Consider the following 134,734-nt stretch of genomic DNA (forward strand, 5'->3'; position numbering starts at 1 on the left):
GACCGGAACGGACGTTGACAATGGAGCCAGAACCTGGCACCTCTTGCATGCAGTCGCAATAGACTGTTTCCATGTACTTGTGTTAATTGGGAATTGTGCTTAAGTATGGCATTAATGAACTGATTTGCAAATAAAATAGTATCACTGTGTATCTGTGCATGTGATAATAGAGAGCCATTGAACCATTGACCATAGAATACAATGCAATGATACTTTATTGTCACATGTACCTAGATAAAGTAAAATTCTTTGTTTTGCATACAATCTGGTGAAATCATACTACAGATCAGCACAATTATTGACAAGTATAAAAGTGCAATGATTATAGTGTAGTACAAGTCCACCACCGATTTCCCACCACCCTTGGTTCCAGTGCGCTTCTGGATTATCCGTTTCACAGACGAACAGCGTTCACGCCCTCTGAGAGGAGTCCAACGGAACCGGAATGGTCCTCCCAGGACGCTGGGGGGGGGGTTCATGATACCGGCCGGGCTGGAGTTCCAGAGCCCCGGCCGCCGGAGGCAAATTTGACCCGGCGATCAGTTGCGGAAATCCCAATGAGGTCGAGGTCGGCCGCCTGCCTCACCCGGACAAGTCATCGGGTATTTTTTAAGTGGAATTTGACAGATTCTTGATTAGTAAGGGTGTCAATGTATACGGGGAGAAGACAGGAGAATGGGGTTGAGAGGGAAAGATAGATCAGCCATGATTGAATGGCGGAGCAGACTCAATGGGCCGAATGGCCTAATTCTGCTCCTATGACTCATGCACATGATATTGGTGACCACTTGAAGTCATACAGCACGGAAATAGCCCAGCTTGTCCATGCCGACCAAGATGCCCCATCTACACTAGTCCCACCCTCCCACATTTGGTCCATACCCCTCCAAACCTTTTCTACGGATGCTGTCTGTACAGAGTTTGCGCATTCTCCCTGTGACCGCATGGGTTTCTTTGGCTTCCTCCCACACTCCAAAGACATGCAGATTTATAGCTTAATTGGCTCCTATACATTGTAAATTGTCCTTAGTGTGTAGGATAGTGCTAGTGTACGGGTGATCATTGGTCGGCATGGGCTTGGTGGGCCGAAGGGTCTGTTTACACACTTTATCTCTAAAATTTAAACTAAAGTCACCATGTGTCCCCGGGTTCCTATTAAATCTTTCCCCTCTCACCTTAAACCAATGTCCCCTGGTTCTTGATTTCCCTGCCCTGGGTAAAGTCAGCACATTTACCCTATCTATTCCCCTCATGATCTTATACATCTCTATAAGATCACCCCTCAGCCTCCTGCACTCCAAGAAAGAAAGTCCTAGCCTGCCTCTCCCTGTAGATCAGGCCCTCGACTTCTGGCAACAGCTTCATAAATCTATTCTGCACACTTTCCAGTTTATCAACATGCTTGCTGTAGAACAAAAGAATGAAAGATATGCAAAGGTGGAGGGAAAGGTGGAGTCTTTAAAGGTACACAAAATTGCTGGGGAAACTCAGCGGGTGCAGCAGCATCTATGGAGCGAAGGAAATAGGCGACGTTTCGGGCCGAAACCCTTCTTCAGACTGATGGGGGGTGGGGGGGGGAAAGAAAGAAGGAAAAGGGGAGGAGGAGGAGGAGGAGCCCGAGGGCGGGCGGATGGGAGGGTGGGAGGAGACAGCTAGAGGGTTAAGGAAGGGGAGGAGACAGCAAGGGCTAGCCAAATTGGGAGAATTCAATGTTAATGCCATAAGGACGCAAGGTCCCCAGACGGAATATGAGGTGCTGTTCCTCCAATTTCCGCTGTTGCTCACTCTGGCAATGGAGGAGACCCAGGACAGAGAGGTCGGATTGGGAATGGGAGGGGGAGTTGAAGTGCTGAGCCACCGGGAGGTCAGGTAGGTTATTGCGGACTGAGCGGAGGTGTTTGGCGAAACGATCGCCCAACCTACGCTTGGTCTCACCGATGTAAATCAGCTGACATCTAGAGCAGCGGATGCAGTAGATGAGGTTGGAGGAGATACAGGTGAACCTTTGTCGCACCTGGAACGACTGCTTGGGACCTTGAATGGAGTCGAGGGGGGAGGTGAAGGGACAGGTGTTGCATTTCTTGCGGTTGCAACGGAAAGTGCCCGGGGAGGGGGTGGTGCGGGAGGGAAGGGAAGAATTGACGAGGGAGTTGCGGCAATTCTTCCCTTCCCTCCCGCACCACCCCCTCCCCGGGCACTTTCCGTTGCAACCGCAAGAAATGCAACACCTGTCCCTTCACCACCCCCTCCCCGGGCACTTTCCGTTGCAACCGCAAGAAATGCAACACCTGTCCCTTCACCTCCCCCCTCGACTCCATTCAAGGTCCCAAGCAGTCGTTCCAGGTGCGACAAAGGTTCACCTGTATCTCCTCCAACCTCATCTACTGCATCCGCTGCTCTAGATGTCAGCTGATTTACATCGGTGAGACCAAGCGTAGGTTGGGCGATCGTTTCGTCGAACACCTCCGCTCAGTCCGCAATAACCTACCTGACCTCCCGGTGGCTCAGCACTTCAACTCCCCCTCCCATTCCCAATCCGACCTCTCTGTCCTGGGTCTCCTCCATTGCCAGAGTGAGCAACAGCGGAAATTGGAGGAACAGCACCTCATATTCCGTCTGGGGACCTTGCGTCCTTATGGCATTAACATTGAATTCTCCCAATTTGGCTAGCCCTTGCTGTCTCCTCCCCTTCCTTAACCCTCTAGCTGTCTCCTCCCACCCTCCCATCCGCCCGCCCTCGGGCTCCTCCTCCTCCTCCCCTTTTCCTTCTTTCTTTCCCCCCCCCCACCCCCCATCAGTCTGAAGAAGGGTTTTGGCCCGAAACGACGCCTATTTCCTTCGCTCCATAGATGCTGCTGCACCCGCTGAGTTTCCCCAGCAATTTTGTGTACCTTCGATATTCCAGCATCTGCAGTTCCCTTTTGAACAAGGTGGAGTCTTTGTTGGCTGAGGGGAAGGTGATAACGAGTTGCGCAAACAGTGGTACACAATAATAATAATAATAATATATTTTATTGTCATTGCACATAAGTGCAACGAGATTTGGTTTGCAGCTTCCATCCGGTCATAACTTAAATTTAACTAATAAAATTTAGATTTAGATACCCCGAGAACATGGTTTGTAAAAGAACAGTAAAATAGTGAAAACAGTTCAAACAGACTAAAGTGCAAATGTGTCTGTGCGACGTGACCATCCGAGGGAGACAGTCCAGGGGGATGGGGGGCACTCAGCAGGGCCGGTTCCGAGCCGCTATAGCTCTGGGAATGAAGCTGTTTCTGAGTCTGGAGGTTCGGGCGTACAAGATCTTGTAACGTCTTCCGGAGGGAAGTAGTTCGAACAGTGTGAGGAGTCTTTATGAATGCTGACGGCCTTCCTGAGGCACCGTGTGTGGTAGATGACCTCCAAGGCTGGTAGCTGTGTCCCAATGATCTTCTGCACCAGGAGGACAATGAAACTAGTACAACGACCAGGGTGGGGGAGGGATGGAGAGAGAGGGGATGCAAGGATTTGAAGTTAAATGCAATGAACTTGTTGCAAGAGAAGTCAATATTCATATTGCGGGGGGAGTTTTGAGCTACAAGTAGCCTGCGGCAGCTGGACGGAACGGCGGTGGAAGGAAATCGCGCCGGGCCGGCCCGACTTCATCCATCCAGTGCCGCCAGGACACTGGGCTTTAACACGAGGCAATAAGAAACGGCAGATTTCCCTGGGCCAAGATCAGACTTTTCGGAGACTTGGAAGTTGCAAGATGGCGTCGGAAGGTGGCAACTGCGTAGAAACAAGGAACTGCAGATGCTGGTTTACCAAAGAAAGACTCTCTGCGTGCTGTACCTGAAGACGATTTATTGACTGGATAGTGTGCAGGACAAGCCTTTCACTATATCTCTGTACACGTGACAGTAAAGAGAGTGAACCAAACCAGATGTTGCCATGTCAGCTGTTCTCAAGGCCGCAATGTTGTCAGAGACACCACCTGCAGTCCACGGTGAATCCATTGCTTATTTGGTATCAGTGAGGTGACACTGTGCCGCAACAGTGGAGTTGCTACCTCTCAGCGTCGGAGACCCGAGTTCAATCCTGTCCTCGGGTGCTGTCTGTGTATGTGTGGAGTTTGGACCTTCTCCCTGTGACCTCGTGGAGTTTCTTCGGGAGCTCCGGTTTCCTCCCACATCCCAAAGTTGTGTGAATCTGTAGGTCCTCTGTAAATTGTCCCTAGTGTGTAGGGAGTGGATGAGAAAGTGGGATAGTAGAACTAGTGTGTGGGGTGATTGATGGTCGGCGTGGACTCGGTGGGCCGAAGAACCTGTTTCCACGCTGTGTCTCTAAACTAAACTAAACTAAACTAAGAATTGCTGCTTCTGTCTCTTATCATATCACTGCCTCTGGAATGTAACTAATCAGACGAAGAAACATCGATACGCTCCCTGAGGACTGTGATCTGGCACCGTTTCTGTGGCAAGTTTCCTTTTACAAACAAACATTAATTACACAGCCCATTGTGGACAGTTTTGGTATTTCTTACAAAAGCAAGTATCACCAGTGTGAGAGCGCGGAGCCAACATTTACCAGAGGGACAAAGAACTGCAGCTGCTGGTTTACCAAAACGAAAGGCACAAAGTGCTGGAGTAACTCAGTGGGTGGGGTAGCATCTCTGGAGAACACGGATAGAAGATGTTTCAGATCGAGACCTGTCTTCAGCAGTCTAGTCACAGGCAGGACTGATGTACCAGGAAAAATAAATTGGAGATCAAATTTAAAAATGTTGTGTTTGGCTCAACGTTTAGTTTAGAGATACAGCATGTAAACAGGCCCTTCAGACCACCGAGTCTGCGCCGACCAGCAATCACCCTGTACACTAGCACTATCCCACAGGCTAGGGATAATTTACAAAAGCTAATTAACCTACTAACCTGTACGTCTTTGGAGTGCGGGAGGAAACCGGAGCACCCGGAGAAAACCCACGGGGTACAAAGGAGAACGTGCAAACTCCACACAGAGAGCAACCAAGGTCAGGATCAAACCCGGGTCTCAGGCGCTGTAAGGCAGCAACTCCGCCGCTGCGCCACCGTGCCACTAAATGTTGTATGTCCCATGTTGTATGTACTGTTCTACATTCCGTGTTGTATTTACCGCCTCTTGCTCCGTGTTGCAGCTTATTTCTCGCTCCAGGTCATCTACGCGAGGAGGAAGTTCCACATCTCTCCACCCCGAACCAGCGGCAACGAGGACTTCGAGAGGGTTTACCGAGCACAGTAGGTGTACCCAGTGCCCACATCCGTGGCCAAGAACCTTTGAAGCGGAAAGCACGGTGGCGCAGCGGCTCAGCTGCTGCCTCGCAGTGACAGGGACCCGGGTTCAATCCTAACTACGGGTGCGGTCTGTACGGAGTTTGCACGTTCTCCCAGTGACCAAGTGGGTTTTCTCCGGGTGCTCCGGTTTCCTTTCACACTCCAAAGACGTGCAGGTTTGTAAGATAATTGGCTTTGGTGAAATTTGTACATTGTCCCTACTGTATAGGATAGTGCTAGTGAATGGGGATCGCTGGTTGGAGCTTATTTAGTGGGCCGAAGGGCCTGTTTGCGCACTATATCTCAAAACTAAACTAAAAGGACAGATTCTTAAGATAGACACAAAATGCCAACATAACTCAGCAGGTCAGGCAGTATCTCTGGAGAAAAAGGCTTGATGTTGTTTTGGGGCGGGACCTTTCTTCAGATACAAGTCTGACGTGATGACTCAAAAGACAGGTTATAGATTAGCAAGAGCCTCAGGGGTTATGGGGAGAAGGCAGGAGAATTGGGTTGAGAGAGAAAGATAGGTCAGCCATGATTGAATTGCAGAGTAGACGCGATGGGCCGAATGGCCTTATGAACCTGATACTGCCCCGGGTATTTAGTTCAGTTTAGAGACACAGCACGTAAACGGGCCCTTCGGCCCACTGAGTTCATGCCGAAAATACCTACCACACAGAGGGTGGTAGGTATATTGAACGAGCTGCCACAGGAGGTAGTTAAGACAGGTACGATAACGGCATTTAAAATACATTTTGGACATACATGGACAGGAAAGGTTTAGAGGGATATGCGCCAAACATGGGCAGGTAGGATTAGCTTTGATAAGGAAGTTTGGTCGGCATGGACAAGTTGGGCCAAATGGCCTGTTTGCATGCTGATTAACACTATGACCACGTCTATGCAGTTTGCAGGGCCTGTTTCTGTGCTGTGTGATTCTATGACTGTCCAATGTCTCGAGGCAAGAGAGTTAAATTGTTGTATGTATCGACAATGAAACAATAAAATTCTAACTTGCTGCAGTTTCAACGGCCTCTAAACACAATAACACACAGTGTGGATGGGGCTTCTTGGTCAGCATGGGCGAGTTGGGCCGAAGGGCCTGTTTCTGTGCTGTGTGATTCTATTTGAACATTGGGAGATGTGTTTCACTGATGTGTTGTTTCATTTTCTGCTCCAGAACCAATTGCACTGAGTATTTCCCAATGTTCCTGAGCATTCTGTGGATTGCTGGACTCTTCTGCAGCCAGGGTAAGGAATTAGAAACATAGAAATTAGGTGCAGGAGTAGGCCATTCGGCCCTTTGAGCCTGCACCGCCATTCAATATGATCATGGCTGATCATCCAACTCAGTATCCCGTACCTGCCTTCTCTCCATACCCCCTGATCCCTTTAGCCACAAGGGCCACATCTAACTCCCTCTTAAATATAGCCAATGAACTGGCCTCAACTACCTTCTGTGGCAGAGAATTCCACAGATTCACCACTCTCTGTGTGAAAAATGTTTTTCTCATCTCGGTCCTAAAGATTTCCCCCTTATCCTTAAACTGTGACCCCTTGTTCTGGACTTCCCCAACATCGGGAACAATCTTCCTGCATCTAGCCTGTCCAACCCCTTAAGAATTTTGTACGTTTCTATAAGATCCCCCCTCAATCTTCTAAATTCTAATGAGTACAAGCCGAGTCTATCCAGTCTTTCTTCATATGAAAGTCCTGACATCCCAGGAATCAGTCTGGTGAACCTTCTCTGTACTCCCTCTATGGCAAGAATGTCCTTCCTCAGATTAGGAGACCAAAACTGTACGCAATACTCCAGGTGTGGTCTCACCAAGACCCTGTACAACTGCAGTAGAACCTCCCTGCTCCTATACTCAAATTCTTTTGCTATGAATGCTAACATACCATTCGCTTTCTTCACTGCCTGCTGCACCTGCATGCAGAAGGTTTCGGCCCGAAACGTCGCCTATTTCCTTCGCTCCATAGATGCTGCTGCACCCGCTGAGTTTCTCCAGCATTTTGTGTACCTGCCTACTTTCAATGACTGGTGTACCATGACACCCAGGTCTCGTTGCAACTCCCCTTTTCCTAATCGGCCATCATTCAGATAATAGTCTACTTTCCTGTTTTTGCCACCAAAGTGGATAACCTCACATTTATCCACATTATACTGCATCTGTCATGCATTTGCCCACTCACCCAGCCTATCCAAGTCACCTTGCAGCCTCCTAGCATCCTCCTCACAGCTAACACTGCCCCCCAGCTTCGTGTCATCCGCGAACTTGGAGATGTTGCATTCAATTCCCTCGTCCAAATCATTAATATATATTGTAAATAGCTGGGGTCCCAGCACTGAGCCTTGCGGTACCCCACTAGTCACTGCCTGCCATTCTGAAAAGGATCCGTTTACTCCTACTCTTTGGTTCCTGTCTGCCAGCCAGTTCTCTATCCACATCAATACTGAACCCCCAATACCGTGCTTTAAGTTTGTATACTAATCTCTTATTTGGGACCTTGTCGAAAGCCTTCTGAAAGTCCAGATATAACACATCCACTGGTTCTCCCTTATCCACTCTACTAGATACATCCTCGAAAAGTTCTATAAGATCCGTCAGACATGATTTACCCTTCATAAATCCATGCTGACTTTGTCCATTGATTTCACCACTTTCCAAATGTGCTGCTATCCCATCTTTAATAACTGACTCTAGCAGTTTCCCCACTACCGATGTTAGACCAACTGGTCTGTAATTCCCCGTTTTCTCTCTCCCTCCCTTTTTAAAAAGTGGGGTTACATTAGCTACCCTCCAATCCTCAGGAACTACTCCAGAATCTAAAGAGTTTTGAAAAATTATCACTAATGCACTAATACATTGGTGGCGTTTCATTATTTGTTGCACGCATGCACTCACACTCACTCACTCACTCACTCACTCACTCACTCACTCACTCACTCACTCACTCACTCACTCACTCACTCACTCACTCACTCACTCACTCACTCACTCACTCACTCACTCACTCACTCACACACTCTCAATCAGACACCGCTTTCACTCACACCACATGTTCTACTCACACACGACACACACACGACGCCCACACACACACACCCACACACCCCCACACACAACACACACAATCCACACACGCACAACACCACACACAACAACCACACAACACACACACACACCACACACACAAAAACACCACAAACCACACGCCACAACAACACAACAAAAAACAAACACACACAACACAGAACACACAAAATAACCCACACACACACACACCACAACACAACATAGCACACACACACACAACAACCCAAACAACACACAACGCCACAACACACACACCAACACAGCACCCCACCACACAACACACTCCACACCACACACTAACACACCACAACACTCACACACACCCCACACACACCACACAACACACCACACACCCCCACTCCACACACCCCACCACCCACCATCCCACACCACAACCCACACACACACACCCACACACACACCGCCACACACACACACACACACGCCCACACACACACACACGCCCACACACACACACACGCACGCCCACACACACACGCACACACGCACGCCCACACACACACGCACGCCCACACACACACGCACGCCCACACACACACACACACACACACACACACACGCACACACACACACACGCCCACACCACACACGCCATCACCACACACGCACACAAGCCCACAAACACACACACAACGCCACACACACAAACGCACACACACACCACGACCACACAAACACACACGCCCAACACACACACACACACGCCCAAACCACACCAAGCACACAACACACACCAACGCCCACACACACGCGCACACACACACACACACACACCCACACACACCCACACACACACACACACACACACACCCACACACACCCACACACACACACACACTCACTCGTATGATTATGATACTGTGCCTAAGCCTATGTAGTTGTTTTATTTTTACTACACAACACATATGTCTTAATACATTTTTTGTACCGCTTCATTTTTTGAGCTGTAAGAAAAAGATAGAAGTAAAGAAAGTAAAGAAAGTGCGCAAGAGTCGTGAAGATGCAGGAGAGTGTTGAGAAAAGAAAGCCCCTTAGAAAAGAAGTTAGAGAAGGAAGTAAAGAAAGAAAGAAGACCCTAGAAAAGAAGGAAAAAGAAAGGAGAAACAATCGCTCTATTATAACATTAAACTCCGCAGAAAGGGGACTACCAACCAAGTCTGTTTTTGTTATTTTGTTGTTTTGTTTTGGGGTTTTTTACACCCCGTTACCAGATCCTGGTATCTTCTATTTATTTATTTATTTATTTATGTATTTATTTTTAATTACTATTGCACCTTATGCTTATAATAGTTCCAAAAACGTAGACCACGTCTTTTGGAAATGGTCTGCTTTGCCTGCTAAGAGGAAAAGCCTATTTAGTTTGAAGCTTATTTGGAGGTTGTAGTATGATGGTTGTGGGGAAGAAGCTGGGCAGATATTATTGTGTCACTCGGTGTGTATGTGGGCACTAACCCTCTGGTTTCCTTTCTCCACAGCGATGGCGGTATGTGTTGGAATCCTGTACCTGTACAGCAGGTACAAATATTTCAAAGGCTATGCTGAATCAGCCCAGAACAGGTAAATAAAAACGGAGCGACTCCCTCGATACAACACTGTCTTGTCAATGGCCAACGTTGCATGGATTCCAGTCGAATCTAACATGGAGTCATACAGCGTGGAAACAGGCCCTTCGGCCCAACTAACCCGCGCTGACCAACATGTCCCATTTACGCTAGTCTCGCCTGCCCGCATTTGGCCCATATCCCTCTAAACCTATCCTAACCATGCACCTGTCCAAATGTCTTTTAAATGTTGTCGTTGAGTACCTGCCTCAACTACCTCTTCTGACAGCTCGTTTCATACACCCACCACCCTCTGTGTGAAAACATTACCCCTCAAGTTCCTGTTAAATCTTTCGCTGCTCGCCATAAACCTATGTCCACTGTTCTCTATGTAAACCTATGTCCTCTCGATTCCCCTACGCTGGATAAAAGACTGCATTTACCCAATCTATTCCAGATCTGGTGTTTTGCTCAGGATTCCAGCATCTTCAGTCTCCCGTTTGCAGTGTTAGTTTGCGGGTCGGTCGTGCCCGGTTTTGACGGCATATTCCTCTTCTCGTCGCCCCAGGTTGCCCCCGATGTACTTCAGCGCAAAGATGCTCTGGATTCTGGTGGCCATGGCTTCAGCTGGTGTCCTGAACCAGCTGTCTTCCCAATACTTGGGCTACAATCCTGGAGCAAAGGCAAAGTCTCTCCTGGGTTTCTGAGTAGCATCCGGGCCATCTCTTTGTCAGCTGCTGGTGATCACTTCACGCACCCAGCAATATGGCGATTCCTCTGGAGATTCGTGCTTCTGTTTCAGGCTGAAGATGATGAGGCGGACTCTCCAAATGTTAACGGGACTGATTGATCCAACCTTGGACTTGTGTTGTCTCCTCTTTGACCAAGAAACTGTCCAGGCATACAGTGCCCTCCATAATGTTTGGGACAAAGACCCATCATTTATTTATTTGCCTCTGTACTCCACACTTTGAGATTTGTAATAGAAAAAAAAATCACATGTGGTTAAAGTGCACATTGTCAGATTTTATTAAAGGCCATTTTTATACATTTTGGTTTCACCATGTAGAAATTACAGCTGTGTTTATACACAGTCCCTCCATTTCAGGACACCATAATGTTTGGGATACATGGCTTCATAGATGTTTGTAATTGCTCAGGTATGTTTAAATGCCTCATTAATGCAGGTATAAGAGAGCTCTCAGCCCCTAATCATTCCTCCAGTCTTTCCATCACCTTTGGAAACTTTTATGGCTGTTTATCAACATGAGGACTAAAGTTGTGCCAATGAAAGTCAAAGAAGCCATTATGAGACTTAGAAACAAGAATAAAACTGTTAGAGACATCAGCCAATCCTTAGGCTTATCAAAACCAACTGTTTGGAACATCATTAAGAAGAAAGAGAGCACTGGTGAGCTTACTAATCGCAAAGGGACTGGCAGGCCAAGGAAGACCTCCACAGCTGATGACAGAAGAATTCTCTCTAACATAAAGAAAAATCCCCAAACACCTGTCCGACAGATCAGAAACACTCTTCAGGTGTGGATTGGTCAATGACCACTGTCCACAGAAGACTTCATGAACAGAAATACAGAGGCTACATTGCAAGATGCAAACCACTGGATGGCGCAAAAATAGGATGGCCAGGTTACAGTTTGTCAAGAAGTGATTAAAAGAGCAACAACAGTTCTAGTAAAAGGTCTTGTGGACAGATGAGACAAAAATTAACTTATATCAGAGTGATGGCAAGAGCAAGGTATGGAAGAGAGAAGGAACTCCCCAAGATCCAAAGCATACCACCTCATCTGTGAAACATGGTGGTGGGGGTGTTATGGCCTGGGCATGTATAGCTGCTGAAGGTACTGGCTCACTTATCTTCATTGATGATACAACTGCTGATGGTAGTAGCATAATGAATTCTGAAGTGTATAGACACATCCTATCTGCTCAAGTTCAAACAAATGCCTTAAAACACATTGGCCGGCAGTTTATTCTACAGCAAGACAATGTTCCCAAACATACTGCTAAAGCTACAAGGGAGTTTTTCAAAGCTAAAAAATTGTAAATTCCTGAGTGGCCAAGTCAATTACCCGATCTGAATCCAATTGAGCATGCCTTTTATATGCTGAAGAGAAAACTGAAGGGGACTAGCCCCCAAAACAAGCATAAGCTAAAGATGACTGCAATACAGGCCTGGCAGAGCATCACCAGAGAAGACACCCAGCAACTGGTGATGTCCATGAATCACAGACTTCAAGCAGTCATTGCATGCAAAGGATATGCAACAAAATACTAAACATGACTACTTTCATTTACATGACATTGCTGTGTCCCAAACGTTATGGTGCCCTGAAATGGGGGGGGACTATGTATAAACACTGCTGTCATTTCTACATGGTGAAACCAAAATGTATAAAAATTTATTAAAATCTGACAATGTGCACTTTAACCACATGTGATTTTTTTCTATTACAAATCTCAAATTGTGGTGTAAAGAGGCAAATAAATAAATGATGGGTCTTTGTCCCAAACATTATGGAGGGCACTGTAGATACAAAGTGCAGTAATGGCTCCGTGGGCCAGGCAGCATCTCTGGATTTTTCGGATCGGGACCCTTCTTCAGGCCTATCCATGTTCTCCAGAGATGCTGCCTGACCCGTTGTGTTACTCCAGCACTTTGTGTCTTTCTTTGGTGGAAACCAGCATCTGCAGTTCATTTTTTATTACAAACTGCCCTGGTTTGACCAGGCAAACGTGTAGAACACAGTACCGCACAGGAACATGTCCCTCAGTCTGTGCCAAACATCATGCCATGACCAACTATTATTTGCCTGCGCGTGATTCATGTCATTCCATACTCTGCATATCCATTTATTAAATTTTTTAAAATTATTATATTTTATGCTTATCCAAACTGTTTAACACCACATACATATCTGCCTCCACCACCACCCGAGCAACACGTTCCAAGCTCTCGCCATTCTCTGTATGAATAAAAACTGCCCTGCACAACTTTCAACTTTGCTCCTCTCACCTTAAAGCTATGCCCTCTAGTCTTTGATATTTCCGTCCTAAGGAATAAGGTTCTGACTGTCTACCCTATCTTTGCCTCTATATATATAGTTTTATATACTTCTATCGAGTCTCTTCTCAACCTCCGACATTCCAGGGAAACAAACCAAGCCTGTCCAACCTCTCCCTGCTCTGGGGAGTTTGGCTGGCAACTCTGGAGCAGCTTTAAGATGCTGTCCCACTGCGGCAACCTAATCCGCGAGTGCTGGCGAGTTTGCCCTCGACTCATACTCGCAGCATGGTCGACACGAGGTCCTAGGAGGTCTTTGTAACTCTCCTGCATGCTCGAGGGTAGTCCCCGAGTACTCGAGACCTCAGCTAGGTCGCGGCGTATTTCTCAACATGTTGAAAAGTGCCCGCGAGTAAAAAAATATCGTCATGGAAAAATCGATGCTTTTTTTACTCGTAGGTTTAGTCGAAGTAGGTCATAGTAGGTCGGCATGTTAGTCGTATGTAATCGAGGGTAGTCGAAGGTAGCCGTAGATAGTCTTCAACATAGTTGATGGGAGGTTGAAGGAGGTCGTCTTCACGTTCCACTATTCGGTGTCCAATTTTCCCGAAGCTAGTTGAGGATAGTCTTCAACATAGTCGAAGGAGGTCGAATGATGTCTTCTACATGACACTTTTTCAAACTCTTCTAAACTCGCGAATTAGGTCGCCGCAGTGGGACAGCCCCTTTCCCCTTGGAATCCCCAACTCTGCATCGCAGATCTCCTCCTGAAGCACAACACCTCTGTGACCTGTGGGCGAACACTTAAAAAATAACAGATTCATTTTGAAACACTTACCAGATTTTAATTACTTATTAATTAAAATGGGGTGGGTGGGAGGGGGACATTTTGTTTCACCTTCAAATTAACGTTGATTTACATTTTAGACTTTAGAGACACAGTACGGAAACAAGCCCTTAGGACCACCAAGTCCGCACCGCCCAGCGATCACCCTGTACACGAGCACTATCCTACACACTAGAGATAATTTACAATTTTACCAAAGCCAATTAACCTACAGATCTGCACGTCTTTGGGATGTGGGAGGTAACCGGAACACCAGGAGAAAACCCACACGGTCACAGGGAGAACATACAAACTCCGTACAGACAGCATCGGTAGTCAGGGCCCGTTCCGCCCAGTAATTTTGTTCAGGAATAAGAGAAGGAAAGAGAGGTGAGATAGGGAAAGTGGAGGAGAGAGAGAGTGAGGGGTCGAGGGAGAGCTGGGAGGGAGAGAAAACGTGATAGAAGGGGACAGAGGTAGGGAGGAGGGGAAGAGAGAGAGAGAGAGACGAGGGAGGGGGAGAAAATGGGAAAGTAAGAAAACGAGAGAGGGAAGGAGAGAATAGGAGGGGGGAAAGGGAAGGAGGGGGTGTTAAAGGAGAGGTATAAAGACAGAAAAAGAGAAGGGGACAGAGGTAGGGAGAGAAAGGAAGGAGAGAAAAAGGTATAGAGAGAGGACAGAGTAAATGAGTGAGAAGGGACAGAGAACTGGAAGGGAGGGGGAAAAGTGAGAGGGAGATGGGAGAGAGAAAGAGGAAGAGGGCCAGAAGCAGTCAGATGGAGAGAGAGAGGAGCATTGAGAGGAGCATTTTGTCAAATTACGTTGCTGCTTCTGATGTAATCCTCAGCTCAGTTTATCTGTGCCCGCGTCATGGCAGGATGGAACAGGCCGGAAGACCTTGCTCCAGATGGCCCCACTTCCCTGCAGGTTCACAGACTCTCGGAGTCTCCCTGGATTGATCTGATGCCCAGTTTCCATTTTCAAAAAGGACACAAAGAGCTGGAGTAACTCAGCGGGTCAGGCAGAATCTCTGGAGAACGTAGATAGGTGACGTTTCGGGTCGGGATTCTTCTTCAGACTGATTGTGGGGTGGGACAAAACATGGTGAGTGATAGGTGGATACAGGTGAGGGGGATCGATAGACAATGTTCAGTGTGAACATTAAATTCTCCAATTTTACAAAAAAAACATGTTTTATTTATTTCCTTCTCCCTCTCTCCTCGATCCCACCTGTTCTCCTCCCACCAATCCTCTTCCACCTGAATTCCTTCCTCTGGCTTCACATTTCATCTCTTCTATCCTTCTCTCACACTTTCTGGCTTTTGCCATGGACTCTCCAAGTTATACTATCCTAATCTGAAATATATAACCAATCCCTCACTCACCCTCTCTTAAAAGCCACTTGGACAGGTACAGGGATAGGAAAGGTTAAGAGGGTCATGGGCCAAACCGTGGGACTAGTGCAGATGGAGCATGTTGGTTGGCGAGGGGAAGTTGGGTTGATGGGCCTGTTTCCGTGCTTTATGACTCTATGGTCTAACTCCCCTCCACTCGCTCCCCATTGACTGACTCCAAGGCCGAGTTCATCATTGGTTGCCCTGTCATGTCTTAAGCTCATAATTGAATACGAGCAGAATTAGGCCATTCGGCCCAGCGAGTCTACTCCACCATTCAATCATGGCTGATCTATTTTTCCCTCTCAATCCCAGTCTCCTGCCTTCTCCCCACAACCCCTGACACCCGTACTAATCAAGAATCTGTCAATCTTCTCCTTAAAAATATCCATTGACTTGGCCTCCACCGCCGTCTGTGGCAAAGAATTCCACAGATTCACCGATCTCCAGCTGAATAAATTCCTCCTCATCTCATTTCTAAACGTGCGTCCTTTTATTCTGAGGGTGTGCCCTCTGTTCCTGGATTCTCCCACTGGTGGAAACATCCTCTCCACATCCACTCTACCCAGGCCTGTGATGTCATAGGATGGGTTGATGTTGTCATGAGGCAGCTGTGATGTCATTGGTGATGTTGCCTGAGCAGTGACTTATTCCCCTGTGGGATATTCTTCCCTCCCCCCCCCCCCTCCCTCCCCACCCACACCCCCCTGGGTCACTGCTCAGACCAAGACCACACCACCAACCATGTCTCCCTACCACTGACATCTCCCACCTTTGGTCCACCCCCCCTCACTCACCCCCAGGACGTTCCAACAGAGAAGGCAAGGTAGAGACTATGTAGCCATGTTTTCCACGTGTTTGTGTGTGTGTGTGTGAGAGACTCCAGCCAAAGTTAGCACAAATATTGCCGGGGTTAGACCCTAGGGTGAAGCTCCCACTTACACCATTCCATCGCACACTTTCTTATCTATGTCCCTCCACCCTGTGTAAAATAGTGTAAAACAGCGCCCTCTGGTGTAGGTTTTAATTCGAACAATCTCTTTTAACTGTGCCGCCAGCTGGTTAGAGCCGTCACCTCGCAGCACCAGAGACCCGGGTTCAATCCTGACTGTGTGTGGGGAGTTTGCACGTTCTCCCTGTGACCGCGTGGGTTACTCCGGGTGCTCCGATTTCCCCCCACACTCGTACGGGCTTGTAGGTTAATCGGCCCTCTGTAAAATTGCCCCTAGTGCGTAGGGAGTGGATAAGAAAGTAGTATAACACAGAACTAGTGTGAACGGGTGATTGCTGGTCGGCGTGGACTCGGTGGGCAGAAGGACCGGTTTCCGTGCAGTGACTCTAAACTCTAAACTAAATGTTTCCTCACCGTTTATCATTTAGTTCTGACGAATGGAACAGACAATTCCTAAAATCAAATATCTCTGGAGAAGATTTAAGATCTTCTGTGAGCAACTCCCACGGCCCTTCAGGCGTAAGTATCACCCCAAGAAGAGCGCACCACGGAACCACGCACCCGTCTCCTCCCTCTACCTCTTGGACTATGATCGTAGGATTGCCGAGCTGGGCCTGGAACACGAGCCGCTCGCCTTCCAGATCTTGGGTCAACAGTTGATCTTCAGGAAGGGGAGATGGGGTCCCGCCTCGTGCCAGGGCAATATCCGGTCCAGCCCGCACGAGCATCTGAGGAACGTCCGTGAGAAGTACAAGGTTCTGCAAGACCAGAACAACATGCTGCAACTCAAATTGGATCTGGCCATGGACATGTTGACCGAGACAACGGCCAACCTCATGATGCTGGACGACACGGAGCAGAACGAGGGGGAGCAGGCGGACGAAGAGAAGAAGGAAGAGGAAGCACCAAAGGTGCAGATAAAGGACGACGACGAGGAGTTAGTGGAGGTAGAGAAGTTCAAGGCAATTTCGAAGAAGATTCCAAAGCAATCATTCCAATATTTGTTAGACTTGGACCGCTATGACCCAGAGGAAGATGAGTTGTTGACTCCTGCCCAACGCAAACTCAAGTATCTGCTGCCGTTGATTTCAGATGATGACAATGATCTTCCCGCAGAGCCCGGCCCAATGGTGGTCAACAGGAAGCGTCCAGACAACACCAAGCCCCAGGTCTGTCAGATGAGGCGGGCGGGGCAGGCCCGGGCCAGGATGAGAGCGAGTCTCTACAACCTGCCGCCGCCGCCCAAGGCCAAGGCTTCCCCCAAGGTCTGCAAACTCGAGCTGGTGCCTGTGCCAAGGCCCAGGAAGACCAAGAAACGCCGGAAGAAGCCCAAACCCAAAATGTTGGATTTGGGTGGGACGTGTAAAATGAAATGATGATCTCAGACCTGAGCCTCCTCCTGGAGAAACCCGACGTTAAGATTTGTCCTTTAACAGTTTGATGACATGCTGGTGAGGCAATAAAAACCTAAAGCCACATCGGCGAGACCAAGCGTAGACCGGGCGACCGTTCTGCCAAATACTTTAGTGCGGCACAGTGCGTAGAGCCGCTGCCTCCCAGCGCCACAGACCCAGGTTCAATTCCGTCCTCGGGTGCTATCTGTGTGAGGAGTTTGCACGTTCTCCCTGTAAGCGCATGGGCTTCCTCCGAGTGCTCTGGTTGCCTCCCACATCCCAAAGACATACTGGTGTGTGGGTTAATTGGCCCTCTATACATTGCCCCTAGTGTGTTGAGAGTGGATGAGGAAGTGAGATAACACGGAACTAGTGTGAATGGGCGATCGATGGTTGACATGGACTCGGTGGGCCGAAGAGCCTGTTTCCATGCTATCTCTAAACTAAAGTAAACTAAACTCAGCCGCCAAGGCTTGCTGGATCTCCCAGTTGCTAACGGTTTGAACTCCCCTCCCATGGTTCCTTCCTGGAGCCTGGGGCTTACCTGGATAGGGAGCCGCTCCAGTAGACCAAGCACATGGGTGGATCGGACTTTGGAAATGGCACAAAAACATGGCGGCGCCCGCATGTGTAAATATGTGAAAAGAATTTGACTGTGTAGCTGCACATGTGGCAAATAAAACACCTTTGCACCATTGAACCTCTCAACCATTCCCACACTGACCTTTCCTTCCCGGGCCTCCTCCATTGCTAGTGAAGCCACATGCAAACTGGAAGAAAGGCACCTCATGTTCTGCTTGAGCAGCTTAAGACCCTGCAGTATAACTGTTGAAGTCTCCAATTTGAAGGAACTACCCTACAAACACCCCCTTTCCCCCCTCTCTTCCCATTGCCCTGCCGAATGCACCCCCATTTCTCCCTTTCTCCTTCCGCTGGCTTCAGAATTTGTACCTTTTCTCTCCTTATCTCCCTCTTTTTGTCTTGTACAGGCGATGTTGGAGAACATGGAAAGGTAAGCAGCTAGACACCGTGCTAAGGTAGCTGAGCGGGTGGGGTAGCATCTCTGGAGAACATGGATATTTGACGTTCAAGGGTGGGACCCTTCATCAGATTGATCGTAGGGGGTGGAGAAAACTGGAGGAGAGATGGGGCGGGCCAAAGCTGGGCAAGTGATAGGTGGATAGGGGAGGATAATGATAGATGGTTGGGCAAAGGCCAGAGACACTTCTTCAGAAATGGTTCCGACCCAAAATGTCTCTTGAAGTCTGAAGAAGGATCCTATTCCTTTTCTCCAGAGATGCTGCCTGACCCGCTGAGTTACTCAAGCATTTTGTGTCCATCTGCGGGTCCTTCCTACGCAACCAGACATCTCCTCACCTGGTTTCCCCACTTACGCCAATCCTACATTAATCCCATTTTATTCTCGCACGATCCCATCAATGACAACTCCACCCCTCACCCTGTCTTCCCTGTACCCCACCTGGACTTACATCTATTCCTTCCCTTCACCTATATACCTTCCTCTGGTTTCGGAGCTCTATACTTATCTCATACGTGTTGCACATTCACCTCTGGCCTTCGATCAGCCATCCGCTTATCAACCTCCCCCCTCCTCCTCCTCACCTGTATCCATCTATCACTCTCCATGCTTTGTCCTTCCCCTGCTCTCTTCCAGCTTTCTTTCTCGCTGACCCTGCAATCAGTCTGAAGTAGGGTCCCGACCAAGAAACATCATCTATCCATGTTCTCCAGAGATAATGCCTGACCCGCTGAGTTACTCCAGCATTTGTCTCTATTTATGTAAACCAGCATTTGCAGTTCCTAGCCCACACAGAGAGTGGTGAATCTCTGGAATTCTCTGCCACAGAAGGTGGTTGAGGCCAGTTCATTGGCTATATTTAAGAGGGAGTTAGATGTGGCCCTTGTGGCTAAAGGGATCAGGGGGTAGGCAGGCAGGTACAGGATACTGAGTTGGATGATCAGCCATGATCATATTGAATGGCGGTGCAGGCTCGAAGGGCCAAATGGCCTACTCCTGCACCTATTTTCTATGTTTCTATACCGACTGGCAAATTAATAGCATAACTGGCTGTTGTAAATTACCCTGGGTCTGCAACTCGAACACCTAGGGATGAAGGAGATCACAGAGAGTGGTGGACACTGCCCGGTCCATTATGGGTACTGACCTCCCCACCATCGAAGGGATCTGCAGGGGGCACTGCCTCAAAAAATCAGACCCACACCACCCTGCTCAATATCTCACTGCCACCATCCGGAAGAAGGTACAGGAGCCTGAAAACCATCACCTACAGGATCAAGAGCAGCTTTTCCCCAACAACCATCAAGCTTTTGAACACTGCATAACATTAAGAATATGGACTTTGGTTACACTGACGTTGGTCTTTCTTGCACAGGTATTGGGATTATTTATAGATTTTTGATAATTCTGTTATTTATTGAGTATGGTGTTGAGAGACCACGTCTGCTGCTGAAAGTAAGAATTTCATTGTTGCGTTTTCGGCACATATGACAATTAAGCACTCTTGACTCACCACCCTGTTCAGAGCATGGTAGTAACGGCGATCCGTAGGGAAAATACAGAGAGAGCCAGAGACACAGGCAACTGCAGGTGCTGGGATCTTGAGCAAAACACTAAGTGCTGGAGGAACTCTGGTCAAGCAGCATCTGTGTAGGGAAATAGACAGGTGACGTTTCGAGTCGGGACCCTTCTTAGGACTTGAAGGGGAGACACAATATTAGCGAGTCTGGGTCACAAAGGGGGAAGTAGTGAGAGAGGGTCTCACAGAACTCCCGTCAGAGAGAGAAGGAGAACTTCTTCAAAGTAGGAATTTTTCTTACCTCCAATTCCCTCCCCTTTACTTTTAGCCTGAAAAAAGGTTCCAACTTGAAGCATCACCCACCCTGTTACTCCAGAAATGCTGCCTGACCCGCTGGGTTACTCCAGTATTTTGTGTCTTTCCTCAGCGTAGGTATACTTTGAGGAGATTTCGCAGTGGAGCAGGATAACGGAGACACAAGGAACTGAAGATGCTGGAATCTGGTGCAAAACACAGAGTGCTGGAGGAACTCGATAGGTCAGGCAGCATCTGAAGAGGGAATGGCCTGGCGATGTTTCGAGCCTTAGTTTAGAAACACAGGGCGGTAACAGGCCCTTCAGCCCACCGCGTCTGCGCCGACCAGCGATCCCCGTACACTAGTACTATCCTACACACTAGGGACAATGTACAATTTTTACCGAAGCCAATTAACCTACAAATCTGTACGTCTTTCGAGTGTGGGTGGAAACCAGAGCACCTGGAGAAAACCCACGCGGTCACAGGGAGAAATACGAACTCGGTACAGACTCCACCTGAGGTCAGGATTGAACCCGGGCCTCTGGTGCTGTGAGGCAACAGCTCTACCGCTGCACCACCGTGCCACCCGGCTGGGCCCATCTTCAGATGGAGAACACGGATGGTCATGAGGGGTCAGAGAGCGGGGGTGAGGGAGGCGGGTTGAGGTGGAAGGAGATTGGTGCAGAGACGGGGTGAACCTGTTGAACACAAGTTCCAGTGACAGTGATGCCACACACAGAACCAATCACCAAGATCTCGCCTGTTCAAATCATCATATGTAAACTGAGGGAGGAAACCTGGGACTGCAAGGGTTGGCGATGGTTATTTTTGGCCATTTAATAAACAGGATGTCACCCCAATTAGGCCCAACTAAAAATATTCCTGTCAGCAATTCACAAATAGCCGGCAAGATTTTGTCCTAACTTTGTGCTGAGAAATCTAAGACTTAACATCGGTCTGGGCTAAAGATGTTTAGTCTGAAGAAGGGTCTCAACCCGAAACATTGACTATCCATATTTTCCAGAGATGCTTCCTGACCCGCTGAGTTCCTTCAGCACTATGAGTCCTTTTTTTGTAAACCAGCATCTGCAGTTCCTTGTTTCTCCACCTATCACTCACCAGCGTTTGTCCTGCCCCACCTCCCTTCCAGCATTCTTCCCCCACCCCCCCACCCCCATCAGTCTGAAAAAGGGTCCTGATCCAAATGTCGCCTATCCATGTTCTCTAGAGATGCTGTTACTCCAGCCATTTAAATTTCTCTGGAGCATCGGAGTCTGATGGGAGACCTGATAGAAATTTATAAAATTATGAGGCATAGATAGGGTAGACAGTTCGAACCTTTTCCCCAGGGTGGAAATGTCAAATACTAGAGGAGATATCTTCAAGGTGTGAGGGTGAAAGTTTAAAAGAGATATGTGGGGAAAGTTATTTATACAGGCGGTTGATTATTGTCACGTGTACTGAGATACATTGAAAAGCTTTGTTTTTGCACGCTATCCAATCCGATCAGATAACACAATACATAAATACAATTAACCCAAACTCAAGTACAAGGAACTGCAGATGCTGGAAAAATCGAACGTAGATAAAAATGCTGGAGAAATTCAGCGGGTGAGGCAGCATCTATGGAGCGAAGGAATAGGTGTCGTTTCGGGTCGAGACCCAGAAGGGTCTCCTATTCCTTTGCTCCATAGATGCTGCCTCACCCACTCAGTTTCTCAGGCATTTTTATCTACCTTCGAGTACAAGGAGGTCGGTTGGGGGCGCTGCGAGTCATTTCTGCCCCGCCAGCAGCGTGTTCGTTATTTCGACTTTTTTTGATTTTTGTAGTATGTCCAAATGTTTGTTTTAGTGTCTCTCAGTATGTCTTGTGGGGGGTGGTAGCGGAGAAAAGGGGGAAACCGTGTCTCAGTCACTTCCTCGACGGAGAGGCGCCTTTTTTCCATGTCGCTTCTCCGCCTCCCCTCTCGCAGCCTAACAGCTTGGATTGGAGCGGCCTTTCCCGGAGTCGGGCCCGGAGCTTCAGCAGCGGGCGCAGCATGGACTTTTCCATCGCTGGCCTGGTGACTTTGGCATCTTGGGGCTGTGGTCTGCGGAGCTTCTAGCCGCGGGCGTGGCGTGGACTTACCATCCGGAGCCTGGGATCCCTTGCCGGGGATCGCCGGAGAAGAGCTCTGACCGCCGGCCTGCGGCCTATAACATTCTGAAGCCGCGGACTCCGGTAAGAAAGTGGCACTCCAAGCCGCGGAGTGGGTTCGACCGTCCCAAAGTCGGAGTTTTGATCATCCTGACGAGAGCGCCTGTACATCCAGCCGTCTGTAGCGGCAACTGCGGAGGGTTCATGGCCCCGACCACGGATAAACAAAGGAGAAGGACTGACTGAACTTTGTTGTCCTCCACCACAGTGAAGAATGCTGTGGTGGATGTTTATGTTAAATTCTATTGTGTATTGTGTGTTCTTTTTTCAATTGTATCGCTGCTGGCAAATTCATATCACTGTACCTTAATTGGTGCATGTGACGAATAAATTTGTATTGTATTGTACAACTGGTAGAGCAAAGCGGAAGATACAGAGTGCAGAATGTAGTTCTCAGCATTGTAGCGCATCAGTTCCAGAGACAAAGTCCAATGTCCACAATGGGGTAGACAAGAATTGTACCCTAGCTTATTAAAGGACCGTTCAGAAACCTGATAGCCGATGTGATGAGGCTGTTCCTGAGTCTGGTGGTGCGCGCTTTCAAGCTTCTGTACCTTCTGCCAGACGGGAACGGGGAGAAGAGGGAATGACTGGGGTGGGACAGGGACAAGTCTGTGATCGGGTTGACTGCTGTCCCAAGGCAGCTTTAAGTGTAGATGGAGATGGCACAGTGTAGCAGGGGGTAGAGCTGCAGCCTCACAGCACCAAAGACTGGGGTTTGATCCTGACCTCAGGTGCTGTCTGTATGGAGTTTGCACGTTCTCCATGTGACCACGTGGGTTTTCTCCAGTTTTCTGGTTTTCTCCCACATCCCAAAGACACGCACGTTTGCAGGGCTCTGTAAATTGTCCCTAGTGTGTAGTGGGATGGAATTAGTGTTTGGGGTTGGCACCGACTCGGTGGGCCGATCAACCTGTTTCCCTGTATCTCTAAAATCTAAAGAATAACGTTCTGTCACAACATTTATGTGGAAAAAAATGTAAATAAGTTGAGGCCGGTACTATAACAGCATTTAAAATATACATGGGCAGGTACATAGATAGGAAAGGTTTAGAGGGATATGGGCCAAATGTGGGCAGGTGGTGGGACTAGTGCAGATGGGGCATGTTGGTTGGCATTGGTGAGTTGGGCTGAAGGGCCTGTTTCTGTGCTGTGTGACGCTGTGACTCTGTATCCTGTTGCTGAATCACAACATCCTTATCACAACATGCCCTTCCACCTATTTTTGTCTCAGCTGCAAATTTGAAAACCTTACAAACTGTTCCTTCCTCCACGACAAAGTAAATAGTGAACAATTGAGGCCAAGAACTGGTCCCTGTAATAAACCATTAGTTATCTCCTTCCAGTCTGAACAGGAGCCATTAACTCCACCTCTCTCTATGAGACAAACAGATTTCAATCCATTCTAACACACTCCTCTGGTACTAGAGTCTCTCTTTCTCTCTTTTTTCTTTTCTCTGGCACTCTTTCACATTCTATCTCTCTCACTCACTCTCATTCTCTCTCACTCATTTTTTCTCTGACTCATTTTCTCTCACTCACTCACATAGAAACATAGAAAATAGGTGCAGAAGTAGGCCATTCGGCCCTTTGAGCCTGCACCGCCATTCAATATGATCATGACTGATCATCCAACTCAGTATCCTGTACCTGCCTTCTCTCCATACCCCCTGATCCCTTTAGCCACAAGGGCCACATCTAACTCCCTCTTAAATATAGCCAATGAACTGGCCTCAACTACCTTCTGTGGCAGAGAGTTCCAGAGATTCACCACTCTCTGTGTGAAAAATGTTTTTCTCATCTCGGTCCTAAAGGATTTCCCCCTTATCCTTAAACTGTGACCCCTTGTCCTGGACTTCCCCAACATCGGGAACAATCTTCCTGCATCTAGCCTGTCCAACCCCTTAAGAATGTTGTAAGTTTCTATAAGATCCCCCCTCAATCTTCTAAATTCTAGCGAGTACAAACCGAGTCTATCCAATCTTTCTTCATATGAAAGTCCTGACATCCCAGGAATCAGTCTGGTGAACCTTCTCTGTACTCCCTCTATGGCAACAATGTCTTTCACACCCACTCACTCACTCCCATTTGCTTTGTGTGTCTGTCTGTCTGTCTGTCTCTCTCGTCATTTTCTTGGCCATTGAATGCTTGGGGCCGTGCTGGTGGGGACCTGCTGGTGGAGACCTGCTGGTGGTGACGTGCTGGTGGTGGGGCCGTGCTGCTGGGGTTGTGCTGGTGTTCGTTGAATAATAGCCTGGTCTTTAGTTGGTCTTTACTAGGGCGGGAAACTCTCCGATGGTGGTTAAATTGGGACAAAAGGAATTGAATGGGTCTCGTTGAATAATAGCTGCTCACAGCTGCAAAGGAAGCACAACCTTGCAGGAGGCTCAACAATAGTCATTGATTAAAAATTAAACAAATCTTTTTCCTCAGTTTGGAAATGATTTCCTTGCACAACTGTTGGTGATGGATATTGTAAACATATCGTGGTGCTAACTGCACAGTTGGACCCTAGGGTTGGGGGAGAGGAGGAAGGAGGGAGGGTGGAGGAGGAGGATTGTAGTGAATGTTTAATTCAGAGATACAGCACAGAAACAGACCCTTCAGCCCACCAAGTCCACGTCGACCAGTGATCACCCGTTCACATTAGTTCACAAAGTGCTAACGCACTCTCCCATCCTCTCACTGCACACCAGCGGACAATTTACAGAGGGCCGATTAACCTAAAAACCCGTGGTATAACTCAAATTTTACTGCACCTTAATTGGTACATGTGACAATAAACTGACCTTGAAACGTTGTCTTTGGGATGTGGGAGGAAACTGGAGCACCCGAAGGAAACCCACAGGGAGAACGTGCAAACTCCACACAGACAGCACCTGAGGTCAGGATTGAACCCAGGTCTCTGGTGCAGTGAGGTAGTGAGTTTTCTCTGGGTGCTCCGGTTTCCTCCCACACTCCAAGGATGTGCGGGTCTGTAGGTTAAGTAGCTCTGTAAATTGTAAATTGTCCCTTGTGTGTAGGATAGTGTTAGCGTATGGAGAGATTGCTGGTCGGCGTGGATTCGGTGGGCTGAAGGGCCTGTTTCCACCCTGTATCTCTAAAGACTAAAGTCTAATGTATATCATGAGAAGTTCATTCGTTATAGGAGCAGAATTAGGCCATTCAGCTCATCAAGTCTATTCCGCTATTCAATCATGGCTGATCTATCTATCCATCCCTCTTAACCCCATTCTCCTGCCTTCTCCCCATAACCCCTGACACCCTTACTAATCAAGAATCTATCAATCTCCGCCTTAAAAATACCCAAATACTTGGCCTTCGCAGCCGTCTGTGGCAATGAATTCCCAGACTCACCACCCTCTAGTTAAAGAAATTTCTTCTCATCTGCTTTCCAAAGGTACGTTCTTTTATTCTGAGGCTGTGCCCTCTGGTCCTAGACTCTCCCACTAGTGAAAACACCCTCTCCACATACACTCTACTCAGGCCTTTCACTGTTCGGTAAGTTTCAATGAGATCCCCACAGACTTGTGTGGTTTAGTTTAAACCTTTCTGCGGAAATGAATTCCACAGATTCACCACCCTCTGACTAAATATCTTTGTTACTATTATCTTGGAGCCAGGTGCCCCTGGACTTTGTGTTTGAGTCTTTGGAGAGAGACTGACATTCGACAGCCTACTGCGCCAGCTCTGAGAAGGCCAGGAGTGGGGCCTCTAGTGATGGTGTTGACACTCCCCCCAACTGCACATCTGTCCCTCCAGCTGTGCGATTGTTTGGCAGCTTACAATGGCTCCGAAACTCGAACAGAGGCTGAAGTTCCTGCAACAGCAAAACAAAGCCAGGATGTTGGTTCAATTTTCACCAACGCCATCTGGAACATTTAGTTTAGTTTAGTTTAGTTTAGAGAAACAGTGTGGAAATAGGCCCTTCAGCCCACAACCAGCAATCACACCGTACACTAGTACTATCCTACACACTAGGGACAATTTTACAATTTTACAAAAGCCAATTTACAACAGCTGCAGTACAATAAACTGCAGTAAACTAAACATTGGCAGCACGGTGATGGAATGGTAGAGTTGCTGCCTTATTGCCCCCGAGACCCTGGTTCAATCCCGACTACAGATGCTGTCTGTAGGGAGTTTGTATGTTCTCCCTGTGACCATGTGGGTTTTCTCCAGGTGCTTGGTTTCTTCAAAGACGTGCGGGTTTGTAGGTTAATTGGCTTCTGTAAATTGACCCAAGTGTGTAGGATAGAACTAGTGTAAATAGATGATCGCTGGTCGATGTGGACTCAATGGGCTGAAGATGCTGTTTCCACACTGTATCTCTCAACTAAATTAAACCAAACTAATTTGGTTTATTATTGTCACGTGTACTGAAGTACAGCTTTTTGTCGCGTGCTATCCAGTCAGCGGAAAGACTATACATGATTACAATCAAGCTGCCCACAGCGTACAGATACATGATAAAGGCAATAACATTTAGTGCAAGATAAAGTCTGACTAAAGATAGTCCATGTGTCCCCAATGAGGTAGATTGGGGGCTGAGGATCACTCTCTCGTTGGTGATAGGATGATAACAGCTGTAAAGAAACTGTTCCAGAATCTGGAAGTGTGCGTTTTCACGCTTCTGTACCTCTTGCCTGATGGGAGGGGGCAGAAGAGGGAATGACCGTGGTGAGACTGGTCCTTGATTCTGCTGGTGGCCTTGCCAGGGCAGCGTGGTGTAGGTGGAATTAATGGAAGGGAGGACCACTTTGGTGATCCCCTCAGCCTGCTGGAGCCACAGAATCACACAGCCATCCAAGATGCACCATCTATGCTATTCCCATTTGCCCGAAGAAGTGTGAAGAAGTAACCCAACCACAAACGTCACCTATCCATGTTCTCCAGAGATGCCGCCTGACCTGTTGAGTTACTCCGGCAATCCATGAAACATCACCTATCCATGTTCTCCAGAGATGCTGCCTGACCCGCTGTGTTACTCCAGCACTTTGTGTCTCTTGGTGCTGGAGGTTTGCCAGGACTGAGGACCCAGACCAGTGGCTGTTGTGTCTGTGACTTTAAATCATCGACATTCTAATGACTTTGGAGGAAATGCAACAATCCATGTATTGAGTTTCTCTTAAATGCTCCTAACTTTACAAATAAACCATTTGTCAGTCAGTGCTAAATCTGATTCCACAATTAGAGGTGTTTTTGTTATTTTACGTTGTCACCAAGAAGGGAGTTACCAACACAATAGATTCCAACTCCAAACACCTTTTTTGCTCAAACTAGAAAATGTGTATTTTGTGTTTTACTTTTAGAGTGTGTGTGTATCTACATATATAAATAGATATAGATGTGTATATATATATATATATATAAAATTATATATATATACTAGACCAAGTGCAGACCCGTTGGGTCTGTTCCCCCAACGTTCGGTTGTGTGTGTGGGGGGGGGGGGGGGGGGTAGGCGGCATGCAGCGTCACACACACTAACTATCCACCCCCCCCCGCACTCACGCTAATTACCCCCCTTGATATTATATTAATATTATTAATTTGCTCCTTTTACCCCATAAACACCCTATCTACTGACGCATAGCCCCCAACTTGCAGTCACATCTGGAGAGGGTGGGGGGGGGGCGTGGGTAGAGAGTGAGGGCAGAGAGAGAAGGGGCAGAGACAGAGAGAGACAGAGACGCAGAGAGAGGGGCAAGAGGGAGAGGGGGTGGAGAGGAGGAGAAGAGGGAGGGTGGATGAGGGGGGAAAGGAGGGGAGGAGAGAGAGAGGGTGAGGGGGAGAGAGAGGGGGTGCTGAGAGGGGAGAGGTGGGGAGCAGGGAGGGGGAGGTAGGGGAGAGGGTGGAGGGAAGAGGGTAGGGGGTGTGGAGGGAGGGGGGTTTAGGGGAGGGAGGGAGGGGTGGGGGAGGGGATGGAGGGGGAGAGAGAGAGAGGGGGGGAGACGGGGGAGGGGGGAGGAGAGAGGGGGAGGGAGGGGAGGAGGGGGGAGGAGAAGGGGGGGGAGGAGAGGGTGGAGGAGAGAAGGGGGAGAGGGGAAAGGTGGAGGGAAGGGGTAGGGTGTGTGGAGGGGAGGGGTTTGGGGAGGAATGGTGGGGGCAGGGGATGGAGGGGAGGGGGGGGGAGAAAAAGAGGGGAGAGAGAGCAGGGGGGAGAGGAGAGGAGGGGAGAGGAGAGGGGGGGAGGAGAGAGGCGAGGGGGAGAGGAGAGGGGGGAGAGGAGAGGGGGGGAGAGAGAGGACGAGGGGGGAGAGAGGAGAGGGGGGGAGAGGAGAGGGGGGGAGAGAGGAGCGGGGGGGAGAGAGGAGAGGGGGGAGAGAGGAGAGGGGGCGGAGAGAGGAGAGGGGGGACGAGAGGAGAGGGGGGGAGGAGAGGAGAGGGGGGGAGAGAGTAGGGGGGGAGAGAGAGATGGGGAGGGGGGGGAGAGGAGCAGGAGGGGGAGAGGGAGAGAGGAGAGGGGGGAGAGAGAGGAGAGGGGGGGAGAGAGGAGAGGGGGGGGTAGAGGAGAGGGGTGGTAGAGGAGAGGGGGGGGAGATGAGGAGGGAGGGGCGAGGAGGGGGGAGGAGAGGGGGGCGGAGCAGGGGGGAGGGGGGATGAGGAAGAGAGGAAGGGGGGGATGAGGAGAGGGGGGGGAGAGAGGAGGGAGAGAGGAGAGGGGGGAGGAGAGAGGAGAGAGGGGGGGGAGGGGGGAGAGGAGAGGGGGGGGAGGGGAGGGGGGGAGAGGAGAGGGGGGGAGAGGAGAGGGGGGAGGAGAGAGGAGAGAGGGGGGGAGGAGGGGGGGGGAGGGGGAGAGGAGAGGGGAGGAGAGGAGAGGAGGGGGGAGAGGAGAGGAGGGGGAGAGGAGAGGGGGGAAAGGAGAGGGGGGAGAGGAGAGGGGGGGGAGAGGAGAGGGGGGGAGAGGAGAGGGGGGGGAGAGGAGAGGGGGGGGAGAGGAGAGGAGGGGGGGAGAGGAGAGGAGAGGAGGGGGAGAGGAGAGGGGGGAGCGGAGAGGGGGGGAGAGGAGAGGGGGAGAGAGGAGAGGGGGGGAGAGGAGAGGGGGGGGAGGAGAGGGGGGTGGGAGAGGAGAGGGGGGGAGAGGAGAGGGGGGAGAGGAGAGGGGGGGGAGGAGAGGGGGGTGGGAGAGGAGAGGGGGGGAGAGGAGAGGGGGGGAGAGGAGGGGGGGGGGAGAGAGGGGGGGGGGGGGGGAGATGAGAGGGGGGGGAGAGGAAAGGGGAGGGGAGAACCTAAAAAAACATTTTAGAACCAAAAAAGACACTTTTTGCAAACATTTGGAACCAATAAACACTTTTTGCAAATATTTTAGAACCAATAGACACATTCTGCAAGCGTTTTAGAACCACTAAGGACACTTACATTTGAGTAGACATGTGTTCAGTGTTATTCACAGCTCAGAGAAACGTGACCCTCTGCCTTCCTCCAGCTTGCAGACACTGATTGAGGCACACCACTTCCTGGTTTTATAGTCCCTCCCCCTGCCGTCAGCAGGGGCAGCAGTGAGAATGGGGAATTTTGTAAAATCATTAATATCTCTGTCATTTTTAATCGACGGGAAAAATCCTCGGCACACATACGGCAGAGGGGGGCTCTGCGGAAGGTGGCCAAAAATGACGGCCGTAGGTGGCGGCGTTCTCTCGGAAATCGCAGCACAGATGGCCAAAACCAGTCAAGAACAGACTTTTAGTAATATAGATAGATAGATATAGAAGATATATATATGTGTGTGTGCGTGCGTGTGTGTGTGTATATATATATATACACACACACACGAACGCACACACACACACACATATATATATCTTCTATATCTATCTATCTATATTACTAAAAGTCTGTTCTCGACTGGTTTTGGCCATCTGTGCTGCGATTTCCGAGAGAACGCCGCCACCTACGGCCGTCATTTTTGGCCACCTTGCTCAGAGCCCCCCTCTGCCGTATGTGTGCCGAGGATTTTTCCCGTCGATATATATATATGTGTGTGTATATATATATGTATATATATATCTACATATATATATGTAGATATATATATGGGTGTGTGTGTGTGTGTATGTATATGGGTGTGTGTGTGTGTGTGTGTGTGTGTATATATATATACATACATATATATATGTATATGTATATATGTATATATATGTATATATGTATATATATGTATATATTGTATATATATATATATGTATGTGTATATATATATGTATATGTATGTGTATATATATATATATATATATATAAAATATATATATTGATTACAGTATAACAAATGAAAAGACACCCACGCGCACAATCACACACACACACACACACACACACACACACACACACACACGTATGTGTATATGCATGTTTGCGTGTGTATGTCTTATTGTTTATTATATTGTTTACAGAGTACTATGTTTAGATATTCTGTTGTGTTAGTGCAAGTAAGAATGTTGGCTGTTCTGTTAGGACATGAAAATAAACACTCTTGACTCTTAGTTTGGAGAAACAGGCTCTTCGGCCCACCGAGTCCATGCCGACAACAAGCACCCGTTCACAGTACTTCTACGTTTCACATCACTACATTCCCAACACACCAGGAGAAATTTACAGTCTGAAGGATTCCAACTCGAAACATCACCTACAGTATACATGTTCTCCAGGATTGCTGCCTGACCCACTGAGTTACAAATGCACTTTGTGTATTTTTTTTTTATAAACAGCATCTGCAGTTCCTTGTTTTGACAACTTACAGGGGGCCAATTAACCTACAAACCCGCACGTCTTTGGAATGTGGGGGGAAACCGGTGCACCCAGAGGAAACCCACGCGGTCACAGGGAGAACGTGCAAACTCCACACACAGACAGCACCCAAACTCAAGGTGGAAACTGGGCCTCTACCCGCTGCACCACTGTGCTGCTTTGCGTAAGTCCTTTATTCTTTGGAGCAGGAAAAAGCCATCAGTTTTTGCAAAATGCTTTGCCATTCAACAGTGTTATATGCCTGATACTTTAACTCAAAACCTCATTCCCTCTCTCCCCAAACTGAACACAGCACAGAACAGAACAGAACAGGAACAGGCCTTTCGGTCCACCGAATCCGCACTGACCAGCAATCACTCCGTACACTAGTACTATCCTCCACACTACTGACCCTGAGTTACTCCAGCACTTACTGTATTTTTTTGTAAACCAACATCTGCAGTTCCCTACTTGTCCTACTAGGAGGTTGCCAAACTCTCCTTCCCATTCCCATACTGAAGAAGGGCTTCGACCAGAAACGTCGCCTATTTCCTTCTCTCCATAGATGCTGCCTCATCTGCTAAATTTCTCCAGCATTTTTGTCTACCTTTGATTTTCCAGCATCTGCCGTTCCTTCTTAAAAACCTTCTGTCTTAAAACAGCACCTTATATTTCGATTGGGAAGCTGATGACCCAGCGGTATAAACATTGATTTCTCTAATATCAAGTAACCCTTGCATCACTCCCCCACCCCAGACGTCCTTCTAGATCCACTGTTCGCAACCCTGTATCCCTTCATTATCACCTCTTCCCCAGCCAACAATGGACCCTTATGAGCTCCACCCTTTCTTGGTCCTCTGTTGCCGGCCCTGATTTGTTCAGGACCTCATTCCTATCTCCAGTTTGTTCTGGATCTCATTCCCATCTCCAGTTTCCTTCCCTCTACTTTCAATCTGAAGGGTCCCGACCCGAAACGTCACCCATCCTATTTCTCCGGAGATGCTATGCTGTCTGACAACCTGAATTACTCCGGCACTTTGTGTCTTTTTTTTTTGTAAACCAACATCTGCAGTTCCTTGTATCCTCTCGAGGGGAGAATTCATTGGTGGATTGCGGCCCCGCCCACTGTGGGAGGCCACGCCCCCATCGAAAGCTCTCTCTGATTGGATGGAAGTTCCCCTGCGCTCTGTGAAGTCTGGTGGACGGAGGATGTTGGGCGGAGACGACGTGTCCGGACCCTCCCTCCCTCTCTCCCTCCCTCCCTCCCCCCTTCCCCTCCCTCCCCCCTTCCCCTCCCTCCCTCCTCCCTCCTCCTCCTCTCCCTCCCCCCTTCCACTCCCTCCCCCCTTCCCCTCCCTCCCCGGGATGTCCTGCGCCGGCCGGGGAGGTGTCCCAGTGTGGATGAGACCCCGGAGCCGATGCTACCATGGGATATGATCTCCTGTTCTTTGCCTCTCTCCTGACCGCCGCCTGCCTTCAGGACGTGCCGAACCAGGGATCCGGACATCTCCCGGTGGACGTCTCCATGCTGTCCGGAGACCATGCACCCGAGACCGGGACGGAGGAGGTGGAGGTTGCCGCCCGCTGCCGGCTTCAGCCCTTGGGTAGGTGGCCTGTGAACCAGAGGGAGGGTGAGGGGTGCTTGGGACCAGGGTGTGTGGGGTGGGGTGGGGTGGGTTGGCGGGAGGGCCAGAGGTAGGGAGGTGAAGATCCTCGGAACCAAGGTGTGAAGGAGTGGGATGGGTGTCAGGACCCCCTGAGGGACAAAAGAGGGCGTAGGGGAGGGTTCCCGAGGTTCAGAGGCGAGTGAAGGAGGTCCAGAGGGGATGAGGGTGAGGAGGAGAGTGTTCCTATGGGGATCATCGGCGAGTGGGAGAAAGTTCCTGAGATCCAGATTAGTGTGGGCAAGGCTAGAGAGGTGGGAGTGAATAAGGGAGCGGTCTTGAGCTTCAGATGGGGTGCACTTGAGGAGAGACGGGGTTCCTGAGATTCAGAGAGGGTTGTGGTTCGGGTAGGAAAGACATCTGAGGGGTTGGGTCAGTAGAGAAGGAGGTTCCTCATATCCAGTGTGGGTGCAGGTGAGTAGGAGATAGTTTTGAGGTCTGGAGTTGGAGGGGGTGAGTTTGGGAGGGTCAAAGTTCAGATGGGGGAGGGGTTGAGTAGGAGACTTGTCTTGAGGTCTAACAGGCATGTGGGAGAATAGAGGAAGGTCCCTTGGCCCTGATGGGAATGTGGGTGTCCAGGAATGAGGTCCTGTGGTGTAGAGGTGGTGGGATGAGTAGGGGAGGGTCTGGAGGTGCAGAGAGGTTGGGGTTGACTAGGGGAGTGGTCCTGAGGTACCGAGGAGGTAAGGTGAGTTGGGGAAGGTCTTGAGGTCCAAAGGGGGTTGTGGGTGAGTAGGGGAAGGGTCCGGAGGTGCAGAGATGGTGAGGAACCACCCAGCCAAGACCCTATGCTTCAATATTTTGGCAGGTACTAATTGGGTTGGGGGCCACCATGATTAATAACTAGTTTTCAGAATCAGATGGGCGGGAATCTCCAGGCCTCGTTCTCACAGGGCAGTGGAAACGCAATCATAGTCATACAGCTTGGAAACAGGCCCTTCAGCCCAACTCGTCCATGCCGGCCAACATGCCCCATCTACACTAGTCCCACTTGCCCACATTTGCCCTATATCCCTCTAAACTTTTCCTATCCATGTACCTGTCCAAATGTTACTTAAACTTTGTGATAATACCTGCCTCAACTACTTCCTCTGGCAGCTTATTCCCACCACTCTGTGTGGAGTTTGTATGTTCTCCCTGTGACTGCGTGGGTTTTCTCCAGGTGCTCTGGTTTCCTCCCACACTCCAAAGACATACAGATTTGGGGGTTAATTGGTTTCAGTAATCTGTGTGTAGGATAGTGCTAAGTGTACAGGATGATCGTCGGTCAGTGTGGACTCGGTGGGTCTACATCCTCAATATGTATCTAACTCATGACATTTATATCTGTCACATGATTCATATCAAGTTTAGGTGAAATATTGAAACTGAATTGAAGTTTGGTTGGTCCAGAACTAATTGGACAGTTATTTTCAAGGTTAATTTACATAGAAACATAGAAATTAGGTGCAGAAATAGGTCATTCTGCCCTTCGAGCCAGCACCGCCGTTCAGTATGATTATAGCTGATTATCTAAAATCAGTACCCCGTTCCTGCTTTCTCCCCACATCCCTTGATTCCGTTAGCCCTCGGAGCTATACCTAACTCTCTCTTGAAAATATCCAGTGAATTGGCCTCCATTTAATTTTAAGAGGGCTGGATCCCTGGAGAGATCTTTTTTTATGAGATCGGAAGTAGGAAGGAACTCGGTGATGACTTACTTCCCATCATTTCCTCACATCACAGGAAGAGGCCATTCACCCCAGTGAGGGGGGTGCCAGCTTCCTGAACAATACCACCAGTCCCAATCCCCCCCCCCCCCCAACTTACTTCCCAGTAACCTATCCTATCGTCAATAATCTGAAGGTGTAAGAAAGAATTGCAGATGCATGTTTAAATCGAAGGTAGACGCAAATTGCTGGAGTAACTCAGTGGGTCAGGCAGCATCTCTGTAAAGAAGGAATGGGTGACGTTTCTGGTCGAGACCCTTCTTCAGACTGATGTCAGGGGAGGGGGCGGGACAAAGATACAATGTAGTCGGAGACAGTAAGACGAGTGGGAGAACTGGGAAGGGGGAGGGGATGGAGAGAGAAAGCAAGGGCTATCTGAAATTAGAGAAGTCAATGTTCATACCGCTGGGGTGTAAACTACCCAAGCGAAATATGAGTTGCTGTTCCTCCAATTTGCGCTGGGCCTCACTCTGACAATGGAGGTCAGAAAGGACAGAAGGTCAGATTGGGAATGGGAGGGAAAGTTGAAGTGCTGAGCCACCGGGAGATCAGGTAGGTTAAGGCGGACTGAGCGGAGCCCGAAACAATTTTGGTCTCGCCGATGTAGAGAAGTTGACACTTGGAACAGTGGATACAGTAGATGGGGTTGGAGGAGGTGCGAGTGAACCTCTGCCTCACCTGGAAAGACTATTAGGGTCCTTGGATCTAATCGAGGGGGGAGGTAAAGGGACAGGTGTTGCATCTCCTGTGGTTGCAGGGTAAAGTACCTGGGGAGGGGGTGGTTTGGGTGGGAAGGGACGAGTTGACCAGGGAGTTTCGGAGGAAATGGTCTGCGGAAAGCAGAAAGGAATGGAGATGGGAAGATGTGGCCAGTAGTGGGATCCCGTTGGAGGTGGCGAAAATGTTAGAGGATTTTATGCTGTATGCGACGGCTGATGGGGTGGAAGGTGAGGACAAGGGGGACCCTGTCCTTGTTACGAATGGGGGGAGGGGGAGTAAGATCGGAGCTGTGCAATATCGAGGAGACCCTAGTGAGAGCCTCATCTATAATGGAAGAGGGGAACCCCCATTTTCTAAAGAATGAGGACATCTCCGATGCCCTGGTATGGAACACCTCACCCTGGGAGCAGATGCGGCGTAGACGGAGGAATTGGGAGTAGGGGATAGAGTATTTATAGAAAGCAGGGTGGGAAGAAGTCTAGTCAAGATAGCTCTGGGAGTCAGCAGGTTTGTAGTAGATGTCGGTCAATAGTCTGTTTCCTGTGATGGAGACGGTGAGATCTAGAAATGGGCGGGAGATGTCGGAGATGGTCCAAGTGGATTTGAGTGCAGGATGGAAATTAGTGGTGATGTTGATGAAGCCAGTGAGTTCAGCATGGGTGCAGGAAGTAACACCAATGCAGTCGTCAATGTAGCGGAGGTAGAGTTTGGGGATAGGGCCAGTGTACGCCTGGAACAGGGATTTTTGACGTACCCTACAAAGAGGCAGGCATAGCTAGGGCTCATGCGAGTGCCCATAGCTGTGCCTTGGAGAAAGTGGGATGAATCAAATGAGAAGTCGTTGAGGGTAAGGACCAGTTGTTGAGGGTAAGGACCAGCGGCAAAGGATATTGGCTGGTTCTGTGGTCGAAGATGAAACAGAGGGCTTTAAGACCCTCCTGGTGGAGGATGGAGGTGTAGAGTGACTGGACATCCATAGTAAAGATGAGGGAGTGGGGGACTGGAAAACGGAAGTCATTGAGGAGACGAAGAGGGTGTGAGGTGTCTTGGACATAGGTAGGGAGGGAGGGATTGGACCAGGAGGGATAGGATGGAGTCAATAATATGAAGGCAGAATTGAGGGAAAATCAACACTCAGAGTGCATTGGTTTGGGTAACAAGAAGGAGATTTAAAGAGTCAAGAGCTTATTATCATGTGTACTGATGTACAGTGAAAAGCTTTTTAGTAACGTGCTATCCAGTCAGCGCAAAGACTCTACCATCATCCACAGTGTACAGTTGTAGGATAAAGAGAATAACAAAGATATTGGAACAAGAATGTTTAATTGTCATATGTATTGACCTGGGAACAATGAAATTCATACCTGCAGCAGCATAACAGGTCTGCACACACAGTACACAGAGATAATATATAATAAATAAAATCTCCAAAAATTAATAACCACAATACAAGTGCAAAATACCCAAAGTCTTGAGTGCAACCAAATACAGCCCTTAGAAGCTCTGAGTTCTAATCATCCACCTGTCAAAATTCCTAAGATAGACATAAAGTGCTGGAGTAATTCAGTGGGTCAGTCAGCATCTTTGGAGAAAAAGGGTAGGTGACATTTTGAGTTGAGATCCTTCTTCAGACTGTCAAACCCCCCTCACCTATGTTGTTCTATCACCTGTTAAGTTCTGTCCTGCCTCTCCCCTTTTCCTACTTTCTGTCCGCCCCCCACACTATCAGTGCGAAGGGACCTGACCCGAAACTTCACCTATCCATGTTTTCCAGAGATGCTGCCTGACCCGCTGAGTTACTGCAGCATTTCAAAGTTCATGGTTGAGGTTAGTGTTGTGCAGTGTTCAAGAGCCTGATGGTTGTTGGGAAGAAGCTGTCCTTGAAACACATGGTCAAGGTTTTACACAGAAGGTTTGGCATCTGAGCTATAAAGTCAGAGTGGGTAAAGTTTAAGCGAGATATGTGGGGCAGGTTTTTTACACAGAGGGTGCTACACTAACTGATGAAGGCCGATGTGCTGAAAATGACGGCTATTGGGATTGGCTTTGACAGGAACTGTTTGGAGGGGAAATGGAGAACTTGGCCAGAACTTGGAGAGAAGCAGGGATTGGAGTATTCAGGGAATGGACAGCTTGGCTTCCTGTTGTGTTTGATTCCCGATCTACCTGACTGACAATTGCCCTTTTCCAGAGAAGATATGAGTAAGATCTGGGAGAGAGAGGCACTCAAATCCGCTGCCTCTATATTTAGCGATGTAACCCGGAGATTGGTGACGTCTCTAATGTGACCTTCTCCGATGCTTCCTGCCTTTTACCGCAGGCTGTGGCTGCCAAAGGAAAAGTCTTTACTCCCACTTCTGGCCTCTCGTACATCTCATGAATCAATTCGTTCCACCTCTGGTCAATCCTTCCTTTATTGTCACGTGTACCAGGAACAGTGAAATACATGTTTTGCATACAGCTCAGCAAGTCTATCCCTGTACATAAGGTTAGTACAGTATGCACAGACCATCTTACTGAGTCCATATACAAGAGGCACGATTTTAGCACCATTTGCACGTTGCAGCCGTCGCCTACATTTTGGTTGTCCTGATGTTCTTCACCAAGCCTGACCTAACCTTCAGCCCTCGTCCTCTGGGGGGCACCTCGAGGGTCAAGCATGGAGAAGGACATCGGATCAGTAATTAATCAATAACGTCTGATTAAAGATAATCTGAGGGTCTCCAATGAATTAGATAGTAGTTAAGGACTTCTTAACTACACCCCAGTGGTGTGAACATTGACTTCTCTAAGTTCAGATAGCCCTTGCTTTCTCTCTCCATCCCCTCCCCTTCCCAGTTCTCCCACCAGTCTTACTGTCTCTGCCTGCATTCTATCTTTATCTCGCCCCCTCCCCTGACATCAGTCTGAAGAAGGGTCCCAACCCGAAACGTCGCCCATTCCTTCTCTCCAGAGATGCTGCCTGTGCCGCTGTTACTCCAGCATTTTGTGTCTACCTTCGATTTTAACCAGCATCGGCAGTTCTTTCTTACACAAGCTAAGGACCATTGTCTAGTTGGTGATTCAGTTGCCTGATAACAGCTGGGAAGCAACTGTCCCTGAATCTGGAGGTGTGTGTTTTCACACTTCTGTGCCTCTTGCCTGATGGGACAGGGGAGAAGAGGGAGTGGCCGGGGTGAGACTGGTCCTTGATTATGCTGCTGTCCTTGCCGAGGCAGCGTGAAGTGTAGATGGGGTCAATGGAAGGGAGGTTGGGTTGTGTGATGATCTGGGTAACGTCCACAGCTCTCTGCAATTGGCCCGTTCTTTGGAATGAACCAAAATGTCACACACGTGACCAGTCATATTTAACTTCTTACCCGAAACAAATATTGTCAGCGTAACATTTAAAAATTTCACTTGATAAATCGAAAAAAATGAACCATATATGCAGCACAAACCAATATACCTGTAATGCTTTCAGAATTAGAATAAATATATTCCACAATTTGTCTTCATTTTGGTCACACACGTGACTAAGAATGGACAAATTTACCCTTGGACGGAGCTGTGATGCATTTCAAATAAAATGCTTTATCTGGTGCATCTGTAGAAGTTGGTGAGAGTTGTTGGGGCTATGCCAAACTTCCAAAGCTTTCTAAGGAAGTAGAGCGTTGGTGTGCTTTCTTGGCCACTGCTTCAATATGGATGGCACAAGAGAAGTTATTGGTGATATTTACTCGTAGAGTCATACAGCGAAGAAACTGGCCCTTCAGTCTAACTTGCCCACCCTTACCAAAATGCCCGATCTACACTAGTCCCACGTACCTGCGTTTGGCTCTTAACCAGTCCTATCTATGTAATGCCCCTGTCCCACTTAGGAAACCTGAACGGAAACCTCTGGAGACTTTGCGCCCCACCCAAGGTTTCCGTGCGGTTCCCGGAGGTTGCAGGTAGTGGAAGCAGGTAGGGAGACTGACGAAAACTTCCGGGAACCGCACGGAAACCTTGGGTGGGGCGCAAAGTCTCCAGAGGTTTCTGTTTGGGTTTCCTAAGCGGGACAGGGGCATTACTGTCTAAATGTTTATTAAACGTTGTGATAGTACCTGCCTTAACTCCCTCTTGTTCCATACACCCACCACCTTTTGTGTGAAAAGGTTGCCCCTCGGGTTCCTATTAAATCTTTCACCTTAAACCAATCTTCGCTGGTTCTCGATTCCTCGACTCTGGGCAGGAGACTCTGTGCATCTACCCAATCTATTCCCCTTCATCTTCCAGCGCTCCAAGGAACAGAGTCTTAGTCTGCCCAGCCTCGACCTGTATCTCATGGCCTCGAGTCCTGATGTATTCCTAGCAACTCTACCTTGCTTCAGGAAGATGGGTAGATGAATGGCTGTTGCAGCGTTGTAGGCGCCAGACAAATGCAGACAGCAAGACCAACTTGTATGCTTTCTCTTACAGATCAGGAGATGGCGGTGGATGCGGGGAGCTCGGCGCCGCCGGTGGCCGGTCCGGGGCTACTCTTGGTACCGGAGGGGGTGGCGGTAGGGGCGGTGGTCGCCCTGGTCGAGGCCCCAGCGCCGGGGGTGGAGTGCCGGCTAGTGGGCGGCGGCTTTCGCTTGAGGCGGACGGCGGGGAGGATGTTCACGGTGGTGACCACGGCGGCGCTGGACCGGGAGCGGCGGGACGAGTACCGGCTACGGCTGGTGACCGGCAGCGGCAGCGACGGCGGCGAGAGCCCTTTCACCGTCCGGGTGACGGATGTGAATGACAACAGCCCGGTGTTCACGGCGCCGCGGCCACCGTGGGTGTCGGTGCCGATGTCCCCGGCTGCAGAGAGCGGCTGCCCGACCGCCCGCACCCACCTGCTACCGGTAACGGCGGTGAAGGCGGCGGACGCTGACTCCGGGGCAAACGGGGAGCTGGTGTACGAGTTGGCGGCGGCCGAGGGCGAAGTAGGCGGCGGCGGCGGCGTGTTCGGGATGGGCATCGGCGGGGAGCTCCGGGCTAACGTGTGCCGCCTGTCAGGGCTGCCCGGCCGGGAGTGGCGACTCCGGGTGCGGGTCTGGGACGGCGGCAGCCCCCGGCGCTCGGCCAGCACCGTCCTCACCGTCTCCTTCGTCCCCGCCGCCACCGGGAGCCTGGCACCGGCCGCCGTCACCGGACTCGCCCTGGCCGCCGTCTGCGCGGCCCTTCTGCCCGTTGTGTTGCTGCTGCGCTCCGCTTGCGGTGACCGGTGGCGGCGGCGGCGAGACGGCGGCGCCTACAACTGCCGGCGGGCGGAGACCGACTACCGGCCGCAGCCCCGCCGCCCCGAGCGGCTCATCCACAAAACCGACATCGCCCTGTTGCCGACGTCCCGCCGCGCCGAGCCGTCCACCGACCCGCTCCCGCTGCCCGCAGCCGGGCTGTCCGGTACCGAACCCCTGACACCCAGCCCGGGCCGCCAGCGGCACCGGCACCGGCAGCTCCTGCGGGAACTCGTCCGCCTGTCCCGGGCTGGTTGTCCCGACGGATCCCTCGATCTGGCCGCCGGCTCGCCGCATGTCCAGGTGAGCGAACAACACAGAGATAGAGGCCGAAGGGCCGTTGTAGCCTTGTACAGTATGAAAACAGGCCCTTCGGCCCAACTTGCCCGCACCGGCCAACATGTCCCAGCTACACTAGTCCCACATGCCCGCGTTTGGTCCATATCCCTCTAAACCTGTCCTATCAATGTACCTGTCTAACTGTTTCCTAAATGTTGGGATAGTCCCAGCCTCAACTACCACCTCTGGCAGCTTGTTCCACCCACCCACCACCCTTTGTGTGATCTCGGGGAGTAGTGGAGTGATCAGAGGAGTGAGTGAGTCTCTCCCTGCCTCTTTGGCGACACAGGAACGATAATAAGCGCTGCCAGTGAGCGCTACGACGGCATGAAGCTCCACATGAAGTGATTAGACTTCCCTGCCCTTGTAACACAGCTGGCAAAACAGGACAATGGGTGTGTGTGTGTCACTCTGCTTTATCAGCCCTTACTCACTCTTCCTGAACCTCTGCTGCTTTTTCTATGAGGTAGTTTGGAATTTTAGTTTAGTTTAGGTTCACAGCGTGGAATCACACCCTTTGGCCCAACGTGTCCGCGCCGACCAGCGATCACCCCTTCACACTAGTTCTATGTCATGCCACTTCCTCATCTACTCTCTATGTACTAGGGGCAATTTACTGAAGGCCAATTAACCTACAAACCTACACGTTGCAAAGATGTACAGGTTTGTAGGTCAATTGGCTTTAATAAAATTGCAAATTGTTAGTTAGTGTGCAGGATAGTGTTAGTGTACGGGGATTGCTGGTTGGTTTGGACCTGGTGGGATGAAGGGCCTGTTTCCACGCTTTATCTCTTTGTCGAAAGTCTTTGGGATGTGGGAGGAAACCGGAGCACCCGGAGGAAACCCACACAGGTCACAGGGTGAACGTGCAAACTCCGCACACACACACATACACACACACACACACAGCACCCGCGGACAGCATCGAACCTGGATCTGAAGTCCTAGAAAGCTGCATCATGAGTTCCTAACTCTTGAATTCAATGCTCTGACCAATGCCTCCTTTACAGAGGCAGGTGGAACCGGTGGTGGGGTGGGGGAGGGGGAGGGCAGGTGGGTGGTGGGGGGGGGGCAGGTTTAGAGGGAGAAAATGGCAGGTGTAGGGGGGTGGAAATGGCAGATATGGGAGGGCGGAAGAGGTGTGGGGAGAGAGGGGGAAGGGGGAGAGCGAGGTGGGGGAGGCAGGTGTGGGGGGGGGGGGGGGGCAGGTGGGGGGAGAGAGGGGCAGGTGAGGTGGGGGGAGAGAGGGCAGGTGAGGTGGGGGGAGAGAGGGCAGGTGAGGTAGGGGGGAGAGAGGGGCAGGTGAGGTGGGGGGAGAGAGGGGCAGGTGAGGTGGGGGGAGAGAGGGGCAGGTGAGGTGGGGAGAGAGAGAGGACATTGCAGGTGGTCACGGTGCTCACTGTAGGTATTTCTCTCCCACAGCAGATCTCGCAGCTTCTCTCTCTACTCCACCAGGGCCAGTTCCAGGCCAGGCCAAACTTTCGGGGAAATAAATATTTAAAGACGTGCAGGTACGTTCTCCTTGGGGAAGGGTGGGGGAGGCGATGTGGCGTAATTGAGCCAAAGGACTAACTAGTGTAAGAGATAAATTAGAATACAGAAAAGTACAGCACAGGAACAGGCCCACAATGTCCACGCCCTGCGTGCATGGTGCCAAGTTAAACTGTGTAGGAAGGAACTGTAGATGCTGGTTTATACCGAAGGTAGACAATGTGTTGGAGTAGCTCAGCGGGTCAGGCAGCATCTCTGGAGGACATTGATAGGTGACGTTTCGAGTCGGGGTCCTTCTTCAGACTAGGTTTCAACCCGTAACGTCACCCATCCCTTTTGTAAAATACATTTGGACAGGTACATGGATAGGGAAGGTTTGGTGGGATATGGGCCAAACGTGGGCAGGTGGGACTAGTGTCGATGCAGCATCTTGGTCGGCGTGGACACCCCCCCCCCCTCACGCTCGCTCCCTAATTCCTCTCTCTCTCCCCCACATTCTCTCTCTCCCCCTCAATTTCACTCTCCCACTCATTCTTTCTCTTTCTCCCCCTCACTCTTTCTCTCTCTTCCCATCACTTTATTTCTCCCCCCCTCACTATCTTCTCCTCGTCACTCTTGCCCCCCCCCCCCCCCCCCTCCCCCCCATGCCGATGCTGATTCTGACCATGTGTCCGCCCGGCAGGGGGACGGGGGCCGAGGCTGACCAGCCGACTCGGAAGGACAGTGGTCAGGGAGAGAGCGAGGGGGGGGACAGCGACAGCGATGTCGGATCGACCCCTCCCCTCCACGAGCTGCTGAACGAAGGGCTGAATGGCCTGCTGGCCCGAGGAAGCTGGGAAACATCCCCAGGTGAGAGATCTGCCTCCCCCCCCCCCCCTCCACCATCCCCCCTCTCCTCCACCACCTCCTCCACCCCCCTGTCCTCCACACTCCCCTGTCCTCCTCCCCCCCCTTGTCATCCATCCCCCCTCCTCCATCCTCCCTCAGCTCCCCCCTCCTCCATCCCCCCCTACTCCACCCCCACTCTCATCCCCCCTCCTCCTCCGCCACCCCCCATCCTCCACCCCGCCCAGACCCTGTGCGTATACCCGATCTATTCCCCTCATGAATTTATCTCTTTATAAGATCACCCGTCATTCACCTGTGCCCCAAGGAATGGAGTCCCAGCCTGTGCCCACCCTCTCCCGGTAGCTCAGCCCAACCCCCCCGAGACCTTGCAATTACCAGCTTGACAACATCCTTCCTACAACAAGGTGCCCAATGAACACAATACTCTAGATGTGGCCTCTCCAACGTCATGCACAACTGCAACATGACCTCGCAGCTTCTGTCCCCGATACTGTGACCGACGGCGGCCTGGTTACTGACGGTGTGGGGACGGGGTTCTGACGGTGTTGGTGTGTGTTGCTGTTTCAGGGCAGGGTGGCGGGGCAGGTCGAGGGGAGCGCCTGAGCCTGGAGGACTTGTTCTGGGCTCTGCCCTCGTCTCTCCCCTCTGACTACAAGGAGAACGTCTTTAGCCTGGAGTCCGAGACGGTGCCGGAGACGGCGGACGGGGAGAGGACAACCTTCTCGACGTTCGGCAAGGGCGTGCCGGAGCATGGGGCGGCCTTCCTCACCGAGATGGCCGTGCTCTTCCATCAGCTCTTGGGGCAGAGCCCCCAGCCCGGCTCCCACCTGGAGCCCTATCTCCCGGGCCACGACTCAGAGCGGTCCAGCGACGGCCGCCTGCCCAGCCTTCATGAGTCGCCGGAACAGAGAGCGGGATCGGAGTCACCGACTCAGTAATGGTGAGAGATCGTCAGAGACCCCGGTTCAATGCTGACCTTGGACACTGTCTGCCTGTGTGGAAAGGAACTGCAGATGCTGGTTAATACACAAAGTGCTGGAGTAACTCAGCGGGTCAGGCAGCATCTCTGGAGGACCTGGAGAGGTGACTTTTCCCTTCTGCGTAAACCAGCGTCTGCAGTTCCTTACTTCTAAGACGACTGCAATCTGAAGAATGGTCTCGACCCGATACATCGCCTATCCATGTTGTCCTGAGATGCTGCTTGACTCGCTGTGTTACTCAAGCACTTTGTGTCACTTTGACTTTGCCCTGCATGTACCCCAGTTAAAAACAAAATATTTTTATATTCTATTTAATTATTTTTTTCTGATCAAAATAATGGCAATAATTTTTATATTTCCTTTCCCGACACTGTTCGTTATTCAAGCCGACTGCTGTATATTTTACACTTAGCAATAAATATATTGTGATATCTTTGTGTCATTAAATTCTACGAAGAAGAACTCACAACATTGCAGAAACAGCACAAGGAACTGCAGACGCGGGAAACTTGAGCAAAAAAAAAACCACTTCTCTTTAGAATAGTGTTTTAGTTGTCATTTTGTCACTATGCCCGCGTTTGGCCCATATTCCTCTAAACCTGCCCAATCCATGTACCTGTCCAAATGTCTTCTCAACTACCTCCTCCGACAGCTCGTTCCACATAACGGTGTGAAAATGTTGCCCGTCAGATTCCTATTAAATCTTAGGTACACAAAAATGCTGGAGAAACTCAGCGGGTGCAACAGCATCTATGGAGCGAAGGAAATAGGCAACGTTTCGGGCCGAAACCCTTCTTCAGACCCGCTGAGTTTCGCCAGCATTTTTGTGTACCTTCGATTTTCCAGCATCTGCAGTTCCTTCTTAAACTCCTATTAAATCTTTCTCCTCTAACCTTAAACCTACGTCCCCTGGTTCTCGATTCCCCTACTCTGGACTAATTTACCTGATCTAATCCTCTCACATTCCTAAACACTTCTATAAGGTCTTCCTGCGCTCCAAGCAATAAAGTCCTACCCTGCCCAACCTCTCCCTATATATTTCCAACAGTAGACCTGACGGAAGTATATAGAATAATGTGAGGCTTTGTTAAGGTAGACAGTCAGAACCCTGGGTGGAAATGTCAGAGGGCGTATCTGTAGGTGAGAGGGGCAAAGTTCAAAGGAGCTCAATCAATTTCCCACCCGGAACATCACATTTTTTTCTCCAGAGATGTTGCCTGACCCGCTGAGTTACTCCAGCTTTTTGTGTCTATCTTCGGTATAAACAAACCAGCATCTGCAGTTCCTCCCTGCATGGACTTTATTGTCACGTTTTTTTACATAAAGGGTGGTGGGTGTCTGGAACCAGCTGCCAACGCAGGCAGATGGGACTAGTGTAGATGGGACATGTTGGTCGGCATAGGCAAGTTGGGCCGAAGGGCTTGTTTCCGCGCTGTATGAGTCTAAACACTCAAACTCACCTCAAACTTATCCAACATCTCAAAAGATAGACACGAAACACTGGAGTAACTCAGCGGGTCAGGCAGTATCTCTGGAGAACAAGGAATAGGTGACCCCTCTTCAGACATGTTGAGTCGACCCGAAACGTCACCCTTTCCCATTTTCTCCAGAACATCACCTGTTCATTTTCTCCAGAGATGCTGCCTGACCCGCTGTGTCACTTCAGCGTTTTGTGTCTATCTTTGGTGTAAACCAGCATCCACAGTTCATTTCTCAACATCTCAAACTCAAACGTAAGCAGTTGTTAAGGAAAGCAAGGAGATGTTGGGCCCGACACCGGTGATCACAGGAGCTCCTGGGCTGGACAATTCACCGTTAATTCCACCATCCTGTCCGTGGCGATTCCGTCCAGGCGGCGCTGGGAGGAGACGGTGTAGAGGGGTCCGGGACGGATGGAGGCGAGGAAGCAGGAGGCTCCGGAGCTGGTGAGGCAGTCGGCGAGGACGAGGGAGCCGGCAGCCAGCAGTGAGGCCTGCTCGAGGGACCGTAGATCCCGGACACAGTCACAGCCTCGCCCCTGGGTCAGTACCGCCAGCTGGACGCTGCTCACTTCCAGCGCCGACCGGCAATGGGCGATGGCCTCGGCCGGAGAACCGCTCAACACACGGAACTGTGAGGGAGAGAGACACAGGGGCGGTAGTGAGGGTTTGTGTTCGTGTGCGTGTGCATGTGTGTGTGTGGTAGTGAGGGAGCGCCGCACTGTGTGTGGGTGTGTGTGTGTGTGTGTGTGTGTGTGTGTGGATGTATGTGTATGTGTGTGTGTGTGTGGATGTATGTGTGTGTGTGTGTGTGTGTGTATGTGTGGGTGGGGGGCGGTAGTGAGGAAGCGCCGCGGGCTGGGAGGGAGGGAGGGAGGGAGGGAGGGAGAGGTGGTGAGGGCGGGAGCGCCGGTACCTGGGAGTGATTGATCCCGCCCAGCAGTATCATCTCCTCGACTATCTCGGCCGCACGGGGGTCGGGCTCGACGGCGACCAGGATGGCCCCGGGGGCTAGCAGCCGCGCCAGGCGGATGGCCGAATAGCCGCAGTGGGCGCCGACCAACAGGGCGTGGAGGGGGGCCGTCCGCAGCACCACCCCGTCCAGGAACCGGGCTGGTGGGGGGAGAGAAGGAGAGGAAGTCACAGACACACGGGGTGGGTCAGACACAGGGAGATAATCGCGGGTGGGGTGGCGGGGTTGGGGGGGTGGGAGGGAGGCAGGGAGAGAACGTCACACAGACTGACACGGGGGGGGGGGGGGGGGAGGGACTCGCAGGGGGAGACTCCGGGGAGAGAGGGAGGAGCAAAGAGAGTTATCGGGACACAGAGGGGAAGAAACACACACCAACACACGAGGAAGGAGAGGGGAGAGGGGAGAGGGGAGAGGGGAGAGGGAGAGGGAGAGGGGAGAGGGAGAGGGAGAGGGAGAGGGGAGAGGGAGAGGGAGAGGGGAGAGGGAGAGGGGAGAGGGGAGAGGGGAGAGGGGAGAGGGGAGAGGGGAGAGGAAGGGAGAGGAAGGGAGAGGAAGGGAGAGGAAGGGAGAGGAAGGGAGAGAAGAGGATAGGGGAGAGAAGAGAGAAAGGGGGGAGAGAAGAGAGAAACATAGAAAATAGGTGCAGGAGTAGGCCATTCGGCCTTCGAGCCTGCACCGCCATTCAATATGATCATGACTGATCATCCAACTCAGTATCCTGTACCTGCCTTCTCTCCATACCCCCTGATCCCTTTAGCCACAAGGGCCACATCTAACTCCCACTTAAATATAGCCAATGAACTGGCCTCAACTACCTTCTGTGGCAGAGAATTCCAGAGATTCACCACTCTGTGTGAAAAATGTTTTCCTCATCTCGGTCCTAAAATATTTCCCCCTTATCCTTAAACTGTGACCCCTTGTTCTGGACTTCCCCAACATCGGGAACAATCTTCCTGCATCTAGCCTGTCCAACCACTTAAGCTCCATAGATGCTGCTGCACCCGCTGAGTTTCCCCAGCAATTTTGTGTACCTTCGATATTCCAGCATCTGCAGTTCCCTTTTGAACGCTTAAGAATTTTGTAAGTTTCTATAAGATCCCCCCTCAATCTTCTAAATTCTAGCGAGTACAAACCGAGTCTATCCAGTCTTTCTTCATATGAAAGTCCTGACATCCCAGGAATCAGTCTGGTGAACCTTCTCTGTACTTCCTCTATGGCAAGAATGTCTTTCCTCAGATTAGGAGACCAAAACTGTACACAATACTCCAGGTGTGGTCTCACCAAGACCCTGTACAACTGCAGTAGAACCTCCCTGCTCCTATACTCAAATCCTTTTGCTATGAATGCTAACATACCATTCACCTTCTTCACTGCCTGCTGCACCTGCATGCCTACTTTTAATGACTGGTGTACCATGACACCCAGGTCTCGTTGCATCTCCCCCTTTCCTAATCGGCCACCATTCAGATAATAGTCTACTTTCCTGTTTTTGCCACCAAAGTGGATAACCTCACATTTATCCACATTATACTGCATCTGCCATGCATTTGCCCACTCACCCAGCCTATCCAAGTCACCTTGCAGCCTCCTAGCATCCTCCGCACAGCTAACACTGACCCCCAGCTTCGTGTCATTCGCAAACTTGGAGATGTTGCATTCAATTCCCTCGTCCAAATCATTAATATATATCGTAAATAGCTGGGGTCCCAGCACTGAGCCTTGCGGTACCCCACTAGTCACTGCCTGCCATTGTGAAAAGGACCCGTTTACTCCTACTCTTTGCTTCCTGTCTGCCAGCCAGTTCTCTATCCACATCAATACTGAACCCCCAATACCGTGTGCTTTAAGTTTGTATACTAATCTCTTATGTGGGACCTTGTCGAAAGCCTTCTGAAAGTCCAGATATAACACATCCACTGGTTCTCCCTCATCCACTCTACTAGTTACATCCTCGAAAAATTCTATAAGATTCGTCAGACATGATTTACCTTTCATAAATCCATGCTGACTTTGTCCATTGATTTCACCACTTTCCAAATGTGCTGCTATCCCATCTTTAAAAACTGATTCTAGCAGTTGCCCCACTACCGACGTTAGACTAACTGGTCTGTAATTCCCCGTTTTCTCTCTCCCTCCCTTTTTAAAAAGTGGGGTTACATTAGCTACCCTCCAATCCTCAGGAACTACTCCAGAATCTAAAGAGTTTTGAAAAATTATCACTAATGCATCCACTATTTCTGGGGCTACTTCCTTAAGTACTCTGGGGTGCAGCCTATCTGGCCCTGGGGATTTAGCGGCCTTTAATCCATTCAATTTACCTAACACCACTTCCCGGCTAACCTGGATTTCACTCAGTTCCTCCGTCTCATTTGACCCCCGGTCCTCTGCTATTTCCGGCAGATTATTTATGTCTTCCTTAGTGAAGACAGAACCAAAGTAGTTATTCAATTGGTCTGCCATGTCCTTGTTCCCCATGATCAATTCACCTATTTCTGACTGCAAGGGACCTACATTTGTTTTAACTAATCCTTTTCTCTTCACATATCTATAAAAGCTTTTGCAGTCAGTTTTTATGTTCCCTGCCAGTTTTCTTTCATAATTTATTTTCCCTTTCCTAATTAAGCCCTTTGTCCTCCTCTGCTGGACTCTGAATTTCTCCCAGTCCTCTGGTAGGCTGCTTTTTCTGGCTAATTTGTACGCTTCATCTTTTGAGTTGATACTTTCCCTGATTTCCCTTGTTATCCACAGATGCACTACCTTCCCTGATTAATTTTTTTGCCAAACTGGGATGAACAATTTTTGTAGTTCATCCATGCAGTCTTTAAATGCCTTCCATTGCATATCCACCGTCAATCCTTTAAGAATCATTCTCCAGTCTATCTTGGCCAATTCACGTCTCATACCCTCAAAGTTACCTTTCTTTAAGTTCAGGGCCCTTGTTTCTGAATTAACAATGTCACTCTCCATCCTAAAGAAGAACTTAACCATATTATGGTCACTCTTGCCCAAGGGGGCACACACAACAAGACTGCTAACTAACCCTTCCTCATTACTCAATACCCAATCTAGAATAGCCTGCTCTCTCGTTGGTTCCTCTACATGTTGGTTTAGAAAACTATCCCGCATACATTCCAAGAAATCTTCCTCAGCACCCTTGCCAATTTGATTCACCCAATCTATATGTAGATTGAAGTCACCCATTATAACTGTTTTACCTTTGTTGCACGCATTTCTAATTTCCTGTTTGATGCCATCCCCAACCCAACTATTACTGTTAGGTGGCCTGTACACAACTCCCACTAGTGTTTTCTGCCCCTTGATGTTTCGCAGCTCTACCCATATCGATTCCACATCCTCCAAGCTAATGTCCTTCCTTTCTATTGCGTTAATCTGCTCTCTAACCTGCAACGCTACCCCACCTCCTTTCCCTTTTTGTCTATCCCTCCTGAATATTGAATATCCCTGGATGTTCAGCTCCCAGCCTTGGTCACCCTGGAGCCATGTCTCCGTGATCCCAACTATATCATAGTCATTAATAGTTATCTGCACATTCAACTCATCTACCTTATTACGAATGCTCCTTGCATTGAGACACAAAGCCTTCAGGCTTGTTTTTACAACACTCTTGCCCCTTATACAATTATGTTGAAAAGTGGCCCTTTTTGATTTTTGCCCTGGATTTGTCTGCCTGCCACTTTTACTTTGCACCTTGCTACCTATTGCTTCTACCCTCATTTTACACCCCTCTGTCTCTACGCTCACACATTTAAGAAACCCTTTCCCTTTAACTCCATCCTCAACTATCCCATTCGACACCCCACCCCCCTTATTCAGTTTAAAACCACCCGTGTAGCAGTGGCAAACCTGCCTGCCAGAATGCTGGTCCCCCACCTGTTAAGATGCAATCCGTCCCTTTTGTACAGTTCCCCCTTACTCCAAAACAGATCCCAGTGATCTAAGAATCTAAATCCCTGCCCCGTGCACCAGTTCCTCAGCCACACATTCAGGTCCCTTATCTCCCTGTTCCTGCTCTCGCCAGCACGAAGAACTGGAAGCAAACCGGAGATAACAACCCTGGAGGTCCTGCTTTTCAGCATTTTTCCGAGCTCTCTAAAGTCACGCTGCAGAATATTCATCCCCTTCTTTCCGACATCGTTTGTGCCGACATGCACTACCACTTCCGGCTGTTCACCTTCGCCCTTGAGGATTTTCTGCACTCTGTCCGTGACATCCTGGATCCTGGCACCAGGAAGGCAGCACACCATCCTCGCATCCCGTCTGTTGCCGCAGATACCCCTGTCCGTACCTCTCACAATGGAATCTCCCACTACAATGGCATTGCCTGACTTTGGCCTTTTTGGTTTTGGCTCAACAGCCCTTTTTGCTTCACAAGCCAGTCCGCTGCTCAGTGTAACAACGTCTTCTGTCCCGACAGCTTCTAAGTGGGTGAACCTGTTCACAAGAGGTACAACACCCGGGGACGTTTGCATTCCATGCTTCCCTCCCTTTCTCACTGTCTCCCACCTTCTCTCTTCCAGTACCTTAGGTGTAACAATCTTACTGTAGGACTTGTCGAGGAATGACTCAGTTTCTCGGACAAACCTGAGGTCATCCACTTGCTTCTCCAGTTCCCCAACACGGTCCTTCAGGAGCTGTACCTGGATGCACTTCTCACATATGTAGCAGCCAGAGGCACCAGCAGTGTCCTTGACCTCCCACATACTGCAAGCATCACACTGAATCAGCTTGCCTGACATCTCCTTCTTTCGTCTCTCCTTCTGCAGTATTTTGCGTAGCCTCCTCGCCTCAGCCTCCTCGCCAAAGACTCACACTTTTCTCACAGGGCACTTCCCTCAAAGGTCGCTCTTGCTTATATTGACTGATAAATTGCCTAATTTACCAATTTACAAACCAAATTCCTCAGTTTTCAACTGTTTTTCCCCCTCTGACTCACTTCTCTCCTCCCACTTGGGCTAGAGCCAATCAGTGTTTTCTCTTGCTTAGCTTCTCCTGCTGTTGCTTCCAAATCTACAGCAGCTCTGAGTCTGAGTAAGGGGGAACTGAGTCTGAGAGAGAAGAGAGAAAGAGGAGAGAGAAGAGAGAAAGAGGGGAGAGAAGAGAGAAAGAGGGGAGAGAAGAGAAGATAGAAAGAGGGGGAGAGAGAGAGGAGGGGAGGGGATCGCGAAGAAAGTCAAAGAGCCATATTGCACAGAAACAGGCCTTTCGGGCCAACTAGCCCACACCGACCAAGATGTCCCATAGTCCCACCTGCCCGCGTTTGACCCATATCCCTCTAAACCTGTCCTATCCACATGCCTGTCCAAATGTATTGTAAATGTTGTTATACTCAACTGCCTCCTCTGGCAGCTCATTCCAGTTATACTCCCATTATATTTTGTCTTCTTTTGGTCGAGCCCTGCCTACCTTTCCCCGGGTCAGTGTCGGTCACAGGGTGGACTCGGCGGCACCATTCCTCGATGGCGCTCAGCACCCTATCTGGTGTGCCGTGCCGAGCCTCGGTCCGGACATGCCGGAGGATGCGCTCCTCGGGGCTGGGGCCGCCGAGCCACGGCAGCAGCCGGCGCCGGTAGAAGCCGCAGATGAGCCGGCGGTAACGGTGAGCGAGGGCCGCGCAGACCGGCAGCAGAAGAGCGGCGAGGACAGCGAGCTGCATCTCCACCTGGAAGGGAGCCGCCCCTTTTAGTGCAGTGGTTAGTTTACTTATGTTACTTAGTTACTTAAGTTCTCTACCCGATGCCCCGAGTACATACGGCTGGCATTACGAGCCGCTACGAAATATCTACGGTCTCCTACGGACATTCTCCGAGTTTAAAGCAAGTGGAAAACTCGGGAGAATTCGTGAGTAACTCGGGAAAGTGGGACAGGGAGTTTACTTTAGTTCGTAGTTTAGTTCTTAATTTGGTTCTTAGTTTAGCGTTTAATTTAATTCAGTTTAGTTTAGTTTGGTTTAGTTCGGGGATAGATTGTGGAAACAGGCCCTTCGGCCCATCGATCACCCATTCAGACTGGTTCTGGATTTCTCTGATTTTTTTCAGTTTGGAGACGTGTGGACATACACAAACACTCACACTCAGACAAATACACACACATTTACAACACACAAACACAGACCACACACACTGACAACACACACAATACAGAGGACACACATATCACAGACATCACACACACACCTCACTCACAAACACACAACATATACAACACAACACACACAGATAAGTGTGTGTTCATGAACGCGGCGTGAAAAGCTGCAAGACCACTGTGGTATTTGTCTAACCAGATACAGGAGCGATTCGCCTTGCTGGGGCTGAGAGTACGCTTCACCGGGTCCACAGGCAGAGTGAGCAGGAGCGACAGGCTGACTCCATTACTCACGGACTAACGGCCCAATGTGGACAAGGAGAGGCAGCAATACTCGATAATTAATACAATTAACATTCTTTTCCCCAACATAAAAGAGAACGTTGCAGGTACAGCAGGCAGTGAAGAAAGCGAATGGCATGTTGGCCTTTATAACAAGAGGAATCGAATCGAGTTTTATTGTCATATGTCCCTTGATGGGACAATGAAATTCTTATTTGCTGCAGCATAACAAATATAGTGCAATAATAATATAGCCTTTTGAAGTTTAGAGCTCAGCTTTAAGGTGAGAGGGGGAAAGTTTAAAGATGTGTGGGGGAGGTTTTTTTTACAGAGGGTGGTGGGGGCTTGGAACGCACTGCCGGGGTGGAGGTGGAGGCAGATACGATATTGGTGTTTAAGAGGCTTGTAGATAGGCACATGGATATGCAGGGTATGGAGAGATATGGATCACGTGAAGGACCCGTTCCTGTGTTGTTCAGCGGTGAATCTACTTTACAGGAACACAAACCTGTGAGCAGACCAGAACTTTTACAAGTACAATGGGTTGGTCTTCTGCAGCCGGAAGCTGGCCATTTGCTCGCCATCTCCCGCCACTTAGGTGACGCTGGGCCGGCAACAGTCTCATTGCAAGACAAAATACTTTGTGGCTTTAGGAGAAAAGCGATGAGTGATTCTTAATTTATAAAATCTTTCTTCTGTATTAAAGTGAGATTTATCAAGCACGGCACTGCATTGTTTGCTTACTCTGTAACACGCCCTTAGACGCAAGGTTTTTACATTTGTCTAAATATAGAACAGTACTGCACAGAAACAGGCCCTTCGGTCCATTCAGTCCATGCCGACCAACACCACCTACCTTCACTAATCCTGCATTTTATTCTACCCGTATTCTAATTCTCATCTCGTCAACGCACTGTTCTACGCACACTTACCCACCGCACACTTAAATACCTCGCTCACTCACGCTGTTTCACTCTTTACTGGAACACAGGACAGTGCAGTACAGGAACATGCCCTTTGGCCAACAATCGTTCATCTGAAGCTGATGCCAGGTTAATCTAATCCAAAGATCATAGAGCTCGTGATTCCTATCCCTCCATTCACTGCACATCTATGTGCCTATCTAATAGTTAGGTGTGTTTTATTGTTATATGACCCGAAACGGTACAATGGAATTCTATTGGAATTCAAAAGCCTCTTAAACGACACTATCGTATCTGTCATCACCAATACTGGGAGATTTCCAGGCACCCTCCACCCTCTGTGCAAAAAAAAAACCTGCCCCGCACATCTCTTTTAATCTTTTTTTTAGGGGTTCTCTCACCTTAAAACTATGCTCTCTACTATTTGTCATTTCTATGCCTTTCATAATTTTATATACCGCCACAAAGTTAACAACCGATTAGCAATGGTCGCTGCAAATTGGAAATGCAGCAGAGATTCACTAGGATGTTACCTGCACTTGAGTTATAGGGAGATGGTTGATAGGCTGGGAATGTTTCCTTTGGAGTGTAGGAGGCTGAGGGGGTCTTCTTATTCAGGTTTACAAGATCATGAGGGGCATAGATAAAGTGAGTGCTGTCTTTATCCTAGGGTAGAGGATTCAAAAAGTAGAGGGCACAGGCTTAAGGCGAGAGGTTTAAGAAGGACCTGAGGGGCAACTCTTTCACTCAGAGTATGTGGAACAGAGGAAGCTATCAGAGCAGATACTATTAAAACTTTAAAACAGATATGTGGATAGGAAGGGTTTAGTGGGATATGGACAATAGACAATAGGTGCAGGAGTAGACCATTCGTCCCTTCGAGCCAGCACCGCCATTCAATATGATCATGGCTGATCATCCTCAATCAGTTCCTGCCTTCTCCCCATATCCCCTGACTCCACTATCTTCAAGAGCCCTATTTAGCTCTCTCTTGAAAATATCTAGAGAACCGGCCTCTGAGGCAGAGAATTCCACAGACTCACAACTCTCTGTGTGAAAAAAGTGTTCATCTCATCTCTATTCTAAATGGCTTACCCCTTATTCTTAAACTGTGGCACCTAGTTCTGGACTCCCCCAACATTGGGACCATGTTTCCTGCCTTCAGCGTGTCCAAACCCTTAATAATCTGATATGTTTCAATAAGAAACCCTCTCATCCTTCTAAACTCCAGAGTATACAAGCCCAGCCGTTCCATTCTCTCAGCATATGACAGTTCCGCCATCCCGGGAATTCATCTTGTGAATTTATGCTACACTCCCTCAATAGCAAGAATGTAATTCCTCAAATTAGGGGACCAAAACTGCACACGATACTCCAGGTGTGGTCTCACTAGGGTCCTGTACAACTGCAGAATGACCTATATGCTCCTCAACTCCTCTTGTTATGAAAGCCAACATGCCATTCGCTTTCTTCACTGCCTGCTGCACCTGAATGCTTACTTTCATTGACTGATGAACAAGGACCCCAGATCCCATGGTACTTCCCATTTTCCCTTGACATCATTTAGATAATAATCTGCCTTCCTGTTTTTGCTACCAAAGTGGATAACCTCACATTTATCCACATTAAACTGCATCTGCCATGCATCCACTCACCCAACCTGTCCAAGTCACCCTGCATTCTCATAGCATCCTCCTCACAGTTCACACTCCCACCCAGCTTTGTGTCATCTGCAAATTTGCTAATGTTACTTTGAATCCCTTCATCTAAATCATTGATGTATATTGTAAATAGCTGCGGTCCCAGCACCGAGCCTTGTAGTACCCCACTAGTCACTGCCTGCCATTCTGAAAGGGACCCGTTAATCCCTACTCTTAGTTTCCTGTCTGCCAACCAAATGTCTATCCATGTCAGCACTCTATCCCCAATACCATGTGCCCTAATTTTGCCCACTAATCTCCCATGTGGGACCTTATCAAATGCTTTCTGAAAGTCCAGGGTCACTACATCCACAGGCTCTCCCTTGTCGATTTTCCTAGTTACATCCTCAAAAAATTCCAAAAGATTAGTCAAGTATGATTTCCCCTTCGTAAATCCATGCTGACTCGGACTGATCCTGTTACTGCTATCCAAATGTGCCGTTATTTCATCTTTTATGATTGACGCCAGCATCTTCCCCACCACCGATGTCAGGCTAACTGGTCTATAATTCCGTTTTCTCTCTCCTGCCTTTCTTAAAACATGGGATAACATTAGCCACCCTCCAATCCACAGGAACTGATCCTGAACCTATAGAACATTGGAAAATTATCACCAATGCATCCATGATTTCTAGAGCCAATTCCTTAAGTACCCTGGGATGCAGACCATCAGGCCCTGGGGATTCATCAGCCTTCAGTCCCATCAGTCTACCCAACACCATTTCCTGCCTAATGTGGATTTCCTTCAGTTCCTCCGTCACCCCAGATCCTCTGGCCACTAGTACATCAGGAAGATTGTTTGTGTCCTCCTTAGTGAAGACGGATTCAAAGTACCTGTTCAACTCATCTGCCATTTCCTTGTTCCCCATAATAAATTCACCTTTTTCAGTCTTCAATAGTCCAACTTTGGTCCTAATTATTTTTTTCCTCTTCACATACCTAAATAAGCTTTTACTATCCTCCTTTATATCCTTGGCTAGCTTACCTTCGTACCTCATCTTTTCTCCCAGTTTTGCCTTTTTAGTTATCTTCGGTTGCTCTTTAAACATTACCCATTCATCTTTCCATTCATCCCATGCTTCCCGTTCATCTTTTCTACCTTGTACTTCTCTTTTATTTTTATACTGTCCCTGACGTCCCTTGTCAGCCACGGTGGCCCCTTACTCCCCTTGGAATCTTTCTTCCTCTTTGGAATGAACTGATCCTGCATCTTCTGTATTATTCCCAGAAATACCTGCCAATACTGACACCTCCAATCTACCCTTCTCCCTCTCAAATTGTAGATTAAAACTTACCATATTATGGTCACTACCTGCTAATGGCTCATTAACCTCAAGTTCCCTTATCAAATCTGGTTCATTACATAACACTAAATCCAAAATTGCCTTCTCCCTGGTAGGCTCCAGTACAAGCTGCTCTAAGAATCCATCACGGAGGCACTCCACAAACTCCCCTTCTTGGGGTCCAGTACCAACCTGATTTTCCCAGTCTACCTACATGTTGAAATCTCCCATAACAACCGTAGCATTACCTTTATGACATGCCAATTTTAACTTGATTCAACTTCCACCCTATATCCAGGCCTGTTTGGGGGCCTGTAGATAAGTCCCATTAGGGTATTTTTCCCCTTACAATTCGTTAGTTCTATCCATACTGACTCCACATCTTCTGTTTCAATGTATTTTTAAGGCGGGGATTGACAGATTCTCACAGACCGCGTGGGTTTTCTCCCACACTTCAAAGACGTAGTTTGTAGGATAATTGGCCTGTAAATTATCTCGTGTGTAGGAACGCTGGTCGGGGCGGCACAGACGCGGTGGGTCAAAGGCCGCTGTGTCACTAAAATTGGAAAAAAAGGAAAACCTCCTCGATCTCCCAAATCTTGATCGAGCTCCCTAGAATTATCCCCGTCCATGGAAGTGGGTGGAGCATAAACTGTTCCCAGAACCAGGAATCAACAAATGGTTTCCAGCACAACTTTAATTAAATAGTTTGTTTCAGTAACATCACTCAGAAAAAGCATACAACCCTTCACTACACGTGCCGATGTAATGCAAGGGCTTAAGCAATGAAATCTGGCATAGTGTGTGATGGAGATACAGCATAGTAACTGGTCATTTGGCTGTTCGGGGTGATCGCTGGTCAGCACGGACTTGGTGAGCCGTAGGGCCCGTTTCCACACTGTATCTTTAAAATCTAAAGTAAACCATAAGATAGCCATTCAGTCTGGTGAAGCGTCCTGACCCAAAATGCCACCCATCCCTTTTCTCCAGAGCTGCTGCATGACCTGCTGAGTTACTCCAGCACTTTGTGTCTATCTTTGGTATAAACCAGCATCTGCAGTTCTTTGTTTCTAAAGTAAATTAGCGGAGATAGATTTGTCTCCAGCATCTGAAGCTGTGAATAAAGGAGGCTTGAAGCCTATCAACTGAACTCCGAGCGTTATTAGATAACGCATTCTGATGGGCTCTACAGTTTAGGTGTCAGCACACATGGTAAAAGAGTCCAGTGAGGTTGGGACAGAGAGCAGGGGGAGTGAGGGTCAGACGCCAGACTGTCCCAGTCCAGTCCTTGCTGGCTTCTGGGCAGCGTGGTTCCCCCTCAGCTCTCCGGCCCTGGAATGTCGCACTCTGCCTCGGTTGGACACACGCCAGGTGTAAACACCAGTGGGAGCGTGCGATGGAAACCCCCTGGTACCTCTGCTGATCTTAATAAATTATATTAGATTTATATGCAGTGACATATCCGAGAGTCATACGGCACAGAAACAGGCCATTCGGACCAACAAGTTATCTCTACCTACTGGGTGGAAGAGAGAGAAAGAGTTGGGGTGAGAGAGAGAGAGAGCGAGGGGGTTAAGAGAGAGGGAGGGAGAGGGGGGTGAGAGAGAGAGAGGGTGTCCACCCCAACCATGATGCCCCATTCAAACTAGTCCCAATTGCCCATGTTTGACCCCATTTTCCTCCAGACCTTTGATGTCCAGATCCACCACCGATTTCCCAGCAACTGGTCCGTCCGGCACGTCCTTTAATCTGGACACGATTACCAGTGCGCACCTTAGTTTAGTTTAGAGATACAGCACAGAAGCAGGTCCTTCGGCCCACCAAGTCCTTGCTGACCAGCGTGGGAGGAAACCGGAGTACCCGGGGAAAACCCGCACAGTCTCGGTGAGAACGTACACATTCTGTTTAGACACCACCCATAGTCAGGATCGAACCCGGGTCTCTGGCACTGTGAGGCAGCAACTGTGCCACCATTGAAGAGGCCCGTTTCTATGCTGTATGACTCTAGATGATGCAGACCCCCAAACTCAATGTACAATTCCCTCCACCAACTGAGCAATTACACCGGCTTTAGAATGATTAGTCTGAAGAAAGGTCTCGATCCGAAACGTCACCCATTCCTTCTCTCCAGAGATACTGCCTGGCCCGCTGAGTTGCTCCAGCATTTGTGTCCACCGAAGGATTAGTGGGAATGCGCTTGGAGTTTGTGAGTTCCAACATCGTTGAAGTCACACTAAAGTGTAGTTCTTTCCATAGTGACTTTAATCAGTATGTTACAAAGATGTTCTTCAAGACGATGTTTCTAGTAAAGTCGATATCCTTCGGAGATAGACACAAAGAGCTGGAGTAACTCAGCGAGTCAGGCAGAATCTCTGGAGAAAATGGATAGTTTACATTTTGGGTCGGGACCCTTCTTCAGATTGAAAGTAGGGGGGAGTGTACTGGAGGCCAGAACAAAGCAGGGCCGGCAACAGGTGCCCATATCTCTGGTCGAGGCATCTTCACCTGCCCTGGTCTCAGCACAGCGAGACGTGGCTCCATCTCGGGAGGGAACGGGAAGAGCCCTCAGTCCGTGAGAGCAGGAAGGTGTTGTTCGATGGGACGGCTCTGCCGGAGTCACCTCACGCCGGCGAGGAAGGCGCGTCGTGCCGTCGGGAATCCCCCCCAGTGTTCCGCCTCAGGCAGACTGGCGCCGAGGCACGGAGCTCTGGCGCTGAGTGGCGAGGCTCGGAGGCATCCGGTACTCCAGGAGTGGGGCAGCAGAGTGGCAACAGGGACGCCCGGAGGCTGGGAGACCGTGTCGGCATCAGGCGCACCATGTTGCCGGGAGAACAGTTCCTGCGGTGTACCCTGGGGATGGAGACTGGGCGAGGACAACACACACCGCAGTGAGGAACTGCCCCACGACCCTCCTCGGCCTCCTGCAACAAGAAATAAGCTGTTTAGTTTATTATTGTCACATGTACCGAGGTACAGTAAAAAGCTTTTGTTGTGTGCTAACCAGGCAGCGGATAGTCTATACACGATTACAATCGAGCCATCCATGGCGTACATAGACACATGATAACGGGAATAATGTTTAGTGCTTTGTTTCGTTTATTTATTGTCACGTGTACCAAGGTACATTGAAAGATATCATTCAAATATCATTCATTCAAATTATGTTGCGTGCTATCCAGTCAGCAGAAAGACTATACTTGATTACAATCAAGCCGTCCACAGTGTACAGATACAGGATGAAGGGAATAACGTTTAGTACAAGATAAAGTCCAATAAAGTCTGATTAAAGAGGTCTGAGGGTCTCCAATGAGGTAGATGGGGAGATCAGGACCACTCTCTAGTTGGTGATAGGATGGTTCAGTTGCCTGATAAAGTAACTAAAGTAAAGTTTCCACAGTGCACTGGTAAAGGATGAAAGGTACTTTTTACCCAGAGTAGGGGAATCAAGAATCAGATTAGATTAAGTATAGATTAATTTAGTTTATTGTCACGTGTGCCAAGGTACAGTGAAAGGCTTTTGTGTTGCGTGCTATCCAGTTAGCAGAAAGACTATACATGATTACAAGTGTGTAGGAAAGAACTGCAGATGCCGGTTTAAATCAAAGGTACATACAACATGCTGGAGTAACTCAGCGGGACAGGCAGCATACCTGGAGAGAAGGAATGGGTGACGTTTCAGGTCGACACCCTTCTTCAGAGTCTGACGAAGGGTCTCAACACGAAATGTCACCCATTCCTTCTCTCCAGAGATGCTGCCTGTTCCGCTGAGTTACTCCAGCATTTTGTATGCATGATTACAATCAAGCTGTCCAGTGTACACATACAGGATAAAGGGAGTCGCGTTTAGTGCAAGATGGTCCAGTAAATAAATCGCATTTATATATCCCAGGAGTCCAAATGCCCCTAAAAATCCCCGGCCCCGACTCACCCCCCCCCCCCCCCCCCTCGTGGAACAGTGTCACAGTGTCATACAGCACAGAGACAGGCCCTTCAGCACCAAAGTTGCCCCATGTATGCTAGTCCCACCTGCCTGCATAAGGCCCATATCCCTCTAAACCTTTCCCATCCATGTACCTGTCCAGGGGGAGGGGAGGAGAGAGACAGGAGGAGAGGGAGAGTAGAGGGGGGGGGGGGGGGAGAAGTGAGAGAGGAAGGAGAGGAACATGAGAGGGGGAGAGGGAGACTGGAGAGGGTTGGGGGGGCGGGGGGAGGCAGAGGGGGGAGGGGAAGATAGATAATGCTGCTCTTGCTAGCAAGTCCCAGCAGTGAGAGAAGCAGGAAGCAGAAGGTTGAGGCGGCCTATTCCTGGCGGAAGCTGCCACAGGAAACCTCTGGTGCAGGAAAGGCGTGACCCAGTTTCACGGCGCACACGGTACCTGCTTGTGCTTGCTGGTGGAGCACGCCCAGGGCCCACAGAGCGTCAGGGTGGCCAGCAGCAGCTGCCTGTATGTAGAGATCAGCGGCCCTGCCCGTGTCCGTCTGTACGCCCCAGCCTCTCTGGCAGCACATCCCCAGGTGGAACTGGCTCGCAGCGTCCTGCCGGGGACAGGTCGTAGATTAGTTTTGTTTATTGTTACGTGTACTGAGGTACAGTGAAACACTTTTTGTTGCGTACTATGCGATCATTGGAAAAACTATACATGATTACAATTGAGCCGTTCACAGTGTACAGATACATGATAAAGGGAATAACGTTTAGTGCAAGATATAGTCTGATTAAAGATAGTCCGAGGGTCTCCAATGAGGTAGATGGGAGGTCAGGACTGCTCTTTAGTTGGTGATAGGATGATTCAGTTGCCTGATAACAGTTGGGAAGAAACTGTGGAATCCTGGTTTCGCTAGGGACTTCAGGTTTTTGTTTTGTTTTGCACTAATATTGGGGCTTTTATTATTTATTGAAGTTTTTTTCCTTTTATTACTATGTTAACTATTGGATACTAAGTTAATAGAAACAATGAACTGTAGATGCTGATTTACAAAAAAGCCACAAAGTGCTGGAGTAACTCAGCGGGTCAGGCAGCATCTCTGGAGAACATGGATAGGTCCTAACGTTTCGAGTCGAGACTTTTCTTCACTCGTAATGTCCTCTTTGAAGATGTTCTCAAGTTGCGTCAGGAGCGTCCTGAATGGAAACGTCACCTATCCATGTTCTCCAGAGATGCTGCCTGACCTGCTGAGTTACTTCAGCACTCTGTGTCTTACAGTGTTGACAGACCTGTTGGCAGCACAGTGGCGCAGCGGGTAGATTTGCTGCTTCACAGCGCCAGAGACCTGGGTTCGATCCTGACCTCGGGTGCTGTCTGTGTGGAGTTTGGAAATTCTCACTGTGACCGCGTGGGTTTTCTCTGGGTGCTCCGGTTTCCTCCCACAGCACCAAAGAAGTGTGGATTTGAAGGTTAATTGGCTTGTGTAAAGTGTGTAGGATAGTGTTCATGTACAGGGTGATCGATGGTCGGCGTGGACTCGGTGGGTCGAAGGGGTTGTTTCCACGTTGTGTCTCTAAAACTAAACTGAAATTAAATGATGCTGTGCAAATATTCCCATTGTTCTCGTTCATCTCTCTCCATTGGAACGCCAGCCAACTTACCCCGCTTCTGGCTGCCATAGAGAAGTAGCTGACAGCTTGCTCCAGGTCTCGGTGGGGCTTGTTGGTGTAGAACACTCCCAGGTACGCCTGGGCCTGAAACAACAAGAGGACGAGGTTAGCTGTTGAACAGGGGCCCACCATGCTCTGTACCTCCACCTCACCTGGACCATCTTAGTTTAGTTTAGTTTAGAGATACAGTACGGAAACAGACCCTTCAGCCAGCGATCCCTGCATCCCAGCACCGACCGGCGATCCCCGCACGCCCACACCATCCTCCACACACTATAGACAATTAACCCACAAAACTGTACGTGTTTGGAGTGTGGGAGGAAACCGGAGATCTCGGAGAAAACCCACGCAGGTCATAGGGAGAACGTAAAACTCCGTGCAGGCAGCAAGCGTCGTCTGGATCGAACCCGTGTCTCTGGCGCTATAATCGCTGTAAGGCAGCAACTCTGTGCCACCGTGACCGCCCAAGTTTAGTTTCGAGATACAGCGTGGAAACAGGCCCTTAGGCCCACGGAGTCCGCGCCGATAAGCGCTCACCCTGACAATAGCACTATACTACACACTGAGGACAATTAACAATTTTTACCGAAGCCAATTAACCTACAAACCTGTACATCTTTGGAGTGTGGGAGGAAACCACAGCAGTCGGAGGAATCCCACGTGGTCACGGGGAGAACATACAAACTCTGTACAGAGAGCACCTGTAGTCAGGATTGAACCCGGGTCTCTGGCGCTGGGAGGCAGCAGCTGTTCCGCTGCGCCACCGTGCCGCTCCGGCACCTATCTTCCCTTGATGTGTCTCTGTATCCCACCCCAGTGCAGCAGAGGGTCAACGTGGGTGGGTGGGGGGGGGGGGGGCTAAACCAGCGGGTGTTCACAGGGCGGGGAGCCGCAGAGCCCCAGCCCCACACGCGATGTTGCAGGGATGGGCCCGGTACTCACGCCGCCTTTGGGTAACGTCGGGTAATTGTGGTAGTGGGTGCGAGGGGAGGTGCAATGGGAGCCTTGGTCCGCTATATACCTAATCCGCTATATAGAGCAATTTTCTGGCAATGTGGAATGTGGCGTCTAGGCCAGGTGAGGCGGCTGATCCCGACACCATCGATTGGCGGGTTGAATTTTCCCCCGGGCTCTAGAACTCCGGCTCGGACAGAGACCGCATATCCGTTCCCAAAGCTGACTTCCGAGGCCAACTTTGTGCCCAGGTATCTCGGCTACTGGGCGGCGTAGGTAGTCCGTTCTGGCACATTGGACTCCTCTTGGAGGCCGTGACCTCTGTTGGTCCGGCAAAACGGATAATCCAGAAAGGCTATGGAACCAAGGATGCCGGGAAATCGGTGGTGGACCTGTAGCGGTCCGTTATAACAAGGGTTTACTGTACACTGCAGTTTAGCTTTTAGCACGAGAGCAACGTAGACATAAAACAAATCAGCTTGCCTCTCTGAGTCCAGACTTAGCTGCCTTCTTCAGCTGATCAATGGCCCTTTGTGTATCTCCAACATTCCTTTCTGGCTTGATCTCCAGCAGATACCTTGCCCAACGATACTGGGCCAAGCGGTGTCCTTGAGTTGCTGCCTGACTATAGTACAGCATGGCCTAAGGGACAAGGTAGGAGAATAAACAGACTTAGACCCTGCATACCAGCCACTGCCCCATGTACAAAACACAGTAACACTTCAAGGAAATCGGTTATCATGAGTACAAATAACTGTTACATGCAATTGTTTAACACTTTACGGCGGCACAGTGGTGCAGAGGTAGAGCCGCTGCCTCACTCAACCCAAGTTCAATCCTGACTATGGGTGCTGTCTGTACGGAGTTTGCACGTTCTCCCTGTGACAACATGGGTTTTTCTCCAGATGCTCTCACATCCCAAAGACGTGTCAGTTTGTAGGTTAATTGGCTTCTGTAAATTGCCCCAAGTCTTTAGGATGCAAAACTGGAATAACATAGAACTAGTGTACGGGGATCGCTGGTCGGCGTGGACTCAGTGGGCCGAAGGGCTAGTTTCCTGGCTGTATCTCTAAACGAAATATGTTGTACATGTGCCAGGCACACTTTTCTTTACACTTTAGCGATACAGCGCGGAAACAGGCTCTTCAGCCCACTGAGTCCACGCCAACCAGTGATCACCCTGTACGCTAGCATTATACTACCCACTAGGGACAAATTACAATTTTACCAAAGCCGATTAACCTACAAACCTGTACATCTTTGGAGTGTGGGAGGAAACTGGAACATCCAGAGAAAACCCATGTGGTCACAGGGAGAACGTAGACAGCACCCATGGTCAAGATTGAACCCGGGTCTCTGACGCGTTAAGGCAGCAACTCTACCGCTGCACCACCATGCCGCCCAGTTTCCTTTGACAGATTCTGACCTTCTCGATGTCTTTGGCTGTGCCTCTCCCCAGTTCGTAGCACACTCCCACGTTGTACTGAGCCTTACTGTACCCTTGTCGGGCTGCTATCATGAAACAGGAGAAAGCCAAGTCTTCGTCTTGAGCTTTGACATTTTCAAGCCCTGTTCGAGAGATTTAATAGAAAATTACAGGGATAATTGATGATGAGATTTTAGTTTAGTTTAGTTTAGAGATATAGCATGGAACAGGCCCTTCAGCCCATCGAGTCCATGCCGACCACCGATCACCCGTTCACACTAGTTCTGTGTTATCCCCACTTCCTACACATTAGGGGCAATTTACAGAGGGCCAATTAATCTACAAACCCACACATCATTGGGATGTGGGAGGAAACCCCAAACGGTCACAGGGAGAACGTTCAAACTCCACACAGACAGCACCTGAGGTCAGGATCGAATCTGAGTCTCTGGCGCTGTAAGGCAGCAACTCTACCGCTGGGCCAGTGAGCTACCCTTGCAGGGATTCTGCATGGATGGACAATAACAAGTATTCAATTAATGAAAGACATAAAGTGCTGGAGGAACTCAGCTGGTTAGGCAGCATCTGTGGAGGGAAATGGGCAGATGACGTTTTGGGTTGGGATTAATTGAATTAATTGAAATGGGAGACCCAAGAAACTGCAGATGCTGGCATCTTGAGCAAACCACAAAGTGCTGGAGGAACTCAGCGGGTCAGGCAGCATCTGTGGAGGGAATGGACAAGCACCTTTTTAGTCCTGACCAGAAACGACATCTGTCCATTACGTCCTCCACAGATGCCGCCTAACCGGTAGAATAGAACAGTACAGCCCAAGAGCAGGTCCTTCAATCCACAATGTCTGTGCTGAACATGATGCCAATACTACATCACATCTTCCTGAATATTCCCTCCACAGATGCCACCTGACCTGCTGAGTTATTCTAGCTCTTTGTATGCTCAGGATTCCAGCATCTGCAGTTTCTTGGGTCTCAATTTCAATAAATCAGCCCGTTCTATTAAAATGTAAAGTTCTCAGGAACATGGGGCATGTTGGTCGGCAGGGCCTGTTTGCATGGTGTACGACTAACTTGTGCTGTTCAGTAGGGACATTTGCACTCCCAACTCACGTACAATTCATCGATTGTATTCACTTACCGATGATATTTAATATGGAAGATATGCTGGACTTTGCAGCCCCTTGTAAGTCGGACGTGGCTCGGTTTAAAGCTTCTTCTGAACTCGCTTCCTCTCTCTGTATCAAACAGGAAAACAGCAGGAAACTAGAATTCAAGTGGCTCGACACACTCACACTCATGGAACTTAAATTACGAAAATAGACACAAAGTGCTGGAGTAACTCAGCGAATCTGGCAGCATTTCTGGAGAAAAGGAATAGATGACGTTTTAGGTCGCAACCCTTCTTCAGATTGAAAGGTAGAGATGGGGAGGGGTGGGGTGGGGTGGGGGGGGGGTGGAATTAGAAGCTTGCAGACATATTTTGTTTGGGCAACTTACAACCTAGTGGTATGAATATTGATTTCTCTAATTTCAAATAACCCTTGCATTCCCTCTCTCCCCCTTCCCCCACCCTAGTCATCTACTGGTTCCATTGTTCACTTCCTTGTATCCCTCTCGTTAGCACATCTTCCCCAGCCAACAATGGTCCATTATGGAGATCATCTGTTGCTGGCCCTAATTTGTTCTTGCCTTTCCTCGCCTCCAGCTCCCACCCACCTCCATCTTTCAGTCTAAAGAAGGGTTCCAACCTGAAACGTCACCTATTCCTTTTCTCCAGAGTTGCTGCCTGACCCGCTGAGTTACTCCAGTATTTTGTGTCTATCTTCAGTATAAATCAGCTTCTGCAGTTCCTTCCTACACATTTTCAACTAAATTACGACACAGGGCAGAAGCACTCACGTGCAGCTAAATTGGGTCTAAACGCTAATGAGATGTTTTCTGAGCTGATAGAGGTGTTGATGAAGGGATTTGAAAACTGGGGGCTGTGAATTATTAGTTTAGAATAGTTTCGTTTATTATTGTAATAATAATAATAATAAATTTTATTTATGGGCGCCTTTCAAGAGTTTCAAGGACACCTTACAAAAATTTAGCAGGTAGAGGAAAAACATGTAAGGGGAATGAAATAAATAGTAGAGACATGACTAGTACACAAAGTAAAGACAGAATTCAATTCAAAACACAATATGAGGCAATTAGTGTACAGATGAAAAGGGAGGGGGACGTGGGGCTAAGGATAGGCAGAGGTGAAGAGATGGGTCTTGAGGCGGGACTGGAAGATGGTGAGGGACACGGAATTGCGGATCAGTTGGGGGAGGGAGTTCCAGAGCCTGGGAGCTGCCCTGGAGAAGGCTCTGTCCCCAAAACTGCGGAGGTTGGACTTGTGGATGGAGAGGAGACCGGCTGATGTCGATTTGAGGGACCGTGAGGGTTGGTAGGGGGAGAGGAGGCCAGTGAGATATGGGGGGGCCAGATGGTGGAGGGCTTTGTAGGTGAGGATCAGGATTTTGTAGGTGATCCGGTGGGAGATGGGAAGCCAGTGAAGTTGTTTGAGGACTGGAATTATGTGATGCCAGGATTTGGTGTGGGTGATGAGTCGGGCGGCTGCGTTCTGGATTGTGGATAACTTAAAAACAAAGCCCAATATTAGTGCAAACAAAAAGCCCAAAGTCCCTGGTTCTACTGACAGTACGTAGTTTTGTTGGTGTTGGTGGTGTTCTAAAGCCCTATGATTGTTGGGAAGAAGCCGTTTCTGAACCAGGAGGACCCAGTTTTCCGAGCTTTGGACTTTCAATGTACTGGATCCAGGTAACCTCCAGGTTGCTGCAGGGCCTCCTCCATCACCTTCCACTGGCTCGGAAAACTGGGTCCTCCAGGTTCAGAAACCGCTTCTTCCCAACAATCCTCAGTACTTTCGACTTTTTGTAAATGGCACCATAATACGGCGATTCATGCATGTGTGATCTATGCAAAAAGGAATTTCACTGTGTTGTGCACACGTGACAATAAAGCACCAAAGATTAAATGAAGGTAGACACAAAATGCTGGAGTAACTCAGCGGGTGAGGCAGCATCTCTGGAGAAAAGGAATGTGCGACTTTTCAGGTCAAGACCCTTCTTCAGAAGAAGGGTCTCGACCCGATACGTCGCCCATTCCCTTTCTCCAGAGATGCTGCCTCACCCGCTGAGTTACTCCAGCATTTTGTGTCTACCTTCTATTTAAACCAGCATCTGCAGTTCTCTCTTACACAAATGATTGATTGAAGTCCCATATCCAGGGTCAGTCATGTGCAAAACAACATACCCATCTCAACACCAACCCTTATGTTTTGCAGTCTGCTTACCTGGACCTGCGGCTGTGGGTGGCTCTCATCTCTGGCATTGTATTCTGAGCGTTCTGTACACTTCATGAACAGGGGACCATCTGCAACGTAAGGGAGATCTGCATTAAAAACTCAAAACATCTCCCCAAAACGATCTGCTAATGCATCTACACTTCAGGCTGCCTTGGCAAAGCGACCAGCATAATCTCGCCCCGGTCACTCCCCCTTCTCCCCTCTCTCATCAGGCAAAAGATCCAGAGGTGTGAAAACGCACACCTCCAGATTCAGGGACAGTTTCTTCCCAGCTGTTATTCAGGCAAATGAATCATCCTATCACCAACTAGAGAGCGGTCTTGACCCTCCCATCTACCTCATTGGAGACCCTCACACTATCTTTAATCAGACTTTATCTTGCACTAAACGTTATTCCCTTTATCATGTATCTGTACACTGTGGACGGCTTGATTGTAAATCATGTATAGTCTTTACGTTGACTGGATAGCACGCAACAGAGCTTTTCACTGTACCTTGGTACATGTGACAATAAACTAAATGATAACAATATGCCATAAATGCTGGCAGATTATCCCAGCATGGGTTCAATGGGTTGAGTGGACTACTGTAATGCTCTGCAGTTATCTGGCTTCCTTCAGCAGTGGGATAGGAGGCACTCCATTGGCCTGGTACACAAAAATGCTGGAGAAACTCAGCGGGTGCAGCAGCATCTATGGAGCGAAGGAGATAGGCAACGTTTCAGCCCGAAACGTTGCCTATCTCCTTCGCTCCATAGATGCTGCTGCACCCGCTGAGTTTCTCCAGCATTTATGTGTACCTTCGATTTTCCAGCATCTGCAGTTCCTTCTTAAACACTCCCATTGGCCTGGACTGATGGAGATGTCCCTCAGGATTAATCAACCCACTCCATTCGGAGATTGCTCATCCCGTTCGACGTTGGGCCGTTGCATAGTTCCCAGGATTCATGGCTACTGGTCCCAAGGTCCTGGCGATCCGCCGCCGCACAGGCCTGGGCTACGTCAACAACCCTCCTCCACTAATCGTGGTCTTACATCTGACAAATAATGCTGAGGGACTGCAAGTTATGTAAGTATACGCAACAAGCAAGCAGTGTCAGTGAGCGTTCTTTAGTGAATCTTGTTCCCACGAATGATGATACCTTGTTCAACATTGTCAAAGCTCCCCGGACGGGACCGATAGTGGACAGCTGCGCCCCCTGCAGGAGAGGAGGAGGAGGCCGCCGAGCCGGAACTCTGAGCCGCGGAGGTGCTGATGGAGTCGGGACCCACACCACGAGGCAGGATACAGCGACTGAACCCTGCAGCACAAAGCAAGATGCAGACGGGTCAGAGAGCACGCGAGGGAACGGTGGGGGGGGGAGCAATAACGCAAGATGGAGCAAGTTTTAAATAACATTTAAAAGACAGTCTTTTAAGACTGTTGTTTAGAGATATTGCACGGAGGTCCTTCGGCCCACCCAGTCCACACCGACCAGCAATTGTCCCTTAATCTAGCACTATCCTACACAACAGGGACAAAAAACAATTAACCTACAAACCTGCACGTCTTCGATGTGTGGGAGGACACTGGAGCACCCAGAGGAAACCTTCGCAGACACAGGGAGAACGTGCAAACTCCGCACAGACAACACCCAGCAGGATTGAACCGGGTCTCTGGCGCTGTGAAGCAGCGGTTCTACCTGCTGCACCACTGTGTCGCCCATCACACCTGGACAGGTACATGGATAGGAAGGTTTTGAGGGATATGGGCCAAACGCCGGCAGGTGGCACTACAGTAGATGGGGCACCTTTGTTGCATGAGTAAGAAGGGCCGAAGGGCCTGTTTCCGTGCTGTGTGACTCTATCACTTGTATTTATTTGTCGCATACAACAGATACAAACCAGAACAATTAAATTCTCACTTGCTGCAGCGTTACAGGCAAATTAGTCTTAGAGCTGTAGGGCTTGGAAATTGGCCCTTCGGCCCACTCTGCCCGTGCCGACCAAGTTGGCATTCTGGGCTAGACTCATTTGCCTGTATTTGGCCCATATTCCTCCAAACTCGTCCGATCATTTATCTGTTCTGTCTTTAAAAATTGTAATGGTAGGTTCCTCAGCAGCTCATCCCCCTCCCCCCCCACCCCCCCCCCGCTCCGAGGAACTCCTTTATCTCTCCCCTCTCACCTTAAGCCTATGCCCTCTAGTTTTAGATGCAGTCTGACCCGTTGAATTACTCCTGCATATTGTGTCTATCATTGGTATGAACCAGCATCCGTCTAGGTTCTGTAGTAAATGCCTACTATGTTCTGTGTGCTGAAACAAAGCAAGAATTTCATTGTCCTATCAGGGACAATGAACTCACTTGAACTTGAACTGTACCTGGGTACATGTGACAATAGAGTATCATTGAACCGTGATTGAATTGGCATACGGCGAATGTGCGGCAAACTTACTGATTCTGTCTGGTGTCAGTGCGGAGGCAACGATGCCTGGGACACAGAGCTGGGGGGCAGCCTCACTCTCGGGGGGTCCCACGCGATGGCAGAAGTGGTGATGCAGATGCCTGGCGAACTGTAGAAACACCACGGCAGCGGCGCCCTGGAGGGGAGAGGGGAAAGGAACAACACAGTCAGCAAGGTGGAGGGGCGATCCCCTTACAGTGGCATTACAGCTCGACAGGGTGGTCAAAGCGGCTTCCGATACATTGGCCTCCATCAGTCAGGGTGTTAGGTAAAGAAGTTAGGATGTGTGGAAAGGATCTGCAGATGCTGGTTTACACCGAAGATAAACACAAAATGCTGGAGTAACTCAGTGGGTCAGGCAGCAACTCTGGAGTAAAAGGATGAAGAAGGGTCCTGACCCAAAATGTCACCCATCCTTTTTCTCCAGAGATGCTGCCTGACCCCGAGAAGTTAGGATGTTATGTTACAGGTGTACAAGACATTGGTGAGGCCTCATCTGGAGTATTATACAATAAACCCTTGCGATAACAGACCATGGGGGGGGGGGGGTCTGTTATTGCCGGTTGTCAGCTATAGCCGACTTATGTCAGAGCATCAGAGACCCGGGTTCGGTCCTGACTATGGGCGCTACGAGTTTGCACGGTCTCCCTGTGACCGCATGGGTTTTCTCCGGGTGTTACGGTTTCCTCCCACATTCTAAAGACGTGCAGGTTTGTAGGTTAATTGGCTTCAGTAAAATTGTAAATTGTCCTTCATGTGTAGGATAGTGGGAGTGTAAGGGGAGCGCTGGTCGGTGCGGATAGGTGGGCCGAAGGGCCTGTTTTCACGCTGTACCTCTAAAATACACTAAAACCAAAGTTGAGATGTTACAGGTGCACAAGACATTGGAAGGGCCAAACCTTGAGTATTCAGCTTTGTTCACCCTGCTATAGGAAGGATGTTGTTAAGCTGGAAAGAGTGCAGGGATGATTTACGAGGATGTTGCCAGGACCCGAGGACCTGAGCTATATATATAGGTAGTTGGGCAGGCTAGGAATTTATTCCTTGGAGTGCAGGAGGCTGAGGAGTGATCTTATGGAGGTGTATAAAATCATGAGGAGAATAGACAGGGTGAATGCAGAGGCTTTCACTCAGGGTAATGGAATCAAGAAACAGAGGACATAGGTTTAAGATGAGTTGGGAAAGATTTAATAGGAACCCGAGGGGCACCTTTTCACTCACAGGGTGGTGGGTGTATGGAACGAGCGGCCAGAGGAGGTAGTTGTTTCCGTGCTGTATGACTCTAAAAGACACAAAGTGCTGGAGGAACTCAGTGGGTCAGGCAGCATCTGTGGAGGGAATGGACAGTTGATGTTTCAGGTCAGGACCCTTCTTCAGACTGATTGTGGTGGTGAGGGAGAAATCTGGAGAAGAGGGTGTGGGGGCGGCTGCTGCGAGGCAGTATCACCACAGTGCATTTTCATAAATCATGTTTCATGATTATTACTGGTCAGGGACGCAACACATCTAAACCCAGCCAAGACCACACGGTTGAGCATTGCCTGTCCGTGAGATGTCGGCAACATTGAGCCTTTTCCTTTTCTTACCCAGCCAACAGCATCGAATCCCGAAAACCGTGGCAAGGCCTTGGAATAAAACCGAGTCCTCTGTTCATCTTCCTCCCGCTTCCCCTGTCCACCGTCTCCATTCTGAGCATCTGTTGGACTGAGAAATCCACGCACAAATCAATAGATGATTTAGTATCAGAATAACAAAGTGCTTTAGTCGGTGGGTGATGAATTACTTGTCAGACGGCTGTGGAGGCCAAGTCATTAGGTATTTTAAAGGCGGAGATTGACATGGGTGTCAGGATCTATCGGGCGAAGGCAGGAAAATGGAGTTCAGAGGGAAAGGTAGACCAGCCATGATTGAATGGCAGAGTAGACTTGGTGGGCTGAATGGCTTAATTCTGCTCCGAGAAGTAATGAACATGCTTTAGGAACTCAGCGGGTCAAGCAGCATCTGTGAAGGCAGAGGGGCAGTTGACGTTTCGTGATGACACCCTGCATCAGGGCAGCTGCAGTTTTGCTTCTCTAAACATAGAACGCAGGGCGGCACGGTGGCGCAGGGGTAGAGCTGCTGCCTTACAGCGCCAGAGTCCCAGGTTTGATCCTGACAATGGGTGCCGTCTGTATGGAGTTTGTACGTTTTCCCTGTGACCACGTGTGTTTTCTCCGTGTGCTGCGGCTTCGTCTCACGCCCCAAAGACGCAAAAGTTTGTAGGTTAATTTAGCTTCGGTAAAATAAATTATAGTGTGTAGGATAGTGCGTGTCGGCGAGGTCTCGGTGGGTCGAAGGGCCTATTTCTGTGTTGTATTTCTAAACTAAACTAAAGTGCGCTCTGGTAATTCTGGAGTGTGGGAGGAAACCGGAGCACCCGGAGAAAACTCACGCGGCCACAAGGAGAACCAACAAAGTTCTAACATCCTGCTGAATCTCTTCTGCATCTTTTCCTACCTATTGATATCCTTGCTGCAGCTGGGCGGTCTGAACTGCACACGGTGCTCCAAGTGAATTTAATAGACAGCGACGCTTTGAAAATGAAACAGATTTGCGCGTTCGACTGGCGACCAACCTGCTTCTGAAGGTGCAGTGGGCAGGCAGCCGAGCCGCTGGGTTTAACAAGTCATCGTCGGCACAGTGGGTGGGAGGCAGGCGCAGTGAGCTCGAGGGTCCGGAGATTTGCCAGCGGTGAAGCGCTGTGGAGAAAACGAGAGGCAGTGAAGGAATGAACGGACGTTCTTGGTGAAACTTCGAAATGTGGGAAGAGCTGGCAGATTCCCAGCTAGGCAGCAACTGCCAGGTTTACTTTAGTTCATTCATTTTTGCCACGTGCATCGAGGTACAGTGAAAAGCTTCTGTTTATGTGCTGCCCAATTCGACACCCAAGATGGCACCCAAGCTCGGCGATTCTACACGTTCTGGGCCCAGAAGTGGATCTGCAATCATTTGTTGTAGTTGCTCCACTCTTTTAAACCTCTACACCAACAGCAGCATTTCTTACTGGACATTATCTTGCACTAAACGTTATTCTCTTTACCCTGTATCTGTACACTGTGGTCGGCTCGATTGTAATCATGTATTGTCTATCTGTTGACTGCGTAGCATGCAACAAAGCTTTTCACTGTACCTCAGTACACATGACAATAAACTAAACTAAATAATCAAGCCATCCACAGTGCACAGATAAAAGGCACAAGATTTAGTGCAAGATAAAGTCCTATTAAAGATAATGCAAAGTCTCCGATGAGGAAGATGGGAGGTCATCACCGCTTTCTAGTTGGTGATGGATTGGGTCAGTTGCTTGATGACAGCCGGGAAGAAACTGTCCCTGAATCTGTGTTGAATATAGGGGTCCAACGCTGGCTTTGTAGCTGCCAGAGGAAGTGGAACAGGCAGGTACAATCGTAGCAGACTTTAGAGATACAGCACGAAAACAGGTGCAGCACAGCATCTGACCGAGTGCGAGAGAGAACAAGTACCACACTGTGCACACATATAGGCACGCACAGACATACACTCTCTCACACACACTCTCTCACACATGTAAACACTCGCACACACCTAGATACTAATGCAGACATACACACTCTCTCACACACATACTCTCACATACACCGACTTGTACACACACACTTCAGTCTGAAGAAGGGTCTCGACCCCGAAACGTCACATATTCCTTTTCTCCAGAGATGCCGTCTGACCCACTGAGTTACCCCCGGCACTTGGTGTTTATCTTCTCACAAGCACTCACACGTACACATACTCACACCTGTACTCACACGCATGTTCACATACACACACACGTACATACACATACGCGCACACTCACGTGCGTGCCTTTACATACACACACACAATCATGCACACTCACACGTGTGTACAAACACTCATGTACATAAGGTACACACTCACACACAGGTCAAGGTCAGCATGGAGGTGGTGGGCCGAATAGCCTGAAGCTGTGCTGTAGCTGCCCTGCCCCCTTGTCTCCCTTCCTCCTCTCCCCCTCTCCCTGCCCCCTCTATCCCCCCCTCTACCCCCTCTATCCCCCCCCCCTCTACCCCCTCTACCCCTCCCCCCCACCCCCACCACTCACCGCGGCCCAGCAGCGCCTTCAGCCGCCACATGTCGCCGGTTGCCGCCGCCACAGCGTGAGGCGACGTGATTGCGTCACGGGGCCGCAGCCTGACGCACGCACGCGCACAGTTGCAGCGGGTCGGTCGGGCAGCGTGTGTGGGGAACGTGGACAGATGCACAGATGCTGCCTGACCGCAGAGTTACTCCAGCACTGTGTGTCTGTCCGTCCACTCAATAACCTTTATTGCAACTAGCTGTGGATAGTAAAACCCAAACATCCTAGAGGAGCTCCTCTAGTATCTTTGGTTAAACCTGCCCTAGCTTTCCTGTGCCCCCCCACACCCACTATCCTGTCCTTTGTCCCTCCCCCGTCCCCGTCCACCCATACACCTCCCTCTGGCTTTCATTTCACAACATATAGGAGTAGAATGAGGCCATTCGGCCCATCGAGTCTACTCCGCCATTCAATCATGGCTGATCTCTGCCTCCTAATCCCATTCTCCTGCCTTATCGCCATAACCCTTGACACCCATTCTGATAAAGAAAGTGCAGCGATGTCTTCTCACAGGATGGTCCACAGATACCTAGACACCAGGCACTGCAGATGCTGGTTTACCAAAAAAAAGCACAAAGTGCTGGAGTAACCCAGGCGGGTCAGCCAGCGTCTCTAGAGGTCATGATAAGTGACGTTTCAGGGAGGGCCCCTACTTCAGACATCCGACCCGAAACATCATCCATCCATTTTCTCCAGAGATGTTGGCTGAGCCATTGTGTTACTCCAGCGTTTTAAACCTTCTCTTTCATTCCTCTTCTCTCCTTATCTGACACCCTGTTGTATCCTAAACATCCGCATTTGTCACTTACGACACAATACGGTAGAGCTTTATTTATCCCAGGAGGGAAATTGATCTGTCAACAGTCATAAAGTACAAAATACATGAATTGAAAGTGAGGAGTAGAAAGAATTGGGAATGTGCAAAGATTGGGGAGGGGGAGGGAGGGGAGTCAGTCTACCCCACGACAGAAGGGAGAGGAGTTGTACAGTTTGATAGCCACAGGGAAGAAGGATCTCCTGTGGCTCCAACCATCACATCCCCCCCTCCTCTGTATCCACCTATCACTTGCCAGTGAAAATGCGCAACTCCACTCCCGAGGTCAGGATGGATCCCTGATGGAAAATTTACGTATCTATTACCTTGTGTATTCTATCTGTGTCTGTACAAGATCGCTTACCGAAACTGCCTAGGGCACAAGTAATTAACAGCAAAGATCCTATAGCAGCTATAGGATCTTTGATTAACAGGTCTCGGTCAAGTGATTAGGAGTAATCACATAGTTTACAGAACTGCTAATCTTGCTCTGGCGAAACATTCCGCAACTAACTGTTATTTCCTTTTAATTCTGAGTCTCCTTATCAGTTACCATTGTCTGGACGCTTTTTGGTTTCAATAAACGTATAAAAGAGATGTTTTTCAGCATTAGCACAGAGGGGATTCACACAGACTATTGTGCTCTGTGTGACTCTCTCTCTCACAACAAAGTTCGTTCAGTTTGTACCTCAGTTTTTGTAATAGTCTTTGTTGGAAATTTTCTAACAATCCCGGGTGTCTGGTGCCATGAGGTATCAGCTCTACGAGCTACGTCACTGCTTTGTTTTGCTGATGTCTATGATGTGAATTCACCATTTTGCTTTTCTAAGATTCATAAATGATAAACGCAGAGCTGATGTTTGAAGACCAATTAATCAAGTGAGAAAAAGAATGAGAACATTTGCTAGAAAATAATTTGTTTATTTTGTTAACAAGGTAAATGAATATTACATTACTGACCAACGGGGCAAATATCAAAACACGTTTCACACTTAACAATGTTTACATACAGTACACATTCTAAATGAACACCATTACAACTGATTTAAAGATATTGACTGTACCGTTTTTGAGATAAGATATCTGTAAAACTAAATAAAAAACCCTTACACACCTCCCCAATCATACATTGTCACATAGCCCATTCAGAGAGAATTCACACTAAAAGTAACTTCATAACATGGTGTAAAACACAAAGTGCTGGAGGAACCCAGCGGGTCAAGCAGCATCTGTGGAGGAAATGAACAGGTTCCGTCTGTCCCGACCTGACCCGAAACGTCGCCTGTCTAATGTAGTTCTATCCATTCCCTCTACAGATAGGCACAAAGTGCTGGAGAAACTCAGTGGGTCAGCCAGCATCTCTGGAAGTAAAGGATGGGTGATGTTTCAGGTTGGAACCCTTCTTCTGACTGAAAGTAGGGATTGGGGGGAGGGGGAGGTGTAGAGCTGGAGGCGGAAAAAGACCAGGACAAATCTGGGATGGACACATATGGCCTCAGGCAGGGTGGTGTCCTGGTAGGCCCAGTGTTGGCTGGGAAAGGTGTGATCTCAAGAGAGAGATAATATGGAGAACTGTGGAACTGGTTAAATGACAAGGGTGGAGGATTGAGGGGAGGGGAATAGTATCGGTAGAAGTTACGTGAAATTAAAGGGTAGAAATGTGTACGTGTCCAGGTGGGGAAGGGCGAATATAATCAATGTTATCTAAAATTAGAGTATTTATTATTCATACCATTGGGTTGTAAATTATCCAAGCGGAATATGAGGTGCTGCTCATTTAGTTTGTGTGTGGCCTCGCTCCGACAGTGGAGGTGGCCCAGGACAGAAAGGTCAGTGTAGGAATGGGAAGGGGAGTTGAAATGGTTAGCGACTGGGAGAGTGCGTAGGCCTCTGACAATCATCATGTGCCCTCCATATATGCTGCCTGACCAGCTGAGTTCTTCCAACACTTTGCGTTTTGCTTGAGATTCCAGAATCTGCAATTTCTTGAGTCTTCATAGTGGGGGTGGGGTTGGTATGGTTAAGTGGATGAATTGGTCAGGTTTGAGTGGATAAGGGTGTGTGGGGATTGAAGACAAGGCTGTACAGAACTGTGCCTCTGGAGCTATATTGCCTGCTGGTGTTTCACCTGCTTTGCTAATCGTGTTTGAGAGTCACATCCAGACTCGGGACAATAACGGGACAAAGTGTGGCCCTGATTTTATACTTTTGAGATGCTGCGCTGAAACAGGGCCTTTGGCCCAATGAGTCCTCACCGACCAGCGATCAACTAGGAACCTGAGGGGCAACTTTTCACACAGAGAATGGTGGGACATGAGGGCCTGAGTTACAGGGAGTGGTTGGGGAGGCTCGGACTTTATTTCATGATGTGCAGCAGGTTGAGGGGTGATTTTATAAAATCACCAGGGGAATATACATGGTAAATGCATGGACTCTTTCACTCAGAGTAGGGGAATCAAGAACCAGAGGACATAGGTTTAAGGTGAGGGAGGAAAGATTTAATAGGAATCTGAGTGGCAACTTTTTCACACAGAGCTTGTATGGAACAAGCTGCTGCAGGAGGTATTTGAGGCAGGTACCATAACAACATTTAGATAGACACAAAGTGCTGGAGTAACTCAGCGGATTAGGCAGCATCTCTGGAGAGAAAGGATGGGTGACGTTTCGGGACGGGACTGTTCTCCACGAAGGATAGGATCTGTACAGAATCCTGTGCTTTGTTGATATCACTTCAGTGTTATAGAAACACAGGAGGTGGGGAAGAGGAAGGGAGTTCCTCAATCAGCCGGCATTAATTCCTTTGGATGACAAAGAATTTGGTAGCTTTTCCTATTGGCTGCAGAGAGACAGCATGGTGGCACAGCGGGTAGAGCCTCCGCCTCACAGCACCAGAGACCTGGGTTCGATCCTGACCTCGGGTGCTGTCTGTGTGGAGTTTGCACGTTCTCCCTGTGACAGCATGGGTTTTCTTTGGGTGCTCCGGTTTCCTCCCACATCCCAAAGGCATGCAGGATTGTAGGTTAATTGGCCCTCTGTAAATTGCCCCTAGTGTGTAGGGAGTGGATGAGAAAGTGGGCTAACATAGAACGAGTGTGAACGTGTGATCGATGGTTGACGTGGACTCGGTGGGCCATGCTGTATCTCTAAACTAAAATTAGGCAGATATGAACTGTGTCATTGTGTTTATAGTGTAATTGTTGCGAGGTTGTGGATGTGGAGGAAAGATGACATGCGTGTATGATTACCAAGGCAGTACACAAATTAATCTGCCCTCTGTAAATTGCCCCTAGTGTGTAGGGAGTGGATGAGAAACTGGGATAACATAGAACTGGTGAATGCTGGTCGGTGTGGACTCAGTGGACTGAAGGGCCTGTTTCCTTGCTGTATTTCTAAACTAAACCAAAGGTACAACACCCACAGAACCTTGCTTCTGAAAACACAAACTCCAATGATTGTGACACTGGAAATGATCAAAGTAATCAAAACAAATATATTTACAATATTTGCTATAAAGAAAGAGAAAAATAAGTTCCTTTATATATCGTAATTTTGTGCAAAACATGCTACCTATAAGGTGGATGGAATAAACTCAAATGTTGCATTATTATACAAACTACAAATCCACCACCGATTTTCCGGCACCTCCTTTAATCCAGACAAAATTACAAGAGCGCACTTGAAATTCCCCCCCCCTCGGAAGTCCCCCGAAAATGTGTCGCCCAGGCCAGGTGAGGCGTCCGATCTCGACCTCATCGGGACTTCCGCGACCGATCGGCGGGTCGAATTTGCCCCCAGCGGCTGAGGTTCCAAGGGTGCCGGAAAATGGGTGGTGGACCTGCATTACACTTTAACCTAGCTGTTATCTAAATAATATTATCCTGAAGAGATTTCACTCCAGATTAGTACCAGGGTAAGGTCCTCCTAACAAGAAATACATCGTTGGAGGTTTCTAAAAGTGACTAACTAAACAAATAAACGCATCCTTCTCTGTTCAATTTATAAAAGTAGACTTGTTATCACAATGACTTTCTTTCATTCTAATACTGTCTGCGGTATAGCTTGATATATCTTAATATAAGATGAGCAATTCTAGCCTTGGTTAGACTCCCTGGATGTCAAACACAAGGAGAAGGAGGTGTATAAAGTCATGAGGGGAATTGATAGGGGAATGGAGAGTATTTTACCCAGAGTAGGGGAATCAAGAACCAGAGGACATCGGGTTAAGGCGAGGAGGAGAAAGATTCAATAGGAACCTGAGGGGTAACTATTTCCACACAGAGGGTGGTGGGTCTATGGAACGAGCTGCCAGAGAACATCAGTTGGGCCGAAGGGCCTGGTTCTGTGCTGTATGACTGTGACTGTGGAAGGATCCCTCAGTGTGGAGGGTGAGAAGCCTTCAGTTTGAGGGGAGCGGAGGAACCTCTCGGTTCGAGGGAGATTGGTCATGGCTTGGAGATCCACGGAAGCCTGGAGATGGAGCGGGAGTGGGAAACCAGGGATGGGTCCTCAGCAAATGTTCATCGCCAGTGGGAATGGGGGCAGGGGTGGGGGCTTGGGAACACCAAACCCAAGGGCACCCATTCCCGGGCACGGACTTCCCCTGAGAGTGGACACCTGCTCCACCGATGACCCTTACTCAAGAGGTTCCTCACACCTTGACCCTTGCTCAAGAGGTTCTTCATCACCACAGTAATTCCCCATGTCCCGTCCCCACGTGGGATGGAATGGGCGATCTGGGGGTTGTCCATCAGGAGAGTGGTGGGAGGTTCTGGGGATGGTCTGGGCAGGAGGTGAGGGCATGGCGGAGGGTGGGCCATCACAAGAAACTGTCCTCCACTTCCGGTTGGTTCCACTCAGCTTCGCTCTCCATCTCCACCTTGGTGGCATCTACCGTCATCTGAGGAAGATCACCAGTGTTGGCCGGTTCTTCATTCTCACCACAGGCCAGGGAGCTGGAGAGAGAGGGAGGACATCTCAATAACTTCTTTCATTCATTGGTAGGCGTAGAAACTGCCTGGTATTTTTATTTTGCAAGTCACAGTCATACAGCATCCTACAGGATCCCATCACTAGTCACATATTTCCATCTCCACCCATTTCCGCAGAGACCGTTCCCTCCGCAATTCCCTAGTTCATTCATCCCTTCCCACTCAAAGCACCCTCTCCCCAGGTACTTTCCCCTGCAGCCGCAGGAGATGCAAAACCTGTCCGTATACTTCCCCCCTTGACTCCGTCCAAGGACCCCAATAGTCCTTTCTAGCAGATGTTCACTTGCATCTCCTCCAACTTCATCTACTGTATCCGTTGTCCTCGGAGTGGACTCCTATATATCGGCGAGACCAAACGCAGACTGGACGATCATTTTGCTGAACACCTACGCTCGGTCCGCAAAGACCTGTTGGATCTCCCGGTAGCCAAACATTTGAATTCCCCTTCCCATTCCCACACTGGGCCGCCTACATTGTCAGAATGAGGCCACACACAAATTGGAGGAACAGCACCTCATATTTTGCTTGGGCAACTTACAACATTGATTTCTCTAATTTCAAGTAATCTTGCATTTCCTCTCTCACTGTCCCTCCCCCACCCCAGTGGTCCTGCTAGTTTCACTGTTCATATCCCTTCGTTATCACCTCTTCCACAGCCAACAATGGACCATTGTGGACTCCACCTTTCCTTGGTTATTGGCTATGATTTGTTCTGTGCCTTTTGATACTGCTAGTTTCCCTCTCCCCTGACTCTCAGTCTGAAGAAGGATTTCGAATCTGAATCATCAACTATTCCTTTCCTGCAGAGATGCTGCCTGACCCGTTGAGTTACTCCAGCATTTTGTGTCTACCTTTGTTGTAAACCAGCTTCAGCAGTTCTCTCCAACAAATATACAGTTTAGTTTGGTTTATTATTGTCATGTTATATTATTTTATATACCTTGTTCAAGTCTCCCCTCAACCTCTGACGTTCCAGGGAAAATAATCCAAGTCTGTCCAACCTCTCCCTGTGACCAAAACCCTCCAATCCAGGCAACATTCTGGTAAACCTCCTCTGCACCCTCTCCAAAGACTCCACATCCTTCCTGTAAGGGGGCGACCAGAACTGTACACAATACTCCAAATGCGGACGCAGCCCAGACCATCACACAAACCAACCTCCCTTCCATTGACTCCATTTACACCTCACGCTGCATCAGCAAGCCCACCAGCATAATCAAGGACCAGTGTCACCCCGGTCACTCCCTCTTCTCCCCTCTCACAATCAGGCAAGAGGGACAGAAGTGTAAAAACACACACCTCCAGATTCAGGGACAGTGGACAGCTTAATTGTAATCATGTATAGTCTTTTCATTGACTAGTGACTTTCATGTGACTTAGTAAACGTGACAATAATAAACTAAACAAATGAACTAAACTAAGCATTTTGTTTAAGGAGGAACTGCAGATGCTGGTTTACACTGAAGTTAGACACAAAACGCTGGAGTAACTCAGGGGTCAGGCAGCATCTCTGGAGAAAAAGAATAGGTAAAGTTTTGGGTTGTAACCCTTCTTCAGAATGAAAGTAGAGATGGGCATGGGAATAAACTAGAGGCAAGAAAAGATCAGAACAAATCAGGACCAGTAACCGATGACCAAGAATAGAGCCCATAATGGCCCATTGTTGGCTGGGGAAGAGGTGATAACATGGGGATACAAGGACAGGATGTGAACAATGGAACTGGTAGGAGGACCAGGGTTGGGGAGGACTAGGGTTGGGGAGGACTAGGGTTGGGGAAGACTAGGGTTGGGGAGGACTAGGGTTGGGGAGGGGGGAGAGAGGGAATGCAAGGTTTACTTAAAATGAGAGAAATCAACATACCGCTGGGTTGTGCGCTGCCCAAGTGAAATATCACGTGTTGTTCCTCCAGTTTGCGTGTGGCCTCACTCCGACAGTGGGGGAGGTCCAGGACAGAAATGTCAGTGTGGGAATGGGAAGGGGTTAGCAACCGATAGATCCAGCAGGCCTTGGTGGACCGAGAGTCGATTAGGTGAGGGGCCTTACCTGGGCCTTGTCCCGTCAGATGGTTCTACTGTGGGCATCCTCACTGGGGTGGGGAGGTCCACAGTGGCCTCGCTGGGGTCAGGGTCGGGCAGGGGGATGATGTACCCATTGTCCTGCCCCTGAGGGTACTGGCAGTTGGAGTAGATGATATCTTCGTTGCCCTGGTAGGTGTTGGGTCTGGTCCGGCGTAGAGCTGGATGGTCATTCTTCATGAACTCCTTATTGACCTGAGCGTATTTCTGCAGAGGCAACAAGGCAACAGTTGGCACGTTACATTTAATGGAGACCTTACTGGAAACGTTGCTTTAGACTCTAGAGATACCATATATAGAACATTCAACAACATTACAGCACAGGAACCGGCCCTTCGGCCCACAATGATTGTGCCGAACATGATGCCAAGTTAAACTGATCTCATTTAGTTTAGTTAACATGGAAATAGGCCCTTCGGCCCTCCGAGTCCGTGCCGACCAGTGATCACCCCGTACACTAGCACGACCCCACACGCTAGGGACAATTTACAATTCTTACCAAAGCCAATGAACTTATAACCAGTAGATCTTTGGAATGTGAGAGGAAACCGGAGCTCCTGGAGAAAACCCACACATTTACAGGGAGAAGTCTGTACAGACAGCACACGTGGTCAGGATGGAACCCGGATCTCTAGGGGCTGTGAGGCTGCAGCTCCAATGCTGCACCACCGTGCCGGCCTCATAGGAGCAAGATTATATTCTGCACTCTGTTTATTTTCTACCCTGCTCTCCCTGATGCCCTCATGTCTGGTACAATTTGCCTGGATAGCGGGCGGAACTAAGCTATCCGCTGTATACTGGGACAGGTTGAAAGGGTGCAGAGAAGATTTACAAAGATGTGCAAGGACTCAAGGGCTTGAGGTACAGGGGGAGGTTGACCAGGCTAGGACTTTATTCCTTGGAGCGCAAGAGGATGAGGGGGTGATCTTATCGAGGTGTATAAAATCATGAGAAGAATAGGTCGGGTAGACAGATAGAATCTCTTTTTAAGTTGAGATTTAAGAGGGACCTGAGGGGCGACTTTATTTTTTACACAAAGGTTGGTCGGTGTATGGACGAGTTGCCGGAGGAGGTAGTTGATGCAGATACTATTGCAACATTTAAGAAACATTTGGACAGGTACATGGATAGAGCAGGTTTAGAGGGATATGGGGCAAAACGCAATCAGATGGAACTAGTGTAGATGGGGCATGTAGGTCGGCATGGGCAAGTCTGTTTGCATGCTGTCTGACTGTGACTGTAGGTGCCAATAACACAACAACAACAACACTTGCCTTCTTGTAGCTGTCAGTGAGAAGGTTCCCGATGGATGTGACCAGGCTGGAGAAGGAAGGTCTCTTCTCAAATTCGTCGTTCCAGCACTTTTTCATGATGGCGTATCTGCAAGAGGGGGTGAACATGGATTACAGGGGTATCCCAGAGACAGTAACCCCTCCCCGCCCATCTCTCCGAGGGACACTTCCTTTCCCTCCCCTTCCCATCCATAAGCCAAGTGTGCGGTCATGGCATGCTGTGGTATTTTTGCCCGCCCCCTCGTCCCCCCCTCGTCCTCCACCCCCAAGGTCGCCTCCCTCCCCCTCCCCGCTCACATTTCATCGGTGGCGTAGTGCGGCTTGGGCATCCGGTAGCCCCGTCGGATGGCGTTGTAGAACTGGTCGTTAATGGGCAACTCTGGGTACGGGGTTCCACCTAGCGAAGGAGAAGATGGTAGAGGGTTGGGGTCATACAGGTTAACACATGACCCTCTCCCACATCACACCCACCCCTGCTCCCCCAAATAATTCCAAGAGATAACTCTGTCGTAGAGCCGTACAGCACAGAAACAGGCCCTTCAGCCCACCATGGCCATGCTGACCAAGTTGGCATATTGGGCTAGTTCCTTTTGTTAGCATTTGGCCCACATCCCTCTACACCGACCTGAAACGTCACATATTCATGTTCTCCGGGTGATCTGCTTTCATCCCACACGCCAAAAAAAATGCAGGTTTGTTGGTTAAGTGGCTTCTGTAAAAACCGTAAACTGCCCCTAGTGTGTAGGGTAGTGCAAGTGTACGGGGCGATCGCTGGTCGGCACCGACGTGGTGGGCCGAAGGGCCTGTTTCCACGTTGTATCTCCACAGTCTAAATTAACCTACAAACCTGTACGTGTGGCTTTGGAGTGTGGGAGTTAACTGCAGCTCCTGGAGAAAACCCACACGGCCACAGGAAGAACGGACAGCACCCGGAGTCAGGATTGAACCCGGGTCTCTGGCGCTGTGAGGCAACAGCTCTACCGCTGCGCCACCGTGCCGTGGTTGGTCTTAAGTGGAATGTTTAAGCGGGGTTGCGGGGGTGAAGCGGGAGGGGTCTTACCCAGAGTGAAGATCTCCCAGAGCAGCACAGCGTAGGACCACACGTCACTCAGGCTGGTGTACAGGTTGTTGAAGATGCTCTCCGGGGCCATCCACTTCAACGGCAGGAAGGTCTGAAACCAGACAAGCGGGCAGGCACTGTCAGTCAGGGACTCACGGGGGGGGGGGGGGGGAGAGAGGGAAAGGGGGAAGAGAGAGAGAGAAGGGGGGAGAGCGAGGGGGAGAAAGAGAAGGAGGGGGAGTAGAGAGGGAGGGGGGAAGAGAGTGAGAGGGGGTGGAGAGAGAGGGAGAGGAGATGAGAGGTGGGGAGAGAGAAAGAGAAAGGGAGAGAGAGGGGGAGAGAGAGAGGGAGAGGAGATGAGAGGTGGGGAGAGAGAGAGGGAGAGGGAGAGAGAGGGGGAGAGAGTAGGGGGGAGTAGGGGAGAGGGAGTAGAAGGGGGAGGGACAGATGGTGAGGGAAAGAGGCAGTAGGGGAGGCAGAGGGAGTAGGGGAGCAGAGTGCGAGGGGAGAGAGGGGTTTTTTAGTTCTCTCATACTCACACTTCCTCTGGAAATGTAGTTGGAATCGTTGACTATATCGCGGGCCAGCCCAAAGTCGCAGATTTTCGCCAGTTTCCCCTCACAGATCAGAACGTTTCTTGCTGCTAGGTCTCGGTGGACACACTGCCAAAACAACACCGTGTCCACTAGTTACTGCCCAGAGACTGAGCGGAAACCTCAGTAGCAAGGCCCAGAACTGTCACCCACAGTGCTGGTGTAACTCAGCGACTCAGGCAGCATCTCTGGAGAACATGGACAGACGACGTTTCAGGTCAGAACCTGAAGAAGGGTCCCGACCCGAAATGTCACCTAGTCTTTTTCTCCAGAGATGCTGCCTGACCCCCTGAGTTGCAATAGACACAAAGTTGCAGGTGGAACTCCGTGGGTCAGGCAGCATCTGTGGAAGGAATGGGCAGACAACGTTTCAGGTCGGGACCCTTCATCAGACTTGGCCTCAAGTCAGTTCTCAGCTCTTGATTGTCCATTGAAGGGTCTCAACTGAAATGTTGTCTGTCCATTTCCTCCACAAATGCTGCCTGACCCGCTGAGTTCCTCCAGCACTTTGTGTATTGCTCAAGATTCCCGCATCTGCTGTTCCTCATGTCTTTGATCTGATCAACTGCAGGTACTTTAGTGCCAGACAAAGACAGGGAGACGGGGCATGTAAACACACACACACACGTGTACTCACCACACACACACACACACACACACACACACACACACACACACACACGTGTACTCACCACACACACACACACACACACACAGTGTACTCACCACACACACACACACACACACGTGTACTCACCACACCCACACACACACACACACGTGTACTCACCACACACACACACACACACACTCACCATATACACACACACACGTACTCACCACACACACACGCGTGTACTCACCACACCCACACACACACAGATGTGTACTCACCATATACACACACACACGTACTCAAACACACACACGTGTACTCACCACACACACACAAGTGTACTCAAAAACACACACACACACGTGTACTCAAACACACACACACACACGTGTACTCAAACACACACACCCCAAGTAGTTAGCACTTTGGCCGCGGTGCGCAGCGGGTAGAGCTGGTGCCTGAAAGCACCAAAGACCCCAGTTCGATCCTGACTAAGGGTGCAGTCTGTGTGGAGTTTTCACGTTCATACCGTGACTGTGTGGGTTTCCTCTGGGTGCCCCCTTAGTGTAAGGGTTGCGAGTTTGTAGCTACAGTCACGTATGTGGGGTAAAGATGACCTCTCTGTGTGATTACTGAGGGCTGCAAGAATAGTGGACTTCACCAAGGCCACGCACAAATTAATTGGCTCTCTGTCCCGAGAGTGTAGGGAGTGGATGAGATGAGTGGGAATAACATAGAACACGTGTGAACGGGTGATCGCTGGTCGATGTAGACTCGGTGGGCTGAAGGGCCTGTTTCCGTGCTGTATCTGCAAACGTTTAAACGTGGCGTCACTCACGTTTCGTAGGGCGAGGAACTCCATGCCGTGTGCCACCTGGTAGCTGATCCCCACCAGGTCCATGAAGCTGAGCGCAGACGACTCACTGATGAGCAGTTGCTCTGGAGAATCATCCTCATCTGTACAAGGAGACATCGCGTTAGACAGGTAACTGCACACTGACACCACCCTCTCCCTCAGTATAGGCCCACATACCCAGGGACAGTGTAAAGCATCACTGTAGATTCGTTTATTGTCATGTTTAAAAAAGGTACAGTGAATAGCTTTGGTTTAGTTTAGAGATACAGCGCGGAAGCAGGCCCTTCGGCCCACTGAGTCCACACCGACCCATGATCCCCGCACACTAGCACTACCCTACACACACTACATTTATACCAAGCCAATTAACCTACAAACCTTGGAGTGTGGGAGGAAACCAAAGATCTCGGAGATAACCCCTGCAGATCACAGGGAGAAAATACAAACTCCACACATACAGCCCTCAAAGTCAGGATTGAACCCGGGTGTCTGGTGCTATAAGGCAGCAACTCTACTGCTGCGCCACCATGCCGCCCATTAGTTTATTCAGTTAATTATTGTCACATGTACTGAGGTCCAGTGGAAAGCCTTTGTTCTAGTTTAGTTTCTTTAGTTAGTTCATAACTTATAGGAGCAGAATGAGGCCATTTGGCCCATCCAGTCTACTCCGCCATTCAATCATGGCTGATCTATCTTTCCCTCTCAGCCAGCGGCGGAAATCCTGGGGAGGACAGGGGGCCCCCCCCCCCCCCCCCATCCTGGGGAGGACAAGGGGACACCCCCCCCCTGGGGAGGACAGGGTGCCCCCCCCCCCCCCGCTTTGAGAGGTGGGGGACGACCCCCCACATGTTTTGTAATCCAGACTTTATCAGACGCTTTGTATTGGCTGAATCGGGCCGATTCAAGCCCCACGATTCAGGGCGGATGAAGCTGTTGTTGCTGGAGTTCGGTCACCAACCAGGTCAGCTCCCGATGTTACCGTATACAGGGCCCACGGCCGAAGCCTCGCGTGTGTGCGTGTGTGCGCGTGTGCATGTGTCTATGCGCATGCACGCGCACGGTCGCCAAGAAATTGTGTCCCCCGCATGTTTTGATAGCGATTTCCGTGCCTGCTCTCAACCACATTCTCCTGCGTTCTCCCTGTGACCTTCGACACCCGTACTAATCAAAAGTAAGTTTATTAATGTCACGTTTAAAGAGGTACGGTGAAAAGCATAATCAAGGACGAGTCTCACCCCGGTCACTCCCACTTCTCCCCTCTCCCATCAGGCAAGAGGGAGTTTCTTCCCAGCTGTTATCAGGCAACTGAATCAACAACTGGAGAGCGGTCCTGACCTCCCATCTACCTCATTGGAGACCCTCGGACTATCTTTAATCTGACTTTATTTTGCACTAAACGTTATTCCCTTTATCCTGTATCTGAACATTGTGGACAGCTTGATTGTAATCATGTATAGTCTATTCAATGACTGGTTAGCACGCAACAAAAACATTTACACTGTATCTCGGGACATGTTACTAAACAAAAATGAAAGGGCAGACAGGCTTGTCATGTAGGCCAGTGGCCAGCAGGTGTCAGGCATTGTCCACAGTTGAGGAGAGTAGTTTAGTTTGCCACGTGTCATTATAAACAACAAAAATGTTCACTAGATATAAATATACCAATAGACAATAATAGAGCAAAAGCCAAAGAGAGAAAGAGGTGGGGGGAGTGGGGGGTGGGTGGAGGGGGAAGGGGGGGAGAGAGGGAGGGGGAGAGGGAGGGGGAGATAGGGGGAGAGGGTGGGGGGAGAAGGGGGGGAGAGGGAGGGGGTGAGGGAGGGGAGAGGAGGGGGAGGGAGGGGGTGAGGGAGGGGTGAGGAGGGGGTGAGGGAGGGGAGAGGGAGGGGGTTGAGGGAGGGGGTGAGAGAGGGGGAGACGGAGGGGGAGAGAGAGGGGGAGAAGGGGGGAGAAGAGGGGAGAGGGAGGGGTGAGGAGAGAGGGGAGGGAGGAGAGGGGAGGAGAGAGAGGGAGGGGGAGAGAGGGAGGGGAGGGGGAGAGGGAGGGGGAGAGGGAGGGGGAGGGGGAGAGGGAGGGGGAGAAGGAGGGGGAGAAGGAGGGGAGAGAGAGGGGGAGAGATGGAAAGATGGAGAGGGAGAGGGAGGCTGAGGGGAGAGGGAGAGAGGGAGGGGGAGAGAGGGAGGGGGAGAGAGGGGAGAGACGGAGGGGGTGAGGCAGGGAGGGCATGGAGGGGGAGAGTGGGGAGGTTGAGGAGGGGTGAGGGGGGGGGGGGATTTACCGGTGGGTGTGTTGGGCTGCTCTATGTAGGGGTCGGTGTAGTGGTCGTGGGCGATCTGTGCGTACCCGCCTGGTGCGGGCGGCTGTAACATGGGCGTGTAGTCGACCCGCTCCTCCTTATTCATGTCCATGTATCCCCCATCACCGTCAAACGACAGGGCCACGTAACTGTGGGGAGAGAGGGAGGGGGGAGAGGTGGACATAGAGATTGTAGCCTTCATTCAAAGAATGCAGAGGCCATTTGGCCCATTCATTGCTGGCCCTCCATTTAACCATAGTCCTCCAATTACTAAGGAAATAAGTGCTGGGTGCTGTCTGTGTGGAGTTTGCACGCTCTCCCCGTGACCACACGGGTTTCCTTTGGCTGCTCCGGTTTCTTCCCACATCCCAAAGACATGGTTTATAGGTTAATTGGCCCTCTGTAAATTGTAGGGAGTGGATGAGAAGGTGAGATAACATAGAACTAGTGTGAACGGGTGATCTATGGTCAGCGTGGGCTCGGTGGGCCGAAGGGCCTGTTTCCTTGCTCAATATCTTGCAATTCAATTAACAGGGAGGAGTCACGTTTCAAGTCGAGATCCTTTTTCAGACTGGAGAAGGGTCCCGACCTGAAACGTCACCCATCCGCGATCTCCCGAGATGCTGCCTGACCCACTGTGTTACTCCAGCACTTTGTGCCTGTCTTTGCCAACTTGGCCGGCATGGACAAGGTGGGCCGAATGGCCTGTTCCACTGCAGGCTGGGCTGGTGGGCAGGCTGTGTGGGTGGGAGTTCTCGGACGTTACCTCTTGAGGCGTTGGTGGTAGTTGGTGACAAGACCCCCATCAGTCTCCCCTCTCTCCGCTCGGATGCACATCTGCACGAAGCTCTGCTTGTTACGGTACAGGTAGTCCACCAAGTCGCCATGGCGACAGTACTCCGTGATCAGGTAGATGGGACCTGGGCAGAGAGGGGAGCTAGTCACAGTCATCCCATTCCCATCCCATTCCCATTCCATCCCATCCTATCCCATTCCCATTCCCGTTCCATCCCATCCTATCCCATTCCCATTCCTTGCCATTCCCGTTCCATCCCAGTCCCATTCCAATCCCATCCCATCCCCGTTCCAATCCCATCCCATTCAGATTTACATTCCCATCCCAATCACATTACATCCACATTTCCATTCCAATTTCATTGCCATTCCATTCTAACCCCATCCCCATGGGATCGAGCGGTCTGGATCTGGGTTGGGTCTGGGTCTGGGTCTGGTTTAGGTCTGGGTCTGGGTCTGTGTCTGGGTCTCGGTCTGTGTCTGTGTCTGTGTCTGTGTCTGGGTCTGGGTCTGGGTCTGTGTCTGGGTCAGGTCTGTCTGGGTCTGTGTCTGTGTCTGTGTCTGTGTCTGGGTCTGGGTCTGGGTCTGTGTCTGGGTCTGTGTCAGGTCTGTCTGGGTCTGTGTCTGGATCTGTGTCTGGGTCAGGTCTGGGTCTGTGTCTGTGTCTGGGTCAGGTCTGTCTGGGTCTGGGTCTGGGTCAGGTCTGTCTGGGTCTGGGTCTGAGTCTGGGTCAGGGTCTGGGCCTGGGTCGAAGTTGCTGCTGGTACGTTGCCAGTGACTGTGCACCTCCCAGTCCACATGTTCCTGCGTCAACACCTCTGCACTCACCCACACCCTCCCCTCCTCATCTCCACATTCATTCCCTCCCGTCCTCACCCCTCCACCCTGCCATTTTCTCACTCTCTCCTCCCTCCCTTTCTCTCTCCGTTCCCTCTCACATCTCCTATCCTTCCTCTCCCCCTCTATTGCCTCTTCTCTCCCCTCCGTCTATCTTCCCTTCTATCTCCCCCCCTCTCCACACCCTCCCTCCCCTCCCCCTCTCCCCCTCTCCCCACTAGGAGTGGCGGTGATCCTACCTTCCTTAGTGCAGGCTCCCAGCAGGTTGACGATGTTGAGATGGGGTCCGAGATGGGTCATTATCTTCAGCTCAGACATCAGTGCTTGTTTCTCGCTGGTCCGGGCAGTGGCTGCAGGGCCGGGGGGGGGGGAGATAAAGGGCAGTGGGTGAGGAGGGGAGGGGCATTTTGTGCAGGACAGTGGTGACCGATAGGACGCGAGGGTCTGAGCTACAGGGAGGGGTTGGGTAGGTTAGGACTTTATTCCTTGGAACGCAGGAGGATAAGGGGTGATCTTATAGAGGTGTATAAAACCATGAGAGGAATAGATCAGGTAGACGCACAGTATAGGGGAATATAGAACCAGAAGACTTAGGTTTAAGCGGAAAGATTTAATAGGAACCTGAGGGGTAACTGTTTCACACAGAGGATGATGGGTGTATGGAACAAGCTGTCAGAGGAGGTAGTTGAGGCAGATGCTATCAGAACATTTAAGAAACATTTAGACAGGTACATGGATAGAATAGGTTAGGAGGGATATGAGGCAAAGGCAGGCAGGCAGGTAGGACCAGTATAGATGGGACATGTTGGTCGGTGTGGGCAAGTTGGGCCGAATGATCTAAACTAAACTCTGGCTGAAGAAATTCTATACTTTAGTTTTTAGTTTTGTTTGTTGTCACATGTACCGAGGTACAGTGAAAAGCTTTTTGCTGCATGCTATCCAGTTAGCGGAGAGACAATACATGATTACAATTGAAGGGGAGGGTGGACAGGACAAAGACAGAGGGAACAGGGGGGGGGGGGGGGGAGCGGGGGAGGGACAGAGAATGGAGGGGGGGAACACAGGGACAGAGAGGGGGGGAACACAGGAGGGGGGGAACACAGGGACAAAGAGGGGGGGAACACAGGGTGGGGGGAACACAGGAGGGGGGGAACACAGGGACAGAGAGGGGGGGAACACAGGAGGGGGGGAACACAGGGACAAAGCAAAGGGAGGTGACAGAGAGGTGGACTCACTCTTGAGCATCTTGACGGCAACCTTGGTGATGGAGTCGGAGTGCCCCAGGCTGTGTGCGGTGGCTTCTACCACCCGGCCAAAGGCCCCTGAGCCCAGCGTCCTTCCTGCAACAAACAAACCCACATCAGCAACGCTGGTTTTCAAAAACACAATTATTTTTAATAGCTAAAAGTGTTTTTTTGTTAACTGCAGGCTAAAAATACTGAAGGCCGTTTATTGTTTCATAGAGTTGTGTGTGATCGGAGGGATTGCTTGTCCATCTCAATGCTTTGTCATAGGAGCAGAATCAGGCCATTCAGCCCATCAAGTCTACTCTGCCATTCAATCACGGTTGGTCTATCTTTCCCTCTCAACTCCATTCTCCTGCCTTCTCCCCATAATCCATGACACCCGTACTAATCAAGAACCTGTCAATTGACTTGACTCTGTGGCAATGAATTCCTCAGATTCACCACCCTATGGCTAAAGAATTTCCTCCTCTTCTCCTTCCTATTCCGAGGCTGTGCCATCTGGTCCTAGACTCTCTCACTCAGTGGAAACACCCTCTCCACATCCACTCTATCCAGGCCTTTCACTATTCACAATACACACACAGTACACAATACAATTTATTTGTCACTTGAACCTCATAGAGGCGCAAATGAAATGTTGTTTCTGCAGTCATACACACATGAAAAAAAAGACCCAAGACACAACACAATTTACACAGACATCCATCACAGCGCATCTCCTCCTCGCTGTGATGGAAGGCAAAAAAACTTATCTCTCCCCTGCACTCCCCATTCCCCTCCCGATGTCAGAGTCAAAGCCCCCGGCGGGCGTGGCAATTGTCCCGCGGCCATTAACGCCGCGCCGGGTGATGCAAGGCCGCGCTCCGGGTCTTGTTGTTGGAGCCCCCGGCGGGCGCTAGCAAAGTCCCGCAGCCGTTGAAGCCACGCCGAGCGATGATGTCAGGCCCCGCTCCAGGTCATCCTCGACCCCGCTGCTCGGGCGGGAGAAGTCGCCGTTGCGGAAGCCCCGAAAAGCGGTCTCCCAGCAGGGACCCGCGGGCTCCCGATATTACTGTCTGCCAGACCTGCGGTAAGCCTCTGAATCCCCGGAGTCGGGCCACAGCAGCGCGCCACCACCGCTCCACCCGCTCCGAACTCGGCCAGCTCCATGATGGTGAGTAGCTCCGCAGCTCCGCGACTGGAGCCCCAGGACGTTCCTGCTGGAGGCCGCTCCACGTTGCAGCCCCAACGACAACAGAGACCCGACAGGGAAAAGGTCGGGTTCTCCGTGCAGGGAAAAGATTTTAAAAGTTTCCCCCCCCCACCCCCTGCCCCCCACACACACACACACACACACACAAACCCCATCAAAAAATAAAAATAAAACTACATTTAAACGGGACAAAAAATAACAAAAAAACAGACGGACTGCAGAGGCCGCTGCAACGTGAGTCGCGCCGCCCACCGGATATGGTAAGTTTCACCGTAATCTCACTATTCGGTAAGTTTCAACGAGGTCCTTCCCCTCATCCTTCTAAACTCCAGCCAGTAGAGGCCCAGAGCCGTCAAACGCTCAATTTCAACGCCTGTTCAATGTCCACGGCCTCCGCAGTGTTACTGACAGCCCGTGTTCTTAAAGAGACAGTCCGCTGCATGCAAAATACATTCTACAAAGATGTGTGTAATGATGATATGCTGAAGAAGGGTCCTGACCCGAAAATGTCACCTGCCTTATTTCTCCAGAGATGCTGCCTGACCCGCTGAGTTACTCCAGCGCTCTGCGCCTATCTTTGGTATAAACCAGCATCTGCAGTTTCTTGTTTCTACATAACGAGAGTTTATTGTATCTCGGTACAGGTGAAGCCAATACTGGTAACCAACCACCCCTTGCAAAGTCCCCCCTCCCGCAGTGCTGTAACATTGCAGCAGCTCACCCAAGGAGAGCTGGTTTCGAGGAAACTCCCAGTTTGAATCGTACGGCAACTGTGTGGGGTCAACGTAGATGTATTCATGGCCATCGGAGCTGATAGATTCAATCACCTTCCAGCGGATCTCATAGCGAGGTTTCTGTGGAACAAAATCCAGTAGGCAGTGTTTAGTTTACTTTAGCTTTGAGATGAAGCACGGAAACAGGCCCCTACAGCCCACCGGGTCTCTGCTGGCCAGCGATCACCCCGTACACGTGCACTATCCTACACATGAGGGACAAACCTGCACATCTTTGGAGTGTGGGAGGAAACCGGGGCAGCTGGAGAAAATCTACACGGAAGCAAGGAGAACGTGCAAACTCCATACAGACAGCACAAGTAGTCAGGATCGAACCCGGGTCTCTCATGCTGTAAGGCAAAAACTCTACCGCTGCGCCACTGTGCCATCCATAAGTTGGTTTAAATTAGTCGAGGCCTGACATGTGTGTGACACCTGTCCCTCAGTGAAGGTCAGTGTGAGCTGGACACTGGACAAAGTCATAAGTTCATGTTATAGGAGCAGTATTAGGTCATTTAGCCCATCAAGTCTACTCCGCCATTCAATCATAGCTGATCTATCTGTTCCTCTCAATCCCATTCTCCTGTCTTCTCCCCATAACCCCTTACACCCATACTAATCAAGAATATCTTCTGGATTCTAGACTCTCCCACTAGTGGAAATATCCTCCCCACATCTACTCTATCTAGGCTTTTCACTATTTGGCAAGTTTTCGATCATCCTTCTAAACTCCAGCGAGTTCAAGCCCAGTGCCGTCAAACGCTCATCATACGTTAACCCAATCATTCCTGGGATAATTCTCATATCTCATAACATGGCACGGTGGCGCAGCGGTAGAGTTGTTGCCTTCCAGCGTCAGAGACCCAGGTTCGATCCTGACTACGGGTGCTGTCTGTACGGAGTTTGCACGTTCTCCCTGTGACCGTGTGGGTTTTCTCCGGATTCTCTAGTTTTCTCCCAAACTCCAAAGACGTACAGGTTTGTCGGTTTATTGGCTTCGGTAAATATTGTAAATTGTCCCCCAGTGTGTGAGATGGTGCTTGTGTACGGGGTGATCGCTGGTCGGCCGATGGGCCTATTTCAGTGCTGTATCTCTAAACTAAATCTCAGTGAGTCTCGGCCCCTTTAAGTTTTATGGAATAAATAACATGTTTTCATGACCATAATGAATGTGGTCGTGGGCAGACAGGATTAAAAACTGCTGTGACTGTTTATGAAAAGTTTAGCAGCTGGTATAATAAACTTTTTTGGTTGAATTGTGACTCAGCGGAAAAATAACTAAATTCTCGCTACTGTTGAGTTTTCCCCTGGTGTTTCCTGACAGTTATTTTCATATTTACAGGCGAAGAAATAGGCGCAGGGTGTGTCAGCACTGGGGGAGAGAGGAACGGGGGGGAGATAGAGGACAAGGGGATCTGGGGACACAGTAGGGTCAGGGAGAGAGAGGCAGAGAGTTGGGAGAGGGGCAGGAATTGGGAGTGAGGGGCCGGGGGGGGGGGAGAGAAGAGGGAGGGGGGAGGAGTGAGGGGGTTGAGGGGGGGGGGGGGGAAGGGTACGAAGGAGGGGGGAAAGAGGGGATGAAGGGGGGGGGAAGATGGGACAAAGTGGGGGAAAGAGGGACTAGGGGGGAGAAGGGGGCGGGGAGAGAAGGGGCGGGAGAGAGAAGGGGGCGGGGAAAAGGGGGCGGGGAGAAGGGGGCGGGGAGAAGTGGGCGGGGAGAAGGGGGCGGGGAGAAGGGGCGGGGAGAAGGGGCGGGGAGAAGGGGCGGGGAGAAGGGGCGGGGAGAAGGGGGCGGGGAGAAGGGGCGGGGAGAAGGGGCGGGGAGAAGGGGGCGGGGGGAAGGGGGCGGGGAGAAGGGGGCGGGGAGAGGGGGCGGGGAGGGGGAGAAGGGGGCGGGAGAAGGGGGCGGGGAGAAGGGGCGGGGAGAAGGGGCGGGGAGAGGGGCGGGGAGAAGGGGCGGGAGAAGGGGCGGGGAGAAGGGGCGGGGAGAAGGGGCGGGGAGAGAAGGGGCGGGGAGAAGGGGGCGGGAGAAGGGGGCGGGGAGAAGGGGGCGGGGAGAAGGGGCGGGGAGGAGGGGCGGGGAGGAGGGGCGGGGAGGAGGGGGCGGGGGGAGAAGGGGCGGGGAGAGAAGGGGGCGGGGAGAAGGGGCGGGGGGGAGAAGGGGGCGGGGAGAGGAGGGGGCGGGGGAGAAGGGGGGAGAAGGGGCGGGGAGAAGGGGCGGGGAGAAGGGGCGGGGAGGAGGGGGCGGGGAGAAGGGGCGGGGAGAAGGGGCGGGGAGAAGGGGCGGGGAGGAGGGGGCGGGGGGAGAAGGGGCGGGGAGAGAAGGGGGCGGGGAGAAGGGGGCGGGGGGAGAAGGGGGCGGGGGGAGAGGGGACGTGAGGGAGGATGGGATGGGGAAGAGAAGGGAGGGAAAAAGGGGTGAGAGGAGAGGGGAAGGACACCAAGTGTGCATTAGAAGGAGTGGGCTGCGATGAGCTGGTCTCTCAGGGTCTCCAGTCTCTTACCTTTCTCCACACGACCATCACCGCCACCAACGAGATGATAATGATAACCAGAAACACCAGGATGGTTGCCACGGTGACCAGCTGGGAGTGTAGGCCTGAACGAGGGAAGATGGAGGAGTGAGTGACTTTGTCTCTCATCAGAACTTCCTTAAACATTCCCTCATCTCCATCAAGCTAAGATACGCCCCCAGTTTTGAGGAAAAACCTATATTTATGTAGCACCTTACTTGACAGGTACACATATGGGAAAGTTGGGTTTCTTGGTCGGCATGGACAAGTCGGGCCGAAGGGCCCGTTCCTGTGCTGTACGACTCTCTGACTCTGACATCAACACCTTTCATAGAGTCTTTACACTTTTGATGTACAACGCGGAAACAGGCCCTTCGGCCCATCGAGTCTGCGCCGACCAGTGAGCCTTGTACACTAGCACTATCCTACACACTAAGGACAATTTACAATTTTACAGAAGCCAATTAACCTACAAACCCAGACGACTTTGGGGTGTGGGAGGAAACCGGAGCCACCGGAGAAAACCTACGTGGTCACAGGGAGAACATGCAAACTCTGTACAGACAGCACCCATAGTCAGGATCGAACCTGTGTCTCTGGTGTTGTAAGGCAGCTACTTTACTAAAGAAATTCCTTCTCTCCTTTCGAAAGGTACGTCCTTTTACTCTGAGCCTGCGCCCTCTGGTCCAAGACTCTCCCACTAGTGGAAACATCCTCTCCACATCCACTCTATCCAGGCCTTTCACTATTCGGTAAGTTTCGATGAGGTTCCCCCCTCATACTTCTACACTACAGGCCCTGTGCTGTGAAATGTTCATCTCCCACCGGGAGGCCCAAGTCCCACCTGCCCCCCCTGCCCCACCCACGCACCCACGCACCCACGCACCCACCGTTGGTGACCAGCTTGATCTCGCGGTTGGCCTTGCCGATGCCGTTACTGGTGGAGCAGCGCATGGCATTGATATCCCCTCCGCTCTCCTGGGTCACAACACTCTGCAACCGGTAGATCTGGTTGGGTTGGACTTCAAGGACCCTCCTCTTCACCAAGATCCCACTGGCGTTGACTCTCAGCGGCGACCACATCTCCTCGTTGCTGTTGCACCTGGAAATAACCCGCAAATTGGGTTTAGTTTAGACAGACACACGGTGCTGGAGTAACTCAGCCGGTCAGGCAGCGTCTCTGGAGAACAGGAATAGGTGATGTTTCGGGTCGAGCCTTCTCAGACTGAGAGTCAGGGGATAGTGAAACTAGAGGTTGAAACATATAAGATTGTTAAGGGTTTGGACACGCTAGAGGCAGGAAACATGTTCCCGATGTTGGGGGAGTGCAGAACTAGGAGCCACAGTTTAAGAATAAGGGGTAAGCCATTTAGAACGGAGATGAGAAAACACTTTTTCTCACAGAGAGTTGTGAGTGTGGAATTCTCTGCCTCAGAGGGCGGTGGAGGCTGGTTCTCTGGATGCTTTCAAGGAAGAGCTAGATAGGGCTCTTAAAGATAGCGGAGTCAGGGGATATGGGGAGAAGGCAGGAACGGGGTACTGATTGGGGATGATCAGCCATGATCACATTGAATGGCGGTGCTGACTCGAAGGGCCGAATGGCCTACTCCTGCATCTATTGTCCATTGTCCATGTCCCTCTGAGTTAGCAGCACTAACACTGCACCACTGTGCCGCGCTGTATCCAAGATCAGCACTCTGCAGATGGGGCAGTGCTCAGTATGTTTTTTTTGTAAACCAGCATCTGCAGTTCCTTGTTTCTACAGGGATCGTGTGACACTCCCTCACCCTGTGGGTCTGAGCGCACAACCCACGCCTATTCCACGCATTTACCTCTTGAGGTTCTGGCAGGTGTACCAGCTGATATTTGGCATTGGAGAGCCCTCAGTAACACAGGTTACAGTCTGGTGACCAGTGGCTTCCAGATAGTCTTTGAGATCCAGGATCCTCGCTGGCACTGTGCAACAGACGAAAGAGTCACTCATTTAGCTGGCCACATCACAGCGCGATACAACCTTAGTTACTTTAGTTTAGTTTATGACCGGTAGACTCGTTCTACACAACTTAGGGGACAATTTACAGAAGCCAATCAACCTACAAACCTGCACGCCTTTGCAATGTGGGAGGAAATGGAACACCATGCAGTCACAGGGGGAACGTACAAACTCCACACAGAGAGCACCCGTAGTCAGGATTGAACCCAGGTCCCTGGCGCTGTGAGGCAGCAACAACTGTTTGGTTTAGTAGAGTTTATGGTTACGTGTAATGAGGTACAGTGAAAAGCTTTTAGTTGCGTGCTATCCAGTCAGCGGAAAGACTATACATGATTACAATCGAGCCGTCCACAGTGTACAGATACAGGATAAAGGGAATCATTTTTAGTCCAGGAGAGTCCAATTAAAGATAGTCCGTGGGTCTCCAATAAGGTAGATGGGAGGTCAGGACTGCTCTCTAGTTGGTGACAGTTGCCTGTTAACTGCTGGGAAGAAACTGTCCCTGAATCTGGAAGTACGCATTTTCACACTTCTGTATCTCTTGCTGGATGGGAGAGGGGAGAAGAGGGAGTGACCGGGGTGAGTCTGGTCCGTGATTATGCTGGTGGCCTTGCTGAGGCAGCGTGAGGTGTAGATGGAGTCAACGGAAGGGAGGTTGGTTTGTGCGATGGTCTGGGCTGCGTCCACAACTCTCTACAATTTCATGCAGTCTTGGATGGAGCTGTTCCCAAACCATGCTGTGATGCATCCCGATATGAAGCTTACGGTATACATGGTCAATGACACGCGGCCAACGTTGTGCGGTCATCGTTCTCTGCGCTGAGAGGAGCTGAACGCTGCTCACCGTTTACACTTAGAGTGAAGGTGAAATCTGCCTTTGCATCTTCATTCCACACCTCAATACTATAGTTCCCAAAGTCCTCCGCCTTTACCCGGATCAGATTGAGTACGCACTGGTACCTGGAGGGGGCACAGAGACACAGTCACAGAGGGGGAGAGAGGGGGGGGAGACAGAGGGGGAGAGGGGGGGGGGGGAGACAGAGGGGGAGAGGGAAGGATAGACAGAGGGAGACGGATGGAAACAGGGGAGATGGATGGAGACAGAGACAGGAAGAGAGACAGAAAGCAGAGGGGAAGAGAGGAAGGGGGAGAGTGAGAGAGAGAGAGAGAGATTGTGAGACAGAGAGGAAGAGAGGGAGGCAGAGGCGGAGAGAGGGAGGCACAGAGGGAGTCACACACGAGCTCAGGTAACATTCTGGTGAACATAGACCAGTACAGCACAGGAACAGGTCCTTCGGCCCACAATGTCTGTGTTGAACATGATGCCAAGACTAATTTTTATCTGCCTGCTAGTAATCCATATCCATCCATTATCTGCATATCCATCCTGGTGAATCTCAAGTTCTACTTCCTTTCCAACTAAATGCCCCTCTTTCCTGTAGCTGGATGCCAAAGCCTTCTTCACCACCCTATCCACCTGACTCGCCACTTTCAGTGCACCGTACACCCCTGAACCCCCAGATCTCCCTGCTCTACACCATTCTCCAGGTCTCTATCATTCACTGTATAAGACCTGGCCTAGTTTGACATCCTAAAGTGCAACACCTCACACTAGTCAGAGTTAAATTCCAGTTTCCATTCTTTGGCCCACCTTCCCAACAGATCTAGATCTTGTTGTTGAGAGACATAAAATGCTGGAATAACTCAGGCAGCATCTCTGGAGAAAAGGAATAGGTGACGTTTCAGGCCAGTACCTTTCTTCAGACTGCTGTCTGGTCTAAAGCAGTCTGAAGAAAGGTTCTGACCCAAGATGTCACCTATTTCCTTTTTTCCAGAGATGCTACCTGACTTGCTGAGTTACTCCAGCATATTGTATCTATCTCTGGTTTATACCAGCATCTGCAGTTTCTTCCTACACACAGATCCTGTTGTAAACAGTCATCCTTCCTCCCTGGCCACTAGAACCAACTATTTTAAACTTTCCATCTTCTATCAATCAAGACAGTCTTGCTCGAGCATTCAAGGCAATATTCTTCTGGTTGTTCTATCCTAACTAACTAAACCAATCTCAACCAAATCAAACCAAACCAATCTCAACCAAGTCAATCTCAACCAAATCAAACTAAATCAAACCAATTTAAACCAAACCATACCAAACCAAGCTTCATTTTGCATGCAGTCCAGCCCCTGTTCCTCCAGAGAATCAGCCCATGTGGGAATGAGGGCCACGGTGTCCCACCCAAAGGCTGGTGTTGCTGGGTTAGTGCCAGGGGGCAGAGTCTGCCTTTGCCAGGGGCAGGGCCCAGTTGCCGGGGGCATGGCCCGGTTGCCGGGGGCAGGGCCCGGTTGCAGGGGGCAGGGCCCGGTTGCCGGGGGCAGGGCCCGGTTGCCGTGGGCCAGGGCTCGGTTGCCTGGGTCAGGGCCCGGTTGCCGGGGTCAGGGCCCGGTTGCCGGGGTCAGGGCCCGGTTGCCGGGTTCAGGGCCCGGATGCCGGGGGCAGGGCCCGGTTGCCGGGGGCAGGGCCCGGTTGCCGGGGGCAGGGCCCGGTTGCCGGGGGCAGGGCCCGGTTGCCGGGGGCAGGGCCCGGTTGCCGGGGGCAGGGCCCGGTTGCCGGGGGCAGGGCCCGGTTGCCGGCGGCAGGGCCCGGTTGCCGGGGGCAGGGCCCGGTTGCCGGGGGCAGGGCCCGGTTGCCGGGGGCAGGGCCCTGTTGCCGGGGGCAGTGCCCGGTCATGCCAGGCATTGGGACCTGGTCTTCCCCACACTGAGTGGACAGAGGAGGGCCCATCACCCACCTGTTCTCCCCCAGGGTCTTATTGCTGAATGTCACTTGGTTGGTCCTCTCGTTGAAGGCCACGTTGTTCTTCAGCCACCGCACGCTGGGGGCCGGGTAGGCCGAGATGTTAGCCATCAACATCTTCACCTCCGACAGGTCTGCGACCACCGGTGACAGGTCGGTGCTCAGCTCAACAAAACCTTTGGCTGCAGAGAGAGAGGGGAAGAAAATCACTGTAACACCACTATACTGGCCCTGGCTCAACACAACTCCTCTCCCATCATATCTCGCTTGGACATCTTACACCCAGTGTTATGAACATCGAATTTTCTAACCCTTCCATCCTCTCTATCTCCCTCCCTCCCCCACCATAGTCGTTGTGCTAGTTTCATAGTCATCCTACTGAGTTTCACTGTTTGTATCACCTTCTCCACAGCCAACAATCGACCATTGTGGGCTCCACCTTTCCATGATCATCATTGCTGGCTTTGATTTGTTCTTTTGCATGCCTTTCACTCATTTGTTCTTTGTACCTTTTCATATCTCTAGTTTCCCTCCCCACTGACGCTCAGCCTGAAGAAGGGTCTCGACCCAGAACGTCACCTATTCCTTTAGCCCCAGAGATGCTGCTTGACCAGCTGAGTTAATCCAGCTTTTTCTGTCTGTCTTCGATGCAAACCGGCAACTGCAGTTCCTTCCTACACTTCCTCTCCCCACTCACTCCACACTGTCAGAGTCACACAGCACGGAAACAGACCCTTCGGCCCAACCCTCTCCCATCAAGCAAGAGGTACAGATTCAGGGACAGTTTCCTCCCAGCTGTTATCAGGCAACTGAACCGTCCGATCACCAACTAGAGAGTGGTCCTGACCTACCATCTACCTGATTGGAGACCCTCAGACTATCTTTAATCGGACATTACTGGACTTTATCCTGCACTAAACATTATTCCCATTTGACCCATCAAGTCGACTCCACCACTCAATCATGGCTGATCTATCTTTCCCTCTCAAATCCATTCTCCCCATAATGCCCGACACCTTTGCTAATCAAGAATCTGTCAATCTCCGCTTTAAAAATACCGTGACGGCTTCCACCGCTGTCTGTGGCAATTAATGCCACAGATTCACCACCCTCTGACTCAAGAAATTCCTCCTCATCTCCTTTCTAAAGGTACGTCCTTTTAATCTGAGGCTGTGCTCTCTGATCCTCGACTCTCCCACTAGTGGAAACATCCTCTCCACTTCAACTCTATCCATGCCTTTCATTATTCGGTAAGTTTCAATGAGGTTCCCCATCGTCCTTTTAGGAATTGCAGTCTGAGGAAGGGTCCCGACCTGAAATACCACCTCGCCACGTTCTCCAGAGATGCTACCTGACCCGCTGAGTTACTGCAGCATTCTGTGCGTATCTGATGCCTAATCTACAAACTCTGTGATGTCTGTAGGAAACCCGTCGATTTAGCGCCCGGTTCAAACTGCCGAGATGACTTGCCCAGGACGGTGATGTGTAGAGATTTGTCCTCAGAATGCTGGGGATAGTATCCGAGGACACTGCAGTTGTACCAGCCCGTGTCTTTCAGCATGGCCTTCTCCAGCTCCAGGGTCGAGTTCACCTCCTCACTACCATCCGACACCCTAATAGTAGCTCCCTGTGCAAACAGCATTGAGTTTAGTTTATTGTCACGTGTACTGAGGTCAGAAAAAAGACGATACAGAATTACAATCGAGCCGTCCACAGTGTACAGATACAGGATAAAGGGAATAACGTTTAGATCAAGTCCAGTAAAGTAGATTAAAGATAGTCCGAGGGTCTTCAATTAGGTAATGGGAGGTCAGGACCGCTCTCTAATTGGTGATTGGATAGTGCAGTTGCCTGATACCAGCTGGGAAGATACTGTCCCTGAATCTGGAGGTATGTGTTTTCACACTTCTGTACATCTTGCCCGATGGGAGAGGGGAGAAGTGGGAGTGGCCGGGGTGAGAATGAGACAAAACTTCAGAGATACAGCATGGAAACAGGCCCTTCGGCCCACTGATTCTGCACGATCAGCAATCACCCCGAACACTAGCACCGTCCTACACACTAGTGACAATTTCCAATTTTTACAGAAGCCAATGAACTTTGGAGTGTGAAAGGATACTGGAGCATCCGGGGAACACCCACACGGTCCCAGGGAGAAGGTACAAACGCTATACAGACAGCACTGGCTCTGGCGGTGTTATGGGCCTGTCCCACTTGGACAACCTAATCCACGAGTTTAGAAGAACATAGACGAGTTGTAATAAATGTCAAGGTCGTGTTGACTCGCCGAAGTAAAAGGCCTCCTACGACCTCCTACAACTATGTCTACGACCTCCTACGACTATGTCTACGACCTCCTACGACTATGTCTACGATCTCCTACGACTATGTCTACGATCTCCTACGACCCCCCTCGACCTCAGTCTTCCACACCTAAGACCAACTACAACTAGCTACGAGTTGGCTCGTAAATGAGAAAATTATGTCATGTTTGCATTTTTTTTCTCGGGACAGTTACCGACCTACGACCCACCTACGACCTACCTAAGAGTAAAAAGTATCCATTTTATCCATGCCGACCTTTTTTTTACTCATGGACATTTTTTATCAGGCTGGAAAAAACGCCGCAACCTACTTGGGGACATGAGTATGCGGAGACCACTCACGAGCATCAGGAAAAGTTACGAAGATCTCCTACGACCTCATGGCGACCATGCTGCGAGTATGAGTCAAGGACAAACTCGGCAGAGGTTGCCAATTAGGTCGTGAAAGTGGGCGAGGGGCTTTAGGCAGCAACTCTACCTCTGCGCTACTGTGCCTAACCCTACCCCTGACCCACAGAGGTGCTCCAGCACGTTGTGTTTGGGCCAAGGCTCACTGGTGTTTACGCATTTCTGCACCTTCTGCACATACACACCTCACTCCTGGGGAAAGTCCAGTTGAAATCCAGCAGCTCAACATTGGCAGAACAGGTGATGCTAATGGCCTCCCCCCTCTTCACCACCGTCCTCGGCGCCCGGAGCCGCACCACGAGGTGCTCAGGAGCTGCAGCGTAGAAATAACATGGTGACATCTTACTCATCGTTAGAGCGAGGCAGGCCCAACGAAAAGGCACTGCAGAGAGTGATGGACCCAGCCCACCCCATCATGAGGAGGGAGGGAGGGAGGAAGAGGGAGGGAGAGAGGGAGAGGGAAAGAGCAAAGGGGAAGTAGGGTGAAAGAGGGCGGTGGGGGAAGGGAGGGCGGAGAAGGGAGAGAGAAAGAGCAAGGGGGAGAGGGAATGAAAGGTGGAAGGGGAGGGATGGAGAAAGAGGAAGTGAGGGGGGAGGCGGAAGAAGGAGGAGGGAAGGAGAGGGGAGGGAAGGAGAGTGGAGGGGGGAGGGGAGGGGAGGGGGGGGGGGGGAGGAGAGGGGGGGGGGGAGAAAAGGAGAGAGGGGAGGGAAGGAGAGGGGAGGGAAGGAGAGGAGGGAGGGAAGGAGAGGGGGGAACGAGGAGGTCACGCTGTGGACCTTTGTGGAGGGGGTGTTGTCACCTGAAAACTTTTGCACAAAGTATTCCTCAGACTCCTGCTCCTCTCCGTGAAGGCTGGCCTTGCACGAGTACGTGCCGTCCTTGAACTTGCCGGTGAAGCCTCGCTTGTTGTCGTAGGGGGTGTCCACCAGGCTCTCTGTCTCTCCATGGTAGAGTGTGACGTGGATGTCGGGGTTGGTCACCAAGCAGGGCACCGTGATGTGTGCAGAGTTCTCGCCCATGATCACCATCTCCTGCTGGGTCTGGGGACGGAACCACTCCTCGGGATCTGTCAGAGAGAAGCGTGCCCCTGGTTTAGCTTCCCTCTTGCAGAGCGCACTCTAGTTTGGTTCAGAGATACAGCACAGAAACAGGCCCTTCAGCCCGCCGAGCCACTATTACAGCCCACTAACCCTATCCTACACGCCAGGGACAATTAACAGAAGCCAATTAACCGACAAACCTGTACGCCTTTGGAGTGCGGGAGGAAACCAGAGCACCCGGAGAAAACCCACGCAGTCACACGGAGAACAGGCAACCTCTGTACAGGCAGCACCCGTGGTCAGGATTGAACCCAGGTCTCTGCCGCTGTGAGGCAGCAACTCTACCACTGCCCCACCGTGCCGCCCTTGCGTGCCGAGAACAAAGACCAATTAAGACAGCACAGTGTGAGAGTAGAACTGGAGGCCATTGTCTTAGAATAAAAGGACATACCTTTAGAAAGGAGATGAGGTAGAATTTCTTTAGGCAGAGGGTGGTGAATCTGTAGAATTCATGGCCACGGATGGTGGGCGAGGCCAATTCATTAGGTATTTTTAAGGTGGAGATTGACCGATTCTTGATTAATACGGGTATGGGGAGAAGGCAGGAGAATGGGTTTGAGAGGGAAAGGTAGATCAGCCATGATTGAATGGCGGACTGGACCCAATGGGCCGAATGGCCGAATCCTGCTCCTATAAATAATGAACATGGTAAAACATGATTTCACACAGAGGGTGGTGGGTGTATGGAACGTGCTACTGGTGGAGGTAGGTGAGGCAGGTATATCGCAACGTTTAAGAAACATTGATAGGACAGGTTTAGAGGGATATGGGGCAAATGCAGGCAGGTGGGACTAGTGTAGATGTGGCATGTTGGTCGGTGCTGGCAAGTTGGGACGAAGGGCCCCGTTTCACCCTTAATGGCTCTATAAGTCTAACCGCCGACTTGTGCGCGTGTGCCGCGGTGTGCCAACGCTGGTACTCGACGGCAATAGCGACAAGTGAGAGGAAGGCAGGAGACACTGACCTGGCACGAAGATGTAGACGCTGAGCACGGGGATCTTGTTGGCGGAGCAGACGTACTCTCTGGTGTTGAAGCTGGCGGCGTTGTAGATGTGCAGGAACCGACCATCGGTCTGGACATTCTCCACCCCATCGTACAGCCAGTCGACGGGGCCGCTGGCCGAGCAGTTCACAGTGGCGTTGGAGGAAGGTTCTAGAATCAGCTCCTGAAACTCCACGCTACCTCCGCGATGGGCAGCAAGTGAACACGCAACCACGAGTCCTAGAACAACACACCAACGTCACGGAAAGCCAGCAGTACATCCTGCTCCCTGCCTGCTGTTCTCCAGCTTAGTTTAGTTGTAGTTGTAGCTTTAAGGGTCTGTCCCACTTACGCGTCCTTGGCACGCAAATCTTCGCGCGGCTCGTGGTCGCATTGAGCCGCGTGGCCCCGCGAAGGTCGCACGCAATTTAATGCGTCTGCACAGCCATCTGGAGCGCGTGACATCATTTGAAGATGGACACAAAGCTGGAGTAACTCAGCGGGACTGGCAGCATCTCGGGAGAGAAGCAATGGGTGATGTTTCGTGTCGAGACTCTTCTTCAGTCTGAAAAGAAGGATCTTGACCCGAAACGTCACCCATTGCTTCTCTCCAGAGATGCTGCCGGTCCCGCTGAGTTACTCCTGAGTTACTCGACGATCGTTTGCCTGCTTCTGTTTATGTTGGAGGTGAGATGTTGCGTTGCGCCAGGGTCTTGGGCCTGTCCCACTTTGGCCGTCAGTTCCGCGACAGGCCGTTGGCGCGCGAAGAGTTTGTTCGCTACAAAAATGTTGAGCCCCGCGCGATGTTGCGCACAACTATGTACACCTCCGCGCTTCTCAGTGGGACCGGCCCCGCGCGGCCATACGATGCCCGTGCACCTCAACGCGACCACGAGGTCGCGTAATTTGCGTGCCAAGGACATGTAAGTGGGACAGGCCCTTTAGTTACAGCTTTAGTTGTAGTTGAAGTATTAGTTGAAGTATCAGTTTATTGTCACGTGTACCAAGGTACAGTGAAAATATTTTTTGATGTGCGCTATCCAGTCAGTAGAAAGACTATACATGATTACAATCAAGCCATCCACATTGTACATATGCCGGTTCAGTTTAGTTTATGGCCATGTGCACTGAGGTACAATTAAAAGCTTTTTGTTGTGTGTTAACAAACTATACATGATTACAAGCAAGTTATCCACAGTGTACAGATACACATTTAGTCTATTATTATTGTCACGTGTACCGAGGTACAGTGAAAAGTTTTATGTTGCGTGCTATCCAGTCAGCTGAAAGACTACACATGATTACAATCGAGCCGTCCACAGTGTACAGATAAAGGGAATTATGTTTTGTGCAAGTTAAAGTCCCATAAAGATTAAAGATAGTCCGAGTGTCTTCAATGAGGTAGATGGGAAGTCAAGGCCGCTGATGGTAGGATGGTTCAATCGCCTGATAACAGCTGGGAAGAAACTGTCCCTAAATCTGGAGGAGTGTGTTTATACACTCCTGTACCTCAAGGATTGGACCTGACCTGAAACGTCGCCTATCCATGTTCTCCAGAGATGCTGCCTGACCCGCTGAGTCACTCCAGCACTTTGTATCTATCATAAGTTTAGTTTAGTTTATTATAGTTACGTGTTCCGAGGTACAGTAGAGAGGTTTTGTTTGCATGCTATCCAGACAATGAAAAGACAATACAAGAACTCAATCAATCAAGCAATCCACGGTGCACAGATACAAAGGAAAAGGTACATTATTTAGTGCAAGCAATAGCAATGAAGTGCAGGAGGAACTCAGCGGGTCAGGCAGCATCTGTAGAGGTAGTGGACAGACGGTGTCGGGTTGGGACCCATCTTCAGACTGATTGGAGTAGGGATGGGATCGGGGGGTGGGGGGGTTGGAGGGCAGAGGGGTAGAGAAGGGTGAGTTAAGCTGTATCCACCTATCACTTGAGAAGACACAAAATGCTGGAGTAACTTTAGGGGCAGTAGAGCTGCTGCCAGAGCCCCGGGTTCAATCCTTGAGGTACAGATGTGTATAAACACACTCCTCCAGTGCCAGAGACCCGGTTTCAATCCTGACTATGGGTGCTGTCCGTATGGTACGTTCTCCCTGCGTTGGTTTTCTCCCGGTGCTCCGGTTTCCTCCAACATCCTAAAAATGCAGGTTTGTAAGTTAATTGGCTTGTCCCTAGTGTGTTGGGTAGAGCTAGTGTACGGGGTGACCACTGGCCAGTACGGACTCGATGGGTCGAAGAGCCTGTTTCCACATTACATCTCCGAACCAAACTAAACAAAACTCAGCGGGTCAGGCGGTATCTTTGGAGAACATGGATAGGTGACGTGTCAGGACCCTTCTTCAGACTGATTGTGTGGGGGAGGGGCAGAGGAGAAGCTGGGAGGGGCAGGATAAAGCCTGGCAGGTAATAGGTGGATACAAATGAGGGGGGGGGGGGGGTATTTACAGGCGGATGGGTGGCACATGGGCGTGAGATCGCCAAGGACCACGTGTGCCCCGTGAAGAACCTACCAGCAAGGAGGAGATCCCAGCGAACAGCAGACATCTTCATCCAAGCAACGAACTGTGGATAGACCAAGAACAAGGGGTTAGTTTTGTGTGATGAATCCGTCATTCAATACAAAGGAAGTCCAATCCAAGGGAGGAGAACGTTGAGATAGTTCATGTCATAAGAGCAGAATTAGGCCATTCGGCCCATCGAGTCTACTCCGCCATTCAATCATGGCTGATCTATTTTTCCCTCTCAACCCTATTCTCCTGCCTTCTCCCCATAACCTGAGACACTCGTACTAATCAAGAACCTGTCAGTCTCCGCTTTAAAAACACCCATTGACTTGGCCTCTGCAGCCGTCTGTTGCAATGAATTCCACAGATTCACCAACTTCTGGCTAAAGAAATTCCTCCTCATCTCTTTTCTAAAGGTACGTCCTTTTATTCTGAGCTGTGCCGAGGCAGAGTGGTGTAGATGGAATCAATGGAAGGGAGGTTAGTTTGTGTGATGGTCTGGGCTGCATTCTCATGATAAACTATAATAAACATGACAATAATCTAAACTAAAACCTCTTCCTGCACTTCCATCTACACGTTGCAGGGTTCAGGAGAACGGCTCTCAATGACTTCCTGAGTTTCAGCACGTGTAAAGTAACGAGTGTGGCCTGATGAGAAACAGACACAGGCTCGAGCTGTGCTTATCCTGCAACCCCTCACTCAGATCCCTGGACCCACCGTGAGAAGGCAAAAGGTCATCATATTGGTTCTCATTCTTTCACTCTCGGGCGTGATCATGAGACTCTGTCCCTTAGAAAATAGAATGTAGAGCAGTACAGCACAGGAAGGGGCCCTTTGGCCCACAATGTTTGTGCCGAACATGGGTTAGATTAGAGACACAGCGTGGAAACAAAGTCCCTTCGGCCCACCAGGTCTGGGCCGACCATCGATCACTTTTTCACTTCTTCTTCCTATCCTACACACTAGGGACAATTTATAGACTCAATTTAACTCAACTCAGCGGGTCAGGCAGAATCTCTGGATGGAGAACATGGATAGGTGACGTTTCAGGTTGGGAGCCTTCTTCAGAGTTGTCAGCCTACTTCTTAATTTAGTTTACTTTAGGGATATATCGTGGAAACAGGCCCTTCGGCCCACTGAGTCCACGCCGACCAGCGATCCCCCATTCACACTAGTTATTCGCTCTGTTATCGCACTTTCTCATCCACTCCCTACATACTTGGGGGCAATTTTACAGAGGCCAATTAACCTACAAACCTATCTGGATGTGGGAGGAAAGCAGAGCACCCAGAGGAAACCTACACGGGTCACAGGGTGGACGTGCAAACTCCACAGAGACAGACAGCACCCGAGGTCAGGATCGACCCCAGGTCTCTGGCGCTTTGTGTTGCCCAAGACATCGTCTGACAATTTCCGTCCACAGATGGTGCCTGGCCCGCTGAGTAGCTCCTTCGTGATCGACACAAAGTGCTGGAGTAACTTCGCGAGTCAGGCAGCATCTCAGGAGAAAAAGGATGGGTGACGTTTCGGGTCAGGACCCGACCTCCGACCTCAGACCTGAAAGTCACCCATCATTTTCTCCAGAGATGCTGCCTGACCCGCTGAACTACTCCAGCACTGTTTCTATCTGCGGTATAAACCAGCATCTGCAGTTCCCTTCTACACAGGGAATCGTGGTTTGGGCCTTTGTGACCATTCAGCCCACTACGTCCCTGCCAGCTCATTAGAGTCCTCTGCCTCTCCCCAAATTGGTGCAAACATTGCCTTTCTGGTATTTCTACAGTGCCAACTGAAAATTCCCGTTGATTCCAATCTCACCACATGTTGAGACCATGGATTGCAGAATACAGCAGCACTCTGTGTAGCAACCCTCTCCTTCTCTCCCCCTCAAATTCCAGCAATATCCTCCCCACCTTTGCCCTCTGAACACAGAACAGTACAGCACAGAAACAGGCCCTTCGGCCCACTATTTCCATGCCAAACATGATGCCAAAATAAACTAATCTCCTCTGCCTGCACGTGATCCGTATTCCTCAATTCCCTGCATATCCACTTGCCCATTTCAAATGCCACCATGGTAGCTGCCTCCGCCACCACACTGTGTAAAAAAACCTGCCCCGCACATCTCCTTTAAACTTTGCTCCTCACGCCTTAAAGCTAACCTTCTGCTCCACCATGGGGGGGGGGAAGGTTTTGACTGTCTACCCTATCTATGCCCCTTATAATTTTACACACGTCTATCAGGTCTCCCCTCACTTTCCGACGCTCCAGAGAAAACAATCCAACCTCTCCTTATAGTTCATTCCCTCTAATCCCTGCATCATTCTGGTAAACCTCCTCGGCACCCTCTCCAGAGCCTCCACACCCTTCCTGTAATGCGGGCGACCAGAACTGCGGGCAATACTCCAAATGCAGTCTAACCAAGAGTCTTACAGAGCTGCAACACCAGTTCCTGACTCTGACACCGAATGCCTCGACGTATCCGATGAACTCTGGTCACTGATATTCCCACCATTGGAGAGAATTTCTTCTGATTTATTCAATTAAAACTTCTGCTATTTTGAAAGCCATGATTAAGCCCTTTAATCTTCCTTCCCAGGAGAAAATCCTCTTATTCCCTCCACATGTTACTGAGCAACCGATGATGTGTCATTGTTCAAAACGCTGAAGTCAACTTCCTCTTACAAGGCAAAAATGTAGTCTGCGTTACTGGACAATAACTCACAGCATCATCGAGTCATAGATCTTTACAGCACAGAAACATGCCCTTCGGCCCACTTTGTCCAGGCCCACCAATGTTGCATCCAATTGGCTGATTCAATTTTCCTGCATTTGACCCCCAGCCCACTAATCCCTTCCTGTCTATAGAGAGTTTAGTTCATTATTATTATCACGTGTACCGAGGTACAGTGGAAAGCTTTTTGTGGCATGCTATCCAGTAAGCAGAAAGACTGTACACTATTACAATCAAGCCATCCACAGTGTACAGATACAGGATAAAGGGAATAATGTTCACCAAGATAAAGTCCAGTAAAGTCCGATTAAAGATAGTCCAATGAGGTAAAAGGTAGGTCAGGACCACTCTAGTTGGTGAGAGGATGATTCAGTTGCCTTTTAGTAGCTGGGAAGAAACTATCTCTGAATCTGAAGGTGTGTATTTTCACACTTCTGTACCACTTGCCTGATAGGAGAGAGGAGAAGAGGGAGTGACCAGGGTGAGACTGATTCTTGATTATGCTGGCCTTGCCAAGGCAGCGTGAAATGCAGATGGAGAAACAAGGAACTGCAGATGCAGGTTTACAAACAAAGACACAAAGTGCTGGAGTAACTCAGCAGGTCAAGCAGCATCGGCCAGAGTGAGGCCCACCGTAAATTGGAGGAGCAGCACCTCATATTCCGCTTTGGTATTTTACACCCCACCGGTATGAACATTGACCTCCAATTTCAGGTAGTCCCTGCTTTCTCCTTCTTTCCCCTCCCCTTCCCAGCTCTCCCTCAGCCCACTGTCTCCGCCTCTTCCTTTCTTCTTCCCGCGCTCCCCCCCCCCCCACCCCCACATCAGTCTGAAGAAGGGTCTCGACCCGAAACGTCGCCTATTTCCTTCGCTCCGTAGATGCTGCCTCACCCGCTGAGTTTCTCCAGCATTTTTGTCTAGCAACTCTGAAGAACATGGATTGGTAACTTTTTGGGTTGGGACCCTTCTTAGGATGTGAGAATCTGAAGAAGGTTCAGAGCCAAAAACGTTGCCTATCCATGCTCTCCAGAGATGCTGCCTGACCCGCTGAGTTACTCCAGGAGTTCTATCCTACACACTAGGGACAATTTTTATTTTACAGAAGCCAATTAACCTACAAACCTGTATGTCTTCAGGATGTGGGAGGAAACCAAAGGAAACCTACAAGGTCACAGGGTGAACATACAAACTACACACACGGGCAGCACCCGAGGTCAGGATCGAACCCGGGACTGTGGTGCTGTGGGACATTTTTCGTTGAAACTCATCTCCAGCTAACATTACCAGACAATGAATGGTCTGAAGACGAGCCCCGACCTGAAATGACACCTATCCACATTCTCCAGAGATGTGGCCTGACCCGCTGAGATACTCCAGTGAATCTGTGTCTGACGCTGACACCCCATATGTATACAATTGGCAAAGATCCCATCAAACATCCGGAATAGTTGCTGAATTCCCTGACCTCTTCTGCCAAACAGATGAGGAGAAATAAAAACATGGGAATGGCTTGGGACCTGTTTATGTAAAGGGAAGAGTAGGAGAGATGTTGACACAGACCCACTGTGGGTTGACAAGCACATAAGTACTCAGTGTTTAATAGATCTGCAGAGCCTGGGAATTGAAACGGTCTCGGAGACGTGGGAGAAAGGTTACTGGCAGAGAGGAAACAGCTGGCTCTCAAACCCAGGAATCAAAGAAGTCTTAAAGAGGCAGCAGCACGTTCACAGTTTAGTATAGTGTAGTGTGTTTGAAGAGGAGATTGACTGGTTCTCGATTAGTAAGGGGTTAAAGGTTAAGGGAGAATGGGGTTGAGAGGGAAAGATAGATCAGCCATGATTGAATGGCGGAGTAGAATCGAAAGGCTGAATGGCCTAATTCTGCTCCTATGTCTTGTGGTTTAGTTTAAAGATACTGCACGGAAACAGGCCCTACGGCCCACTCGGTGGGCCGTAGGGCCTGTTTCCGTGCAGTATCTCTAAACTAAATCCCATGCCAACCAGTGATTATCCCATACACTAGCAATACCCTACACACTAGCACCAATTTACAATTTTACCGAAGCCAATTAACCTACAAACCCGCACGTCTTTTGGAGTGTGGGAGGAAACCGGAGCACCCAGAGGAAACCCACGCATTCACAGGGAGAATGTGCAAACTCAGTACAGACAGCACCAGTAGTCAGGATTGAACGTAGGTCTGTGGCGCTGTAAGGCAGCAACTCTACCCCTATGCAACTGTGACGCCAAGATATGTGGAGCAAATAATTCCACCTGAGGCAAATCGAAATATCACCCATCCATGTTCTCCAGGGATGCTGCCTAACCCGCTGAGTTACTCAAGCACTTGGTTTAGTTTTGTTTATTGTCACGTGTACCGAGGTACAACGAATATCGAGTCAGCGCAAAGCCTACACATGATTACAATCAAGCCGTCCACAGCGTACAGATACATGTCAAGAGCCAAGAAGGATTCATTGTCATATGTCCCGAAACGGAACAATGAAATTCTTACTTGCAGAAGCACAACAAATATGTAATGATGATAAAGGGGATAATGTTTAGTGCAAGATAAAGTCTAATAATGTCCGATTAAAGATAGTCTGAGGGTTTTCAATAAAACAATAAACTAAATAATCAAACAATAAACTAAACCAAACCTGTACCTGTACACTGTGGATGGCTTGATCGTAATCAGGATAGTCTTTCCACTGACTGGATAGCTCAACAAAAAAGCTTTTTGCTGTACCTCGGTACAGGTGGCAATAATAATAACCTCAACTAACGATGGTCTGAAGAAGGGATCTGATCCGAAACGTCACCCATCCTTTTTCTCCAAAGATGTTGTCTTACCCACTGAGTTACTCCAGCACTTTGTATCTTTTTTTGCAAACTAGCACTTGCGGTTCCTTGTTTTTTTTTTCTCACAAATGGGCGCGTTGCAGAGACAAGGCAGATGCTGGTTTATACCGAAGGTGGACAGAAAGTGCTGGAGTAATCTGAAGAAAGGTCCCGACTCGAATCGTCACCTCTCCATGTTCTCCATAGATGCTGCCTGACCCATGGAGTTACTCCAGCACTTTGTGTCTATCTTTGGTATAAACCAGCATCTGCCGTTCTTTGTTCGCAAACTAAACTATGCCCTCTTGTTCAAGGCCCCCTTGCCAATTGGGGATTACTTTGAAAGGCCTTACTGACTTATTTATACAGCGGTTACAGTTCTTAAGATTGCATACTAATCTTGATGATTCATGATAATTAGAGGACGCGCTGTCTACAAATGGATACCAGTCCGTCTAGACCCTAATGAAGGCTACAAATTACTTCCTGTGTCCCTACTGCAGCTCTCCACTCCACTGAGATGCATCGAGGGCCTGAGGTCAGAGGGAGATACCCATCGGGGAATGTTGCCAACTGGCCCGCTGCAGGCTGCAGGAGTACGTGCTGAGGGACGCACTGAAGTTCGGTCAGCAGCTTCAGTGTAATCAGTATAGTCTTTCCACTGGCTGGATAGCTCTCAACAAAAAAACTTTTTTGCTGTACCTCGGTACAGGTGACAATAATCATAAACAAAACTAACGAAGGCAGCCAACGCCAAGGCTCTGTGGGGGAGGACCACCGTCTAGGATCCTTCCGCTGCTGGTCATTAGGGGGTAAAGTCTTATGAGGACACCCCTCAAACAAGGGAAGGGATGTCACCCCAGGGGGCCGTATTTAGTTTAGTTCAGAGAAACAGCGTTGAAACAGGCCCTTCGGCCCACCGAGACCGTGCTGACCAGCGATCCCCGCACACTAACACTATCCTGCGCACCCGGAACAATTTACAATTTTTTACTGAAGCCAATTAACCTACAAACCTGTACATCTGTGGAGTGTGGAAGGAAACTGGATCACCCGGAGAAAACCCACGCAGTCATAGGGAGAATGTACAAACTCCATACAGACAGCACCTGTAGTTAGGATCGAACCTGTGTCTCTGGCTCTGTAAGGCAGTAACTGTACTGCTGCACCACTGTGCTGCCACCAGGCTACATGAGTGGCAAGGGTGCCGGGTATAAGGATATTTCTGTGAACACTATCAAATACAACTCTAATAAATGTATGTATAGCCGCTGAGAATGTCAAAATAATGTTTGCACAATTCTGGTTGTGTAAATATATAACGTTTATTTTGTTTTTTACATAAAATAGGATCCATTGCTTTTCCATACTCGCACTCTATCAATCACTAATTGTGTAGGAAGGAACTGCAGATGCTGGTTTACACCGAAGTTAGACACAGAGTGCTGGAGTAACTCAGAGGGTCAGGCAGCATCTCTGGAAAAAAACAAATAGGTGGCTTTTCGTATAGAGCCTTCATCAGACGTCTGAAGAAGGGTTCTGACCCGAAACATCACCTCGCCATGTTCTCCAGAGATGCTGCCTGACCCGCTGAGTTACTCCAGCACTTTGTGTCTATCTTCAATCACTAATTTGTCATGGGACAGCGAGGGTCGAGGGTTGATCAGAGAACAGGCTAGAAGTGCTGCAGTTTTCACGCGTAATAGCTTTTCCCCTCCATTTATAACTTCACCCGAAAACTCAGACTGCCGGAGTCATAGAGTTATACAGCACGGAAACAGCCCTTCAGCCCAACTTGCCCACACCGCCCAACATGTCCCAGCTACACTAGTCCCATCTGAAAGTTTCTTCAACGTTGCGATGGTCCCTGCCTCAACTACCTCCTCTGGCAGCTTGTTCCATACCCCCACCATTCATTGTGTAAAAAAGTCACCGCACAGGTTCCTGCCTTCCCTCCTTAATCTTTGACGTCTTTACTTCAATCACCATTTTAAAAATATAAGAAATATCCATAAAATATATACCTATCGGTGCTCTGCAGAGATGCTGCCTGACCTGCTGCGCCTTTTTTTGTAAACCAGCATCTGCAGTTCCTCGTTTCTACTTTCCTCACGCTAGTTATTTCTGCTCAAGGTTCCAGCATCACAAGTTTAGGTTTATTATTGTCACGTGTAGCGAGATACGATGAAATGTTTTGTTTTGCACGCTATCCAATAGCATCAGATAATACTATACATAAATACAATCAATGTCAAAGTGCAATAGGTAGCGCAAAGGGGAAGATACAGAATATAGTTCTCAGCATTGTAGTGTATCAGTTCCAGAGACAAAGTCCAATGTCCGCAATGGAGTAGAGGTGATCGGACAGTACCCTAGCTGTTCAGAAGCTTGATAACAGAGGGGTAGAAGCTGTTCCTGAGTCTGGCGGTGCGCGCTTACAAATTTCTGTACCTTCTGCCAGACAGGAGTGGGGAGGAGAAGGAATGACCAGGGTGGGATAGGGACAAGTCTTTGATGTTGGCTGCTATTCCGAGGCAGCGTAAAGTGTGGATGGAGTCGATGGTGGGGAGTGCGGTCTGTGTGATGGATCGGCAGTCTCTTGTGTCTCTGGGCTTGCTAATCAGTTGCTGTGTGTGCTTTGTCTATCCCAGTTGTGAGAACAGGAGTCGAGCAGGATTCATTCCGTTTACACAAAGACTTTTGTTCCCTGTCTCAGTTCAAATTCACAGGGTGGAGGTTGAGACATGTTCAGGGCAAATTTAAAGATAAGATGTGCAAGTCAAACCAGGGATAGACCTTCATAGTGAATGTCAGGGCCCTGGGGAGTGTTGTATAGCAGAGGGATCTAGGAGTACAGATATGCATATAGTAACTCAGCAGGTCAGGCAAGATCTCTGGAGAATATGTATGTGGGTCTGATGATCTGAAAAGTCATCTATCCATGATCTCCAGAGATGCTGCCAGATCCGCTCAGTTACTCCAGCACGTTGTGTCTTTTTTTGGTACACCAGCATCTGCAGTTCCTTGTGCCTCCACCTATCACTCAAGAGGCTTGTTCCCTGTTCCCCCCCCCCCCCCCCCATTCCATCAGTCTGAAGATGGGTCCCGACTTAAAACGTCACCTATCCATGTTCTCCAGAGATGCTGCCTGAGCCGTTGAGTTACTCTAGCACTTTGTGTCCTCCTGATTGTTCAGCGGTTGTGGTGATACGGTGCGGTGCCCTGCCTGGACAAGGGGCCAGGGTCTACGCCGTCACTAGACTGTGGTCAGTAGTGGTCATCTCCTGGCCTGGGCCCCTTTGTTTCCAGCAGCAGTTATTAAGGACTGGAAGTTTTGGGTGCCGTCCAGTGCCTGCAGTCCACACTCCAGCAATAATCTCCACCCAGACACTGGGAACCCAGTGCTGACCAAAGCAGTCCCTCCACCAGTCCCTGCACTCACCCTGTGGGAGATGTCAAACGCCAACCACTGTTGGAAAGGCAGACAGAGAGGGGGAGAGGGGGAGAGGGGGAGAGGGGGAGAGGCGGAGAGGCAGAGGCAGAGGCAGAGGCAGAGGCAGAGGCAGAGGCAGAGGCAGAGGCAGAGGCAGAGGCAGAGGCAGAGGGAGAGGGAGAGGGAGAGGGAGAGGGAGAGGGAGAGGGAGAGGGAGAGGGAGAGGGAGAGGGAGAGGGAGAGGGAGAGGAGAGGGAGAGGGAGAGGGAGAGGGAGAGGGAGAGGGAGAGGGAGAGGGAGAGGGAGAGGGAGAGGCAGAGGGAGAGGGAGAGGGAGAGGGAGAGGGAGAGGGAGAGGCAGAGGCAGAGAGAGAGAGAGGCAGGGGGGGGAGAAGGAGAGGGAGAGGCAGGGGGGAGAGGCAGAGGCAGAGGGAGGAGAGGGAGGGAGAGGGCGAGGGAGGGGAAGAGGGAGAGGGTGGAGGGAGGAGAGGGGGAGGGAGGGGGGAGGGGGGGAGGGGGAGAGACAGAGGCAGACGCGGAGGCAGAGGGAGGGGAAGAGGGAGGGGAAGAGGGGGGAGGGGGGGGGGAGGGGGGGAGGGAGGAGGAGGGGAGGAGGGACGGGGGAGGCAGGGGGAGGGGGAAAGGGGGAGGGGGGGAAGGGGGAGAGAGGGAGGGGGAGGGGGGAGAGGGAGGGGCGGGGAGGGGGGAGGGGGGAAGAGGGGGGGGAAGAGGGGGGAAGAGGGGGGAGTGGGGGGAAGAGGGGTGGGAGAGGGGGGAATAGGGGTGGGAGAGGGGGGAGAGGGGGGGAAGAGGGGTGGGAGAGAGGGGGGAGGGAGGGGGGGAGAGGGGCAGTGAGGGAGGGAGAGAGAAAGAAGCAGAGAGAACCCTTTCCCCATTTATCCAGATCGTCACAGTCATAGTCACACACCATGGACACAGGCCCTTCGGCCCAACTTGCTAACACAGCCAACATGCCCCACCCACACTGCATTTGGCCCATATCCTTCTAAACCTTACCTATCAATGTACCTGTCTAAATCTTAAACATTGCGATAGTACATGCCTTCATTACCTCCTCTGGGAGCTCGTTCCATACACCCAACACCCCATGTGTGAAAAAGTTACGCCTCACATTCCTATTAATTCTGCCCTCCCTCACCTTAAACCCATGTCCTCTGATTGTCGATTCCCCTACTCTGGGCAAGAGATTCTGTATGTCTACCCTATCTACTTCTCTCATGATTTTGTACGCCTCAATATGATCAGCTGATCCTCCTGCGCTACAGGGGATAGAGTCCTAGCCTGCTCAACCTCTCAACTCAAGCCCTCGAGTCCTGGCTACAACCTCATAAATCTTCTCTTCACCCTTTCCAGCTTGACAACATCTTTCCCATAACATGGTGACCAAAACTGTAATACAATAAATGTAGCCTTGCCAACATCTTATATAACTGCAACATGACCTCCCAACTTCTATACTCAATACTCAGACTGGTGAAGGCACCTTAGTGTTGCTGCCTCACAGTGCCAGAGACCAGAGTTCGATCCTGGCTATGGGTGCTGTCTGTACGGAGTTTGTACGTTCTCCCTGTGAACGTGCGGGTTTTGTTCTGGGTGCTCCAGTTTCCTCCCACACTCCAACGATGTGCAGGTTTGTAGGTTAATTGGCCTCTGTGAATTATCTCTGGTGTGCAGGATGGAACTAGTGTACGGGGTGACCACTGGTCGGCATGGACTTGGTGGGCCGAAGGTTCTGTTTCCACAATGAATCTCCAAAGTTGAAAGTAAATTCCCCCTTAGTAGAGATATATATCACCCAAAGCCCAGAGAAAGGCCACCCAGTCCCACATGCCCATACTAGCTCTTCTCGTTCATGCCATAGGAGCAGAATTAGGCCATTCGGCCCATCGAGTCTACTGCGCCATTCAATCATGGCTGATCTATCTTTTCCTCTCAACCCCATTCTCCTGCATTCTCCCCAACATTTTTGACAAGAACCTATCAATCTCTGCTTTAGAATTATCCAATGACTTGGCCTCCACCGCCGTCGTGTCAATGAATTCCACAGATTCACCATCCTCTGGCTAAAGAAATTCCTCCTCATCTCCTTTCTAAAGGTACGTTCTTTTATTCTGATGCTGTGCCCTCTGGTCCTAGACTCTCCCACTAGAGGAAACATCCTCTCCACATACATCTTTGCATGAAACGTTTCCCAATTAATTCCCGTCTCCCCTCCATTATCGCCCAATGCATTCACCCCCCTTTTCTTGAAGGTCCATCAAACAAGCCATTACCTTTGGGTGAAAGGGTTGGTTGGAAGGATGTTGCCAGGACCCGAGTGTTTGAGCGGTCGGGAGAGGTTGGACAGGCTGAGAATCTATTCTCCGGAGAGCAGAAGGATGAGGGGGTGATCTTATAGAGGTGTACAAAATCATGAGATGAATAGATCGGCTGGACACACAGAGTCTCTTGCTCAGAGTAAGTGGAGTTGAGAACAAGAGGGCTTTATAGGTTTAAGATGAGAGCGGAAAGATGTAAAAGGAATCCGAGGGGTAGCTTTTTCACAGCGAGGGTGGTAGGTGTATGGAACGAGCTGCCGGAGGAGGTAGCTGAGGCAGGGACTATCGCAACGTTGAAGAAGCAATTAGACAGGTACATGGATAGGAAAGGTTTAGAGGGATATGGGGGCAAACGCAGGCGTAGAAGGGACATGTTGGACGGGGTGGGCATGTTGGGCTGAAGGGCCAGTCTCCACGCTTCGTTACTCTATGAATCTGATTTCTTCTCCCGTCCTGGCTATTCAGACATTCCTCCACATCCTCCAGAAAGTTCACACCCCCCCCCAAAAAATAAACCTCGCTGGAAGGCGGTGTGGGAGTGCGAGCAGTTCTGGGTGACATCGCCCCGCTTAAAACAAAGCAGCAACTCAGAGAGAAGAGATGACATTCAGTCTTACCTGCAGCGGCAGACAGACGGACAGACACAGAGAGAGAGACCCTTTCTTCAGACGCGCTTCATGGATCCAACGGTCCCGGCTCTTTCCCAAATCCACTGGTGGTTTGGTCGCGACGTCTGGGGAGGAGACGAGTGGGGGGTGGGAAGAGAAAGGTTTAAAAAAAAAATCCCAAACTCCAAGCAAAAAGTAAACTCAGCAAACTGCTACTCGCTCGCTGTTCAAAAAACAAAACGTTTTGTTTTAATTTTGGAAAGGTTTTGCAGTGTTGGCTCAGAGAGGCTGAATTGGCTTGTTTCAAACCCCGAGGTTCAGTTGGAAGACAATTCCTCCTCTCCACCTTGGCAGCCTGCCGGCCTGCCGTCCCCCCTCTCTCTTCCCTTGGATGAAGAGTGTGTGATTGTAGAAAGGATGTTGCCAGTACAGGAGCTCCCTTCCAAAAGCGGACTCACATTCAGCGAGTAGCTCTCCAGCCCCCTCGACAAGTCAAACCACCCCACCCCTTCCCTTCCTGCCCGTCCCTTTAATTCCTCTCTCCTCCCTTCCATTCCCCTCCCCTCAATTCCCCTTCCCTCAATTCTCTTCTCTTCCCATCCCCTCAATTTCCCACCCATCCCCTCCCCTCAATTCTTCGCCTCTTCTCTCCCCTCCCCTACCCTCCCCAAACACACAGTGTATCCCACTTACTCAACTCCACCCTCACACACACTGTGCGGACAAAATAAATCACAGACCCCCCCTTCCTCCATTTACCCATACCCGCACATCCAAGCTCACATATGGAACATATTAAAGGACTGACTATATACCGGCTAACCATAATATTAACCCTCCTGTCGCCGAGAGATCTGGGCCTGCTTCTAATCCTCGTTAACTACTCAGGAATTCAAGCTTAAAGGAGCCTTTTAAATTCTCTTTATTTGATTCCTTTTTTTGTTTGCCCCATGTATGTTCTTTTTCTGTAAACCGTGAGAGGAATAGATGAGGTAAAGTCTTGCCCAGAGTAGGGGAATCGAGAACCAGAGGACATAGGTTTAAGGTGAGGGGGGGAAAGATTTAATAGGAACCTGAGGGGTAACTATTTTACACAGAGCATGGTGGGCGCGTGGAGCCCGGAGGAGGTAGTTGTAACAACATTTAAAATATATGTAGACAGGGACATGGATAAGAAAGATTTAGAGGGATATGGGTCAAACGCAGGCCGGTGGGACTAGCCTAGACGGGACATGTTGGTCGGGGTGGGCAAGTTAGGCCGAAGGGCCTGTTTCTATGCTGTATGACTTTATGATCCTCTATAACTCTAAATACAAACCTAAGAACTATAAGTCTGCAGCGACAAGGACCCAGAGATGTTACCTGACCCGCTGTGTTAGAATAGATTAGATTAGATTAGATTTGTTTATTGTCATTCAGACCTTTCGGTCTGAACGAAATTTCGTTTCCCTGCAGTCATACATATAATAAAACATGACAAAAACACACAATCAACACAAATTTAACATCCACCACAGTGAGTTCACCAAACACCTCCTCACTGTGGTGGAAGCCAAAATCTTAAAGTCTCTGTCTCTTCCCTCTTTGTTCTCCCTTTGCGCCGAGGCGATCCAGGCTCCAGATGTTGTGACCTCACCGGGCGATGGTAAATCCCGCGGCTCAACCGTGCTCCGCGAACGGGCCGGTTCAAACTCCGCGGGTGGTCGCTGCCGCCGCCACAGCTCCGAGGCCGAGTCGGGTCGCCGCTGCCACTCCAACAATTGGTGTCTATCTAAGGAACTGCAGACGCTGGTTTACAAAAAAAGACATAATGTGCTGGAGTAACTGAGCGGATCAGGCAGCATCTCTGGAGAACATAGATAGGCGACGTTTCAGGTCAGGACCCCTCTTCAGACTGAGACTATATTCTGCGTTCTGTATCGTTCCCTTTGTACTTGAGTTTGGCTCGCTGTTTATTTATTTATGTACAGTGATATAAGGCTTGGTTTGGGACATTATTGACACATGTACTGATTGCATTACATGCAATCCAAAAAGATCAAATATAGCACACATAAATATCACCAGTTCAAACTCGTACAATAAGTAGAACAAAGGGGAAGGTACAGAGGGCAGAATATAGTTCTCAGCTTTGTAGCGCATCAGTTCCAGAGACAAACTCCAATGTCCACAATGGGGTAGAGGTGAATTGGACAGTACCCTAGCTTGTGGAAGGACCGTTCAGAAGCCTGATAACAGAGGGGAAGAAGCTGTTCCTGAGTCTGGTGGTGGGCGCTTTCAAGCTTTCGTACCTTATGCCAGACGGGAACGGGGAGAAGAATGAATGTCCGGAGTGGGACAGGGACAGGGACAAGGCTGTGATTATGTTGGCTGCTTTTCCGAGGCAGCGTGAAGTGTAGATGGAGTCGATGATAGGGAGTTTATTATTTGATCAGACTGGATAGCATGCAAAACAATGAAGCAATCCCAGATATATCAGGATGGCCCGGTGGCGCAGAGTTGCAGCCTCAAAGCATCAGTGACCCAGGTTCGATCCTGTGTACGGGTGCTGGCTGTACGGAGTTTGTACGTTTGACAATAATAAACCTAAACCTAAAATGAAAACAGAAACCTCTCAGCGGGTCGGGCAGCATCTGTGGAGACAGATACAGAGGCAACGATTCAGGTCAGAGATGAAAATCAAGTGCGGAACGGTAGAGTGAATTGTCAGTGTAAATTGCCCACTAGTGTGTAGGTGAGGGGCAGAATCTGCAGGCAGTGGATGGGAATGTGAGAGGATTCCCATCCACTGGGAATAAGGAATTGGCAAAGGAATAAGGAATTGGCAAAGGAATAAGGAATTGTCTTAGTGTGAAGAGTTGATCGATGGTCAGCATGGTGGGCTGAAGAGCCAGTTTTTCAGGCTATTAATCTTTACACTTTAGACTTTAGACTTTAGAAATACCGTTTGGAAACAGGCCCTTCAGCCCAGCGACTCCATGCCAGCCAGCGATCACCCTGTACACTAACACTATCTTACATAGTGGGGACAATTTACAATTACTATCAAAGCCAATTAACCTACAAACCTGTACGTCTTGGGAGTGTGGGAGGAAACCGGAGAATCGGAGAAAACCCACGTGGTCAAAGGGCGAACATGCAAGCTCCGTACAGACAGCACCGAGGCAGGATCGAACCTGGTCTCTGGCGCAGTAAAACAACAACTGTACCGCTGCGCCACCATGCCGCCCAAAATTTCTATGGTTCCAAATTCCTCCTCAGTGCACAAAACTCACACCACCAGGACGGCAGTTTTCACCGGGTGCTCCAGTTTCCTCCCATATTCCAAAGATGTACAGGTTTGTAGAATGATTGGCTTCGGTAATATTGTAAATTATCCCTAGTGTGTGTGTGTACGATAATGTTAGTGTACAGGGTGATCGCTGGTCAGCGGGGACTCGATGGGCCGAAGGGTCTGTTTCCACACTATATCTCTAAAGTAAACTCTAAACACTTACCTGAACTGTTTCCCCTCATTGTCCTGCTAATAACTTCAAAGATCTCCTTTGTTCCTGGCAATATCCTTGTAAATCTTTTCCACACTCTTTCAAACTTTAACTTAGTTGAGTTAATTCTCACGTGCACCGAGGTACAGTGAAACACTTATTATTGCGTGCTGTTCAGTCAATGGAAAGACTGTACATGATTACAATCAAGCTGTCCACAGTGTACAGATACAGGAGAAAGAGAATAACGTTTAGAGCAAGATAAAGTCCCCAAAAATCGGATTGAAGTTAGTCCGAGGGTCTCCAATGAGGTAGATTGGAGCGCAGGACCGCTCTCTTGTTAATGATAGGATGGTTCAGTTGCATGCTAACTGCTGGGAAAAAAACTGTCCCTGAATTTGGAGGTGTACGTTTTCACACTTCTGTACCTTTTGCCTGATGGGAGAGGGGAGAAGAGGGAGTGACCGGGATGAGACTGGTCCTTGATTATGCTGGTGGCCTTGCCAAGGCAGGGTGAATATTTAGTGCGTAATTTCCAACATATTTTTGTTTTTTACTTTAGATTTCCAGCATCTGCAGTTTGTTATTGATTTTCGCGAAAAGATCATAGTGCTCTGTAACCCGTCCCAGCGAATGGCACCTTCTGCCGCCTGCTTCACATTAAACTTGTGGGTTTTCCTTGTTATTACTTTCCACGCACTCCTGCTTCCTGTTTGTATCTCCAGTCTCAAGTGTAAAACATTGGCAATTCCACTGCTCCCACTTTATTTTAGTTTAGTTTAGTTTAAAAACACAGCATGGAATCAGGCCCTTCGGCCCACCTTGTCCATGCTGACCAGCGATCACCCCGTTCACACTATCCTACATAGGGACAATTTACAGAGGACCAATTAACCTACAAACCCGTACGCCTTTGGAGTGTGGGAGGAAACCGGAGCACCCAGAGATTATACCCACGCGGTGTCCATGGGGACTGTGGAGGTCTTCTGTGCACGCTGGTCACCACAGGAGGTTGAATATATTATCGATAAGAATGTTAATATTTTAATTTGATAAATTTGTTTAAGTGTTAAGAGGGAACACATGGTGTCCATGGGGACTTTGGAGGCTTTCCATGAATACTGGTCGCCGATGAAGGTCGAGTGTTTTGTTGATAAACGGAACACTCGGCCTTCAACGGCCATTCGTGGGTCCAGTTGACGTTGACGTTATTAATTTGACGATCATTTGTTTGTAAACTGTCAGCATAGGCAGTCTTTGATTGTGTTAATACTCTATGTTTATTTTTATTTTTTGAATAAAAGTAGTTTCATAATAAAAAAGAGATTATACCCAGAAGGAGATTACAGAGAGTGTTGGACGCTGCCTGGTCCATCACGGGCACTGACCTCCTCACCAGTGAAGGGATTTACAAGAGGCACTGCCGCAAAGAGGCAGCCAGCATCATCAGACCCACAACACCCTGGCCACACTCTCATTCCACTCCTGCCATCAGGAAGAAGGTACAGGAGCCTGAAAACTGTAACGTCCAGGTTCAGGAACAGCTTCATCCCAACAACCATCAGGCTCTTGAACACTACAACCTCCAAATAAGCTCTGAACTACATAGAATCAGGAACATCATGTTTGACTTTGCACTATTATTGTTTATTTAGGGTTGTCTGTTATGGAAGCCAATTCACCTACAAACCTGCACGTTTTTGGGGTGTGGGAGGAAACCGGAGCACCCGGAGAAAACCCACGTGGTCACAGTGTAAACGTACAAACTCCGTACAGACAGCACAAGCAGTCAGGATTAAACCCGGGACTCTGGCGCTGTGAGGCAGCAGTTCGATAGCTGCACCAACTTGTGCCACTGTGCCACCCCAGGATTCACCAGGATTTTACTTGGGCTTGTGTTATAGGGAAAGGTTGGATAGGCTGGGACTTTATTCTTTGGCGCATGGGAGGCTAAGGGGTGACCTTAATGAGGTGTACAAGATCATGAGGGGCATGGATAGAGTGAAAGCTCACTGTCATTTTTCCCAGGGTAGGTGATGCTAAAACTAGAGGGCACAGGCTTAAGGTGAGAGGGGGCATATTTAAGAGGGATCTCACGGGCAACCTTTTCACTCAGAGGGTAGTCCGTATCTGGAACGAGCTGCCAAAGGAAGCTATAGCAGCGGATACAATTATGACTTTTATAAGACATTTGGATAGATAAATGGACAAAGGGTTTAGAATGAAATGGGCCAAATGCAAGCAAATGGGATTAGCCAATGTACCAACATGGTTGGCATGGACAAGATGGGCCAAGGGTCTGTTTCTGAGCTGTACAGCTCTACAACACTAGGATTTAGAATGTGATGGCTAGCAAAAGGCTTAGAAAGTTCGGCATGTCCCCAACAACTCTTACGAACTTCTCCAGATGACCTTAGAAAGCATTGTATCGGCATGGTTTGCGAACAGCTCCATCCAAGACAAAAAAACTGCAGAGTTGCAGACGCAGCCCAGACCATCGCACAAACCAACCTCCCTTCCATTGACTCCATCTACACTTCACGTTGCCTCGGCAAGGCCACCAGCATAATCAAGGACCAGTCTCACGCCGGCCACTCCCTCTTCTCCCCTCCCCTCTCCTATGAGCGTGCCTTGGGCGGCGGGGTGCCTTGGGCGGCGCGACCGATGTCGCAGCGGCCTCTGCAGTCTGTCTGTGTATTTTTTTTTTTTTTGTCCTGTTGAGGGTTTAGTTTGTAATGGGTTTTTAAATGTGTATGTGTGGGGTGTGGGGGGTGGGGGGTGGGTGGGGGAAACTTTTAAATCTCTTCCCTGCATGGAGACCCGACCTTTTCCCTGTCGAGTCTCCGTTGCCGTTGGGGCCTAGCGCCGTGGAGCGGCCTCCAACCGGAGCGACCTGGGGGCTCAAGTCACGGAGCCTGTGGAGCTGTGGAGCTGTGGACCTACCTCTGTGGAGCCTGTGGAGCTGTGGAGCCGTGGAGCCGTGGAGCTGTGGAGCTGTGGACCTACGGACCTACCTCCGTGGAGCTAGCCAGCTTCGGAGCGTGGAGAGCTGCGGGGGTGAGCTGCTGCGACCCGACTCCGGTGGATGGTGATACCGGGAGCTCGCGGGTCCCCGGTGGGAGACTGCTTTGCGGGGCACCAGCAACGGCGACTTCTCCCGCCTGAATTGCGGGGTTGAGAGTGACCTGGAGGGGGGCCTTACAACGCCCGGCGCGGCTGTAAATTGCCGCGGACTTGCTAGCGCCCGCCGGGGGCTCCAACATCAAGACCCGGGGCAGGGCCCTACATCGCCCGGAGTGGCTTTGAGTGGCCGCGGACTTGCTAGCAAAGATCATAGAGGAGCCTTGCTAGCGCCCGCCGGGGGCTTTGACCTCGACTTCGGGAGAGGAATGGAGAGCAGGGGAGAGACAAGTCTTTGCCTTCCATCACAGTGAGGAGGAGACTCACTGTGATGGATGTTTATGTGAATTGAATTGTGTTGGTGTGTGTCTTGGTTCTTTTTTTGTATGGCTGCAGAAACCAAATTTCGTTTGAACCTCATGTGAGGTTCAAATGACAAATAAAAGGTATTGTATTGTATTGTATTGTATCCGGAAGTGGCGGCATTGCCCAAGCATCTGTGGCTCGCCTGCAGTCCGTCTGTCTTTATCTTTTTTTTGGTTTTCTTTTGTCTTGTTGGACGTATGTTTTAGTTTATTTTTGGTTGTGTATGTGTGGGCGGTGGGGGAAACTTGTTTTAGTCTCTTCCTTCGGGGGGATGCGACCTTTTCTTTGTCGTATCTCCGTCTCCGTCTGCGCTGAGGCCTAATCGGGGAGCTGGCGGCCTCCAACTGGGGCCGACCTCGAGGCTCCGGAGGCAGAGCCAATACTCACCATCGCGGGGCTGGCGACTTTGGGGCTGTGGTGGCACTGCGGCGGCCTAATCGCGGAGCTCACGGCCTCCGCTGGGCCCGACTTCGGAGCCTCGGAGGCTTCGGCCGCGGGCCCAGTGGACGACAGCATCCGGAGGTCGCAGGTCCCAGGTTGGTGACCGATTCTCCGGAGCTCCCGCAACAACAGCTTCGTCCGCTGGACTGGAGGGTGGCAGCATCGTCCGCCCTGGTCCGCGGAGTTTGAACCGGCCCGTTCGCGGAGCTCGTATTCGGCCGCGGGGCCTACCATCACCCTGCGGGGGGCTCAACATCGAAAGCCTGGATCGCCTCAACGCAGAGGGAGAACAAGGAAGGAAGAGACAAGGACATTTGCCTTCCATCTCAGGAGGTGCCTGGCAGACTCACTGTGGTGGATGTTAAACTGTGTTCATTGTGTGTTCTGTTATTTTATTCTCTGTTATGACTGAAAGTTATGCAATTTTGATCAAACTAACAAGTTCGAATGACAATGAAGGATACTTTATTCTTTACTTTATCAGACAAGAGGTACAGAAGTGTGAAAACACACACCTCCAGATTCAGGGAGAGTTTCTTCCCAGCTGTTATCAGGCAACTGAACCATCCTATCACCAACAAGAGAGTTGTCCTAATCTACCATCTACCTCATTGGAGACACTTGAACTATCTTTGATCGGAATTTACTGGACTTCATCTTCACCAACCATGATATCATCTATCCTGTATCTATACACTGTGTCTGTACACTGTACAATCACACCATGATTGTAATCATGTATAGTCTTTCTGCTGACTGGATAGCATGCCACAAAAAAGCTTTTCACTGTACCTTGGTGCACATGACACTGAACCAAACAAAGCTAAGCTAAACATAAACTTAAATAAACTAAACTAAACTAAACCAAAATAAACTAAGCCAACTAAAGTAAATTAAAATAAAACTAAACAAAACTTAACTAAGTCCAACATAGCAACTACATTGAGCATGGACAAAATGGGCTGAAGAGCCTGTTTCTGTGCTGTACAGCTCTATGATGGTGGTGTGGAATGTGAAGCTAGTAGAAGTGATTGGTGCTGAATGGTGTGACTGTGTTGCACTCTGCAAGCTGTTTGCCCCCCTCTCCCTCTCCAGGAGTGAATGCCGGGGAGGTATCGGTGAGGCCGTGCCGTTCCCAGTCACCACCGGCGTTCCTGCCTGCTGAGCCGCGGTGAAAGTGCGGAGGTGTTGCCGGAGAGACACCGACCAGTGTCTGAGTCTTGGACAAGGCACCTTCTGTGAAACACTGGCACAAAATGACAGCACGTAGTGTGCTACAGGCTCTCAGCGCCTGTAAACCCTGCTGTCGGGAACTGGGCCAAGGCAAGTACGTGGGCTCCCCATCTGAATGGGTAGTCTGTGCCTCACTAACCAAACCCTGCAAGGCAAGCATTTGGCCCACTACACCTCGCAATTCAGGGCTGCCGCACTATTGCAGGTTGTCTTCAACTTCCAGCCTTTAGTCTAGTTTAGTTTAATCTAATTAGGTTTAGTTTAATTAGGTTTAATTTAGTTTATACACCATGTTCGGCATGGACATTGTGGGCCGAGGGTCCTGTTCCTGTGTTGTTTAGTTTAGTTTAGTTATGTTTAGGCATCATGTACGGCACGGACATTGTGGGCCGAAGGGCCTGTTCCTGTGCTGTTCTGTTCTATGATCTGGATTCCAGCATCCCCGAAGTTCCTTGTGTCTCTAGGTCCCTTTGAGTTTAGTTTAGTGTAGAGATACAGTGTGGAAATAGGCCCTTCAGCCCACTGAGTCTGCACCAACCAGCAATCACCCGTACACTGGTTCTATCCTACACACGAGGGCCAATTTACAGTTTACAGAAGCCAATTAACCTACAAACCCACAAGTCTTTGGAGTGTAGGGAATGAAACAGGCGCGCGTGGTGACAGGGAGAACGTGCAAACTCCCTACAGACAGCCAGCCAGACAAAGCCAGCAAGTGATACAAGAGTGGCACAGTGGCACAGCAATTGAGTTGTTGCTTTACAGCGCTGGAGACCCGGCTTTGAACCTGACCACGGTGCTGTCTATACGGAGATTGTACGTTCTTCCTGTGACCGGTGCTCCGGTTTCCTCCCACACTCCAACGACGTGCAGGTTTGTAGGTTAATTGGCATTGATTGATAAAAAAGTAAATTGTCCCTAGTGTGTAGGATGGTGCTAGTGTACGGGTGATCGCTGGTCAGTGGGACTCAGTGGGCCGAAGGGCCTGTTTCCACGCTGTATCTCTAAAGTCAAAACGTGCGCAAGGTTTTTGATTGGCAAATGGTTGGACAAAGGCCAGAGATGAAACGACTGAAGGTGTAGATAAGGATAGGAGAGGGGGAGTCTAGAACCAGAGGTCACACTCAAATAAAAGGACAGACCTTTTGAAAGGAGATGAGGAGGAATTTCTTTAACCAGAGGGTGGTGAATGTGTGGAATTCATTGCCATAGATGGCCATGGAGGCTGTATTGGGTATTTTTAAAGAGGATATTGACAGATTCTAGATTAGTACGGGTGTCAGGGGTTATGGGGAGAAGGCAGGAGAATGGGGCTGACAAGGAAAAATAGATCAGCCATGATTGAATGGCGCAGTAGATGCAATTTCTACTCCTATGTATTCCAGTGTAAGAGCTGCAACCTGTGAAGCTAGAGGAAGGAATGTAGATGGAAGGGAAGGGGGAGGGGGAGGGAGAGGGGGAGGGGAGAGGAATACAGGCGAGGAGGGGTTTGAAAGGCAGATGATTGGGCAAAGGTCAGATATAAAAGTACAGAAGGTGTGAGATAAGGAGAGAAGATGTGCGAGTGGTGAATACAGGCGAGGGGGAGGGAGGTTTGACAGACACAAAGTGTTGGAGTAAGTCAGTGAGTCAGGCAGCATCTCTGGAGAAAGGGATGGGTGATGTTTCGGGTTGAGACCTTTCTTCAGACTGAAAGAAGAGGGCAGGGAACTGGAAGTAGGTAAAGACCAGGACAAAGTAGGGTCAGCAACAGATGACCAAGGAATAGTGGAGCCCATATTGGCCCATTGTTGGCCGTTGGAAGAGGTGAGAATGAAGGGATACAAGGGTGCGAACAGTGGAACTGGTTGGGCGACTAGGGTGGGGGAGGGATGAGGGGGAGAGATGGAATGCAAGGTTTGGCATTGATCGGCTGATGGTTGGTCAGAGGCTGGAGATGATTGTGGTGGCGGGCGGATGTCTGACTTGCTGACGGTGGAGTGAGTGAGCGACCAAGATATTTTTTTTCAATCAAAACTGAATTTATTCAATTATTTACAATAATACTTACACAACAAACAATAACAAAACACACACCACCACAGTACTGATTTGACCAGTATTCCTTAAAACTAAACATCAAAGGACTATATCACATTCCTGATCCAGGATAGAGTCAATCCCCCTGGAACACCGTGTTCTTTCTCCAAAGACACCTGGGTGTGGACGTAACCCTGGGAAAGGGGCAGGCAGTCGGATCGGGTGGAGCGCTGGTGCCGTGATGGCCAGCTTGGCCAGGCCCAGGAGCAAACCAACCAGGACATCCCCTTCTCTACCCACTCCCCTACGCACAAATATGTGGATTGTGGGAGTGAAGTGCAGCCAGATAGAGAGGAGCGGCCCCTCAAGATACTCAGATAGGGGCACCAAGATCTTTGTTGCCTAGGCAACAACAGGAAGTGTCGATGTTGACTGTCTTCCACTTGGCTCAACCTTCTGTCGGTCGTTCTGCACACTCCTACACAACATGTCTGGCCTGGTCTGGGATGTAAACCAGGCACCGACTGTGTTTACATTCCTAGTCCTCACTACATCTCACAAGGCTGGAACTGAGATCTGGTCAGCAAGGATTGCAGGGACTAGTCTCAGGGGCCAGACTTGTGGATGTGGAGGAGGTGTAGGGAAGTGTAGAAGTGTAGAGATGTGGAGAAGGTGTAGGCATGCAGACAGAGGAGGTTAGTTTATCTCGGCATCGTGTTCAGCAAGGACATTATGGGCCGAAGAGCCTGTTCCTGTGCTGTACTGCTCTTTAGACTATACTTTAGACTTCAGAGATACAGTGTGGAAACAGGCCCTTCAGCACAATGTGTTCATGCCAACCTGACTCCTCACCATCGACTCAATCTACACTTAAGGGGCCTGTCCCACTTACGCAACTTTTTCAGCGACTGCCAGCACCCGTCATAGGTCGCCGGAAATTTTCAACATGTTGAAAATTCAGCGGTGACCAGAAAGCCGCTACGACTCTTTGGGTGACTAGGAGACTACTTCACGACCAGACATGTCGCGGGGTGAAGCTTGTATGGTCGTGAGTAGTCGCCCAAAGAGTTGTATCTTGTTCTGGTCGCCACTGGATTTTTAACATGTTGAAAATTTTCGGCGGCCTGTAACGACCTATGATGGGTGCCGGCAGTCGCCGCAAAAGTCGCGTAAGTGGGACAGGCCCTTTACGCTACCGTGGGAAAAGCAGCCAACATAATCAAAGGCTTGCCCCTGTCCCACCCCGGTCATTCTTCTCCCCGCTCCCATCCGTCTGAAGGTACAGAAGCTTGAAAGTGCGCACCACCAGACTCAGGAACAGCTTCTTTCCCTCTGTTATCAGGTATCTGAACGGTCTTTCCATAAACTAGGGTACTGTCCAATCACCTCTACCCCATTGTGGACGTTGGACTTTGTCTCTGGAACTGATGCACTACAATGCTGAGAACTATATTCTGCACTCTGTATCTTCCCCTTTGCTCTGCCTATTGTACCTGCCTTTGACTTGATTTTATTTATGTATTGCATTATCTGATTTGATTAGATAACATACAAAACAAAACCATATTTCTGTACAAGTGAGAATAATAAACCTAAACCGACACTGTTTACTCTGTGAGCTTCATGCAAACAAAGAATTTTATTTGACTCTGGTATATAAGACATTAAATTAATCTGCAACCTTAAATAAATCTGGGAAGAAAAGATAATCTCAATAAGAATGACCGTGAAACATTTGGATTGTTATAGAGCATCTGGTTCACGATGTTCTTTTGGGTAAGAATTTTGAAACGTAAGCACTTGGTGAAAATACGGCTGATTCAGTCTGAAGAAGTGTCTCGACCCGAAACGTCGCCTATTCCTTCTCTCCATAGATGCTGCCTTACCCGCTGAGTTTCTCCAGCATTTTTTGTCTACGCTGATTTAGTTTAGTTTGGTTTAGTCTATTATTGTCACGTGTACCAGGATATAGTGGGATGGTATATTTGGCGATGTCTTAAAACGGAACAAGATATTCTTACTTGCAGTAGCACAACAAAATATGTAAACACAGTTCTCAGTAGACACAACAATATCTGCAAGAAGATCAATATATCTATCTATCAATATTTAAAACTGTGTGTGTGTGTGTGTGTTTCTGCCTGACTTGTGGGTGCCAGCTTTTGATTCGTTGCTACGCCAACACCAGACGCAGAAACGCTGAGATTTTTTCCATTTCGGTAGAGATTTCACTTTCTATTCCAAGTATCCACTCCTGATTAAATGTTGTCGTGTTTATGTACACATTTTTAATAAAATCCTTCTCCCCCCCCCCCCACTCACTCATTTTGTCGCCTCCTGCTGGCCAGCGACCATAACGGCTGCTGGCGCCCGCCTCTCGCCTCAAAGACGCCATTTAAAAACAGCCGCACTGCTGAGTGCTGGAATCTTATGTTCGGGAACTGCTTGAGTTGAAGGACCACGTCTCCCGTGGGGGCTACGGGTAGGGAACGGGTGCGTTGGGGGAGCAGACCCAACGGGTCTGCACTTGGTCTAGTTTATATATAAAACAACAACAAAAAAACATACTGGAATGATTGTAGTGAATGGTAGGACTGTAGATCCACTTCTGGGATATCACACACGGTCTTCTCATTCCGGCACTATGTTGCAACTTTAGAGTGTAGTTTAGTTTAAGGTTATTGTCACGAGTACCGAGGCACAATGAAAAGCTTTTGTTGCGTTCTAACTAGTCAGCGGAAATACCATATATAATTACAATCAAGCCATCCACAGTACAGATACAGGGTAAAGGGAATAACATTTAGAGCAAGATAAAGTCGAGTAAAGTCCGATTAAATATAGTCCAATGGTTTCCAATGAGGTGGATGGGAGGTTAGGACCACTCTCTAGTTGGTTTGAAGAAGGGTCTCGACCTGAAACGTCGCCTATTTCCTTCACTCCATAGATGCTGCCTCACCCGCTGAGTTTCTCCAGCATTTTTGTCTAGACTCTCTAGTTGGTGATAGGATGGTTCAGTTGCCTGATAACAGC

General features: G+C 49.9%; 6 protein-coding genes across 8 annotated transcripts in view; 3 read left to right on the forward strand and 3 right to left on the reverse strand.

Moving 5' to 3' along the window:
* ltc4s (leukotriene C4 synthase) overlaps positions 1–10,975 on the forward strand; it is a 13,879-nt gene extending 2,904 nt beyond the window's left edge. Inside the window, exons 2-5 of the mRNA XM_033029728.1 lie at positions 5,154–5,253; positions 6,473–6,543; positions 9,890–9,971; positions 10,524–10,975. Coding sequence (XP_032885619.1) covers positions 5,154–5,253; positions 6,473–6,543; positions 9,890–9,971; positions 10,524–10,662 — 392 coding nt within the window. The 3' untranslated portion in view covers positions 10,663–10,975. The remainder of the gene's footprint in view (positions 1–5,153; positions 5,254–6,472; positions 6,544–9,889; positions 9,972–10,523) is intronic.
* Positions 10,976–16,501: 5,526 nt separating this feature from the next.
* LOC116978781 lies at positions 16,502–17,647 on the forward strand. The gene has a single exon (XM_033030077.1). The coding sequence runs from the start codon at positions 16,587–16,589 to the stop codon at positions 17,523–17,525; it is 939 nt and encodes a 312-aa protein (XP_032885968.1). The 5' UTR covers positions 16,502–16,586; the 3' UTR covers positions 17,526–17,647.
* A 15,031-nt stretch (positions 17,648–32,678) lies between these two features.
* On the forward strand, positions 32,679–44,733 carry LOC116978531 (protocadherin-18-like). 2 transcript variants are annotated; one of them, XM_033029729.1, is made up of 5 exons: positions 32,679–32,926; positions 39,856–40,946; positions 42,405–42,493; positions 43,156–43,322; positions 43,890–44,733. In XM_033029729.1, the coding sequence occupies exons 1-5, from the start codon at positions 32,749–32,751 to the stop codon at positions 44,258–44,260; spliced, it is 1,896 nt and encodes a 631-aa protein (XP_032885620.1). In that variant the 5' UTR covers positions 32,679–32,748; the 3' UTR covers positions 44,261–44,733. The 2 variants fall into 2 exon arrangements, with proteins under 2 accessions (XP_032885620.1, XP_032885621.1); XM_033029730.1 differs by having other exon boundaries at positions 42,408–42,493.
* Positions 44,734–46,085: 1,352 nt separating this feature from the next.
* Positions 46,086–52,427, reverse strand: LOC116978389 (transmembrane O-methyltransferase homolog). The gene is made up of 3 exons (XM_033029507.1): positions 52,178–52,427; positions 46,697–46,893; positions 46,086–46,412 (listed from the first exon to the last, which is right to left on the reverse strand). Exons 1-3 carry the CDS (start codon positions 52,425–52,427, stop codon positions 46,086–46,088), a joined length of 774 nt encoding a protein of 257 aa, XP_032885398.1.
* A 5,295-nt stretch (positions 52,428–57,722) lies between these two features.
* dele1 (DAP3 binding cell death enhancer 1) lies at positions 57,723–75,052 on the reverse strand. The gene is made up of 12 exons (XM_033029734.1): positions 74,973–75,052; positions 73,449–73,572; positions 72,421–72,538; positions 70,826–70,970; positions 69,533–69,691; positions 68,380–68,459; positions 66,175–66,271; positions 65,020–65,162; positions 64,077–64,235; positions 62,631–62,723; positions 61,420–61,579; positions 57,723–59,964 (listed from the first exon to the last, which is right to left on the reverse strand). Exons 1-12 carry the CDS (start codon positions 75,001–75,003, stop codon positions 59,660–59,662), a joined length of 1,614 nt encoding a protein of 537 aa, XP_032885625.1. The 5' UTR covers positions 75,004–75,052; the 3' UTR covers positions 57,723–59,659.
* A 1,670-nt stretch (positions 75,053–76,722) lies between these two features.
* On the reverse strand, positions 76,723–121,541 carry pdgfrb (platelet derived growth factor receptor beta). Of its 2 annotated transcripts, none has more exons than XM_033029732.1 (23): positions 121,086–121,541; positions 109,088–109,137; positions 106,544–106,801; positions 105,279–105,545; positions 104,664–104,791; positions 103,217–103,373; positions 101,742–101,928; positions 99,794–99,909; positions 98,789–98,912; positions 97,847–98,058; positions 96,948–97,042; positions 94,392–94,524; positions 92,467–92,571; positions 91,471–91,581; positions 90,366–90,519; positions 89,582–89,748; positions 87,286–87,404; positions 85,778–85,900; positions 85,239–85,350; positions 84,476–84,575; positions 84,161–84,266; positions 82,855–83,093; positions 76,723–80,774 (listed from the first exon to the last, which is right to left on the reverse strand). In XM_033029732.1, the coding sequence occupies exons 2-23, from the start codon at positions 109,125–109,127 to the stop codon at positions 80,639–80,641; spliced, it is 3,189 nt and encodes a 1,062-aa protein (XP_032885623.1). In that variant the 5' UTR covers positions 109,128–109,137; positions 121,086–121,541; the 3' UTR covers positions 76,723–80,638. The 2 variants fall into 2 exon arrangements, with proteins under 2 accessions (XP_032885623.1, XP_032885622.1); XM_033029731.1 differs by having other exon boundaries at positions 109,088–109,139; positions 121,047–121,541.
* Between the last annotated feature and the right edge of the window lie 13,193 nt (positions 121,542–134,734).

Source organism: Amblyraja radiata, chromosome 11, assembly GCF_010909765.2.
Source record: "Amblyraja radiata isolate CabotCenter1 chromosome 11, sAmbRad1.1.pri, whole genome shotgun sequence".
Classification (NCBI taxonomy): Eukaryota; Metazoa; Chordata; class Chondrichthyes; order Rajiformes; family Rajidae; genus Amblyraja; species Amblyraja radiata.

Excerpts from the sequence above, each read along its gene's own strand:
- LOC116978781 (XM_033030077.1), top strand. The coding sequence starts at position 16,587 with ATGGAACAGACAATTCCTAAAATCAAATATCTCTGGAGAAGATTTAAG.
- LOC116978531 (XM_033029729.1), top strand. The coding sequence starts at position 32,749 with ATGGGATATGATCTCCTGTTCTTTGCCTCTCTCCTGACCGCCGCCTGC. Across the intron at positions 32,927-39,855 it reads CTGCCGGCTTCAGCCCTTGG|ATCAGGAGATGGCGGTGGAT; the intron begins GTAGGTGGCCTG and ends TTTCTCTTACAG. Across the intron at positions 40,947-42,404 it reads CCGGCTCGCCGCATGTCCAG|CAGATCTCGCAGCTTCTCTC; the intron begins GTGAGCGAACAA and ends TCTCTCCCACAG.
- LOC116978389 (XM_033029507.1), bottom strand. The coding sequence starts at position 52,427 with ATGCAGCTCGCTGTCCTCGCCGCTCTTCTGCTGCCGGTCTGCGCGGCC. Across the intron at positions 46,894-52,177 it reads CGACACTGACCCGGGGAAAG|CCCGGTTCCTGGACGGGGTG; the intron begins GTAGGCAGGGCT and ends TCCCCCCACCAG. Across the intron at positions 46,413-46,696 it reads GCGGGATCAATCACTCCCAG|TTCCGTGTGTTGAGCGGTTC; the intron begins GTACCGGCGCTC and ends TCTCCCTCACAG.
- dele1 (XM_033029734.1), bottom strand. The coding sequence starts at position 75,003 with ATGTGGCGGCTGAAGGCGCTGCTGGGCCGCG. Across the intron at positions 64,236-65,019 it reads CAGCCAAAGACATCGAGAAG|GCCATGCTGTACTATAGTCA; the intron begins GTCAGAATCTGT and ends CTTGTCCCTTAG. Across the intron at positions 61,580-62,630 it reads CTATGGCAGCCAGAAGCGGG|GACGCTGCGAGCCAGTTCCA; the intron begins GTAAGTTGGCTG and ends TGTCCCCGGCAG.
- pdgfrb (XM_033029732.1), bottom strand. The coding sequence starts at position 109,127 with ATGAAGATGTCTGCTGTTCGCTGGGATCTCCTCCTTGCTG. Across the intron at positions 99,910-101,741 it reads AAGACCCTGGGGGAGAACAG|GTACCAGTGCGTACTCAATC; the intron begins GTGGGTGATGGG and ends TGCCCCCTCCAG. Across the intron at positions 84,576-85,238 it reads CTGGGAGATCTTCACTCTGG|GTGGAACCCCGTACCCAGAG; the intron begins GTAAGACCCCTC and ends CTCCTTCGCTAG.